At 39.1% G+C, this 119,483-nt stretch overlaps 1 protein-coding gene across 2 annotated transcripts; it reads right to left on the bottom strand.

Annotated features, from left to right (window-relative positions):
• Positions 1 to 12,040: 12,040 nt before the first annotated feature.
• Positions 12,041 to 116,207, bottom strand: DAPK1 (death associated protein kinase 1). Of its 2 annotated transcripts, none has more exons than XM_060762087.2 (26): positions 116,079 to 116,207; positions 114,005 to 114,168; positions 75,867 to 76,088; positions 64,520 to 64,658; positions 64,005 to 64,134; positions 61,665 to 61,713; positions 61,542 to 61,568; positions 60,714 to 60,866; positions 60,047 to 60,092; positions 55,649 to 55,738; positions 52,862 to 52,954; positions 49,928 to 50,047; positions 48,497 to 48,595; positions 48,028 to 48,126; positions 47,001 to 47,099; positions 45,027 to 45,224; positions 43,605 to 43,802; positions 37,155 to 37,253; positions 33,612 to 33,689; positions 30,116 to 30,338; positions 24,551 to 24,739; positions 23,185 to 23,382; positions 20,720 to 20,858; positions 18,186 to 18,306; positions 15,927 to 16,115; positions 12,041 to 14,447 (listed from the first exon to the last, which is right to left on the bottom strand). In XM_060762087.2, exons 2-26 carry the CDS (start codon positions 114,064 to 114,066, stop codon positions 13,215 to 13,217), a joined length of 4,293 nt encoding a protein of 1,430 aa, XP_060618070.2. In that variant the 5' UTR covers positions 114,067 to 114,168; positions 116,079 to 116,207; the 3' UTR covers positions 12,041 to 13,214. The 2 variants fall into 2 exon arrangements, with proteins under 2 accessions (XP_060618070.2, XP_060618069.2); XM_060762086.2 differs by lacking the exon at positions 116,079 to 116,207 and adding an exon at positions 115,462 to 115,945.
• Positions 116,208 to 119,483: the final 3,276 nt, after the last annotated feature.

The raw sequence follows: 119,483 nt of genomic DNA, 5'->3' as shown, positions 1-119,483 counted from the left end.
TTGGTGTGTCGAGATTTTCTTTGTTCTCCCACCAGTGAAATCACAAGACAACACAACAGTGTGGGTTAACTATGGGCAACTTTTATTTTATGTTACAGTCAGTCTCTGTGTGATCTATCAACCAGTTTGAAGGCGTGAACATAAACTTGAACTTGTACACGAACTTGAATTTGAACTTAAACTTGAATTTGTTGTGTACTAAAATGAGGCAGTGGCCATCAGACCAACTAATTCTCAAACAATGGGCAAAACACTACGATGCAACTCAAATGTTGCAATAAGTAAATGGGTGGAGAATTGAGCCTCCATCTCTCCTCTTCAGTGGTGCACATTGATGTGTACCTATTCCTATTTTATGCACGGGAAGCCTATTTGGAACCCAGTGTTTGGTGTGTCAAGATTTGCTTTTTGAACGTTATTCCCAAACATTTTGAAGTTGTGGTTGGTTAAATCCGTGGATACATAGCCTGAGAATACAAAGGGCTGACTACATGTTGTAACCCCCCCAAAGCAATCTGATGAGTAATGCTACCTCTCCCCAGGACACACTGCACACAAAGGGATGCGTATGTTGTCTAAAACTAAACTAGAACTTCACACAAAGCCTAACTTGTTCAAAGCAAACAAAGAACATGGCTTCATGCTAGTTTCACCTTGGTGGAAGAAGTACTTCCTTAAGTATGAGTCAAATATAATTAAGAGCAATCAGCAGCCTGCTAGTAAGGAAGGGCCAAACCTAACTAATAGAGCATTCAGACTTAGGACAAACCTGTTCCTAAGAACATTAAGCTTGTTGATGTATGACTGTGGATAGCCATTATATTAACAATAAAATACCGGTAACTACAGTCAGCCCTTCACATTCACTGGGGTTGAGGCACAGGAAACCTATAAAAGTGAAAAACCACAGAAACACTATTTTGCATTCTGGGATAATACTTTTCTAGTAATCTCTAGGACCTCCAGCACAACTCTATAATTCTGCTGGAAGTTGACCATAGAATTGCTCTAGAGAACCGAACTATTCTTAAAGAGAACATTGTAATCAAATCTGTGAATAATCCAATCTGTAAAAGCCAAGCCCACAAATGTAGTTTGGCTAATTTTATATGTCTGACTTCAATACAGTTAATGAATAGAATTCCAGTGGTCTATTCACCATTACAGATTTCCGCTGGGAAAGGTGATTTGATGGGAGGTGGTAACCATAATTATAGTTGTTATGCTTAAGTTGCTCTTTATGTAGGGGTTATCTTGGGTTTTTATATTTGTATTTACTGTTATTGAGGCATTGAATGTTTGCCTTTTTGTTTGTTGGAATCCGCCCTGAGTCCCCCAGGGGAGATAGGGTGGAACATAAATAAAGTTTTATTATTATTATTACTATTATACTGTGGCTTCTACCTGAGTGGATTCTTCTGTCACTCCAGCACTATTCAACAGTTGTGATCAAATAGGTTCACTGTTGAACCTTTCTTATCCTTTAGGTTGTCATGATCCATCAGATTGACCAATGCCCAGATTAGAACCCACCCAATAAGCAAAACCCATTCAGCTAACTAATAACGTTGTGAGCCCTTCCAATCTAACAAAATGTTGTATCTTTATGCAAAATTCCACACCTGTTGCTGGGTCCGCAAAGAAGTGGAAATGAAAAAAGCTGGGGTGGTGGGGGTATAACCAAGACTAAATATTTGTGCTTAAAACTGTGAGCTCCATTCTATTGCTATTCTCAAAACAAATCTCAGTCTCAGATTTCTTTCGGTCTAAATGTATGTCTTCTGCAACAAGCCCCAGTTGGATTGAAGGGTTCTAATCAAAAACAAATTGGATGTTGAAAGCCTGGAGTCTGCATACTACTGGTTAATCTGTCTGAACTGCATTTAAAATTTCAGGTAAATCTCAGTAAAAGCCTGGTGAAAAGCAAATTTCTCAGTGTATTATAGTGCTGACACAAGCTACTGTTGAATGACACCAGCACCATGAGTCACAGCACCACTCTAGATATTTCACTTAAGATTCCCATATGACACCCATTGGGTTTGGTAGGGAAATGCCATTGTTTCTCAGTCTAATTCAATTCACAATGTGCTTGAACTAAAAGCGCCTTATAATCTATCTATACATATAATAAAAGTCAAAGTTTGTATGCGGAGGACAAAAGTGTGGTGGTGTGGCGGTGTATGTGCCAGCATTCTGATTGGTCAGCCTGAAAGTTCCAAGATTCTGATTGGCTGCCGCAGTGGTGCTATTTGCATATGGTCTCTGATTGGCCAGTTTTACAGGAGCCCCTGGTGGAGAAAAGGGTTCATGACAGAAACGGAGACATGAGAGAAGGAAATTTGCATATGGTCTCTGATTGGCCAGCCTCAATTCCAAGATTCCGAGATGACAAAGAGAGGAAAGGAAAAGGCCAGAGGGGGCTGGGTCAGAAAATTACCAATACAGACCAAACTTGGCACACAAAGCCCCCATGACCCACTCTACATCCTACTGCAGTTTGGAGGAGGATGAACCATGGCTGTTGGGACTTGCAGTACCATCACTCACATTCTGAGACCGCTGTTAACCTCATCCAATGACTGATCAGGACCAAACTTGGCACATAGACCTCTCATGACCCACCTTATGTCCTGGGGTGGTTTGGCCAGGGATGGACCATGGATTATGGGACTTGCAGTACCTTTGCTCAATTCCTGAGACCACTGCAACCCTCATCCAATTACCGATAAAGACCAAACTTGGCACAATGAGTCTCCATGACACACTCTACATCCTGGTGCAGTTTGGAGGAGGATGCACCATGGACGATGGGACTTGCAATACCTGCACTCCCTTCCTAAGACCATTACAACAATGATGGATCAGGACCACAATTTACACAAAGAGCCCGCATGACCCACTCTACATACTGGTGCAGTTTGGAAGAATTTGACAATGAATGATGAGACTTGCAGTCACTTCACTCATTTCCTGAGACCACTGAGACCCTCGCCAATGACTGATCAAGACTAAACTTGGCACACAGAGTCCCCATGACCCACTCTACATCCTGGTGCAGTTTCGAGGAGGACAGACCATGGATGATAGGACTTCAAGTACCTCCACTCCATTCCCAAGACTACTGCAACCCTCATCTAATGACCAATCAAGACCAAACTTGGCACACAGAGACCCCATGAGCGACTCTACATCCTGGTGCTGTTTGGAGGAGGACGGACAATGGATGATGGGACTTGCAGTACCTTCACTCACTTCCTGAAACCACAGTGACCCTCATCCAAATACCAATAAGGACCAAACTTCGCACAGAGAGCCCCCTTGGCCAACTCAACATTCTGGTGATGTTTGAGGGAGACTATGGATGACGGGACTTGCAGTACCTTAACTCACTTTCTGAGACCGCTGTGACCCTCATCCAATGACTGATCAAGACCAAACTTAGCACACAGAGCCCCCATGACCCACTCTCCGTCCTGGTGCAGTTTGGAGGAGGATGGACCACAGATGATGGGACTCGCAGTACCTTCACTAACTTCCTGAGACCACTGCGAGCCATATAAATAACTGATAAAGATAACCTTGATATACAATGCCTTTCTCTAATAACCCAGGCAGCGCTGGGTCCCCAAGCTAATAATAATAATAATAATAATAATAATAATAATAATAATAATAATAATAAATTGCACTATGGTTCCAGTTTAACGGCAATGGCAATATCTTATAAACACTTTGTAATTTGGTGCATCACTAAAGCTCCCAGGCTGAGATTTCTCAATTTCTCTCCTTAAACTGCAAATTCCAAGATTCCATAGAATCCAGGGAAGTTAAAGTAGGGTTATAGCACTGCCGTGTAGCATGAGCTCTAGTGCCACACCACACTGCAAATCCAGAGATACCATAGGATTAATTATAGCAATTAAAACTAAAATGGTATTATTGATCCCCGGTGGGGCAGTGAGTTAAAGCGCTGAGCTGCTGAACTTGCTGACCAAAAGGTTGCAGGTTCGATTCCAGGGAGAGGCTGTTAGCCCCATCTTCTGCCAACCTAGCAGTTTGAAAACATGCAAATGTGAGTAGATTAATAGGTATTGCTCTGGCGGGAAGGTAACAGTGCTCCATGAAGTCATGCTGACCACATGACCTTGGAGATGTCTATGGACAATGCTGGCTCATCGGCTTAGAAATGGAGATTAGCACCAACCCCCAGAGTCGGACATGACTGGACTTAATGTCAGGGGAAAACTTTTACCTTTACCTTAGTATAATTGTGTTATAGGAAAGCACTTTAACTTACCAACATAGTGCAGAAATATATCAGTTTGACGCCATTTTACCTGCCATACCTCCATCCTGGTGAATCTGGAGATTTGTACTTTGTTGTGACACCAGAACTCTCCCAAAACTTCTAGCATTGAGCCATGACAGTTAATGTTGTGTCAAACTGCTAAAATTTGGCAGTGTGAATGCAGCCCTAGTATCCTAACATAGTGGCAAGGTATATGCTAGGTCCTGAGCATATGGATTGAATTTCTATGAATCCATGTCCATTGCAGAGAGTGTTAAAGAGGGTTGTTTGTACTGCTCCCTTTAGGCCATACCCACTCTACACATTTTCCTCAACAAATCGCAATACTGTGTTTTGAGATGAATTCTGTTTTGAATCACAGGTAAATGTTAGAATGAGGGTTAGAGTTTAAGGAATAGAGTTCAGAGGAAAATTGGATTCTCTCTCCACTTGGCAGAGCCATCTGTTCTTGAGCTGTGCATGACTTGATTGCTTTCCTCCTCAAGAGCCATAACGTGACCCCCAGTTTGTTTAGATGACTGTTTTGCCAGTAGCATCACACTGCTAATAGTGATTGCCAGAATGCTGGGCAGTTCTGGCATCCAGTTTGTGGGTAGATAGGTACCAACTGGATGCCAAATTAGTGCTGCTTGTAAGTCTGAAAACAAACTTTTTGTTGCTTTCTTTAAACAACTGTTAACAATAACTATTGCTAAATGAATTTTGCTGTTGTTTAAGTCGTCTTTGCCTATTGACTTCAGAACATCTGAAATTCCACTCATCGGTCCCAATCTACCTTTTCTGCACACTTCGATGTCTTCCAAAATTGCTAACAGAATCATGGAACTTCATGTGTCTTGTTTGTTCCTATTGGTTACTTAAGTAGGAGTTCTAATTTTTTTATGAAGTATTCTGTGTTACAAAATGGCTTTATATTTTCAGTTTTGGTTTTACAGAATGACTAATTAAGGTAACATGTAAATATTGCAACTCCTGGGAGTCACCAAAAGTTGTGTCTTTCAGAATATAAGATTTATTTAATTGTACAAGCTCCATACTTGCATTTATAAACAGCCATGACTTGGAATTATCTCATCTCCTGCTTCTAATGCTTCAAATACAAAGCCTTCTCTGGACACTGGATTTTTACAGCAAAAACACAGGGACAATTGTGCAGTTCAAAATTGTAAAGTTGTGCAACTGTTCTGTTCTCTGGATGGAAGTGTTGTCGTAGCTATGCCATCAGGATAAAGTGGGCAAAAGTATGGGATTTAGTGGGATAGTTTGCCCTTGTGCCATGATAACATGCATGAGGAGAGGGGTTTGCCAGCAGAACCATAGATCACATCCAGAATAGAGGACAGTAGAAAATCATGAGAGCGCTGCACCTAATTGGAAAAACATTCTCACCTTTTTCAGTGCCCTATTGTGCAGTAGTAGCTCTAAATATACTCTGCAACATTTTATGTGATGTGCTGTTCTGTGGTGGGAGGGTCCATTGCACATTCATATGAAATCCTTGTGCATTCTTGCCATTCTCAGTTATTTGCATATTTGTTGGTAATGTAGCGGCAGACTTCGTAGCATTATGCATCACAATCAGTGATGCAGAGTTTCGGCTGTAATCTTGTTGTTGGTTAATCCAACAGTTCCAAGAGATGACCTTTGTAAAAGGGAAGCTGGATAAGAATTTTCATATATCCAGGGTGATTTACATTAATTTTCAAATTGGGTGAACTACCCAGAGCCTAGGGCATAAATTGTAACAGATTAAAATTAATCAAACCAATAGAACAAATGATGAGATACTTCTTTTACAATCTGTGATCACTTGCTTAGGACATTGTGGAATGCAAGCCGTAGCAGAAACCAGAAGTCTGACAGTGATAACCCTTGGCTGTGAGTCAGAAGGCCCTGTGTAAACTGCAGCGTCAACAGGATCAGCTCTATGTCACTCACTTGTTCTTTTTGGCCATTGCTCAATGGGGCAGTTGGGAAAGGCAAACCCTTAAGCCTCATGCATTCAGTCACATGCTCGTCTTATGACAGTCATATTTGCTGCTTTTCATGCACTTCTGGAAAGGTACCGTAGTGCTAATGAGTATGAAGCTGTGAGAACAATTGTTATTTCAACAATTCATTATCAAAAGAGTAATTTTGCTGGCTACAAGGAAAGAAATGAAGGAAAGAGTTGAAGTATCTTTATTTACACATCAGCTGTCTTTGCGTGTCACTTGAAGAAAGTCGTGTGAAACATACATTTTGGTACCTCAGTGGCACCAACTCACATTTTGGTACCTCACATGTTAGACCTGTTTCTGTGTTTATTTGACCTGCTGATTCCAAAAATGACATTGGTCTTTCCCAGCAACTCTACTTTTTGAGATGCAGAACACATGCCTTCTCCCAGTCGCCATCTGCTCACTCACAGAAAACCATGATAACCATATCAAAGAAACTACAGTTGATGTGATCAATCCAATGAGCCGATTTTCCCAATCGGCGTCCCAAATAACCCCAGACACAGGCCTAAAAACCAAGATGCCAAGTTTTTGTTTGGCTGGTGTAATCAGCCGTTTTCACAGGCAGAGATCAAGAAGAAATCTTAGCTCAATGTAAATAAGCTGTGCAAATAAGCCATGGCAGTTAAAGTGCACTTTGTATTCATTTGCAGTCTCCCATCCAAGTACTAATCAGGGCTGACCCTGTTTAGCTGCCAAGGACAGAGAGGATTGGGTGTCTTTAGAGCAGTGATTCCCAATTTATGGGCCATGGCCCACTGGTGGGTCGCAAGACCTAAAATAAGGTCCACAGCTATAGATTACTAAATATGTTTTTTTGTGGGCGAGCAGATGGTGACTAATGGATGGCATATGTTCTGTATTAGAAACAAAAGCTGATGTGGTCCATCCAATGCAATTTTCTGAATCAGTACCCCAAATAATCAAACCAAATCTAAAGTTGACCAAATGCTGATTCGTAACCATTTCAGTACTAATGTTGGAGAGTGGCACCTGGTCAAATTGGTTGGGAATCACCGCGTTAGAGCTTTTGGGCTCAACTGAAACACCAGTCTGACTCAATATAAAGCGGCTTCCCATATACTTATGTTATGGTGTATAACTTAACCTTGAATCAGGAATGAAAAAAAATATTTCTCTGATACAAAAGGACAAGAGGTCCCTTTTAAAACTTAACTCTTCTGGAGTTATCTCAAAGTACGACACACTAGATTTACTAAAGGAGATGACCAGCTGACTGTCAATGAATGAATGAAGATAAAAATCAGTAGAGTTGAAAGCTTCTCTACTCCAAATCCTACTCTAGTTTCATGGATCAGTGTTGAATGCTTTGCAAACAAGATGTTAAATGTTCCTCTTTGTTGTTAAAAAACACCACTATCTATACTTTAAACAATACTATAGAAATCACACAAGCCATGATGGTTTTAATGGTTTATATTGTTTTTATAGTATTAGGTCGAATGTTTTTAATTGTACTTTATGAATGTAAGGCATCAAATTCTGCCAATTTCTGTAAGTTGCCTTGAGTTGCCGTAAGGCTGAGAAAGGCGGGCTCCAAATGCCGTAAATCAATCAATCAATCAATCAATCAATCAATCATTTCTAAAAGCGTTAGTGTAAACATAGGCAGAATTATATTCAGTAATATAGCTAATTCATCCCAGCTTGCCCACCCTTGTGTGGTTGATATCAGTAAATGATATCAACACAATTCATTTTGTCAAAAAATGTTTTTTTTTCTGATGACAGGAGATTACCTTCTCACCCCCAACTGTAATAAAAAATGGCTTAATCACTATTTTATAGTACAGAATATAACAGAAACCCGGTCATTATTCTTTTTATCAACTAGTCATATTCAGCAACAATAATAAGTAAGAATGAAGTAGCTTCATTGATATAATAAATAATGGTTAGTTTCTTCTGATGTAACTGGAAGCAAAGGATCCCCAAACTTCCTCAGAAGTTCCATCTCTAACATAGAAATCATTGCATTATGGCAACCAGAGCCAACAATTTCACTTCCTTGATTTGGTGCATCTTCTACCCCAAACCTTGTGCATTGACAAGACTTTGGGAGAAATCAGCCAACCATAAGGGTGACTGACAACAAAGAAAAGTAGGCTTTTTACAGGATGAGATGTTGGAGGAGGTGTTGAAGAAGGTGTCACTCAGGTATGACTAGTTAGCAGAAGAGCATCTCCTCTGGCATTCTGACTACATTTGTCTTCACACTATTCCACCCTTTCCTGATGTCTTTGTTGCTGAATGTTTTATCTCAATTTGTTCTGTACTCTGTTGTCATAACTTCATTCTCTTCCAGGTGGAGGGGAGCCTCCCCTTAAGTGACCTTGGGAGGCTACCTGGGCCTCATACTCAGCTGGCAGAAACCACACAAAGGCTGGCACCCATGAGCTTTCCATGGGCAACTCTCCTTGGTTATTTATTTAGTAATATTTCTGCTACCCCCATATTGTAAGATTTCCAGAGGCTTATGGTAAATGAAATCAGATCAACAATTTAAAATTTAGGACACTAAGGCAACAATCAAAACAAGCGTAATTGAACCATATTAAACAATTGCATAATCTAAAAAGATGAAATTAACACAACATAGAGCCAAGAATGTATATACATCAGGTAAAGTCATTAGACTTTTATAGGAACCACATTTTTAAACTTCGGATGCATCTACATGTGTAGAATTAATGTTGTTTGACACCACTCTCACTCCCATGGCTCAATGCTATGGAATAAAGAGAGTTGTAGATTCTCAAAGGCTTCTTCACCATAGTCCTGGAGCCTCACCAAACCACAGATCCTATGATTTCACAGCACTGAGCCATGGCAGTTAGTAGTGTCAAACTAAGGTTGCAGTGAAGATGCAACCTCAATGTAGAAATAAGAACAACATTAACAATAATCAGGGCTCCAAGGAGAGGGAATTCCACAGCTGGCTTGCCAAAACACAAAGAAGGTGTCGTCCTATGGTGCCAGACAACATATTTACTTCTCCTGGTGAAACACAGGTGTTTACCACTCATACACAAACGCACACACACCTAGCAGATCTCAATTGACAGGTAGACTTATATGGAGAGGCACTACACTATTTAGGATTTTAGATATTATTACTAGGACATGAACTCCCATCTGTTCAACCTGGAAGTCGTTGTATTTTATACTCTCCCCCCCCCATTTACCCTCTCCCCCTTTCCCTCACAGCCAACCCTACTCATACCCACTACCCATCACCTGACCCCTTCCCACCCGACCAGCCCTACCATACCTTTCCCCCCCCTCGCCCTGCCCCCCACCATCTGATGTTTTAAATGTGTATTGAAAAATCTGCAATAAAGATAATTTTTTAAAAAAGAAATGTATTGGCAACCAGTGCAATTCCTTTAAAACCACCATTATATGATTAATGTCCTTTTGGCAAGTGGACTTACAGAATGGGAGCATCACCCGACTGACAAACAATCCAGTTTATGGATTCTTGCCTCTTACCAGTAATATTGGGGATTGATACAGTTGTAGTGTTTTGTTCTCCAAGCCTCCTTGTAGGTGTTGGCTCCCTTGAGCCTGCCACTCGCATGCAAATTGTTACTTACTATGGCAACTAGAGCCATAGCAAATACCCAATGAAAGGCATTTTGAAGGTATTTGACAGGAGTTTTCTCATGTTTCATTGATTCAAAGGATCACACATTCCTTAAGAAGCAATGAAACAAGCTGCAACATAGAAAGCGATTTGTGCAATGATGAGTGATGGCAATGGTTTTAACTTTTCAGAACATTGAAATGAGTAAATGGGATGAATGACTTTGATAATGCAATTTTCCAAGCTCTGAAAGGATGGGTAGAAAATCAAGTAGTCTTGAGTTTCTTTCGCTTAAAATAATGATCAGTATTTTCAGTAAAGATAACAGGATTCTGGAATTGATTTGTGGAATGAAATGGGCATTTAAATCACCACTCATGTATAGAAAAGGAAAATGCTTGCCATTAAAAAAGGTTGGGGGGGGGGGGGGAAGCAGGCAGTCCAATCTAAAGTCATCTTATCAATAAGGAAATGCTTTTGCAAAAAAGGGAAAAAAAAGGAAACATAATTATTTTTTAAATTCAAAAATGCAGCATATATCATTTACTTCTGAATACTGTCGTCTGATGATTGTGATTCACTGTGAGGCATAGTTTCCTACCTTGTTACATCATGTGCATAAACTTAAGTTGCAGTGTGAAGCAAACCACACCCTTCAGTATCACAGCTATTTCAAACTTTGCAGAATCATCACTGAGAGAGGAAACTACGGACCTTTTGCCAGGAATTATAGCATTGACGCTAAAAGCCATTTCCTTTCCCATACAGACTATTCAGCAAGGCAAATGCTTCAAAAACATGGTTTTATATTTCACATTGGCAGTTCTATGAGCTCTCCCATTTGATGAACTGTTACCCATAAGCTAATTTTAAAAAGACACAAGGCTGTTCCTTCACTTTTTGTAAAATCCAAACCATCGCGAGGTACACTCCAGCTTTGATTCAAAACTTTCAATAGTTTTGCTGTGCTGATGGTTGCCTCTAAACACACATATTATATTTTAAATCAAGGATGGGATTCATGCAGCCAGATGACTGTTGGATGAGATGCAACTATTAGTAGACCTAGCCAAAATAGCTACATTGTGAGGAATCCTGGGAGCTGCGGTAGCCATACAATATTTGAGGGACTCCACAGTTCCTCCTATTACTTTATGTGTTAACAAATCCTTTGCTGTTGTGTGCATTCAGGTCATTTTCAACTTATGGTGACTCTTAAATTGAAGCTTTCACGGGTTTTTCTGGGGCTGAGAATATGTAACTTGCCCAAGGTCACCCACTTGCCCCCATCGAACTACAGTGTGTCACTTGGCCGAGTATGAAAGCACTGGGCTGAATAGCAAGACAATACTGGCTCTCTTCAATCCAGTAAAAGTGAAGTGCCGTAGAGATGATTGAGTGGGTAGGTGAGCAAGTGGGGCACCACAGCAGTGCCCAAAGGGAATCTGCTCACTGCTCACGATGAAAAGTCCACCTGCACACAACCCAGACCCACTGAGGAGGACTGATTTTGCAACAAACAGAATTTTTTTCACTGCACAGTAATTGCATCCGCTTTCAGCCAAAAAGAGATTAAAATGCGACGAAATACCATATTCTTTGTTGCTGTTGTTGCTATGTGCCTTCACATTGTTTCCAATCTATGGTGACGCTAAGACAGGCCTGCACAACCTGTGGCCCTGTGGACTTCATCTCTCAGAATTCCTGACCATTTGACAAACTGGTAAGGAATTTTGAGAGTTGGAGTCCCAAACATCTGGAGGTCCACACATAGTGCAGGCCTGCTTTAGGGTGAAGCTATCACAGGGTTTTTCTGCAACTGAGACTATGCAACCTTTCCCAGGTCACTGGGGGTGGGGATGGTGTCCCATAGCTTAGCAGGGAATCGAATTCTAGCTCTCTTCAACCCAGAGCTTTTGGACTCAGCCGAGTGAAGTGCCGTAACTGAAAGGGGTGAGTGGGCAGGCATACGCTGCTTGGGGAAAACAATCAGTATATAGGTTGTGTGCAGCTGCTGAAGTCAAATTGTTAGGATTCTAATACATTTGTATGCCAACAGACCAAATAATTTTCTGCTGTTTGTGCTCCGTTTTTGTAGAATGATAAAAATGCAGCTAGGACTTGTGATGAAAAAGTTGCAATAGGCAACAGTTTATTTGTAAAAAAATCCTTTTAAATTTTACTACAACAAAGATTAAGGAAAGCCATATTAATATATATACATACACTATATATGTATATACACATTAAAATTACATGCTTTTTAGAACAGAAGAAATGGTCTTGTTCCCTCATACCAATTTGAAGTTCTCTCACTGCAAGGAATTCTTGCTTTCCTCGATTTAAAAAAAAAAGCAAAACCTTCAAGTATAAGAAATAAGCACACTAGTATCTGAAAGTGAAACCATTTGCTTTTTCTCACAAATGATCACTGTTTAATACAGAATAAGTCCATTTAGCTAACACTTGTATATGTGCCTTGGTGAACTTTACATTTGTGTCAAACCTTTACCTGAGATATGTGGAAATAATGGAAGGTGCAAAGTCATGGGTTTTAAAAGTTTTCATTCCACTTCAACGGAAATAAAAACGGATAATGTCTTACATGTTTCCGCTCTCATGGTATCCAACATGAGAGCTCTTTATCGGAACGAACGCCATATTACCTAATATCTTGAAACTTCAGGAAAACACAAAGGCAAGCACCACTTGTAACAACCAGCATGCAGACAGTGAAATAGAGGTAGCATTGTCTTACAGCTTCAACAGGATCACTTGATTTTAACCACATTATCTTCTGCAAAAGGCACTCGCTTTTTTGTTCCTAAGCTTGGTATTAAAATCCAAACAGACTAGCATGGTTTTGCTATAAATATTTCTTTTTTAAAAAAAAATTAAACAAGCACAATGAATAAAAATAAGGACATAAGAAATGAGCTTTAATCACATTACATTGTCATCTTCTGTCAAGAAAAAGTATTTCTTGTTTTGTTTTTGTTTTGTTTTTTAAAAAAACCCCTCTTGGTTATTAAAATGCTGGAGTCTTTCCATGTAAAATGACTAAGCAGCACAATGGATAATCAGAACTGTAAAATACAAGAAGTACGCCAGCCTTTTAGAACTAAAATAAGAGCAACAAGTCACAGTTAAAAAGTAGATTGGTCATTTAAAAGCAATGCTGGAGAATGGTGGCAAGCCATAAATGTAGACACTTATCAATATGTAGAAAACTGCCATACAGAACCCTTCCTTACCATTTATGATTAGAAAAATGTGCGCTTTCTGGAATTCACTTTCATCGAGACACAACCGAGCTAATTGAATTGTACGATGTCCCACTGTTACAGCTCGAAGCATAGGCTTCTTGGCCATTTGCATCTAGACTGACTCTAAACACGGAGGATGCTTTCAGTAAAAAGTCAGCGGCATCCCTGCGGCCCAGTTCCCTCAGTTTGGACATGAGGATGCCCACAGTACTTTCAGGGGAATTTCCCCATTCATGCAGAAGGGCATAGGATGGGCTTGATATGAAGTCATGGTGATTCCCATTGTTCGTGTTGTATTTTGCCACAAGATCAGGAAGGCCCAAGTTCATGGCAAGAAGGCACCAGTCCTTGCCCATGGGATCAGGTGGGTCCAGAAGCCGACTCAGTTTCCTCCTTGTAAGCAGATTCAGATCTGATACATGTATATCCATCCCCAAGCTTCCCTGGGAATAGACGTCAAGACACCCAAAGCACAATATACTGCTAAAGCTTTCTTTGTATCCACCCATGGTATTTGTCAGCGAAGTCTCCTTTTGACTCTGTGCCCGGAAAAAATCTCTTGGCTGGTAGATCATTATTGGTTCATGATGTTCCCTCAGTTGCTGAGGGCTGAGATAATGTTTGACTGTTAAGAGACCTGGCAATGTTGTGGCCATTAGATTATCAATGGTGCTGCACACAGAGTCTAGGAACAAGCAGCATTTGATCTTCTCTGTTTCCAGGCCTCTAACTTGAACTTCAATTCCTTGACCATTGTTGACAAGTAATACAAGGAGCTCGGCTCCACGGTTCATAATCTTCGATCCATTTACCCAAAGACGTATATCTGCATCTCCCTCTGTGCTCTGTTGATGAATCCACCTACACAGATTCACCTGAACTTTGTGGAAAATTCCACAAGGAAGCGGCGTTAGGTGTTCCACAGGAACAATTCTTACACCACCATAAATCATAACTTCATCCTCTTCATCAGCCCAAGATCTATGGAGACTATCAGTCTTGATCAAGGCAGGGATGTCAATCATTGTCCCACTGCTGAGATCTCTGGCACAGATATCCATAGCATCCAAGATTTGTATAAGTTCTTCTATATCACTGTCTGGTATCAAGCGCTGAATGTCTTCTATTGTATACCGACCTCTATAATGGTGGAGAGCTTTAGGGTTTTCTACCGATAGAAGTTTTCCAAGGACATTTGAACACAGCCAACGAGGATCCAGTAGGACAACATCTTGGACAGTTTCACTCTGCATGATATTGATCTGTTCAATGAAAGGAAAGTCCTTTGTCAGATTCAAATAAAAGAACACAGCTGTAATCATCATGGTTTCTGAATTCAAAGTGAGTCACTGACTATAAAAGGACGACTAGTGTTCAGATTCCTGTGATGCCTGATTCTGTACCTAATGGCAAATTTTATATTTGCAAACATAAAGTATAAACCTGGGCACATGCTCGCATGGCCCTTGTCTTCATTTCATTCCAGTCCTATATTAATAGGACACCGTTTTTGTACTGTTTAAAAAATACATTGCCCAGGGGATGGCCGGATGTCTCCCCATCCTGTGGGAGGCTTCTTTCATGTCCCCACATGAGAAACTGGAACTGACGGGGGGGGGGGGCTCCCCAGATTCAAACAGCTGACCTTTTGGTCAGCAGTTCTGCCAGCACAAGGGTTTAACCTTGTGCTGGCAGGACTGCTGACCGACAGGTCGCAGGTTCGAATCCGGGGAGAGGCAGATGAGCTCCCTCTATCAGCTCCAGCTCCTCATGCGGGGACATGAGAGAAGCCTCCCACAAGGATGATAAAAACATAAAATCTTCCCCTGGGCAAAGTCCTTGCAGATGGCCAATTCTCTGACACCAGAAGCGACTTGCAGTTTCTCAAGTTGCTCCTGACACGACAAAAAAAAAAAAGGGTTTAACCCATTGCACCACATGTAGATAATGTCTACTGATAAGAAGAACTCATAAGGCTGAAATGCAGCTCGGGAACTGGAAGGAAATTAGGTCTTGGTACTACTTCTTAGGAGCCTGGGCATGAATTTAAAGTGAGTTTCAAAAGAGCTGGAAAAGGAAAATTACATGGCAATGTTATTCAATTTAGGCTACAGCCTAAAGATATATGGAAGAAAGTATTACTAAAATCTGGAAATCTACATTCAGAATTGGTCAGCACATCACGTTTTCTAGCAAAACGTTCCAGTGCAAGATTTAAAAGCAACTCATTTCTGAATTGAAAATACCTTCCACATGTTCAAAGGTACTCTGAATTCTGTTAGGGATGCTCTAACTACAAATCATGCACTGGGTCCCTTCTGATACTATGATTTTGTAGTTTCACATGACTCCAACCCAGTCAAGAAAACAGAAATCATTATTAGAGAAATGTAGAAATGGGAGCCCTCTGGTTTGGTTGCCCAGTTCCTGAGAAGACAAAGGCTAAGGTATAGCAAACGAAAGATAACTAGGTTTATCCATAGAAAGACTGCATTCTTGTTCAGTCATGGAGAATCTTGGGCCAGTCATAATTTCGGGCCATGCCTTGCCTAACAGAGGTCTTGTAAAATATATAAACATCAGATAAATTACATGAAAGGGTATTCATGCAAGTGCTGCATTAATGACAAGCTATTGCTAGCCACCAAACCAGACATATATTTTCCAACCTCTTTTGACAGGATAGAAAATTATATAGTATTATATACATACAGTTGATGAAATTATTTCATATTACTTACTTCTCCTATACTGTGCAACTGTTGGGCTATATGTCTTAGTTCATCTTCACTTGCTAATGGATTAAGCTGATCTTGCACATCATACACAAACTGCTGCAATGACATGAGTTGGTTGGGTCCATTCATTTTTCTCCAGGATGGCAAGGTAGAGATGATTTTTTCACACAAGTGAGTCATAGGTGGACATGTCTATGAGAAACACCATAGTGGTCATTGTTTTTAATTCTGAAATGCAAATTGTTCTTTTTATCTAGGAAAAATGGATTTTATTTTGAAAGCCCTTCTAGATTGGAAGGAAGCAACTATGTTTGGATCTCTCTTCATTTACTGGAATTAGTTATGAAGTTATATCACAACAGAAGTAACATTAGCATAACTGCATCTGTGTGTGTTCATCTTTCCTAAAATGGGTGCTGTATTATCCTGTCATCCCTGCTTCTGTTTGGTTTTTCCTGGGAATATGAGACAGATTTTTTTAAAAAAAAATGCATTATGTTAATTATAGGTAGAAAAGCTCAAACTGTTAAAGCAGGACACAACGGCATCTGTTTACAAGTGAATGTGTCCCATAGTTCACAGCTCATATAAAATACATTTTCGGGAGTAAGGACGCGTAGCATGTTTATATTTTTTGTTTCCAAGTCATTTGTTTAGTTAGAATTACATATTTTTGGAAGTTTATACCATCATAAACTTTCTGAAACATAACAGTGACTTTTTTGGTACAATTTCAGTATTACAGTAATTGCACAAACTTAAAATGTAAGTTTATGCTCTTAAGTGTAAAGTTATCCCTGATTCAATTGATTTGTTGTTGACAGTGCTAGGAGTCTTAATGGCTCTGGAACAATAGATTTATTTACATCACATTACAAGCTGAAACATATTCCTTAGGAAGTTTGGCTTGAGAGTCCTGCCTCTGGCAAAACCGTCTGTTGAAGCCAGTGATACAGTCAAATTTAAGCTGGCATTCTCTGAGGTCAATAAGCAAACTGCAAAGATGAAGTATCTGGCAAAGATTTATCTGAAAATGCAGAAGTTTACACTCAAGAAGATCTGGTAGCAAAGTACAAGTAATAACATCAGCAGTATAGAATACAATGCTGGAAAATACTAAAAGACATGCTTCTGCATATATATTACATTTTGCCATTTGTTCAAAAAATCAGAGTAAATCCTCTTTTGAAACTGAGGGAAGTGAAAATGACTGAATAAATGAAACTTCAATAATACATATAAACATGACGAGAATACAAAGACGAATAACTGCGGGACACTTTCTGAAGAGACACAAGTTCAAACTAGGGAATTCATACACTCTCAGCCTAAGTTTCCTATAATATTATTGTGATAATAAAGTAGTTTAACTTCAGGGGTTTCTTAATAGAAATGATTCAAATGGGAATACTGTCAGTGCTTTTCTGAAGAACAAGTTCAAAATGGAACATTATTGAACCATTAAAACAGTGGTTCTCAACCTGTGGGTCCCCAGGTGTTTTGGCCTACAACTCCCAGAAATCCCTGCCAGTTTACCAGCTGTTAGGATTTCTGTGAGTTGAAGGCCAAAACATCTGGGGACACGCAGGTTGAGAACCAAGGCATTAAAAAAACCCTGCTATACTGGTCTAATGACAAAACGTGGGTTTTTAAATAACATAAAATTACATCTGTAATACAATTTCACTTCTCCTTCAAGTACAAAAAGAGACAAATATATATGTGATGTTTGTTTCATGAAGCTGCCTGTCAATTTATGGTGATTTAATGAATTTCATAGGGCTTTCTTAGGCAAGGAATACTCAGATATGCTGTTGTCAGTTTCTTCCTTTGAAATACAGAGTGATTTTCCTACTCACCAGCACAGGGCAATCAGACCGAAACTAAACAAATCTGCTGTATCCCATTGAGATACATGACCATATCAGATGCAGAGAATGAGCGTCTTCCCCCCCCCCCCCCCCGCTTCTCTCCTCTGCCAGCACAGAGTCCCCTGGAAACCATTACATGACGCACTGAAGAACAGGAGGAGCCGAAGGGGAAGCAGGGACAGATGGGGAAACATTGTGGGAAGGGAGACTACTGGGCCTGACAGGTGGTGACAGAGCCTGATGGTTCCCTCCACTGCCCCACAATTTCCACCACTTTACCCCTGCTCATCTGATAAGGTCCTTAGTTTAAGCTCTACTTACAAGATACCTTTAGTAACACACAATGCATGCAAAATGAGAAGATGCTTGACAATGAAAAACATTGACTTACAGAGATAATGTGACCACGCAATTCTTGAAGGTGATTTCGGAGAATCTTCATATCTTTTGATCCAGATGCACCAGCATCCAAAATAAATAATCTATCCAAAATATGGAGGTCATTCCCAAACCTACAAAAAAAGAGAACCTCTTAATTTAACCCATTTCATTCTTAGCTTTTTTAATTGAAGGAATGCTGCAAATCAGGATCCATATCACATATTATGTTTGAATTCGGGATGTTGTGGGTTATTCTAACTGTGCATAATTCAATCAACTGGAATCTAAAATCCACAATTTATTTATTTTGGGAATTTCTATGCAGCCTTTCTCTGACTGTTGATTGAATTAATCAAAGTGAATAAGTCACAACTTCTCTAGTTCTGATTTATTGAGAAGTCAGGGTTTAAATAAACCAATTTGGAGAGCTGGTTTTAAAATCTCTGATCATAGTGGGACTTTGTACACCCGCTTCCCAGATGGCTTTATTTTAACCCAGTATAACATCAGAAAGAATAGCAACAAAATCTAGGACTTATCAGTCAGTCAGGAGCTGAAAGAAAATATTCTGGGCAAAACAAAACATGTATGAATCTCTAAAATAAAATTAGAAAGAGTAGGAACAAAATCTGGCACTTCCTGACATTTTCGGCAGTCTGGATGCATCCTATGTGAGTGACTGTAAAATGTTATACACTCAGTTGATCAGTTGGCTGCTTTCTGCGATCCTGCAGGTCCTATCATTGGGGCAATAACTGCATTTAAGTTGCAAGGGGAACTTCTGTCTGATATCTGGTAAACTGTAAACCAGTGGTCCCCGGATGTTTTGGCCTTCAACTCCCAGAAATCCTAACAGTGGTAAACTGGCAGGGCCAAAACACCTGGGGATCCACAGGTTGAGAACCACTGCTGTAAACTGATCTTGTCCCTTAATGTTTCTGCTGCATTACCATTTGGGCATTTATTTGCCTTAGGATATTCCTGTTGGTAGTGATGCTCTTTAGTGTTACAGTGACACCAATCTCAATGCCTAAAGTTGATCTGAGATTTGCTCATACACACAGTACATAATGATAATTAATCATCTTCATGGTCATCACCATTGCTTTATTTACATCCTGCCTTTGTCCTCAAGCCAGAAATCAAGGTCAAGAAAAGGTTGCTTGCCTGTAAGGTGCAGAATGCTTCTATGTGATGGACAAAAACCATGAAGGAGCTGTGGTGGCACAATGGGTTAAACCTTTGTGCCGGCTGAACTGCTGACCTGTAGGTCAGCGGTTCAAATCTGCAAGTTGAAGTAAGCTCCCAACTGTCAGCTCCAGCTTCCCATACAGGGATATGAGAGAAGCCTCCCACATGCATCCCCTGGGCAACGTCTCTGCAGACAGCCAATTCTCTCACATCAGAAGTGACATGCATTTTATGGGATAAGATAATGACAGCTGGGAAGAAGGTGATTACAAAAATATACAAAATTCTTCTAACATGGTCAACTGAGAAGAATCAAATAAAGAATTGTATGATTAAGTGGGAAGCAAATATTGGGCACCCTATAAGATACACAGATTGGGGAAAAATACAAAATTATAAATTAAAATTTATCATCTCGTATGACCTACGGGAAAATTAGATTAAAATGATGTATCAGTGGTACATCACACCAAGCAAATTAGCAAAGTGTTACAAAACTCTGTCTGACAAATGTTGGAAGTGTAAAACAAAGGTAGGAACTTTTTCCACCTTTGGTGGTCATGTAAGAAGGCCAATAAATTTTGGACATGGACCCACAAAATGATACAGAAGATTCTGGGACTAAAAATAGAACTAAAACCATAATACTGCCTCTTAGGCATAATGGATTTCGATACAGGTAAAAATACAGAATTCCTATTTTTCCATTTGGCCACCGCTGCTAGATTAATATATGCCAAAACTTGGAAGAGGGAAGAGATACCTACAGTAGAAGACTGGAAAATTAAAATCTTGGACATCGTAATTATGGATAGCCTATCAAAATCTCTTAGGAACAGCCCGAGACCAACTACAGAAAAGATTAAATGGACTCTGATTAAAAGCTTTTTTTCAAAATCTAAGTCACATATAAGGAAGAAGTGGAGAGGAGAGATCGAAGAAGAAAGAAATCTTAGATGACTCTAATTTTGGCCATGCCAGAGGAAACAAGAGATTAATTCATCTATTCCTATTCTTCATCCTCCCCCCCCCCTCTTTTTCTTCTTCATCTTCTCTTTTAAAAAATAAATTTTTGTCTCTTTCTTTCTTTCCACTGCATGGGTGGTGGTTGTTCTTTAATCACTATTCTACATCTGCTATGCACTATGTATATTTTATTTAAGATAAGTAAGTTAAGAAGTAACCTGCTAATGTACCCCTATTCTATCCCTTAATAAAATATTTTTTTAAAAAAAGAAGTGACCTGCAGTTTCTCAAGTCACTTCTGACACGATAAAAAAAAAGACCATGAAGAAGAAAAGTTCATTTCTTAATACACCTGTTAATGCACCAACGCTGTTCTTTGCACCTTACCTATTCCTAATTTCTTTCATAAGTGAAGAATCCTTGTCATATAGGAACTCTCCTGCAGGAGAACGTGGAAGATTGACAATGTCCGCATGGGTAGCCACCAGGGCCACGTGCAAAGGACTTTTCAGCTTTCCTCCAAATGCTTTATGAGGGAAGAGAAAGAAAAGATTTTAGGAAAGAAAATGTATCTATTTCCACAAATTTCATCATCCTAAAGACCTGATGGCAATTAGTGTGACGCAGTAACATCATTTCAAATAATTCTACTGCTGCGTTATATAAAAGATGTTACAAATTGCTATAACTCTTCATAAGCCATCTATTTCGCTATAACCTAAATATATACTGGAAGAGTCTGGCAATTGTTTTTCTCAATTAAAAACTCTCTATTGACTTTACTGATCTATAATGCTACAGGTTTATGGTTGAGATTATTACAGGAAGGAAATGAATGGTGTTTAAATAAAACCATTCATACACAGGTATGAATGCAACTTTACAGTACTTACACAAATAAAGAATTCTCATTTAAGTGAGAGTTAAGTAGGAAAGCCTGGGAGATACCATGGAAAAGAATGAGAGAGAGAAAGACACAAATGGGACATGAATGAGGTAACAGCACTGAACATAAATTCATATAACCTGCTTGGTTAAACGTAATGTGGAAAAAGAAAAAAAACCCCACACATTTGGACACATTGACATTAATTCCATAGCATTTACCTGTAATGTAACAAATATTCAACCATAACATCAAAGAAATGTGAATAGGGACAACCATATCCTTCAATGTTAATACTACACACACAAAATGCACCTGTTTCTTGATTTTCATGGATCATAAGCATGCTCAACCCAGCATGGAATTAACTGTGATATTTATTAAAACTTACTCCAAATGCAATCTAACTTCAAAGCTGATTTAAAGGCATGTTTATATGCACATAAATTCCTGCACAAACAAACACTACTGAATGGTCAGCATATTCCTTCCACTGAGAAATCTATGTCTCAATGGAAGGTTAAGTGCCAGCTGCAGTAAATCATGCCAATCAGAGGTTAACAGTTCAAATCCCAGGTTGGGGTGAGCTCCTGGGCTTTATCCCAGCTTCTGCCTACCTAGCAATCTGAAAACAAATGTGAGTAGATAAATAGGCACTGCTTTATAGTGGGGAAGTATTTAAGGGATCCATAAGGAAATGCCAGAAAAAATGCCGGCGATTTGGTCAAGGAAGAAGTTTATGAACAAAGCTCTTTAGTAGGGAAGATGGAGCGGCAGCAACCACCCTCCACCCCCATGGCTGGAATAGCGTACAGCCTCCAAGATGCCAAAGACCTCTATGTACAGTTGTCTGTCTTGTCAGTGTATAATGGCATTGAACATTTGCCAAATATGTGTTCCATGATCCGCCTTGAGTCCCCTTCGGGGTGGGAAGGGCGGAATATAAATACTTCAAATAAATAAATATTTATCTGATTTTGGAATCGAGCAAATTCTGGGGCATCAATAGCTTCATGAATGTTGGAGGCAAGATCAAGCTGTATTTCTGGCTAGATAATAATCAGCGTTTTCAATAGTTCAAGGAATATTTTTAAAATCTTAATTGATAACATTGTATTATTTTATTAAACTGTTTAAGAGGTTTTGCAAACTGACGTTAGCTGCTGCATACATTTAAATGTTTTTTTCTTCAAATATTGTTCAAATTTGTTCTCAAAGCACACAAAAACTCAACTTGTACTTCAGTGACAACAGAACAGTTTTCAGATCTGGTATTTCTTTTCTGCTGGTGCATTAATACTCTCATAAAAATATTGTACAAGAAACACACTGGGCAGCTTGTCATTCCTCAGCAATGTTATGTTTCACTAATCTGGAAAAAATCCAATTAAATTCCGGATTTGAATCAGAATACCACTTGCTAGAGATAAAAATTGTTTTAGCATTAGCTAGAACACTGAGAGACACATCTGTCATTGTCAGTGTGAAATAGAGCATCTTATGGTCCCATGATAATCTGATCACTTAATTAATGTCTTTGTTGCACACGTGTTTTAGCAGCACAGCAGATGATTTGGACAGAATTTTAGTTGGTGGTCAGATATCTTGACTTTGTTATTCCAAGAAATTGTCACAATAGTTGAAAAGTGCTTTATTATGATAAAGCTTAATTAATAGTGTTGGTTAAAACACATGAATCAAAATAATTTAATATTTTACAAAAAATAATATGATTTATAAACACGGCCAGTCGAGGCATCTGACCAATAATTCTATTTAAGAAATGAATTTAACAAAGGAGGAAAGGGGTTCATTAAATGTACAGTGAATTTTGTACAAAATGATTTGGAGTGATAAGGTGCATGGAATAACACAACACAGAATATCTACAATACTACTGACAAATGCTGCTTTTTTCTCTCATATGGCACATGGCTTGCTAGAAGTAACATGTTTTAAAGCATACCTATAGATTCTTCAACTGGGACAAGGGATTTAAGGAAACTAAGCCAAAAGGTCACTTGGTTCAATTGGATCTCATAGGGCTCTTCAAGACTAAAAAGCACAATGTGAACTGAGGTGGGGTCATTTGCAGCAAAATAATCGTAGCAGCAGAAATACACAGGATTCCCAGAGAATTCCCACACACTAAAGTCACCGACTCCTGCAATAAGCAAATACATGTTATCAAAACAATTAAAAAAATGAAATACCATTGTCAGACGCAGAGACCACACTCCTATAAGTCATTTGTCTAAGTTATAATGTGTTCCAGATTACAATCAAAACAAGACAACTTTTCCAGTGTTAACAATGTTTTCTATGAAAAGCAATAGAAAACGTGCTATGATAACTCCCATCCAACCTCTCCCAACAGCAACTGTGAAAGAATATAGGGTGCATCTACACTTACAATTAATGTGGTTTGACACCATTTTAAGTGCCATGGCTCAGTGCTATGGAATCATGGGAGCTGTAGTTTGGTGAAGTACCAGCACCCTTTGGCAGACTTGGCTAAGGACTTTGTAAAATGACAATTCCAAACACCATGCTTTATTGCTCAGGTGAAGATAAAGATCTTGAAACTTGTGTTTTTCCTAAGGTAACTGTTTTCAATGAACCATAAGATTGTTGCCTAAATTATTAATATTTTTACAGATAGTGTGTTGACAAAACATAGTATAGCCAATCCTTTGCATTTATTATGCTGCTATGATGCATTCAACTGAGTATAACATTCTTTAGATCAGTGGTTCCCAACCTGTGGTCCATGGACCACCAGTGGTCCGCAGGAACGAAAATATGGTCCATGACCTCACCATTACTACACCGTTGCCTCAAAACCATGTGGCAACGAGGGTGGCTGGTCTCACGAAACCCACTTATAGTGCTGAGGCAACGAGGATGTCAGGAGGAGAGAGGCTGACTACCCATGAAAGAGTACTACTACCGCATCAGGTCTAAATTATTAAATATGTTTTTCTCTGCATGAGCAGATGGCGACTATTGGATGGAATATGTTCTGTATCAGAAACTAGAGCTGATCCAATTTTCTGAATCAGCACCTCACATAACCAAAATGAATCTAAAGTTGACCAAAAACTGATTTGTAACCCCTTTGGTACTAATGTTGGTCCCTGGTCAAGTGATCAAAAAAAGGTTGGGAACCACTACTTTACATTGTACATATGATGTCTTAAGAAAATAATTGGATTGAATAATATATTAATACAATTTTAAAAATGAATCTAGAGGGGGAATGTTCCTTGCACGCAGGATGCTGCTTCTTGAAATAAAAGAGAACAATTATAGATTGACAGTTCCAATTTTACCATTCAAGTAAGCATTCTGAATGTCAATGGCCTTGGTTGACTGATCGTCTGCTGAGCAGTGGGAATGGTGAGAGGGCGAAACAAACACTTCCAGCATCCCTTTGGTCAGGCCTGGCTCAAACATCATGCTTCGGCTTCTGACACTCACATTCTCACAGCCAGGATACAGGTTGGTAATACTTACTGAAACTGAAATAAATAAAATATAAAGTTTCATCTAGATTATATCACAATAATGTAGAACTACAGGCAAGGAGAAAGAAAGTCCAAAAAAAGGAGGAGGAAAACATATCCTTAGTGTTCTATCAGTATCCACCAAGTATATTCTTTTAAGATTTATAAGTGTACAGAAATCAGTCACAATAAAAACCCTAAATATTCTTTAAAGATGAATAGGCTGTTTGTACAAACCCTTAGTAACAAAAGGATTTTATCCAAACAATTAGGCATAAAACAAAAAAGAGATCTAAAATGATGTGATGTTACAGCTGGAGCATCCCTTGCCCAGAATTTACAGATCTGAAATTCTCCCAAAATCTGAAATTGTTCACATTGGTGGCTGCAACAGTTTTGTTTCTACTGCTCCAATGGTTTCGTGCACAGTATTATAAAAAATATTTTATAACATTACCTTCAGACTTTGTGTTAAGGTATATAACCGCTTTGAGTTGCCCAAGGGCTGAGAAAAGCGATATATAAATGAAGTAAATAAATAATAATAAATAATACATAAAGTATAAATGAATGTCATCTTGAGAATTGGAATCCCACATCACCTAGATATCTCATTATGTACGTACATGGAAGTACAGTATTCCAAAATTCAAAATATTTTCGAGCCCCAAGCATTTTGGATATGGGATACTCAACCTGTATTATAACAATTCTGTAAAACCCTTGTGCCAGTAGAACTGCTGACTGAAACATCGGTGGTTTGAATCCAGGGAGTGGGTGAGCTCCCTTCTGTCAGCTCCAACTTCCCATGCAGGGACACGAGAGAAGCCTCCCACAGGATGGTAAAACATCCAGGCGTCCCCTGAACAATGTCCTTGCAGACAGTCAAGTCTCTCACACCAGAAGCAACTTGCACTTTCTCAAGTCGCCCCTGACACGAAAAAAAACCCAATCCTATCTATCTATATTGGGGGGAGGGAAGGGTTCTTGAATTGTGTTCAATGACTGCTCATATAAAGTAGATCCTTATCTGCCCTGCTCTCCCTGCAAGACAACTGGTCAAGAAATCTTCTCAAACTCAATGAAGGAACTTTGTGAGGTATATACAGTGTTCTGCTGCAGTAAGAAATAAATTTGTGCCATAAATTTGTAAAAAAACATATTTGTGATTTTTGCAAGTGGAATTTAAAGTGGACAGATTGTTCATAGCCCTTAACATTTTGAAGATATTTAAGTAAGCTGCATTTATTAAGGACACATATTAACCATCTTTTTATTCAACTAGCACCCTCCAGTGGTGAGAAGAATTAATACATCACTAACATTCGTGATTACATTAATACTAAAAGCATTCTCATCAGTCACTTTTTCAGAATACTTGATGAACCTAGTTTGATTTTCTTCATTTTATATCAATGAATACACCCATTAGAGAAGACTGCCCATCAAAGAAGAACAAAACCAGCACAACATACCATGAAGCATTAAGCTATTCACCCAAGAGCGATTAAAGTATTAATGCACTCAAGACAGTTATTTAATAAGGGTTTATATGAGTAATAGTTTTATGAAATGTTCCTTTCTTCTTATTTCAATATTACACTATCAGAAATATTAAAGGATAGATACATATTGAGTAATACCAGCAATTTATTTATGCAGTCAGTTATTTCTGCAATTTCTGCCAAGCAACTATCTTATTTAAAATGTTAAACATAACTTTAAAGCCTTTAAATTATCCTTAAAATTTAGGTAAGGGTAATGGTGGCAGACCCATAGCTCATTTTTCTGCTCTGGTGCTCTTTGGAAACAGTGGTTACCAAAGATGCCCCCCTTAATGAAGAAATGATTGGATGTTCACCTCTGGTTTTGAAAACGGTTTTCATTGTAACAACGCAAGACCTTGCTGTCTATTTATAAAGGTTAATTGCCACTCTTGGTTTTGCCGAGAAGGAATTCAACTTTGTTTGATTGAGAAAAGTATGGCCTGGGAATCGGCAAGGATCTAGGGCTACATGTGCTTCCAGGACCACATTTTTGTACAACAATGTCATAATTCAAACTAATGCATTTTAAATATGTCAAAATATCAGTTTCCACTTAAAAAATTTAAAACAAACAAACAGCAACAAAAACAAACCCATACAGAACAGCCAATGTGGATTTGAGACATGGACTAGGACTTTGGGAGACCACACTTTGAAAGTCCGCTTGACCATGGGAATCCAATGGGTGACTGTGAGCAATTTGCACTCACTAACATCAGAGGATGGCAAAGACAAATCCCTTTTGAACAATTTTGCCAAGAAAATCACACAATAGGTTCAGCCAGAAATGACTTGAAGGTATATTATAACAATTCCATACAGTAGTTAAATCAGCCATTTCAAATCGATTCCGAATTTTGGTCTTCCAGTTTGTCAATGCTCTTTCTAATACAGTAGAATCTCGATTATCCAACCTTCGCTCATCCAACGTTCTTTATTATCCAATGCAGCCTGCCTCCCACCGAGACTCACAGCTGTTTCCACAAATTGTGATGTTTTGGTGCTAAATTCGTAAATACAGTAATTACTACTTAACATTACCATGTATTGAACTGCTTTTTCTGTCCGTTTGTTGTAAAGCACGATGTTTTGGTGCTTAATTTGCAAAATCATAACATAATTTGACATTTAATAGGCTTTTCCTTAATCCCTCCTTATTATCCAACATTTTCATTTATCCTATGTTCTGCTGGCCCGTTTATGTTGGATAAGCGAGACTCTACTGTATATGTTACCCACATGATAGGAGTACTCCAGCACAGATAGGAAATATCACTTTCCATGAACTGAACATTACAAGTGCAGCCGATGATTAACTCAGTTCTAACAAGTTTTGAGTTCATATCTCATAAATTAAATTCTTGTACTTATATAGAAGATCAGTTGTTGCTTCTGAAAAGGAAGTATAGTGTTTACTTAATTGAGTAAACATAGCAATGGCTCAGGCTTAAGCTTTGTATAACTCTTGTGGCCTGCCACAAGTGCGATTTCCCTACCCTGAAAGGTGACACAAGAAGGAAGAATAAATACATGTACAGCATATCTTTCAAGCTGAATGTGTACTTTAACAAAAACCCATGCTTTTTATGTCAGAGATTCTCAAAGATGGTCAAATGGGATGGTGTTGTGCACCCAAGAGATTTCTTCAATTTTTTTTGTATGCTAAGCCCTGAAGCTTAGTTGGAAATCAGGTGTCAGGTAAATGAAGTATTAGGTCATTTTGGAGATAACAGAAAAGTGAACAGCCAGTTTGGATCACTATAGAGATCTACTGCTAGAGGGATCTGCCAAGTGATACAAATTGCTGTTATATAAGCATGGCTTTTTAAAAAAATCCCAGGAACCCTTGCTTCACAAGGACCAGCCCAGATATTTCAAACTTATATGAAAACAAGTAGTAGGGATGTGTGTGTGAGTGAATTCAGATCAGTATTGTGGCAGATAATCTCCTTCCAAAATTCTGTCCTAATTTCATATGCCCTTCTTCCATATTTACTATTTGTTTTACAAAAATACACATGATGGTGCAGGTGAATAACGATGGTGCAAGTGCTTTATTTGCCCATCAGCCTAACCTTAGCCTCATGAAAACTGTCAAAAGCTCAAAGCTACAAGAAACATGGCTCTGGAAGGAAGAAACTTTGCCTACCAATTATGTTAAATTTGTTACTCCTTTAGATAACACATAGTTCAACTGTGAAATTCCCTGGGACAAAATTGTATAATAATTTCAACAGATGACTTCAAAAGGGAAGTGGATATATTAATGGACTATAGGGCCAGCAATAGTTATTAGTCAGGACTGTTGTGTATTCACATAGAATATCAGACGCCTCTATATATTCACTGTTGGGGAACATGAGATGTAGACTACAGTTGCACTCATGACCTGCTGATAGGTTTCAAAACGTAACTGAAACTGGCCACCAGAATATTGGGACTAGAGAGCACTTCAGTGTGACCCAACCTTGGTTCTTCTAATATTATTTGTTTCTTAGTTTAAGAAAATAATGAAGAGGGATTCTCACAATATCTTTTGCATGTGGGTCTTCAGGATGCAGAACTTCAATTACTCAAAACAGACAACTATTTTCATCTAGCATGTTTATCTTCTAGCATAAAAACACATTAAGGAATCCAATATAAATTCGTGACTAACCAGGGAAGAAATTTTGAGCGTAAGTTTTTGTGGACTCCAATCCACTTCATCAGATGAATCCAGATGTTCCTGGATTACTTTTAGTCTTTTTATTTTACAATCATTGTGATGGAAGTCCAATCCAGCAGCTATTTTATAACTACCTTAAATACATTGTTTTTGTTAGTTCTTCTCTGATATTATAAGTTTATTTATTTAATGCCAGCCACCTGTTGCAGATATACCAAATTTTTGTAATTATTACATGGATCAGGTAATTAGTATTGGTTCTGGAAGAGCAAAATTTATTAAGTCTCTATGAAAGTGAGGCAAGAATTCTTGACAAATTGCTCATCTTAATGAAAAATTGCCAAATATTGTCTGGGTCTAGATTCCAAATTTATAATCTATATTATTTGTTCTTAGTCTTACTGAAGAATTAAGTTTGAAGTGTATGGTCAAGTACAGGAATTTCTAAACTCTTTTCCAGTTATTTCAAACTTCCACTTCCAGGAACCTCAGCTACTTTGGCCAATAGTCAGAGATCCTTGGAGTCAAAGTCTTAAACATCTGGACATTGATGGAGGTTTATAATTTTAATATTTGATGCTTTTTAGCTTTCTGTATTGTTATTTTGATGAATAATATTACTTGTTGAGATGTGTTTTTCTCGTAAATGTCAAGTTTATAAGAACCTGGTTAGCCCTGCATAATAAGCTTCATGGATATTGCGTTTTTCTAGCAGCATACATCTTTCTCAATAATAATTTGTGGAGGAGTAGTGACTCTAGCTCTTTCTACCTCCACATCCATGAGCCTGTATAAATTATTAGAGATCTAATAATACTCAACTGTGTCACTAGTGTGGCAAAATGAATGATGAATACCTCCTGCCCAGAAATACACAATTGATTTGCAGTATTTCTCCGTTTCCTTCGCAAGGTACACTTAGCTTGCCTAATGATGGTACACACATCTTTTTCTGTTGAATTAACAACCTGTAAGATGTTCTTGGAGCAATTTTGACTGAAAGGAAGGGCATACATGATCTAAGTAAAATAAATAAATACATGGAAAAATATTTTATCAACATTGGAATAGTGCTATGATAAACCTATTCCCCTTACTATGTGTCTCAAAAATATGATTAATACCAATAATGGTTGTCATTAATAGCTACAACTTAAAGAAACATTTAAATATTACCTGTTGGCCTATTAGATAATGGTGAAGGAGGAAACCTGACTGAGTTTGTAGAAGAAAGCCTTGGTCTGCGCCTTCTGAAAAAGCTTCTCAAAAGACCACACTTCAAGGACTCTACCAGAGCCGTTTTCCCAGATGCTGAATGGCCAAAGAGCTTAAGTTTTATCCTTGGTTGCAGATTATGAGTAGGTCTAAGTTGGTGGATGAACATTGCTCTGTGTGTATCCTAAAGGTGAAAGCAAAGAACAAAACAGACATATACTTTTGAGGTGAAAAGACAGATCAAATATGTTTTCATTTCAGACATTCCATAATATGTTTTTAGAATAGCTGTAAGGCTCAGTATTCTTATGAAAGTAAAAGGTGCCGGATTAATAGGATCTGAAAAGAAACCAGAATATTTAAGTAGGAGAGACTTGATGTACAAAACTGTGTCTGATTGTCAATATTTTTATGAATGGGATGTATGTAACTACTCATGCCCACTTGAACGGGAAGGATAATCGGGGAAATGTATTGATTCAATAGATACTGCCACCTACTGTTTCACTGTGATTTTATAATTTTATGTGACTTGTTTTAAACTTTTATGCTGTTTTTACCTGTTGTATGTGCACCCTGGAGTGTTTTGTGAGCTGCTCCAAGTCCCTTCAGGGAGATGGTGGCAGGATATAAATAAAGTTATTATTATTATTATTATTATTATTATTATTAACACAAAATTCCCCTTTTCTTTAAACACACACACACACACACACACACACACACAAATACACACTCTAGTTTAAAGAGCATCAGTTATGCATGTGTAGGCTCTCTCCATATGATATATATTTGTTGGTGGTTATTAAATGTGCTAACCATGGATATGGGACAGATGGAATTAAAATGCCATTTGTTTTAGGTAAAAGTAACGGTTTCCCCTGATATTAAGTCTAGTCATGTCTGACTTATATCCATTTCTAAGCTAAAGAGCCAGCACACCTCCAAGGCCATGTGGACAGCATGACTGCATCAAATGCCATTACTTTCCCGTCAAGGTGGTATCTATTGATCGATTCATATTTGCATACTTTCAAACTGCTAGGTTGGCAGAAGCTGGGCCTAACAACGGGAGCTCACCCTGCTCCTCGGTCAGCAAGTTCAGCAGCTCAGCAGTTTCACCCACTGCGCCACCAGGGGGCCCATTTGTCTTACTTTGCTTAATTTTGGCTTCTAAGTATAATGCTTTATTTCCTATCTGTAAGCTGCAATTTATTCAGCAAAATATTTTGTGCACATTGAACACCAAAACGCCTTTTCTTCAAAGAGTTCAGTAAGCTGGTGAACTGCTGGCACTGCAATTACCATATGTGTATTTCTTTTGGAGGTAGGTTATTGTTTGTACTAATTCTGTGTTTAAGCAGTCCCCAAAATTTGGAGAATTGTGTGTGCTTTCAAACTATTTATCTGCCCTTTGAAAATTAAGTACTGGTCTGTGAAAATTGATTCTCCATCCTTCCAATTCATCACTGAAAGATAAATGTCCACCTTCCAGTATCAACAGATGAAGTTACAAACCGTTCAAGCCTTCTTTGTGTCACATACACATATGCCCTCCATATAGATAACTATTTGGAGATGTGTTTGTCTTTGGTTTAAAGTCTATATATAGATTTTTCCACTGTTCTAATTTTATCGTGTCTTTGTCCTTTCTAAATTTCTACATCTATTTTATGGTTGGTTGCTTTATATAGTTTTTGCACACTAAAATGGTGGGAGAAAAAAGGACCGCCTATGGCACTCTCCCCAGCACATTTATGGTACTGTGGGTGGTATTGTTTCTCGTCATTTCAGCGGGTATGGATTTTGGCCAAGATCTGACAGTTTTCATAAGTTGCAATGAATTTATAGAAGTTTGTCAGCAATCTTTGAAGAAGGCAAATCCCTCCTCCTCATGTGTCCCTGTGTGAACTTTAATATCTGTTCTGGAAGGCAGGAAAACCTTCAGAGTTTGTAGTGTGGGTGGAAGATGGAGAGGCTCCTGTGACAGGTAGGTGTGTGTGTGGAGAGAACAATTTTGAATGAAATCCTGGAGGAGGTAATGGGCTGGATGAAGAAAAATGATTTGAAACTGAATCCAGATAAGACAGAAGTGCTAGCCATTAAGGGTCCTAACTTTTGGATGGAGGTGTTCTAACCAGTTCTGGATGGGGTTACACTCCCCCTGAAAGACAGTTTGCAGCTCGAGAGGACTCCTGGATCTCTCCAAATGTCAGTCCAGGTAGATGCGACAACCAGGAATGCTTACTACTAGCTTCAGCTGATATGTCAGCTGTACCCCTTCCTAGAATTGGAGGATGATGATGCTGGTTGACCTCAAGGCTGGACTTTTGCAATACACTTTGCATTGGGTTACCTCTACCAAGTTCGGAAACTCCAATTAATTCAAAACAGCCAGACTACTTACAGGAACATCTAGGATTAAGCTTTTTACACCTATACTAAAGTCACTCCACTGGTTGCCAATTAGTTTCCAGGTAAAGTACAAAGTCTTGGTTTTAACCTTTAATTGTGCATTTTATAGAAATATGTTTTAATTTATGCATTTTATTGAATGCTTTTATGATGATATGTTTAAACTACGCTGTGGCTCATCTAGAGGCATGAGGAGAGGCAGGTAACTATTATTAGTGTTCCCTCGCTGCTTCATGGATTGCTTTATGTGGACTTGCCATATTGCGGTTTTTTCCTCTCCCCCCCCCCCGAGCTGCCGGGGGGGGGGGGGGAGGAAGGAGGAGGAAGAGTAGGAGGTGAGGGGGAGCCAGGCCTCCTCCTCCTCGCCACTTGTGCTCCTGTCGGCTTTGGAGGCCCCTTGGTGCTGCCAGGCTGGGCTGAGGCTCCACCCCAGCCTGGCATTGCCATCAAGTGTGCCCAAGAGGCCTCCGAGGCCAGAGCAGCAGAGGCGGTGAGGAGTAGGAGGAGTAGGAGGCTCTGCCCACTTGGCGGCAGCCTCCTCCTCTTTGCCGCCTGTGCTACTCCCAGCTTTGGAAGCCCCTTGGGCTCCATTGACGGCACTGCCAGGCCAGCCTGGCAGCACCACCAAAGATGCCCAAGGGGCCTCCGAGGCCAGGTGCAGAGAAAGCAGAGAGGAAGGGGAGGCCACCGCCGAGTGGGTGGAGTGTCCTTATTTCACAGATTTTCACTTATTGCAGGCTCTCCTGGAACGGAATCTCTGCGATAAATAAGGGGACACTAGATTATTATTATTATTATTATTATTATTATTATTATTATACTGTTTTAATTGAGATCCAGGGCAAGAACACAACTGGACTGTAGCCAGTGTTTCTAGCAGGAATAATATCATCTTAAAATTAAGATGAAAACTGCCAGTAATTCTGCAACAATCATGTTTTAATCTACTTTCTTAAAATGTAATTTCCTCCAATATGCTTTTAGTCTCAAGAGATAAAGTGAAGAAAAAAAAACACCCTGATTTATCATTCACATTCCTCACCTTTTTAAGCCTTGTAAGCAGGCTGGCCACATGTTCATGCTGCTCGGCTCTAGCCAAATCTTCTGCTGTTTTTCCATCCTGTTAGAAGATAAGCTGTTAGCTAGAATGTCTTCTCACCCAGAAAATGAATTTTTGTGAGTATGTACACCACAATTCCATTATTCCGAAGCTGATAAGAAAATAAATGCTGTCAGAAGCAAATGGATTACATAGAACGCACCAAGGGCATTGTATCTAGAAAGGATCAAACAGAGGGTGTTTCAAAATGATGGACCTAATTTCAAAGCAGTGTATCTCACAAGGGCAACATGTTTCAATTACACAAAAAGTTACAAATGGTTTAATGAGTTATCAAGCTCTTCTAACCCTTTGAGCCAGAAACAAATCTAAAACAACATCTCCAAAAATGGGGAATATCTCATTAGGCTTTATGCTGCTGGGTTGGCATCTTGTGAATGTCTGAAGCCAGGGATAGGCATTTAGCATTATGTATGGCTTTGAATCGTTGTGTATGTATGTAAGTCGCCTTGAGTCCCCTATGGGGTTGAGAACGATGGGGTATAAATAGGGTAAATAAATAAATAATAAACACATAGCATTAATCATTTAATACCCTATACTCCAAGTGTTGAAGAGTTTCATTCATGGGTGATTTGTGGTTGCAGAAATCTAGCGATTTAAAATCAGATCCATCTTTTTAAAATACCCAGTATCTTCAGCACTAAAAAACTCTCTCAAAGCAACCCCCCAAATGAAAAATCAGAACAACTTCTTTTACAAGAATATACATCTAGATTTTACTGAAACAGTATAAAGTCTAAAACACTATGTTTTCATTATTATGTTTTTTGGAAAATGTGTTTCTAATATTAGGTATGCGCTCTATGAATCTTTAAAAAAAGGCACAAAGATAAGTTGATGCACATTAAATAGATGCCGCTAGTAGAGAAAGATATATATTTATATTAGGTAAAAGAAAGTGGTAAAATGAATAGCTTGGATATCTACTAACGTCAGGTGGCGATGATAGAAGAGGAACACAACATTAAACAGCTAAAGCAAACCCAGGAGAAGAGCAAATTTGTCTTCAGCATTGATCTTGACTTTTAATTACCTCTATTTCACAGGTCAGCAGTTTGAAATGAAATGAGCTGCAAGAAAAACTGCTTACTGCAGCAGTACCTTACAGCTGTTGAAATGCAACTGCTTTTGCAGCATTACCCAATGACCTATCAATTTTTCGTTCAGGAAAAGACTCAATATATATTTACAATATTAATGCTGTTCTCTTTACAATTGTTTCTCAAATGTGATATTTTGATTTAGCAAATAAGATTAATGTGATGGCACACTAACTAGATTTACATAAATAAACTGAAATAGAGAAATCAATACTGTACATGACTCTAACTAAAATGATCTCTTTTCTCTACTATTTAGAAGTCCAGCCCCAGAACTATGCCTCCATAATCCTGTTTACATATTTCTTTTGCTTTTATTAATGTACTTTGTACCTCTCTCTTAATGTGAACACAATTACATGATGTTGTCTGAAAATGATTCTAATTTACTTTACCAAGTAGGCATATGTGTAATCAGGTCGCTGTCATTCTGTATTATCCAATCAAGTAAAACTTCTTGTTCTCTTTTAACTTGTGTAAATAAAAATAAAGCTTTAGTTACATAAATCTCTCCACCCCTGTGTATGTAGTACATTGCTATCCAGAAAAACAAGTGTATTAAATCAAGTTATTCTGGCAATTACAATCAAATTGACTATCACTTTGAAACTCAACACTGTGTATTTTGGTTGCTTTATCACCATAGAGTGGTCAATTCACACCAACTTTGATGCATGCTGCATTCTAGTTTAATACTAACATATTAAACATTACCAATTTTTGAAGTAAACAGTAATGTACACATGTATTTTGTATGTGCCAGCTTCAAAAAATTATGTTTTTGGACATCTGGTCACTTTATGTGTGTGCGTGTGTGTGTGTGTGTCTGTCTGTCTGTCTGTGTATGTGTGTGTGTGTGTTCCAGATTATTTATTTATTTATTTACAGTCTTTATACCCTGCTCTTCTCAACCCCGAAGGGGATTCAGAGCAGTTTTATGTAAATGCAACAATTTGATGCCATATACATAACAGACATAAAATAAACATATACATTAAAACATGAATTTGAAATAATATAAAACACATTATTAAAACCCCGCAAACCGAGATCATAATCGAAAAGCTGTTCCAATTGTTATTACACATTTTGCATCATCACATTGGCCAAAGACTTTGTCCCAAAGCCATGTTTTTACATGCTTTCTGAAGGTCAGGAGGGAGGGGCTGAATTGATTTCACTGGGGAAGAGTTCAATAACCGAGGGGCCCCCACTGAGGAGGCTCTGTCTCTTGTCCCCACCATTTGTGCCTGCGAAAGAGGTGTGACTGAGAGCAGGGCCTCCCCAGATGATCTTAACCTCTGAGTTGGTTCACAGAGGGAGATGTGTTTAGACACATATTATTATTCATTTACGATATTTCTATCCTGCCTTTCTCGAACATGAAGGTGACTCAAGGTGGCTTACAACCAGGCAGCCATTTGATGCCTAACAATATATACATTAAAAAGATATTGAAACAGAATTACAAATACGTTCAATAAAACCTTTAAAAACATATAAAACCAATGCCTTCATTGCTAGTCTCATTGTCCAAAAATCAACATCTGAGCTGTTCCAATGTTCAATTTTGTGTTTGATTGTTGCATTAGATTCCGAAGGCTTGATCAAATAGCCACGTTTTCACTTTTTTCCGGAAGGTCAAGAGGGAAGGGTTGATCTAATATAAGCTGGTACAATAAGGTAAGCTGGGCCAGAACCATTTAGGGCTTTATAGGCTAAAACCAGCACTTGAATTGTGTTTGGTAGCAGACAGGCAGCCAGAAATACATATATTGTATTTCTCCTTTTTCTCTCTTTCTTATCTTCCACCCTTTTATGTAATTATTCCTTCAAAAGTACATTATTTTTAAAAGGCAAATTGTGTGTGTGTGTATATATATATATCCTCCACCTTAATGAAACGGGAAAGACAGCAGGTGGCGCTGATTGAAAGTAGTGGAGCAGATTCGCTTGACAAGTAGTAATTATTCTATACAAGATCATCTGAAAACCTGTCTATCCATTTCTCCTACACATATATGTGCACTGAGAAAAAAAATCCTTATTTTTAGTTGAGAACCATTTTAGAAGAACTAGGCTTAAAAGATCCTTTAAAAGGATATACAGTAGAAAAGGGCTAATAGGATACTGAAAATAAAACAGCATATTTTTCTGTAAATATACTGCTGATAAAGGCAGGAACTGAATTTCAGATTAATGAATTTGTATTTCAGATTAAAATTATAATTATCTACATCTTATGTCATTGGGAAAAGTTAATGTTCTATTTTAAAAACAAAGTGTGACATCTTAGAACATTTGTTTTTTCTTGCAGAATACTGCTTCAAAGTAGTGCAAATAATACTGGAGTCACACTTACAGATGTTAAAGCTTCTACATTGGCTCCGCTGAGACAGAGGTACCGGACCACATCAAGAATGCCATTGTTTGCTGCCAGATGTAGAGGTGTTCGCCCATACTGTCAAGAGAGGAAAACAGACTTTACAAATGAGCCAGTAAAGAGGGATACACCCCAACCTCTCCATAAAACAGCTTCAGTATTTGCACCATATTATTGCCATGATTTATGTCTTTGTGTGAGTTGTGTGACTTACATGACATTGCTTGTTGAACTGGAATCCTACCTGGAACAAGACAGTGGAGGGGCTAGCAAGTGTTTCATAAAAAAGGCCTCCCTAGCTGAAATAGCATCCATATTGGAAGGAAATAAGGAATGTCAACTATTTCTACTGTTTAATACCAGGGATACCAATTAAATAACCGGACCAGAGTGAAGAGTTGTATTTCCAATGTTAAATCCTGTAGCTGAAAAACAATGCCTGCTGGATGTGTAAATCACACTACAAGGGACTGTCACCTTTGGGTCACCATGATCAATTAATCATTTTCCTCTTTTGTTAGTCAAACTATGGTGATATTTTCCCCCTTTCAATCAGACAAGTCTGTCAGCAAAATTATGTAAAATGATACAAGTGAACAGTCCAAGATTACTTTCCATACTTGCTAAAATTAGGTTAGGCCATGTGATGCTGAACAAATCTTGCCAAATAAACTCTGTTGATAGGTTTGTCTTAGGGTTGCCATAGGTTGGAAATGGCTTGAAGGCACACAATAACAGCAAGTAGCATAGTGGGGTCAGGGCTCACAGAGTGAAGCTTTGGGAAATGTTCTTTAGTAAGGATGATGGCTTGATCTGTCACCTCCCCTCTTCAACTTTCCGGTTCTCTCTGAAGTTAGCTGCAATTGTCACAATAGCTGGCAGTCCCAGCAATGAAGTATTGCTGTGTGCTATCCCAGTTGCAATTCAAAGTATTTGGAATTACTTTACAAAAGATTTGCTCCTGGTAGATATGAAGGCTTCTAGAAACGGCTTTAGACCAACAAAGACAACTGTGCTTTTGCTCTTGCCATAACAGAGAACCTGTTGTTATAAGAACTATCCTGGTTTTCAAAATCTACTATTATACTACAGTTTTTAAGTTAATTTCATGGCTGTGTTGTACTAGAAATCACCTTCAAAGGGCTTCTCCAGAGAGAATAAATGTTTCAAAAGTTTGCAATATGTGTTGTTTTTTTTAAAAAAAAAAACACACCCAAAACACCCAAATGACAGATCTGTTGTCATGGATAATTTCTGGCACAAGCTGCAATATTTTATTCCCTCAGAGATTTCCAAGACAATACGTTCTCTTCATTTCCTGATTATTTTTATTATTTTTATTATTTTTAAAAAAGAGTTATACTATTAGAATATATCAATGAGATGGAATTTTTGAACTTACTCTACAAAAATTAAAGATAAAAAATTGAAAAGGAGAAAAATTGCCCTCTAAACTATAAGCAATGAATCAGTTAAACCATGCCTTGAGTCTTGTGTGTGTGTTTTCTTAAAAACACTTTTGGAATAATCTTTGCAACAATCCAATATATTGCTACAAACAGTCCTTCCGAAAGAATAGAACAAGGGGATGCAGTGGCAACAATAATCAGCAAAATCCAAGGATCATGAGTGTTTTCTTCTTTAGACCAGCCTGGATAAGTCTTCAGCCCTCTTCCAACCCAACAAAACCCATCCCACAGAATATAAGATTTCAATCAGACAATCTAGTTAGTTTCTCAGGATCTTCCTGAGTTTGCTTTCTTCTTCTTCTTTGTACTATTCCAGTAAGAAATGTAAAGCTCCTCGGTTCCTCAAAGTAGAACAAGATTCTGGAAATACAGTTTCTGTCATCCCTGAATCTATTTTTAAGGATTATTTTCTTTGCATACTGGCAGCTGCTTCCACTTCCCCCTCATTCTGTGGTGTGCATGTATATGTGGATTATGGAAAGATCTTTATTGGCACCCTACTCTTTTTAAACTCTTCTCTCTTGAAGATACAAACACACGCTAAGAACAAAATGATAGAATCATAGAGTTGGAAGAGACCTCATGGGCCAACCAGTCCAACTCCCTGCCAAGAAGCAGGAAAGTCGCATTCAAATCACCCCCTGACAGATGGCCATCCAGCCTCTGTTTAAAAGCCTCCAAATAAGGAGCCTCCACCACACTCCGGGGCAGGGAATTCCACCGCTGAACAGCTCTCACTGTTAGGAAGTTCTTCCTAATGTTCAGGTGGAATCTCCATTCCTGTAGTTTGGAGCCACTATTCGGCGTCCTAGTCTCCAGGCCAGCAGAAAACAAGCCTGCTCCCTCCTCCCTATGACTCCCCCTCACATATTTTATACATGGCCCTCATCATGTCTCCTCTCAGTCTTGTCTTCTGCAAGCTAAAAATGCCCAGCTCTTTAAGCCACTTCTCATCAAGTCTACATATTAAGAGTCTACATCATAACACAACGAATACTTATTAATACTTATGAAAACTAAAAAAAACAATGAATACTTATTGGATCAATATTCTTTGTGCATTTTCTGCAATCTTCTGGGTTGGCAAAATCACCTTATTTGTACTTTTTTAAATTTACGAATCAGTATAACACCACCAATGAATTAAAATGTCATCCTTTTCTTATCATAATCAGAGAGGGTGGTGGTGAAGAATAATCAGTAGAGAAAGGGAGCAACAACAGAGTACATATGATGATTACTTAATTACCTTTCAGCCTCTCCATTCAGAAAGATATTCCATTAAAGCATTAGGAAAAAATGTTGTTGTACTCTGCCTTCAAGTCATCTCTGACCTATGGTATTCCTAAGGTGACCCTGTCAAAGGGTTTCTTGGCAAGATTTGTTCAAAAGAGATTTACTATTTCCTTCTTCTGAGCTGAGAGAATATTACTTTCCCAAAGTCACCAAGTGGGCTTCATAGCTGAGCAAGAATTTGAACTCTGGTCTCCAGAGTTATAGTGCAATGCTCAAACCAATACACAATGCTAGTTCCATTATACATATATCCCATTATACATATATGCCTCAAACTCGGAAGACCTCCTATAGGAGGCTGAAGAAGATCATTTGCATGACACTCGATAGGGCAGTGACTAAACAAATTAGTTGATTTTAAGTTTAGAAATCAAGGATAATCGCTTTGTTAATTATGTCATTTCATGACTTGATATTCAGGATACATCAGGGTTACAATGGCATCAAAAGCTCTTCGTTATCTGAGTCAAGCACATGACTAAAAGCTTTCAGAAGTTATTGCTTGTACAAATCCAAAGAGCTCAAGTTCAAGCCAACTGACACATGTCTATAGTAGGTAAGCATTTTAAATGCAATTTTAACATAGGCAGAAATTTATGTGAAGCCACTTAGTCCAGTCAAAGACTCTGAACCATAAAATCAAGTCCTTAGCTATATTAACTCAGTCTTTCTGAAAACAGAGTTTCTATCATGGCTCTGCATTTAATTGCTCAATCAGTCAGGATTAAGCTAACACAATGGGGCAGAAGGCTCATTATCATAAGCCTTTTGAAAAACTTGGCGGCTGGTGACACTTGCATTTAAAAATAATCCCAATAAATGATTGTGCAGCCCAAAATCCACAGCTTTCACTGCTCGTTGTGAGACAGAAGGCCACTGAAGGTTTTAGGCGGCAAGGCTGGATTTCAATAATACCGTTTAGGGCTTTAAAGGCCAACGCCAGCACTTTGAATTGAGCCTGGTAGCAAATCAGCAGCCAGTGGAGCCGGTGCAGCACAGGAGTTGTATGCTCCCTGCGCTCCGCTCCTGTTAGTATCATGGCTGCCGCACGTTGGACTAGTTGGAGCTTCCGAGCCGTCTTCAAAGGCAACCCCACGTAGAGAGCGTTGCAGTAGTCTAAACGGGATGTAACCAGAGCGTGGACTACCGTGGCCAAGTCAGACTTCCCAAGGTACGGGCGCAGCTGGCGCACGAGCTTTAACTGTGCAAATGCTCCCCTGGTCACCACCGAAACCTGGGGTTCCAGGCTCAGCGATGAGTCCAGGATCATACCCAAGCTGCGAACTTGCGTCTTCAGGGGGAGTGCGACCCCGTCCAACACAGGCTGTAACCCTATACCCTGTTCGGCCTTGCAACTAACCAGGAGTACCTCTGTCTTGTCTGGATTCAGTTTCAATTTGTTCGCCCTCATCCAGACCGTCACAGCGGCCAAGCACCGGTTCAGGACCTGGACAGCCTCCTTAGTAGCAGGTGGAAAGGAGTGACAGAGTTGGACATCATCTGCGTACAGATGACATCGCACCCAAATATGGGTTTGGGTTCATTTCTTTGCCATGCCCAAATCCACCAATTTGTTAATCTTTAGTTGCAACTGGAATTTACATCATATTAATTCTGGGTCAATGGAAACATATCTATTCAATTGCCTTGGGAAGCTTTGGGGTCAAAAACTATCCCCTGCTCAAGGGCATTTGCCCGCCACTGTCCAAAAATAAAATATATCCTTTCATACAGAAAGGTTAGAAGAGCCTAAAAAACCATACATTAGCACCATGGACATTTGTTGCTGCTATTAAGTCATCTCAGGGCAATTCTGGCCTATGGTGACCCTATCATAGTGTTTTCTTGGCAAGATTTATTCAGAAGTTTTACCCTGTCTTCCTCAAGGAAGATAGTGTAAATCACTATGCCACACTAGCTTCCTTACAATGGAAATGTTCTCAAGCAATTCATACTTGTAGGAGGAAAGCTATAACATTAATTATTATTTTTAGTCTCAGACACTTCAAGCTGTCCCTTGTTATATATATATATACACTGAAAACTTTTAACGTATCTATGAGTTTATTACATTTTATTCCCCCTATTCCCAATTAAAAATATGTTCTCTCTAGGCATTATCTAGGCACAATCCAATGCCAGAAATTTCCAGTGTGTTGTAACACACTAGTGTGTTGGCTACAGTATGCAGATGAATTACCTGAACATAATGAGAAGCTTCTGAGTTTATGAAATAAGCATAAATTAGATATTCAAAATATAAATCAGTAGTTCCCAACTTTTTTTTGACCAGAAACCACTCCAACAATAGTACCAAAAGGGTTGCAAATAAGTTTTTGGTCAACTTTAGATTCGGTTTAGTTATTTGGAGTCCAGATCCAAAAAATTGCATTGGATAGACCACATCAGCTCTAGTCTAGTTTCTGATACAGGACATATGCCATCTGCTCACCCACAGAAAACCATATTTAATAATCTAGAGTTGATGTGGTCTATCCAATACACTTTTCTGAATGAGCATCCTAAATAACCCCAGGAACAGGCCTAAAAACGAAGATACCAAGCCGCCCCCACTTCTAGGCACCACATGGAATGGCTAAGTTCAGAGGGAGGGAGGAGGAGAAGCAGCACTCAGGAGGCTTGTTGTCGCACCTTTCGTGGGTAGTCAGCCTCTCCCCTCCTGACATCCCAGTTGTCTCAGCACTATAAGATGGCTTTGCGAAACTAGTTGCTCTCATTGCAGCAGTGTAGTAACAGTGAGGCTGCGGACCATATTTTAGTTCTTGTGAACTACTAGTGGTTCACAGACCGCAGGCTGGAAACCACTGATATAAATGGAAGGTTTTCATGAGATATGTTGTGTCACCATACATTCCATTATTACAATGTATGTAAGTATCCATATCTCTTATAAGGGGTTGGTTTAACCTCTAGTTGGTTAGTAAAATTGAATTACTGTGTTGTGAAATGATGCATGTTTAAAAGCTGTGTCACGAATATGAAGTGATTGGAAAGTTCTGTTCTATGGTATGCATCCATGGAGGTCATTCATTTCAACATTATCTGTTTTTATGTGCCTGCACTAAGTCCAAGAATATATCCCCATTGAAAATGGAGGCTGTCCTGTATTCTTGTAATGCGTAGCTGCTTTCTGAGTAACAGAGGAAAAACAGGAAGTTCCTGCATTAGGTAAACTGATATTTAATTGCAAGGAAATACATTCATAGTATGTAACATCCAGGAACAAGGAGGACTGATAGCCACTGATTTATTTATTGTGTCAGAAGCGAGTTCTGACACAATAGCCACTGATGCATGGTAAGGAAACACATGACACATGGAAAATACTTTACATGTGCCAAGAAATTCAATACAAATGCAGCCCAGCTTCAAACATATAGAAAAAGGATAGGAAGATAAGAGAGAGAAGGACTTTCATTTATCATGAGAACTAGTTTCTAGAGATCAAAGCATTAATAGTTAAAGCATTAGAAACAAACCGCTGCATTGAAGTGTAAGGAAGATGTAACTTCTCTACAACATTGTGATTTCTCAAAAGAGAATACTTTTGCCATTCTCATTGGACATTTAATAGTCATCCCCCCACCACCACCCCACCCCAATCTTGAGAAGTTTTGTAAAGTAAGCTTTTAATCATTATTACCTTATTAGTGACATCTATGTTGCAATTTGCTTCACAGAGTGCCATCACTATGGGCATGTTTCCATCTTTGCAGGCTACATGGAGAGGAGTGTTCCCATGTCTGTCTTGGAAATCTATAGAGCTTCCTTGGCTGAGGAGTGTTTTAACCACTTCCATCTGACATCTTCGGACTGCCAGGTGAAGAGCTATGTGTCCATCCTAAAGGTGTACATAAAAATTCATGAAGAAAATCCTCTCAATTTATACATCCCTTTTTTTACATGAACCCAGGCCCCATCTACACTGGCATTATGAATAATAATAATAATAATAATAATAATAATAAATGTTATTTATATCCCGCCCTGTCTCCTCAAGGTGACAGTGCGATTTACAACAGATATTGGCAAACATTCAATGCCGTGAGAGGCTGAACAAAGACAAAACTACCCAACCCACCAAATCCCAAAAACAAATCCACATCTATATCAAAAATAATAACACATTATACTAAAATATTACTAGTAATATTATATGTAATACTGAATATACAATTATCATATTATTATATATTATTATATTATACTATATGATTATATAGCAATATGAAGTGAATGAGATTTTCCTTCTTCTTGGCAGGGGGTTGGACTGGATGGCACATGAGGTCTCTTCCAACTCTATGATTCTATAATATATATAATACACTACCAGTACATTAAACTATTAGTATTATATAATATGTTGTACCATATTATAAGTTGTAGTACATACAATATACAATATATTATACTACAACATTATTAATACTACATACAATATGCAGCACTATTACATTACAATGTTATTATTTCTATATATGATTATATTCTTTATGTTGAAGGGCTCCTAAGTGCAGGGGACTTGATATTATGGGGTAGACTCCCATAATGCAGTTTAACTGCCTGATGAAACTTTATAGTATGCCAGGGTGGCTGGGGCTGCAATGGCTAAAAATCTACACAACAACATGAAAACACAAATTATAATTATGTAAAATATTGAATTAGAAATGCATTCTAAAATAGAATGAAAACAATATAGACAAGCAGCAAAATCAAATGTTTGTTCTCTAATAGCTTTACAGGTATATTGTTAACTAGTGCCTGAAAAATGACATGAAGTGGGCGGGTGAACAAGTGGATTGCTAAAAAAAGTGAGCTCTGTAGCTGAATCTAGAAACAAATTTAAATAAGTGCATTTAAAACAGTGATTTGGAAGCACTGAACAGACTAGTACCATTCGATTTATTTAGTGTGCCTTAATAAATTATGAGCAATGATCTGCAGTATTCAAGAATCATTGGGAAAGGAATGTAATGTAAACAGTTCTGAATTATTTATAAATATATAAAACCGTTACATAGGCAATTTTTTGCTAAATGTGTCTCATTCAACCATAACTAACCTTGTCAGTTGCATCAAGGTCGGCGCCATGCTCTGCCAAACATTCCACAATATCATGGTAGCCTCTTGCTGACGCTGTCAAGAGTGGGGTTTCCCCTTCTCTATTTTTAACGTTCACATTACAGCCTGCCATACACAGTGCTTTGGTAACAAGGTAGTAACCATGCCAAGCAGCACAGTGCAAAGGTGTTTCTTCTTCCTTCAATTTTCAAAAACAAAATAATGTAATGATGATATTAATAATCCCAGAATGTCTCAAATCTTCATTGCTTTCATACCACTTCCGATTATGACTTTATAAATCATGTCCTAGATGTTGGAGTTCAACCCCACACTGCCCAAGTCTCAAGTCCTAAACCTTAGAAGAGATGGGTGTGAGAGTAGCTCAGACCCAGTTATTTACTATAAAAATGTCATTATTACTTCTTATTATAAACAAACCTTTTGTGATATTTATTTATTTATTTATTTGTCTGTAGTATTTGTATACCGCCCTAAAGGGACTCGGGGGGGTTCACAGTGCTGGCAACAATTCAATGCCATCAATAAAAAACAAGAAAAAAAGTGCACATGAAAATGTTTTGAAAGGTATTATGTAAAATATACCAAGGCTTATTGCATTTTTCAATATGTGATCCCTTTTGGCCTGATAATTTTTTACATGATCCCAGATATATAGGAACATAAAATAGGTATAAAAACCAAACATTTAGTGATAATAAAACAGCATTCGAAAGGATTGCTAAACAGGCCAATTTTTCTTTTCATGAAGCGCAGCTGAAGCATCTTATAGAATTCACAATAAACACTGCACAACAAATTCATGTAAATGTCTAAAACAGCCACTAGCAGATGTTTAGTAAAGTTTTTCGAGAACTCAACATCTGGCAGAGGATTAGGTTAGATAACCCTTTTTATTTTATGAATGAATCTTTAGTGCAGTTGGTTGAGTCTATTTTGAATCTTTATTGTTAGTAAACAGTTGAGAAAGTTCTGAGGTTCAACTAAATTCCTTCAAAGCTGCTGCCAGTCAGTGTTGACAATAGGGAGCAAAATGGACCAAAGATTTGACTGAGTGCAAGACAGTGTCTAACATTTATGATAAGAATTTAAAAAAATACCAACACAGACTCTTATCAAAAATTTTGATGAGACAAGTACTATATATAGCCATATACAAGTTGACCTCATTTATACATTGAGAGCAGGTTTTGGATTATGGTTTCTGATATGCCCCTTGGATAAGTAGAGGGCCATACTATGGACAGGGGAAAACACCGATGCCACTTCAGGATCATTCTTGATATTTCCCTGTACAATCATTTTAAAAGGCCAAAAGTGGAGTCACAGAAGGGAGTAGAGGGGCCAATATATCTTAATCTTAGGATGGACTAAGCTCTTGCCTTTCATCACTCAGAGAGGGGGATAGTTCCTTTTTCTCCATAATAGTTGAGGCACAAAAGTTACATTGACCCATGGATAAGACGGTCTAGGTTTTTTGGGTTGTTTGAATAAAATTTCTACTATGTATATGTATTGCATACTAGAAGGGGGCATGGTGGCGCAGTGGGTTAAACTACTAAGCTACAAAATGTGTTGACCTGAAGGTCGGCAGTCCGAATTCGCAGGATGAGGTGAGCTCCCATTGTTAGCCCCAGCTTCTGCCAACCTAGCAGTTCGAAAACATGCAAATGTGAGTAGACCAACAGGTACTGCTTTGGTGGGAAGGTAATGGCACTTCATGCAGTCATGCTGGCCACAGGACCTTGGAGGTGTATATGGACAACACTGGATTTTCAGCTTAGAAATGGAGATGCGCACCCCCCCTCCCAGAGTTGGACACAACTAGACTTAATGTCAGGGGAAACCTTTAGGTAGGTAAAGGGGAAACCTTTACCTTTACCTTTATACATAAGTATTTAGGGCATATTCTTACTTGACTGAGGGGCACAGGTTACCACTACTTACTACTTACCTTATCTTGAAAATCTGGATTTGATCCAATGCCACACAAGTAGTGAACCACATCCACATGACCATACCGAGATGCCACATGCAAAGCGGTTTCTCCAGACTGTGATTGGAAGAGAGATACAAGGATTACATCTCTTGGCAGACAGTTGAATACTTTCACATTGTGAATCACCGTGAATATTGGATAAGAACTACAAACGCTGAGCAGCACTGAGAGCTTGGTATTTTTTCCCTCATGCTGCCTTCAAAGGAAGAAGACAATGGCCTGGATAGATCAACATTTTAATGGACAAACAAGTACATCAAGTATTCATTTGTGGAAATTAGTTCTATTTTCTGATTGTGTTGCCTATTTCTAGAAAGATTAGGTTAGTTCAAATGTATATTAAAATCACTCTGCAATTCTTTTGGCTTTTTAAAAGTTGTTAAAGATTCAGAAGTTTGACTGTGGTTCAGTTTATCCAATTTTAATGTTCCTATTTATAATTTAAATAAATCATAAACATTCACCATCCTCCTGCTGTATGTGAGAGAAAGACAGAGATGCTTTGGCAGGCTATTTAAGAATTAAGTCAGCTATTATTGGGGTATTCGGGACTGGGAGGGAATCACATTAAGTCTGAAATAGTATTATTAGAAGATTGATGAGAAAAAGAGGATATATCTTTCTTTCACACACCATGTTTAACCCTTTGAGATATTTCAATGAACAACTTGTCCAGAAATATAGGAATTTTATACTGTCCTTCAATTGTTTACAAAGAATGGCTTACAAGATAAAAATCGAATATAAACATTAGCATATAGATTGTTTTTTCTTTTATTGGATATTACACTCATGCTTATTAAAAGGCACACATTTCAGGCAGAGACTCCTTGAAGGCAGTTAACAATACTGGTGTTTAAAACAATAAAACCAAAACCTTCTTTTTATAAACAGTCTCTTGCTTTAAACTTAGCACTGCAAGGATAAAGCACTTAAAATAAATCTCTTTAAAAATGCTAGAAGATGAAACATTTTCATTTACCTTGTCTCTGACATCCAAAGGGCATTTACTTCCATGGAGAAATTTCAGGGTTTCTACATGACCATGTCGAGATGCCCAATAGATTGCATTAGATCCTGCCTGTCCAAAATATGTGATGATAATAATCAACAAAAGCATAAGTAAATTGCAGCAATCTGTTGTAAGCATCCTCCCTACATGTTTAGAATAATACTAAGTTCTAAGAAAAGCACTTTTCCAACTCAGAAATGTTTTCAGTTTCTTCAGAAATCATTCAATAAATTAAGATACTGTCAAATTAATCTACATAGTTATTAATCTGATAATAGTACCTGAAGTATTGAATAAAAGAGGGTAGGTCTGGGGCAAAATTACTGAGCTGCAGAAATGTTAACTGTCTAAAGCATTTACATCCATGTTAAAAAAAAAGGTTAAACTGACTGTGTTCTACAATACTTGATTACCAGCAGTGATCAAACAATCTCCCCACCTTATCTTGGACATCAATCCGAGCACCTCGCTTCAGGAATAACTGAAGCATCTGAACATTCCCACATCCGGCTGCAATTAGAAACGGTGGTGTCCCATGCTACAAAGAAAAGAAAGACTGTTGTGGTTCGTGAAGAATCTGATGCTTCAGAAGACGAGGAAGGGGATTTAGTGGGATCTCAGGAGGGGGCTGGGGGGGGGGGATGGAAGTGGCATGGAGAAATGTGTTACTGAATCTCCTGGTAGTTTTCAGGATGGTAGAGAAAGCGAAACCTGTTCCCATGAGAATCTGCCAGTTTGTTCCTGAGAGAAATGTGGGGGAGTGTGAGTCTGTTACTAGGTCAGAGCGGCACTGCAAAAATGTAAAAAGACAGACAGACTTGTTTTTCCCAGTGGCTTTGAGATAAGCAGCAAAAAAGCAGGTGTATGAGGAGTGATGTCATGGGAGGGAATTGAGGCTTTTAAGTGGGCATCAAGTGTACAGCTCTTTATGAGAACAGCAGTGCATTTCAAATGAATACAACTCCTCTAAGTTCTATGTCTTTTTATTTCAAGTGTTCAAGTTTCTGGATTGTGTGTTTTGTTTATGTTTTCTTGGTTAAGGTTCAAGTTTCTGGATTACAATTCCTGTTCAGGTCTTCGTGGTTTTTGGTCTGGATTATGCTGTTCTCAAATTCTGGATATAATTTTGATCAAGTGTATAGATTTTGTCTTGTTTTCCTGTATCGCCTCAAAGTGCAGTTCCAAGTTTTTGCATTTCTGTGATTTGATTCATGAAACTGAATGTTTTTCAGCAACTTTGAAGTTTCTAGATTTGTCTTTTGAACTGTACTTTTTATTGTGCTTTTTCTTATCTTATGTTTTTCTTAATAAATTGTACTTAGTAGATCATCCCGTCCCTGCATGGTGTCTGGGTGAAAAGGTGTTCCACGGCTGGGGCACAACAAAGACATTAATTACAATAGCCAACACATCTTTTGGTTTCTCAAATTTTGGTCTCATTTTTGGATATACTTGAATTGCTGATTCAAAAAATGGCACCAGCGTTCCCCTATCAGTTATAGTTTTTGAAATGGCACCTACTGATCACCATCTGCTCACCCATAGACAATCATAATAACCAATTTCTAAGAAACTAGAACTGAAGCCATTTATCCAATGCACTTTTCTAAGTCATTGCCCCAATTAACCCCTGGAACAGGTCTAAAACCAAGATACCAAGGTATTTATTTGTTGGGTTGTGTAATTGGACTTACAGTGGCCTCTATTTTATACACCTCAAAGAAATATTTTTCCAAATTAATGTTGTTAAACATATGGATCTTTGGATAACTTCTCTTTGCCAGTAAAAATGGTAATCATATGTATATTTAAAAACATTATCTCTGATGACATCCTACATATCAAATACATTTGAAGAAGCACAACATACCTTGTTTGGTTGATTGATGTCATAATTGGTTAAAGACCCCAAAAGGTGCTGGAGACCAGGAACATTGTCATCATTGATGGCATGTATGATGGCTTTCATTACAAATGAATCTTCCTCATCCTCATAAATTAAAACAGAAATAAGAGCAAGAAGTGTGGATGAGACAGCAAATAGAGGAGAGAGAGAAAAAAGGGAAAGGTTAGTACAGGTAGTCCTTGAGATAGAAACATCTGACTTACATCTGACTCCTAGTTACAAACAGGGGTGAGACAACAGGAAGAAAGAGGAAATCTACCCCTTGGAGGGGAAATACACTCCTAAAAGAGTTATCACGGGAAAAGGTGTATCCACTGAAGTTTTATCACCAATCCTTGTTTCCTCAACAGCCCATTTTTTTTCAAAATCCAATTATCACAGGGACAGAAAGTGAAGTGAAATCCTCTGAATAGGGACACAGACGGCAAAACAAACACCACAGAGGTGTTAAATCTTCTCTATTCTAGTCAAAGCTTGCATCTATCTGTCTGTCTGTCTATCCTATCTATCTATCTATCTATCTATCTATCTATTTTTCTATCTATCGCTGGAGTTACACTTAAGAAATATTCTTGTTCTGACTTACAAATTCACATTAAGAGCAAATCTACAGAACATATCTTGTTCATAACTCAGAGACTACCTGTATTTGGAATTATTTTGTTCTTAACCAAAGGTGAGTCCCCCCCCCCCCTCCTAATAATGTTGAATTAGTCAACACTCCTTTATCTCTCTCCATTTTCAGGATTTTTCTGCCCTTCTGTTCCTCTGCATGTATCTTTTAAGTGCCTTTAAAAGTTCTAATTCTCTATATAATCTTTGCAATGAAGCAGAAGATCTCCGCTTCCAGGCCCACACACTGCACACTCATGGAGAGAACAACCTCCAACAGCTTCCTCTCTTCTCTTCCCTTCCCAATCTTGAACTCCTCTAAGGATTCTAATATGTTAAAAACCATCTTGAGAACCTTAGCAATAAAGCAGTAGGCTCCTGTGGAAAGATTACCCACTGCTTCCAGCATAAATAAATACCAGCTGGGTTATAGGTGCAAGGATGGCAAAGGAAGGTGAAGGAGGAACACCATTGCAAGCTTTCCTTGGTTTGAATGTTTAGGTGTGTGTGTATGTGTGGGCTGGGGATTAACATTTCTGGATATAGTAGCTTATCGTTCTCAACGGGGAAGCAGAGAGAACTTACAAGAAAATGTGTCAGACAATTCAGCCCAAATATATAGCCTGAAGGAGGCTGAAGTGTCCTTTTCCACATAACATGATATAAAAAGGTCTATTGCTTATTCATCTATTGCCATTTTATAATTTGAGAACATTTTTTTAAAGTCACTTTAGTACAAAAATCAGCAATGAGCAAGAGTGATCTATCTTTAACATTGCGTCTTAGAGCAGTACAATTAGTCTTGAATTTGTTTTAAACTTCTGGGCCACAAGACTGAACTTGGTTTATTGTATTAATCAGTGTAAAAAATGAACAGCACATTAATACATGAAGGTTTTGTTTACAAATATGTGGAAGTTAGCAGAAAAACAAAACAATAACATGTTGGAATACAGCACCACTCTGCAAAAATATTGATGTCTTCTCCTTTATTTCTCAGAGAAAAAAAACTTTTATCCACATTTTTAACAACTATTTTAAAAGAGTTAAACACAGGTAGGTGTTTTATTCAGTGTAAAGTATTATCTCTATATCTGAAGGACTGATATCTGTGGTTTTATTTATCCATGTCTGACAAAATATGCCTTCGCCAGATGTTTTCTAGGTCCTCCAACCTCTATGGTATTCTTAGGCCAAAAATCCTATTTTAATAGGAGAAGTACCCATGCAAAATCTAGGAATGTATCCCCTGCAGATATGGCTGTCAAACTGTACAACAGAATCTTAAAAAGTAATATTCTAGATTTACTGACCTTTAAATACAAATTGCAAAAGCCCAGTTCAAAAAAGAGGGGACACATAGAACTAATTCTATCACCAAAGACAGTGAAAACAAAAATTCAAATATGTGGGTTGTTAACTTCATGCAACCTTGAAAAAAAATTGCAACAGCAACTATCATTATAGGGGTACAGACTCAAATGATGCAGGAAGTTTGTCAGGGATGGGAGCCAGCATGGTGAAGTAGTTTACACATTACACTGAGGATACATATACCCTGCAGAATTAATGCAGTTTTACATCACCTTCATTGCCGTACCTCAATGCGATGGAATCACGGAAGCTGCATTTATTTATTTATTTATTTATCATACTTATATCCCACTTTTCTCAACTCCAGCCTTACAACAGGCAGCAATTTGATGCCATACACACATATATCAAATAAACAATTACAATTAAAACCAATAAATTAAAACATGAATGATTAAAACATCAATTAAAATCACGCTATCCAAAACATAATCCAGGGCCATTTCATTAGTCAGACACATTGATTCATTCCTTGCCAAAGAGTAATGCTGCCTCACCAAAGTATGTATCCCAGGATTCCACAGCATTGAACTATAGTACATAAAGTGGCATCAAAACTGCTTTAATTCTACAGTGTAGCTAATCCTTATGAATATGGAAACCAAGTAGATGACATGGTGTAACTCACAATTTTTAATGTTAGAGGAAGGCAAAGGCAACCTCCCCACCCCACTCCAAAGAAATCTTGCCTTATGATTGCCAGAAACAGGAAACAACATGAAGATACACAATAGCAACACTAACAACCATAGGAAGGTAACTTATAGCATTGAGATGCTTTTGACAAAACCATGAAAAGTAACCATTGCAGTTACTTTAGTGAACCAAAATTTTCCAGATAATATTTCCTGCTAATGATGTGCAGAATGTTAACATTTTAAGTAGATCACCGTACTCTAGCCATGTACCTACCAGAGTGTCATCGCTCCTAGCCACGCTCATGTTACTTCTGGACAAAAAGGATCTTGATAATCTTTGGCATAGTGATATTAAGCGCACAGATTGCTTTTTGCAAGAGAAAAAACAAATATTTATGTGAAAATACAAGAAGTTATTACAGCAAACATTTTCTCATGATGAAAACCTTGCATCACTTTGAAATGCATTACGACATCACCGAGACACATGAGAATCAATTCTCAAACAAATCTGTAACAAATGTTTATAGTCCTAAAGCCACCAACACAGATACATATTTATTGCTCTTCAAGAAACATTTTCTTTGTCCAGATTTGAAGCTCAACTGGTGCTCTTCTTTCTCCTTGCAAAAACTTGGAGAGCAATTATGTACTCGGCTTCATCTCTTTCCTTTAAGTTGTCACAGATAGCTGTCACTCTCAGAATTTTCAGGAAAATCATTGTTTGGCACCACTCTTTAAGGGAGTGTTTCCCCCTATATATGCACATTTGAGGACTGAGGTCTATTGTGGGCTTCTCCTCTGTGTGCCATGAGAGAAGTCTATACATTGTGTAAAGATATGGGAGAGGCCCTTCTCGGCTGTGCCATCCTAACTGTGGAATGCCTTCTCCTTTGGAGGTCTGAGTGGTACCAACCCGATTTGAGGCAGCAACTAAGAATTTCGACCAATCACCAATGTGATTCTAGGCTGCATCAAGAGGAATATAGTGTCTAGATCAGGCACTGGCAAACATTTTGGCATGGGGCTGCTGTGTGGGCCCGACCGGAAGGGAATGTGGGTGGGGCCAGAAGACCTGGGGCTGGGGTGGGATTTTGAAGGGGTTGTGGTGCAGCTGGTTGGGAGTCATCTGCATTAGAATCACTACTGACCGAAAGGTCATGAGTTTGAAGCCAGTCTGGGTCGGAGTAAGCTCCCAACCATTTGTCTAGCTTGCTGTCGACCTTTGCATCCTGAAAGACAGTTGCATCTGTCAAGTAGAAAATTTAGGTACCGCTTATGTGGGGAGGGTAATCTAACTAATTTATAACACCATTAAACTCTCCAGCAGCTTACAAAAGAATGAAGAAGTACTCTATCAGTGTCACAAGTGGACAGTGAAGTGACAGTTCCCCCGGTGGCCGGAAGCATACCCTCATGAAGCTTGACAGTTAAAAAGCTTCTGTGTGTCTGTCTATATATGTTGTGTGTCTATGGCATTGAATATTTGCCAAATATATGTGCATTATGATCCGCCCTGAGTCCCCTGCAGGATGAGAAGGGTGGAATATAAATATTGTAAATAAACAAATAAATAAACAAATAAATAAGGGGTGGTTCATCACCTGGCTGTCTGGCTCCTTAGCAAAAGACGGAGGGGGGGGGGAGTACTTGCCCCAACCTGATGCTGGGAGGAAAAGAGTCAGGTCATGTTTTAAAGGGCTCTGCAGCCCTTTCAGACGCTGCCTGCCTTCTTGGCTTGGGCTGTTCTCTCAGCCCCTCCTTCTGCTAAGAGAAGGGCAAGAAAGGGAGGCACCAGCTGAAATGGCAGAGGAGCCATTTCAGCTGGTGGCTCCCTTCCTTGGTCCACTGCCAAGAGCTCTCTCTTGGCAACACCTGTCCTTTCCCCTGCTCTCCTTCCAGCCTGGGGACATGGAGGCCCAGCGCGTTCCCAGGCTAAATGAAGGAGGAGGAGACATCAGTTGCCAAGAAAGAGCTCTTGGAAACAGCCTGTCCTTTCTCCAGCTCTCCTTGCAGCCTGGGGAGGCAGCAGCCTGCTGCATTTCTGGGCTGAAAGGAGCAGGAGGAGACAGACACTGACGAAAATCTCTCCAGCAGCTGTCTGCCTTCCTCGAGCCTTCCTGGGCCCAGAGGAGGGAGACAAACATGTCGCTACCAAACACTCGCCAGAGAGTGATTGGCGGCGGTGGGTCTCTGTCTTGGCCCTCCTGCTGCTGCGCCCACATGCTGAAAGGGGCCCGAAGCAGACAGGGTGGAGCAAAGAGCCCCAAGGGCTTTGTCAGCCCTGCAGGCCTAGGTTTGCCCATGCTGGTCTAGATCAAGAGGAGTAATACTACCCTTCTATCCTGAATTGGTCAGACTTCACCTGGAATATTGTGTCCATTCTGGGCACCATGATTCCTGAAGCACATGAACAAGCTATAAAATTTCCAGAGAAGGGTGACCAAAATGGGCAAAGCAGGATGGTGGATGACCATCTGTTCGGCGTGCTTTGTTTGTGTGTATGGCCAAAGGGGATTGACTGGATGCCTTTTGCAGTCTTTTGCAGCTCTATGATTCTATGTTTTTATTTTGGCACCTAGTAAAACCCTAACTGTTCATCAAAGCCTTTAATTTTCACTTATTTCTCTAAGATGTATCCAGTTGAAAACGGAGTATTTTAAATCTGTTTTAAAACTCATTAATTCTGCTTAACATTTTAAAGCTTATTTAAATTTCTGTAGTATTTTAAACCGCTTGTTTTCACTTGACTCGTTAGCCCTCCTGAGAAAGGATGGGATAGAAATATTTAAATAAATAAAAAATCCCTACTTTTCTGCTCCATTTCCTCACTACAATGAAAATGCCACACATTCCTCATCGGCAAATATCAAGCCCAATTACATTTTTAATCTGAATGTTAAACAAACCTGCAAGAGGTTCAAAGACTGAGCTCGTACAGCAAATTCTTTAAGGCATGCATCAGGCCTTCATTAGCCTGGATATGGAAATATATTGTTACAAGTACTTTTCTCAAAGATAAAACTATATCCCAATATTATAAACGGTGGTTAGGCCTTACCTTCCATTTCCTTCGTGCTGCAAACTTTTTAAACTTCTCCATATTGACTGCTGATGCTTTTCTACTAAGTGCTTGAAGGGTATCTTTAGGCTGAGACGAAATTAAAGGGACATTTTGAGATGCAATACAAAGGAGCAGGAAAATGGCATAACATTTTATTTATCTACTGCATTCATTAGCAGGCAAGAAGCTCTGGTGAAATTGGGAAAGAACTGAAAAACAATTACCAATTTCCTCTTACAAATATGTGAGACCTGAGTGTACATAACTTGTATCCAGTTTCATTCCAAACTGGATCCTTTCCTTCTGTGGTATTTCCCTATTGTCTGGGGTTGGTAATGATCTGGTTTAGTTTAAAACAGTGGTTCCCAACCTTGTTTTAACCAGGGACTACTCTCCAACATTAGTACCAAAAGGGTTACAAATCAGTTTTTGGTAAATTTAAATTCGGTTTGGTTATTTGGGGTGTTGATTCAGAAAATTGCATTAGATAGACCACATCAGCTGTAGTTTCTGATACAGAACATATGCCACCCAGTATTCGCTATGTGCTAACCCACAGAAAAACCATATTTAATCATCTAGAGCTAATGTCTCCAGCAAAGGATCACCGCCTTGTTGTGGCGCTGGAGCTTGAGCACCTCAATGATGTCATGAGCGAAACCGTGAAGGGCCACCCAAGACGGGACGGTCGTGGCAGAGAGGTCAGACCAAGCGTGATCCCTGGGGAAGGCAATGGCAAACCACCCCAGTATCCTTGCCAAGAAAACTAAATGGACCAGTACAACCAGAGATATGTCGGTATGCCGGTGGAAGATGGGACTCCCAGGTCGGAAGATGGCCAAAATGCTACTGGGGAGGAGCAGAGGATAAGTTCAACTAGCCCCAGATGTGATGTCGCAGCTAGCTCAAAGCCGAAAGGAAGGCTAGCGGCTGATGGTACTGGAGGTGAACGACGAATCCGATGCTCTAAAGATCAACACACCATAGGAACCTGGAATGTAAGATCTATGAGCCAGGGCAAACTGGATGTTGTTATTGGTGAGATGTCAAGACTAAAGATAGACATTCTGGGGGTCAGCGAACTGAAATGGACTGGAATGGGCCACTTCACATCAGATGACCACCAGATCTACTACTGCGGACAAGAGGAACATAGAAGAAATGGAGTAGCCTTCATAATTAATAAGAAATTCGCTAAAGCAGTGCTTGGATACAACCCAAAAAATGACAGAATGATCTCAATTCGAGTGCAAGGAAAGCCTTTCAACATCACAGTGATCCAAATATACAGCCCAACCACAGCTGCTGAAGAAGCAGAAGTAGATCAGTTCTATGAGGATCTGCAGGACCTACTGGATAATACACCAAAAAGAGACATTATTCTCATTACAGGAGACTGGAATGCCAAGGTGGGAAGTCAAATGACAACTGGGATCACAGGCAAGCATGGTCTGGGAGAACAAAATGAAGCGGGACGCAGGCTGATAGAATTTTGCCAGGAAAACTCGCTGTGTATAACAAACACTTTCTTCCAACAACCTAAAAGACGGCTTTATACATGGACTTCACCAGATGGTCAGCACTGAAATCAGATTGACTACATCCTTTGCAGCCAAAGGTGGTGGACATCCATCCAGTCGGTGAAAACAAGACCTGGGGCTGACTGTAGCTCAGATCACGAACTTCTTATTGCTCAATTTAGAATAAAACTAAAGAGATCAGGGAAAATACACAGACCAGTTAGATATGATCTCACTAACATTCCTAGTGAATATACAGTGGAAGTGAAGAACAGATTTGAAGGACTAGATTTAGTAAACAGAGTCCCAGAAGAACTATGGACAGAAGTCCGAGACATTGTTCAGGAGGCGGCAACAAAGTACGTCCCAAAGAAAAAGAAAACCAAGAAGGCAAAATAGTTGTCTGCTGAGACACTGGAAGTAGCCCAAGAAAGGAGGAAAGCAAAAGGAAACAGGGATAAGGGGAGATATGCCCAGTTAAATGCACAATTCCAGAGGTTAGCCAGAAGAGATAAGGAACTATTTTTAAATAAGCAATGCATGGAAGTGGAAGAAGACAACAGAATAGGAAGGACAAGAGACCTCTTCCAGAAAATTAGAAACATTGGAGGTAAATTTCAGGCAAAAATTGGTATGATAAGAAACAAAGATGGCAGGGACCTAACAGAAGCAGAAGAGATCAAGAGAAGGTGGCGAGACTATACAGAAGATCTGTATAGGAAGGATAATAATATCGAGGATAGCTTTGACGGTGTGGTGAATGAATTAGAACCAGACATCCTAAGGAGTGAGGTTGAATGGGCCTTAAGAAGCATTGCTAACAACAAGGCAGCAGGAGACGACGAGATCCCAGCTGAACTGTTTAAAATCTTAAAAGATGATGCTGTCAAGGTGATGCATGCCATATGCCAGCAAATATGGAAAACACAAGAATAGCCATCAGACTGGAAAAAATCAACTTATATCCCCATACCAAAAAAGGGAAATGCGAAAGACTGCTCAAACTTCCGTACAGTGGCCCTTATTTCTCATGCCAGTAATGTAATGCTCAAGATCCTGCAAGGAAGACTCCAGCAATACATGGAGACAGTGTTGCCAGATGTTCAAGCTGGGTTTAGAAAAGGCAGAGGAACGAGAGACCAGATTGCCAATATCCGCTGGATAAAGGCAGGGAGTTTCAGAAAAACATCTACTTCTGCTTTATTGACTACTCTAAAGCCTTTGACTGTGTGGATCATAATAAATTGTGGCAAGTTCTTGGTGGGATGGGCATACCAAGCCACCTTGTCTCTCTCCTGAGGAATCTGTACAAGGACCAAGTAGCAACAGTCAGAACTGACCACGGAACAACAGACTGGTTCAAGATTGGGAAAGGCGTACGGCAAGGCTGCATACTCTCACCCAACCTTTTAAACTTGTATGCAGAACACATCATGCGATGTGCGGGGCTTGATGAATGCAAAGCTGGGGTAAAAATTGCTGGAAGAAACATTAACAACCTCAGATATGCAGATGACACCACTCTGATGGCCGAAAGCGAGGAGGAGCTGAGGAGCCTTCTAATCAAGGTGAAAGAAGAAAGCGCAAAAGCCGGGTTGCAGCTGAACATCAAAAAAACCAAGATTATGGCAACAAGAATGATTGAGAACTGGGAAATAGAGGGAGAAAATGTGGAGGCCGTGACAGACTTTGTATTTCTAGGTGCAAAGATTACTGCAGATGCAGACTGTGGCCTGGAAATCAGAAGACGCTTACTTCTTGGGAGGAGAGCAATGTCCAGTCTCGATAAAATAGTAAAGAGTAGAGACATCACACTGGCAACAAAGATCCGCCTAGTCAAAGCCATGGTATTCCCTGTAGTAACCTACGGATGTGAGAGCTGGACCTTAGGGAAGGCTGAGCGAAGGAAGATCGATGCTTTTGAGCTGTGGTGTCGGAGGAAAGTTCTGAGAGTGCCTTGGACTGCGAGAAGATCCAACCAGTCCATCCTCCAGGAAATAAAGCCCGGCTGCTCATTGGAGGGAAGGATACTAGAGACAAAGTTGAAGTACTTTGGCCACATCATGAGGAGACAGCAAAGCCTAGAGAAGACAATTATGCTGGGGAAATTGGAAGGCAAAAGGAAGAGGGGTCGACCAAGGGCAAGATGGATGGATGGCATCCTTGAAGTGACTGGACTGACCTTGAAGGAGCTGGGGGTGGTGACGGCCGACAGGGAGCTCTGGCGTGGGCTGGTCCATGAGGTCACAAAGAGTCGGAGACGACTGAACGAATGAACAACAAAGAGCTAATGTGGTCTATCTAATGAAAATTTCTGAACCAGCACCCCAAATAACCCCAGGAACGGCCCTAAAAACAAGGACACCAAGGCGTCCCCGCTTTCAGGTGCCAAATGCAATGGTTCTGCTCAGGGGGAGGGAGGAAGAGAAGCAGCAGTCAAGAGGCTTATTGTCGTGCCTTTTGTGGATAGTCAGCCTCTCCCCTCCCGACATCCCAGTTGCCTCGGCACCATATGAGGGTTTTGCGAGACTAGTTGCTCTTGTTGCAACGTGTAGTAACGGTGAGGCCGTGGACCATATTTTAGTTCTTGGGGACCACTGGTGCTCCATGATCCACAGGTTGGGAACCACTGGTTTGAAATGTAAGAATCTACCACTGGAAATATGAGTATTTGGAAGAGATTTCTTTCTCTCTTTCATGTGTTTCCAGTTTTTTCTAAACATTTGCAAACCCTCTGTTCTATTTTTGGGTAGCAAGGGAGACAAGCCAAATCAGTGAGAAATATATCTATATGAGAAGGCAAAAGAAAGCAAACAGATGTGAACAACAAAAAAGAATAAAGGGAATATGGCAATATGTACTTTTGTCAACTAACCTTGATCCAGGGATGCTGTAAGCTATCTTGAATGGTCATTCTCTTCCTTTCAAAGAAGAAACAAGTGTTATTTTATTTGGTTACATTTAAATTTATATTTACATAAAGATGACTCACATGTCTTACTCACTATTTTATCCTAAAAATAACCCATGATGTAGTTTAGGCTGAGGGACAGTGAATAAGTACAAGTCAACCCATGAATTTCATGTCCAGTTGGAAACCAGATATCTTCCTTGTCCTACTTCACAGCATCACACACTATCTTCAACACAGCGTTTCAGCAACCTCATATGCTCCAAATGTGTTGGACTCTAACTCCCAATAATATCTATATAGTTGAGATGTGGTCCAATAAATTGATATCAATAGGCTGAGGATGGCACCTATAAATGTAAGCTTCCTGGGTATTTTTTAAACCACAAATACATATTTATGCAGCTCCAAATAACAGTCTGTAAATCATCATCTGTTAATTTGCTTCTGTACATCAATTGCAAATTGTAATAAATTGTGGGATTAAGCTGAAGTCTTGAATAACTTCAAGGCAAGGCATGTCTGCTTTATTCCAAAAGAACTAAAATACCCACAAGTTATTCCCACAACCTCAATATCACATATACTAAATGCATTCAGTATCATAAAATAAAGACTGGAAGAAACTTACTTTGGGTCTTTAATTAAAAGTCTTCTTATAAAATCTTTAGCTAGCGCACTGGTATTACTGAAAAATTCTTCCTCAAAGTCATAGTTCACTGCAGACACATTTGCTAATGTTTCTTGTTTACTTTCTCCAAGAAATGGTGATGCACCACTCAGGCTGTAAAAATCAAGTGTTGTTACAATTGTGATTCTGTTTGATTTCAAGACAAATTCCAAGCTTGCCAGCCTTGTTGTACCGCTTTTTAAAAAAATGATCTAAAATACAGCAAAATGTTCTAAACAAAGCTTTCATAAAACAGGTGGCAAAACTGCAAGACGTAGCCATGCTAATCTAGATCAGTATACAAAAGGATCTTGTATTATAAAACCTTTGAGACTAACTTAGAGAAAAAGGTTGGTAACATAATTTTTCATAGGGTGCATCTACTCTGTCTAATTAATGCAGTTTGAACCATTTTAACTGCGATGGGATTTGTAGTTCAGCTCTCTTTGGCAGAGAAAACTAAAGACTTTGAAAAATTACAACTTCCCTAGAGACATGGCAATTCAACTGGGGTCCAAGTGGGTTCAAAATATGCAGGAGCAGACCTTTATAGTTATGAATGAGCAGGCTGCATGTATGAATGGCAAAATAAATGCAAAGCTGTATTCAAATTACAGCGGATTCTATTTTATATACATATGTACATACTATGTATTAAAAACAATTGTCTACTGTACAGAGGTTATTCTGGATAAGATCTCCTTTTATCAAGTTTTTTTAAAAACCCTATATGATGATAAAATAGAACTAATACCATAAAAACAAAGTTTTTAAAGTTTTAATACTTACAGAATATAAGTTATTACTCCTATGCTCCTGCAAAGAAGAAAAAAAGAGAAAGTTACTGATAAGTATTCAAAAACACTGAAAATATATAAATAAGTGAAGCTCCAGAAAAAAATGAGAACTTACCACATATCTGCCTCAAGACCCAGAGGTTCATAGTTGACTATTTCAGGAGCTAAGAGATAAAGTACATCTTTAGTATATATCCAAACAACCATAACACATATTGGCAAGATTATGTAATCACTTCTGTTTTATTGGGGGGGGGGGTACCCTTTGGGTGTTTAAATAACTCAAACACAGTTGTCTCCCATTTCCTTGAGAAGGTACCAGGACCCTTTTTGATTAAAATTGTGACATATTTTGTATGGTGCTTGTTGTTTGTATGGTGTAGGTATGGTGCTGCATGTGAGATGGTTTGGGCTTGTGGACTGCACATAATCAGGAAAATGAACTACCCTCACTTCAATTCTGAATTCAAGAAAAAAGAACCTCAAAAAAGGAAATGTGGGGCTTGAATAATCTACATTAATGAATCAAACTGCTTTAGCAGAGATATGTAGAACTATCTGGTTCAAAATATGGAAACCACACTGCTGATTGGTCCAACAATTATATTAAAATCTGTACAACATCCAACATATTTCTGGACAAAAATTGTCTTGTTTCTGTGCAATTAAATTCTATATACCTTAGGGCTAGCTCCTCTCACCTGAACATGTACATCGGTTTTGTGAATATCACTACATTCCATAATTACATAGATGAGGACCATAATAGCGCTTTCTCTATCATTCCCATGCTTGTTATGGATTAGTCTCCAGAGGACACTTACATGGCACCAGAGATTCTAAAAGTGCCTTTCTAGACTTAACATCCCATAATCCTGTGACTAGGATGGCCAGTTTTACATGTTGTTGTTGTATTTATTTATACCTCGCTTTATCTCTCACAAATGAGATCCAAAACAGCTTAGCATGTTCTCAATGGCACCCTTGTCATCTTTTTGGCAACAATGCAATGTATTCTAATAGTCATATTAGGATGCCACACTGTAGACATCTGTTCCTTTTAAACACTCTTCAAGAGAAATTCTAGATTCAACATACTCGAGTAACCTAGCCTGGTATGAATTACCAAGGCCACATTTTCTCTTACTAAGAAGAGATACAACCAGCATGCCGGGGGAAACTAGTAGAAGTAAACCATGCAAGGCTCTAGAGCACCTATCGGAAAATAAGTTCAGTCTTATTTGGGTCAAAATTTAATTGGTTAGGCCTCACCCCAGCTTTAGACAACAATTCAAGGATATTTGTGGCTGCACCTTGGTCAAATGGAAAGAAAAACAGTGCTGGGTGTCTTTAGCGCATTGATGTCAGTCAGCTGACTTGTCCCACCAATAACTTATAGATATTAAATGCCACAAGAAACACTACAGCATTCTATGGAATACTATACTACAAAACTGTCACAATTCAGACAGATCTACTGAATAGGAGTGGAATAACTGAAGAGCAGGGTCCATAAAGGCAGAAAGACAATCCAGAAGAGTGGCCAGTAATAACCAGTGCTACTAAGAAGTGCAAGACAACTGAAGAGATTTGCTCTTTTGTATCAGGGTAATCCAAGCAGTTTCAGCTTCAGACCTAGGCTGGAAGCCACAACGAAATGAGACCAGGAAAAGCATAATCACCAATAAATATTCCCAATTTCTTGTCACCACCTGAAATAAAGATTTGCTAGAGGTTGATCACGAGCTAGATCATGAGGATTCAATGACACTGTCAGAAGGCATCTCCCACTATAGACCAACTCGGTCATTGCGATCATCGGAGGAGGTCCTCCTCTCAGTTCTACCCCTGTTCCAAGCACGGCTGGTGGGAATAAGAGAAAGGGCCCTCACCGTGGCTGCCCTCCACCACTGGAACTCCCTTCCTAAGGAAGAAACAGCTGAAGACATACCTTTGCTCACTGGCATACAAAGAGGAGGAATAGTAGTTAGTAATACTATCATTATACCTCTGATTAATAGTTGCCATCCATATCCATGCCCTGCTCACCCCATCAGCTCAATAGATATCTTGAACAATGATTAATCGATTTGCCCCACGCAACTGGAAAATTATTGTTTCCATTCAATGTCTGATGTTTTGCCTTATGTCTGTTATAACAGGCTGTGTTTTCTTTTTAATGTTAGTTGTTAAGTCATAATTCATGTTTATATGTTGGGTTGTTTAAATTTTGTTAGTATGCCGTATCACACCCAAAACTTGGTGCTTTTGTGCAAACTAGACAGCCTCTGCTTATCTACCAACTGATTCTCAGCTCCATTCTCAAGAGGGAAAGCAAAGGAAAGGCAAGAAAAAATTATAGAGTGGAGACCAGTTCTACACTGATTAAAATCAGTCTACTTATTCTATCACGAAATCAAGTTCCTATAGCCAAATTACAAAAGGAAACACTCACCAACAAATTCAGGAGTCCCAAAAATGTTCTTGAACTCGTTGCTAAAGTCTATTTTGTGTGCTAAGCCAAAGTCAATAATCTTGATGCGAGGCTTTGGTACATTTCTATCCAGCAGCATTATGTTTTCAGGCTTTGAGGGAGAAATTGGTCATATATTAACCATTGTATAGTCACAATCTGAAAAAAGAATCTCTCCTTGAAAAAATATTCAAGATCATGTGCTACAATCATCCCGCCACCCATGAAATGTATTTGCAGTTTTCTTTTAAAATAAAAATGAAATACAAACAGAAGGAAAACATTCAAATACATGAATGTGCATGTACATATATGGAAACATCCACAATTTGCAGAAGTGTATCCTGTAATACTGACTAGATACAAGATTCCCAATGGTAATTTCAAAACAATAATTTACATCAACATCAAAGGCTGGCTTTTTGCAGACATGATTTCTAAGAGCTTCTTTGTGTAGTATTCTAAAAGCTAAATGTAGGGAAAGCCATCCAACATACCTTGAGATCAAAGTGTGCAATTTGCAAAGAGTGGAGATAGTTAACACCATTAAGGATTTGCTTGAGAAACTCTGTAGCTTCCTCTTCAGTCAGGGATTCCTTTTCAGCTAGAAAATCAAAGAGTTCCCCTCCTGCAACACTATGAGAAGAAGAGCTGCAGTTATTGACCTGAACACTTTAACTTCTTGATTTCTCTCTCTCTCCTCAGTTTAAGGAATTTATTCAGCCTTACTAAGAAAGGCTGTCAGTTTTAAAAGCTTCTTGTACAAGATGTAAGCCCATCTTTTACAAGTCAAGTTCAATATAGAAAGCAATAACACAGTCCTTCAAAAATTCGAGGTAGCTAAAACATTAATAATGACTGCTAAATAATTACTGTGGTAATTGTGACCTTCCTGCTTTATACCACAAACTATAATACATATATAACTTAAGCAATTAAGTACCATATTTTATTTAGGAAAAAATGTTTCAGATATGGTTAGAATAGCAAGAAATTTAGGTATTAAGTAGTCTCTTTTGATTTAAAAAAACATACTATATATACTCAAGTATAAGCCTAGTTTTTCAGTGCTTTTTTTAAGGTTGAAAAAGTCCCCCTCGGGTTATACTCGAGTTATTTATTATTTTTATTACATTTATTATTTTACTTTATTATTACATTTATTATCTTATTCTATTTATTATTACATTTCCATTATTTTACTCAATAATAATAATAATAATAATAATAATTACAGTTATTATTTTACTTCCTTTATTATTATTGGAAGGATACATAAGCACATTTACATTGAAGAAAGTTAGAATAATTGTTTAATCAGAGTTGGGCTGTCTTATCTCAAATTACAGATTTATGTAAATATTAAAAAACATTTAAACTACTGATGCCTCAATCAATGTAATTGTATTAGTATCAATTTTTATTTTGAAATTTACTAGTAGCTGCTACATTTCCCACGCTTGGCTTATACTTGAGTCAATCCATTTTCCCAGTTCTTTTTGGTAAAAGTAGGTGCCTCAGCTTATATTCGAGTATATACGGTATGTAGTATCTTGAGACCCAAAACAGAACCCTGATTGTAAAATAAGGCAGAGAACTTACACATAAAACCTGAACTCTGTCGTCAACATGATCCTAACTACTTCGTTCCTTTGGGAATTTTCAATGTTATACAAATTTTCCATATATTCTAAATACTACTGTGTACTCTTATGTTATTGTTTATAGTCTTTTGAGGGGGGGGGGAATCACATTAAAAGCTCTCAAATACTTTGGCTTGAAATCTGTCAAGAAATCTTTAAAGATTAATGAAAACACACAAAGTCTTAGATTCTGCCACTAAAAAATAAGAGCTGTCTTTAAGGATTACTTGTTTTCCACACCCTTTCCTTCAGCTAGATTCTTACTCTCAAAAGGTATTCTGTTTGTTTTGACAACTGTTGCTCCTCCAATCTACATCATTAACAATAAAAATATTTTAAAAACCAAGATTGATTTCCAAGTGAACCATTGAGTGTTTATTACTATGTTCTTATCTAAACTATTTCTTATTTTACATACCTTTCCACCAAGTATTCTAAACACAGAAATAAAACCATTATATAATTATTATGCCACAGCATACAGGTAATTCAGTGCTGAAACTCATCCATTAGAACAGAAATACCAACACAAATGTACAATACCTTCACAAATCTCTAAAAGATCAAAAGAAAGCTAGCCAGATTGTTACATTCTATGCTGTCCATAACAAGAGTATCAAAGGAGAAAAGATTGCATCCTTTTATCAATCAGCCTCCAATAAGGATGCTCAAGCACAGAGTATGGTCTAGATAAATGTGGAGATTTGTATGGAAGAGGGAAACAAAGCTGGGTTCAGTCCTGAAACTGAGCAGGAAGGCAAATACACAACAAATAATAACTTTGACCATAGGATCTAACAAGCCCCAGCAGTACTTTCAGTCCAACCTACTCACAGCATTGGCCAAAATGGATAGAATTTTATTCCACACATCAGTATTTTGTTGTGTATAGGTAAAATGCATACATGGAAATCCTAATCTGAGGTCTAAGTGACCAGCACAGAATATATCCAGAACGTCTAGCACTAGTCATAACTCCTGGTTGTTGATCCTGATCACAGAACATTGAAGTTACAGGGATTCCCTGAGTTACAAACATCTGACTTACAAACCGCTCACAGTTAAGAATGGGGGTGGGACAACAGGAAGTGAGAAAAATCTGTCCCTAAGAAAGGAAATTCACCCCTGAAAGAGTTATCATGAGGAAAAGGTGTCTCAATTGAAGCTATCATGAGGAAAAGGTGTCTCACCAGGCCTTCTTTCTACAACAAACTAAATTTTTCAATATCTAATTTGCACAGGGACTGAAAGTATGGTGAAGTCTGAACAGGGACACGGACAGCAAATCAATCACCACAGGCAGGCTCATAGCCAGGATTTTGATTTGGGGGGGGGGGGGTGCTGAGTTTGATTCAGGAGGGCTGAGTTTGATTCAAGAGGGGAGGCTGAGGATATACCCTAGCAAACCTTTTGTATCGTTATCCTAATAGCCCCGTGCATATGGGATATATTGAGCTTGGTGATCAGATCATGATATGAATAAACATAACAGTTTAAATAATGTACCAGTAAGGCCTTCTTGCGGACCACCCTGAGAATTTTTTGGGGGGGGGGGGTGAAGCCCATCAAGCCCCCCCCCCCCCCGGCTACATGCCTGACCACAGGAGTGTTAACACTTTCCCCATGCTATCCAAAGCGCGTGCACACACACACACACACACACACACACCCATATGGAGTTACACTGAAAAAATGTACTTGTTCCAACTTACAAACAAATTCAATTTAAGAACAAGCCTACAGAACCCATTTTGTTAGTAACTTGGGGACTGTCTGTACAGTATTTCTACAAAAACATAAATGAGAGAGCTCAGTAAACAATACATGCTATGGGGAGATATCAGATATTGTCAAAATGGAGTTGTTCGGGCCACTGAAATACCGTAGATCAGCATACAGCTGAACCTTTAATGCTTAATTTACACCAACAGCACTTAAAACTGTGTCTGCAAAGTAACTTTTCTGCAGACAAACTCTCTGCAAAATAGATACAATATGTTCTCTGTGATCAGACCTAGTTAACAGCCTGGCTCTTTCACTCTGAACAAATTGATCTTTTTAATCTTCACAAACTGTATTAGATGACACAATTCAATCTGGAAATAACTATTACAGTTGACTTTAAAACATTACACCCAGTTTGGTATTTTATTGTGCATATTGTCAGGGACAAGCACCTGTACAGTTTATGGGTATCTATGCTTGATTCCTTGAACTCTTGTGGGAGCATAAAATGAAACCGGAAAGCATCCTGGATGAACAAAGTAGCTTACCATCTTGTTATTTGCAAGACCTGCACCCCAAGGCTTAAAGTAATTGCCTTCCCTTGCTGTTTGCTGTCCTCAAATCAGTATTCATAGCAAAGATATCACCAGTTGTCTATCCTTTCACTGTTTTGTGTCAGTGACTTCTAATTAATGGATATCTTATCATCCAAAGACACAGGATGTCAGCTGCAATATTGCAATCATTGTCCTTTATGCAAACTGCCTTAATTTTGCATTCAGTATTTCTTTGCTGTGTAGCTGTGATTGTGCCAATATTTGCATACACTATGTGGGGCTACAAGAATTTAATAAGAAAGGCAAACATGTGATCATCTCAAGGGATATATATATCATACATTTAAATAGCTTGGGTCCAAACCACTTTGGAGATCACATCTCTTTTAATAAGCCAAATTTTTCAGATCTTTAGAAGAGGCCTTGCTTTCTGTCCTGCCACCAACACAGGTGTATTTGGCAAGGACTAGAGAAAGTGCCTTCTTGGTGGATGCTCCCAGATTGTGGACTCCCTTCCACTGGAAACTCCTTTGGTCCTATCCTACATTCATTCTGCTAAAAGACATAGGGTGCAGATTCGGCAATGCTGTTTTGAAGTGGGGTACTCTGGATCAACATTGTTGGAGGCTACACTATCCACACCCCAAGTCGGCTCAGGAACTGCATGGGGGAATACATTTCATTTCCATGAACTGCCTTGGTGGCTGCATGACTACATGACACCAACACCAGTGTGGTGCTGTTCATCCATGGCCATTATTCCCCCCCCCCCCCCGCTTTTGTTCTCCCCTTAGCAATGATGACCACTGGGTATGAAAATGACGACAGACACTATTCAGCACCTGGTGTGATGATATCCAGAGAGTTAAGGTGATTGGAGTGGAGAAGTGGAATCACTTCCCTGTCTCCCCCTCCTCCTAGAATCCCTTGATCCTTTGGATATTGTCACTTTTATACCAAGTGAGCACTGCTAAACTTGGAAGGCAAGGTAGGTGGCATCCTATTCCCCAAAGTTGCCAAATAAGAAGCGGCACAATTGATTAGAGAGAGAGCAAGCAAGGTATACCGTAATAGCAATGATAATAATGGGTTGTTGTAGGTTTTTTCGGGCTATATGGCCATGTTCTAGGCATTTTCTCCTGATAATAATAATACATTCCCAAAGATGCTGGATACTCCAGAGTTTGGGAAAAGCTCCAGAATATGTTAACACAGCTCAAGGCCACATTATGGCAAATCAGCTCCATTCCTCGTGTAGTGGCCATGGAGCTGTTTTGGCCCTCCTGCACCTTAAAGACACACCCCACAACAGTCCTTGACTTAGGCAGGCCTTTGGATTTTAGGTTACTGTGGCAAAAGTATCCTTTGAATGGAGTATATAATGCACTCACTTTTTCAATGTTTTATTTAGCTTTTTGTGTTAATTTGTAACAGTATCTTTAGTATAACTTTAAAAATGTATTGAATCTATTTTAGCATACTTTGTTTTTAATTTGATGTGCACTCCAATGCTAGGAGAAAAGTGGGATATAAATAAAGTAAAATAAAATAAGTAATAAATATGTAGGACAAATGTTTTATCAATATTAATGTGCACTGGACCTGAGTCAAACAGGTAGCCATTCTCTCAAATAGGTAGCCATTCTCACTAGAGCACTAATTCTTTTTTTAAAGATGCTCCATCAATCTCTCCATATTTATATTTATGAAATTAAAAATATGTGTTCTTACACAACAAGAGTACCGTATTATTAAATAAAAACAGACAATATTAAATAAAAGTCAATAAATAAAAGTCAGTAAAATGATAAGAGAACAAAGAGAATACATTTGCACCTTCATGTCATTTCTGATTTATGTCATACTTAAAGGAAACATCATGTTTTTTTGAGGGTGGCATTGGCATGGAGGGGATTTTTCCCCTTTCTCTGAGGCTGAGAGAGTGTGCCCCACCCAAACTCACCTATTCATAGTTGAGTGGGGATTTGAATCCTGGTCTAATCCAAAATTCAAACGAATACAGTGCATTTGTATTCAAGAAGTGCAAAGCAGAAAAGTAGTAGCAGTTAGGAGATGACAGTGAGTGGGAAACACTGGAAAGATGAAAGCACTATGAACAGACAATCATTTTGTCAAACAGGACAGAAACATAAGAGAGAGATCCACAGTAATGAGGCTACTATGGCAAGGTGAATGCAAACACATCCTACGCTTTCCTGGAGTGCTGCTTTAAGTCTGTTACAATGCTTCAACATGTACCATGTTATGTTTGAACTGTTTGCTTACTTAGAGGAATTAAAATTAAAATGCAAAGACTATGCCTGTGCTATCTAGATGATACAGTTGCAATGTTGTGATTTCTTAGATAACATTCGCGTGATGAATATTTGCTGCCAATATTTATGAAATCAATGTAGTGCAGAATAAGGATGCAACCCAACTAAATGAGAAATATTGTAGTCCTTTCTTATCATATTAAGATTATTTCTAAAGTACTTTATGTTCCGGCTATCACTTTGTAGTTTTTCATCCGGAACTACAGAAGATCTATTTATGGAATATTTATGATAGCATGTGATCAGTCGTCCTTGTCCTTCTTATTTTTCTCTAAGAGAGATTAGTGAGAAAATTCTACATTGCTCCCTAAAGAATTCTTGAACTCTGATTACGACATGGAAGTGAACGCTACCTGCAGATTCTATATTTCTGAAAACAGCATACAATTGTATTGCAAGATGATGAAAACCGCACTCCTCTCATTCAGTATCAGAACATAAATTTTTACCAAGCACATTCTCACAATCTTACTGAAAACACTCACATATCTGTTTTTCTCAAATATCATAGTGATAGAGCAGAGTCTCTGCACAGATGCAGATCCTATGCATGTGAATAAGAAGATCACTTGGTTAGAAATAAGCAATCTATTTTTAGCCATGGGGGACACATAGCAAAGGTCAACCATAGATCTAAGAGTGTCAGCAGCCCAACATCTCAATTTTTCTAATAGGTATATGCACAAGATGATTCTTCCATAGAAACTATTGTTCCCAGCACTGGTCCACTGAATATTTTGGTGCTTTGACTCATGTATGCCAAATAATGAAACCATAAATGTTCCTCTGTTTTAAATATACAAATCTGCAAGAACAGATGATTACCTAAAATGTTATTTGCATTTACTAATTCAGATAATTAGAATTCTACATGCATTACTACAATTGTATATAAATCTATATAAATCTATAAATAACCCATGAAAATCACAATACATTTTACCAATGGAGCTACTACAGGTTCTGTCTTAAACTTCAATTAAAAGTCTCTTAGAAGATAAAGCAGTCAGTTTAAGAGTGAGTTCTAAGATGAAGAAAGTGTGTGCAATCAACACTTCCTTCCTTTGGGAGGCAAAAAGCATCACACAACACTAATTATTTTGAAGACAAGCAAACCCCTCTCTCCAAGCTTTGGGATTAAATGTTACATCCCATAAGGTATCATTATAGATCTTAAACAGAAACCTCAAAACAGATTAGGTTTTTTTTATTAAAAAAACAGCCTAATAATCCCTTAATGAACTACTACAATTGCATGTACATGCCTTTATTAATCAACTGATTAAATAAGTAAGCCATCATCTAAAGATATATTGTCGCATTGAGAATTTGAAGCCCCGAACATTCAATAAAATTTAAAAAAAGATTTACACTGAAAGGGGGGGAACAAATTGGAAATAAAGACCTTGATATTTAATGCAATATGCTTCCCAATAGCAAAACTAAACAATTGTCTACATTATTAGTTGAAAAAATGGCTTGAACAGTTGCCATGAGGGGTATTATTTGAAGGGAAAAAGAGTCAATCTTTGCAAGGCATTAAAGTCATCACTTAGTTCAATGTGAGAAATTTGCAAAGCAACTCTCACAGACACCAGTGGAAAAAGTTATCCCTATCACTGCCCATCAGCAGTACAGATGGCAATAAGCAGGCATTGCCATCTTCTGTCCACAAGGATCCTCCATGTGTCTAATGCTATTGCCTTGCCACTTGCGGGTGGCAAGTAGCATTTGCCACCAAAAAGTGGCAAAGCAGTGGTGGTGGCAGCAGCCCTTCAGTGTTTGATCAGGAAGATCCTTCCAGCCCTTATGTGTTTGATCAGGGTGTTGGCAATGGAAGAACCTAGGAGGAGCCAGTACCAGTTTGTATTTCAGCAGGAGACGCTGGATCATCAACACAATGTTGGACCACTTTCATACCATAAGTGTGATGCTAATGGGGTGAATTCTGCCAACCTAGCAGTTCGAAAACATGCAAACGTGAGTAGATCAATAGGTACCACTTTGATGGGAAAGTAACAGTGCTCCATGCAGTCATGCTAGCCACATGACCTTGGAGGGCGTCTACAGACAACACCATCTCTTTGCCTTAGAAATGGAGATGAGGGACAACACCGGTTCTTTGGCTTAGAAATGGAGATGAGCACCAGCCCACAGTCGGACACAGCTAAACAATGTCATGGGGAAACCTTTACCTTTACTGTTGTTGTTCATTCGTTTAGTTGTTTCCGACTCTTCGTGACCTCATGGACCAGCCCATGCCAGAGCTCCCTGTCAGCCGTCACCACCCCCAGCTCCTTCAAGGTCAATCCAGTCACTTCAAGGATGCCATCCATCCATCTTGCCCTTGGTCAGCCCCTCTTCCTTTTTCCTTCCATTTTCCCCAGCATAATTGTCTTCTTTAAGCTTTCCTTTCTTTTCATGATGTGGCCAAAGTACTTCATCTTTGCCTCTAATATCCTTCCCTCCAATGGGCAGTCAGGCTTTATTTCCTGACGTATGGGCTGGTTGGATTTTCTGGCAGTCCAAGGCAATCTCAGAACTTTCCTCCAACACCACAGTTCAAAAGCATCTATCTTCCTTCGCTCAGCCCTCCCTATGGTCCAGCTCTCACATCCGTAGGTTACTACAGGGAATACCAATGCTTTAACTATGCAGATCTTCGTTGCTAGTGCGATGTCTCTACTCTTCACTATTTTATCGAGATTGGACATTGCTCTCCTCCCAAGAAGTAAGTGTCTCCTGATTTCCTGGCTGCAGTCTATGTCCGCAGTAATCTTTGCCCCTAGAAATACAAAGTCTGTCACTGCCTCCACGTTTTCTCCCTCTATTTCCGAGTTGTCAATCATTCTTGTTGCCATAATCTTGGGGTTTTTTTATGTTTAGCTGCAGCCCAGCTTTTGCGCTTTCTTCTTTCACCTTGATTAGAAGGCTCCTCAGCTCCTCCTTGCTTTCGGCCATCAAAGTGGTGTCATCTGCATTTCTAAAGTTGTTAATGTTTCTTCCAGCAATGTTTACCCCAGTCTTGCATTCATCAAGTCCCGCACAATGCATGATGTGTTCTGCATACAAGTTGAATAGGTTGGGTGAGAGTATACAACCCTGCTGTACACCTTTCCCAATCTTGAACCAGTCCTTTGCTGGAGTTACCTTTACTAATGGGGTGAATTTTGGACAGCTGCAGGGCAAATTATTCCTGATTGCACCAAAATATTTGTGCTTTTGTCATTTCTCTTTTAGCTTCATCAACTTGATTTCTGCAAAAATGGGTACTCACAATGCACTATGTCTGCCTTTTGTAATGGTGCCACCATTTTTTCCAATAGGCACTGAGTTAACCGTGCTTGGGACCCAAAGTCTTTTGGGTTTATGATTTTTTCCAGATTTTGGAATAGCTGCATTTGCATATATGAACTTAAATCTAAACAGGAAATGTGTTCATGTTTCATATTGATTTTGAACACATTGCCTGAATCTAATTTCATACAATATTTTCTATAATGTTGTTCATGGAACAACATTTTTATACACTGAGTCAATGGGGAGAAAAGATGTCACTATCTCAGACATCTATGTGGACAGTTTGGGATTTTGAAATTCCTAATAAAGGATGCTCAACCTGTATGTAGACGCTGACTGAAAAATGTTGGTGCCTCTTGCAAGGAAGTAAAAACTAAACTAACTTTAAAATCCAGCAGTTGTCAAGGAACTACCAGAGAAGTACCTTAATTGAAAGTCATCTCATTTTGTACCACAAATATAACTTGTTCAAAATGTTGCTCTAAGGATCCTACCCCAATTAGGCCATACTCAACTGTAATGGAGATAAAAACCATTTTTTGTAATCATACAATTTGAATAAGCATAGCTAAATATATACAAATAAAGCAAAACATCTCCATAATTCATATAGTCAATAACATAAAAGAACACATGACAAATAATCCTCTAAAAATGGAAAAACTTGCCCATCAAACATCAAATGAAGAAAATCCACAAAGTAATTGAAGCGGTAACTTATTTCCCCCAAGTTTCAGGTAATTCAACAGTGTTCAGTCATATCCACAGTTTCCGGTAACTATTGACCAAGCGGGAACGTATCACCTGTGGATACTGCATTCCACTATAGCTGCTTTTATCAACAGGAAAATGCTGTTATCCAAAAACAAGGGGAGTTGTCTCATCAAAATGAAGCCAAGGCAACACCGGAAAACACTTCCGCCCTGTTTCTGGTTTTTATATCCCCATCTTCTGCCAGTCTGAACTGCCATTTCTAAAAGTCCTATTCCGGTTTAGAAAGAACCAGAATCCCTTCCGGTTTAGAAAGAATATTCATCCCTTCCGGTTTAGAAAGAATATTCATAGGACTGACCACAGATATTACACATAAATATATGGTACAAATCAGAAATGAAATGTATATGTATGCATTACAACAGATTTACAGAATAGAACAGGATTTTATGCAGCTTGATAATTAAATCCCCCTTATTTAGGTTCTTCAAACCAGATTTTTTTTAAAACCAAAGATGCTTTCCAACAATAAAGAAACAATTTCTCCTTCAATTTTATAAGAAACCAATATGATTCTTTAGTTTCTAATAATAAATACCTAGATTTAAACAACCATTTTCAAAAACTGAAATGATGACACTGAAAGCACTTTCTATTCACAGATACCACAGCAGTGATTTAAGAAAACTTCATTTGATATAGCAAAAGCTATGGTCAGAATGAAAGGGCTGACAGCAGTCATGAGTAACCTGAGGTCTGTGGTTTTCATGTTATTTTTTTAGATGATCTGTTACAATTTTGAGAATTATAGCCGTACATGTCAGCACTGGCTTTTCTTTTGACTGAGGAAGAAGAATGAGAATGCCAACATGGCCCAGTCTTCTGGAACTGGCAACTTTTTGCCTTGATTGGATTATCTTGCTATTTGACTGTTTGTTAAAGATTGGTATTCCATCAAAACATCAATCTGACATATATAAGATCAATAGTGAGGTGTCTTTGTACCTTATAGATTTTTTGGACCATAACTCCCATTGATAACAAGGTCAATGATAGAGGGCCACAGGAATTGTAGTCCAAAAAAAGTCAGCCAAGATCCAACTGTATACTGATATTGCATTAAACAACTTCCATTGTGACTGGCAACTCTTCTTCTGCCTTACAGTCAATTGCATATTCTAGCAACGTGGTCCAGAGGGATTCTTACCTTTCCAAATCAGGAGGCTGCCCAGGGATGATCCAACTTAAGTACTTAAGTATCCAATAGTATCTTCAAAGAAAAGATACCAAGTTCCTACTTTTTCTTCTGTACGACTTGTAAGTACACCGAGCATTCTTTACACTTCAAGACTACATTTTCTGCAGGTCCACAATCAAAATGGGCAGTTTTCCCACAATTACCATTCATTCATCCCCTGTCCCTATCCAGCATGTTCTCGCAATAAGTTATGGATCTTACACTGGAGTGTATACCAGTTCTTCCATCACTGATAGTAAGGATCATTTTCAAAATTATATATTTTTCTATTTTTATAATCTGCCATCCTAAAGTAATCCAAAATTACTTACAGTTCCAGAATAAGGATTACATCCATTTTACTTTCGTAAACATCATGCAGTGTGATCACATTGGGATGTTGGATTTCTTTTAATATGTTCACTTCTCGTTCAATGTCCTCTCGACTCACTCCTCTACGACTGGATTTCGTTCTTCGTTTCTTGATGAATTTTGCAGCATATTGGGCACCGGTGCTCTTCTCGCGGCATTTCCTTACTACGGCAAACTGCCCACTAAAAACACACACACACAAAAAAAAACATTTTAAAATCTGCACAACATAAATCTTCTTTCTCATGTCTATAACTAACTAGGAAGAAGAATTGTTAAATAAAACAAGAGCCGAATCCATCTATATACATAAAAATGCTCTGTGCATAACGAGTTCCTTAAAAACAAAAGAACCAATGAACGAAATCACACCAAATTTGGCAACAAAACGTCTCATAACACAAGGAGTGTCCATCACTCAAAAAATTATGATTTTGTCATTTGGGAGTTGTAGTTGCTGGGATTTATAGTTCACCTACAATCACAGAGTATTCTGAACTCCATCAATGATGGAATTGAACCAAACTTGGCTCACAGAATTCCCAATACCAACAAAAAATATTGGAAGGGTTTGGTTGGCATTGACCTTGAGTTTGGGAGCTGTAATTCACCTACATCCAGAGAGCTCTGTGGACTCAAACAGTGATGGATCTGGACCAAACTTTGCACAAGCACTCAATACGCCCAAATATGAACACAGGTAGAGTTTGGGGAAAATAGACCTTGACATTTGGGGGTTGTAGTAACTGGGATTCACAGTTCACCTACAATCAAAGAGCATTCTGAACCCCATGAAAGACAGAATCAGGGCAAACTTCGCACACAGAACCCCCATGACCAACAGAAAATACTTAAGGCCATCCAATCCAACTCCCTTCATCAGGGCAAGAAGACGTAATCAAAGTCCTCCTGACAAAGACCTATCCAGCCATAGATATAGATAGATAGATATGATTCACACACATACAGATATAGTATCATAGATTTGAAAGGGACCCTTAAAGAAGGACAATGATATGTTGTATGTTCCAAGGTGGGCAAACCAGACACTCTACACGTCAACAATGACAAAGAAACAACAAGACATACTGTTTACCCACAAGCATAAAGAAATTACATATATAAGAAACCAACACTTTCTCATTACTTTATTTTCCAGATCAACAGACTGGACTACAGCAACGCGTGGCACGGGACAGCTAGTAGTATTCTAAATAGGATTATTGGTTCACCTAACTCAGAAGGGAAGATGTCAAAGACTGGCCTGAAAAACTGTTTGCATACAAAATATGAGTCTGCCAGTAAGGTGTAATTGCCCCTCAAAAATAATTTAAAAAAAGATCTTAGCAGCAGGAAAACAGTGCAGTGTCACTGAGGCAGAAAAAAAGAAAGATGAAATATCCCAAAAAAGATTTAGAGGGGTTTAATTAGTTTTAAATGATGCAAGAGATCACCCAACCAATTAATATCACTGCTTGCTACTTCAATTGTTTCCTCCCAGAAAAAAATATTAGTAATCAAAGTAAGACTCTGAAATGGCAAACATGAATAATCATCATCATCCCGATTGTTGCTTTGCTACATTCTCAACTGAAAGGTTTTTGTTCCTCTCCAGCATTAACAGTCTGGGAAAAAATAATAAAAGTCATTTTGCTAATTATTAACCACTGCATTTGTGGCAGATTAATAGTATTCTTATGTCATTTCCATGCATCGGCACAGCTACCTGTACTGTGAACTCAGGAGCAGTAGATGGGAATACATATGACAAAAGTGGTTTTCTCATTCAGTGATTTACCTCAAAATGGAAAAGATGTTTTCTTTTTTAAAAATCGTGGCTCATTCTACAATCAATATGAACTAGTACATATAATTTCCCCAATGGGACAGGACAAGTTTAAGACTCAGAAACACAATGATAACACTGCAAGAACAAGTGCTTCTTTTTAATAACAGTAATTTGTTTTGTGATCCTGTAATTCTCTTTGAACCAGTGGATAATTGCTCGTCTAAATCTACTTTGTTCAAAGCTCTTGGCATCAATCTATGAATGCATTTTATTTCAATGATTTTTCAGCCATCTTTCCGACCAGTTATCTAGTTATTTGACAACTAAATTTCAGTTTTGTATTCAGCAAAGGAAATCATAGGCTACTACAGAAAAGACAGGAAAGACAATGAGGGATGGAGAGGAAATCAACACATTTATTTACAACTGCTCTAAAGCCTTGCATTATTATTTAATGTTCCATCTCACCCTCCACTCACAAATATGATAAACAGCATGAATGGAAAGTGACAATAACTCCAGTGGGAAGCTGAGCCCCTTTTCTTTAGAAAAAAATTGTGGTGTAATGTAAAATAAACCACATGTAGTTCACATTTGATCAACCCACACATTGCCTTGCCAGGGAAAGAAAGTATGCCACGTAGAAGAACCATAAAAACAAGTTTACTCTTCATAGTTCAGAACAACATATGTACACTAAATGTTCTTTTAAGAGAAATTTAAAATGGTATTTCCTTGTCCATATGAGAAACTTTCTTTTCAGCAGTCAAGTTGCAAATCAGTCTGCCTCTCTCTTCTTCTCTCTGCACCTGAATAGCTTGAGCCTGAACAAAAATGCAATAGTATCCAAAAGCTCTAGGCTCAACCATCACCCCATGCATTGCCTGACCTATCAGTTTCATGCATTTTATTTTACAGTTTGACACACACACACTCACTGATTGCTTGCATGCTCAAACAAAAACAAGCAATGTAATGACCACAAACTTTAAAAAGGTATAACTTATTATGCTGTTTCCACGAAAATAAGATGCCCCCTGAAAGTAAGACCTAGTAGAGATTTTGCTGAATTGCTAACTATAAGGCCTCCCCTAAAAGTAAGACCTAGTTAAATTTTTGTTTGGAAGCATGGTGGATGGAAGCTGCAATACTGTTCCTGCTGTCCAGGAACTGCTTCGGGAGATCAGGACAGTCTCCAGACAGTGTGTAGAAGCCAGGTACTTTACAGCCCTTATTTTTGTGGCCCTGTGTGTGAGGGCCAATATATTTATTATATACTGACAACTACTGGACAGTATATAATAAATATTCATTTTTGTTCAACAATAAATGTAAATTCTTCTTCATGGAAAAATAAGACATCCCCTGAAAATAAGACTAAGTGCATCTTTGAGAGCAAAAATTAATATAAGACACTGTCTGATTTTGGGGGAAATAGGGTACAAGTAGGGCTGCATAATAGAATGTTACAGTGCATCCTTGGAGTATGTATGTGTGTATGGCAGCTAAAGCTTTCTTTGAGGAGAAGGCAAATAAGAAATGATACTTCAATAAAATTAAGTACATGGATTTCGGGGAATTAAATCATATCCCTTATCAGAAAATGTGAAATTCAGAATGCTCCAGAATCCAAAAATGTCCATATGGGTGGCTAAAATCATGACATTATTTCTGATAATTCTATGAGCATAAACTTTGTTTCATCCATTACATAATTTAAAAATGTTGTGTATAAAATTGCCTTTAGGTTATGTGTATAAGAAATATAAACAGGTTTTGTGCTCAGGCTTGAGTTCCATCTCCAAAAGATCTCATTATACATATGCAAATATTCCAAACTCTTTTTTAAGAAATCAAAACATTTCTGGTTCCATGCATTTTTAATAAGAGATACTCAAGCTGTATTAAATTACTCCTTAATAAAAATTAGATTTCTTTTTAATAATCTTCTTGATAATCATGTTGGCCTCATACAGTGAATCTCTAAATTGAATCAATGCTTCTGTGCTGAGCTACAGGAGGCTATATAAATGAAAAGTTAATTTTGTCATTTCACAAATATGATTATTTCGCATTTGATGAAACAAACATGGGCATTTTTATTTTTGCCTCACAAAAACAAACGGCTCTAATCTGCCCATTAAATATCAGATTTTATATAAGATTCAATTGAGATTTTCTTTTTGTTTGCTATTTTGTCTTTGTGAAGCTGTGGTTCAGCCAACAGAAATGAGCAACACCAGAAAAGAGCACTAATGTACAGTAGGGTTTTTCGGGGGGGGGGGGTGTTTGTTTTTTGTGGGGTATTTTTTGGCCAAATGTCATTGTTGGTCTATGGATTACTGTTTGATGGTATGGGGAAAATTTTGTTCTTGGTTTTTCCTTGCATGGGATTCTAAAAGGTTCTTTGCAAATCCATAACTGATCACCTTTTTTCCTTTCTAAAATGTTTCCTTCTGCTCTCTTTGTTTGGTTGTACATGGACACTTTAACCTGGGGCCAATTGGAGTGTCAAATTCTGGATCGGCTCCAGCATGATTTTGACTGCCAGCCCCCAGATCACTGTGGAGGCAGGAAGGAGCCCCAAGCACCTAGCTATGACAAATTTGGTTTGGCACCACCACATGGCCACTCTTCCATTCCCTCTCATGTTCTTATCATTCCAGTAGCCAATTACACCCATCACCAGTGGCACTGACTGGGACACCAAAACAACATGGGAGAGGGGAAAGGAAGACTCACTCGCACCTTTATCCCTTACCTTCTCCAATCCCAAGCAATGTCTCTCTAGGAGGCAAGCAATGGACATTAGCCATGTTGCGTCTGCTGGCTGCCACTGATACAATGAAAAGAGGAAGGAGTGCCACCCAGGTTCAGGGAATATGGGATGGCCACGTAAACAATTGTGGCCAGTTCTGTCTAAGAACGGTCCCAAATTTACAATTTGTTCTGGATTTGTGGGAAGAATTTGGAGGAACCGGAAACTTTTGTCAACAAGGTTCAATGCTACAAAGCTGATTTGCCCTCCCCTCAGGATAACTGTCAGTGTAGATTTGTCCTTTGAAAGTTTCTTCTACTTCCTCTCAGCCTTCCACCTCATTCCAAAGTACAGGGTTAGTCAAAATGCATAGGCCAATAAGCCATTCAATTGAATGGCTTATTGGCCTATGCATTTTGACTAACCCTGTACTATGTTCCCTTTCCTATTCAAATCATGCTAGGATCACAAAGCACCCCATTGATAAAAATTACATATTTTGGCACCGTGTTTTCCCAGTCTGTATTGACTCTGCAGTGACCATGTTAGCACTACACACACTATGGATTCAAATTGCCAAACTTTCAGTCAGCAGTCCTGCTGGCACAAGGATTTAACTCACTGCCACACCTGTGGTGAAATCTCCATAGCCAGACACATATTGCCCCCTAACAAACTCATCTCACTGTTAAGGTGAAGTCAACATTTCCCAGTCCTTCACATTATTTGCAGCCCTAGAGCCATGGCGGCTCTGCTTTTTAATTTCTTTAGTAACATGAATGTAAATATACACATTTTCTGTTAAGCAGGGCTGCCTTAACAGTGATATGCAAGTACTTTCACATGCACTTTCTTTAAAAAAAACTTAAAACTTTACCCCAGGAAGGAATCACTTTCTGATGGGAATTATCACCTCTCACCAACCAGCTCCATCCACCTCTAACTCCACAACAAAGTGATGCTTACCTATGGGCAGATCACACTTAGAAAAATCCGGATTTTCTGTAAAACTATGGGTAAAAAGGTTGTTTGAACTGGATAAGAACCTAAAGAACAGAATTACAAGTAAATAATGGAGACCGTCATGTGTTAGAATTGTAGCACCTATGAGGTGAGTAAAAGTGTAGGGAAGTCCTAAGAAGCTCCTTTTGACCTCAGTTAACCATATAGATTTTTGCTCTATGGTATTTGGTTTAGCATTTCCCTTTCCTTTTATTTACATGGATACATACATACATACAGAGAGGGAGGCGGGTTAACTATGGTATTAGCTGTAAAACTGATTGCTGTTTATATGCTTGGGTTTTTATTTTTTTATTTTTTGCCTTCTCAGTATTATTGTATTTTGGATTCATGATTCTAACTCTCCTGATATGTGTTTTGATGCCTTAGTCTGACCTTTTAAATGCATGTTTTAAATCTTCTCAATAGATTACCCCTTGTTTAGGCAACTGGGTTTTTAATCTCCAAATCCCCTTAATCCTTAAGGTGCCAAGATTTAGAACACATGCTCCATGTTTTAAAAGATCCTTATAAATTGTCAGGATTACAAATCTTGAAAGTCTATGTGTAAGTATGCATCTGTGCTAAAAGGCAACTTGTGAAGAGACTGCTAGATCTGCCTCAAACCAGGTGGAGGTGTGCAATGACAATTTTGGTATCACTTGAAAGGTATCATCACTGGGACTGTGGTGCAGCTGGATGGGAGTCAGCTGCATTAAGATCACTACTGACCGAAAGGTCATGCATTCGAAGCCAGCCTGGGTCGGAGTGAGCTTTCGACCTTTGTGTAGCTTGCTGTCAACCTTTGCAGCCTGAAAGACAGTTGCATCTGTCTGAGCTTGGGGAATGAGGAATGGCTGTGGGGACGTGATCTTCAATCCCACATGGGGATCCGAAATGGAATTTCCCAACGCCTCAAAACCAAGAAAGGTCCAAATCTTCCTACATGATTCAGAAATGTCCTGGTGTTTTTAAAAATCCAGTGTCAAGCTGAATTAATTGGTTTATGTTAAGCCACTTTGAGTCCCCTTTGGGAAAGATAGAGTGGGATATAAAAAACAACAAGCACCACCACCTTGAAGGATGCACCAGGCTAATGCAATTACTATACTAGATGCATCCCATATCTCTATTTTTATTATGATTTCCATTCTGTTGGTCAAAGTTAGATATCTATGCATTTTTCTTAACCTGCTGGAGGCAGCTGATAAGGCAGAGTTATTTAATCTCCGCTTTTCAATAGTCAACATGTTGTGATTTTTATAAATTATGATATTTAGTTGAATTATTTTACTAGGCTGCAATAAGATGTAAGAACTAAGCTAGAAAACACAGGTTATTTTCCAGCTTGCTTCTATTTTTGTTCCACTCCACTTTCATTTGGAAGGTTGTCCCCAGTAATGTCCTTTCTCGGTTATATTACCAAATTTTATTTCTCCATTGATTCCTACAAGCAGCTTTCAGTTCTGTACTTGAAGGTATTTAAAAATCAATCTTCAATATGAACCAGGAAATTATCTTTCCAGACAATAGATGGCATTCATTACAATGTCCATGTCTCCCATGCCTTTTTCCAGTCACTCATTCCTTCTATTTAGTTTTCTGTTTCCTTACTCTTCTGCACCACCAAAGGTTTCTATAATTTCATAGACGTTTAGAGTTGCTCTCTTTAAGGATTTTCCCTTGTAACGTTTTGGTACTTCTGCAAACTTGCTAATGATTCCACCTTGAGCATGGCTATTGCTATTTTCGCACCTAGCTTCAGGTGCTAATACATTAGAAGAAAAATAAAAAAGAATGTCATCCTTATTGCTCTATCCCTTCTTGCCATGAAATCATAGCCCATAGGGAATGAATATTGACTGAATAAATTTTTTGTCAAAACTAAGTCTAAAATCTAGCAGACCAATAAGCATTCTTAAACCCAGAAATTAAAAAGGCTGCCATGGCTTAGCCTGGGTTGCACAGTATTTATTATTTATTTTGGGTTTACATATCTCTGGGGAAAAATAATAGGGGGGGGATAAGGAATTGTATAACTGCACATGTATCAGTCTTATTCAAATGGTATTTGGTTATAGACAAAGAACAAACCTATTACGCTAGAGGAGTGCTTCTCAACCTGTGGGTCCCCAGGTGTTTTGGCCTACAGCTCCCAGAAATTCCAGCCAGCTTACCAGCTGTTGGATTTCTGGAGTTGAAGGCCAAAACATCTGGGGTCACACTGGTTGAGAACCACTGCTCTAGACTGAACACACAGAAGGATAGATGTAGGAAACATCTATTGACAGGACCAGCAGAATATAGCTTTCTTGGTCACGTCTTCTCTTGGAAGCTTCTCGAGCACCATTCTCTAGTGCTAAATCACCCTAATATAGCAGTCTGTTGTGACATGGGATTGAGGGGAACACCAAAAACTGAGGGAAAAGTTTCCTTCTGACATTTGGTAACTTCTCCCTTGTCTCCCTCCATCCCACAACCCCTTAACCATTAAAACTGTTTTGATTTTTGACAAGGAAAGCTACAATTCTCATGATTCCACAGCACCGAGTCATAGTAGTTCAAGTAGTGTCAAACTGCATTAATCGTATAGATGCAACCTGGGTTACAAATCCGGAAATGCTTATATATTGAATATTGCCTCTGCCTGGTATTTAATCTTGTCTGTACCATGAACCCATTGGATGGCCTTGAGCAAGCCTGTTTCTCTGTGGTTCATCTGTAAATTGATTTTTACATAGCTGCGAGGATTACAACTAGGTTTATTATCACCACTGCAAAGGCAGCACATTGCGCATTTAGTTAACAGACACTTCCTTTCACAGATATAAGACCCTGTGGAAAGAAAACAGGCTAAGTAATAACCAGTTAATGGAAAAAAGCAATGTTAACTGCCTGCAATCTAGCCTCACAAAGGCTCCACTAAGGATAGCAGGGAAGGCTACGAAAGGAGCAAAGGGATAAGTTTAGAGAGTAATATCAACCCAAGTTTAGATTAAATTGAGTTAAATTTTGTATTAAATTTATAAAACTGTATTTGAGAGGCAAGGAGAACAGAATGGACTGGATGGAAAGGAGGGTTGGAAAGGAGGGAGAGAAAAAGGATTTCCTCTCTACTCACAAAATCCTGGGGCGCTCAAAGAAAGGGAAGGCTGGTTTTTTTCATCCCAGTGGGTTTTTTTTTTTTGTTCTGCTTTTTTTCCTCCCAGCGGGGTTTTTTTTTTTGGTATCATGCCAGCTGCTTCCCTGTCCCCTCTGGTGTTACTTGTGGCCTTCCCTCCCCTTTTCATAGTCATTCTTAATCCCATGTTGGCATCCTCAACCCCTGAAGTGCCTTCTATAGATCTCTAACCCTAACCTAACTCTTAAGCCTATCAGATGATAGAGATGGGCGACAGACGAGAGAGATGGTGCACTTTGCAGCCACTGCGCATCATCACTGGCAAAAACAACTGTGGGTTTATGTGAAGTTTTTCTTTGAAATTATTAATTTGCTTGGAAAGTGGGGAGAGAATATACTTTTATAAATTTATATATAAAAATTAGAAGAAACTGGCATGTCATCAGATGCTGCATGCAAGGGAGGGAGAGACAGCTTTCATGTTCCCAACCCATAGAAAAAAGAAGAGCATTTCTACAGATCTGTATAAATGTTCACTTACTCACTGAGCCAGCAACATTACAGTTGTGCTGAACCGTGCTTGAATCTATACTAGACTGACTACATCTACATTATAGAATAAATGCAGTTGGAAACCACTTTAACTGTCTCGGTTTACTGCTATAGAATCCTGGGATTTGTAGTTTGGTGAGACACCAACACTTTGGCAGAAAAAGCTAAAACTACAATTTCCATGATTAAAGTGTTACCAAACTGCCCCCGATGGCACAGTGGATTAAACCGCTGAGCTGCTGAACTTGGTGATCAAAAGGTTTGCGGTTCGAATCCGGGGAACAGGATGAGCTCCCACTGTTACCTCCAGCCTCTGTCAACCTAGCAGTTCAAAAACATGCAAATGTGAGTAGATAAATAGGAACTGCTCTAGTGGGAAGATAATGGTGCTCCATGCAGTCATGCCGGCCACATGACCTTGGAGGCGTCTATGGGCAATGCTTAGAAATGATGAGCACTACCCATCAGAGTTGGACATGACTAAACTTAATGTCAAGGGGAAACCTTTACCTTTGCTAAATTACATTCATTTTACAGTACAGATGCACCCACAGAAACCATAGTTTGTGAGCAACTGTCAAATCAGGATAAATCTGTTTTGCAAACCACAGTTTGTACAAACCACTGTATATGATTCACAAAGAATGATAATCAAGGATGTGGCATAACTTCATAATTACTGGAATTTTAGCACTTTCTGATCTCCATGGATATGAATTACAACACACTTAGCATGAAAAGAAGGAAATATTTCCAAAAAAAAGCAAACCTAACCCATGCCAAATACTTCCAAATACAAATAATAATGAAGTGACCATACTGCTAATGAGTAACTCTAACTACTACTGGATGATTTGTTTAAATTGTAATCATGCATAGTGATAAACTGTTAGAGTTCATTTTCTGTTGCAACCAATGTAAGTGCATTTCTTTGATGAAGTGTGCTCTACTCCAATGATAACAAACGAGTTCTGCAGCTATAATATTTAGAATGCTGTGTAAGCAAATAAAACCTGATGACCATAGCAGGAAATAGTTTGAAAGTTTTCTTTTCCAGGTGGATGGAGGGGTTATTCTTGACAAAGATATCTTGAAATTTCTTTAAAATAAATATAGAAATCAAAATTCATAGAACTGGATTGCTAACCATATACTTTCCCCCCATTTTTGTTGTGCCTACTTGAAAGAGACACTGGGGCTGTGGCGCAGCTGGCTGGGCGTCAGCGGCATTAAAGAACACTACTGACTGAAAGGTTATGAGTTCAAAGCCAGCCCGGGTCGGAGTAAGCTTCTGACCAATTTGTGTAGCTTGCTGTCGACTTTTGCAGCCCAAAAGACAGTTGCATTTGGCAAGTAGGAAATTTAGGTACAGCGTACGCGGGGAGGCCAATTTAACTAATTTACGACACCACAAAAATCTCCAGCAAGCATGCAAAGAATGAGAAAATACTTCATCAGTGTCACAAATGGACGGTGAAGCAACAGCTCCCCTGGTGGTCAGAATGCCCTCATCAAAAAGCTGGAATGTTAAGTAGACTCTGTGTGTCTGTCTATATATGTAGTGTGTCTATGGCACTGAATGTTTGCCATGTATATATGTACATTGTAATCTGCCCTGATTCTCCTGCAAGGTGAGAAGGGCAGAATATAAATACTGCAAATAAATAAATAAATAAATAAATAAAGAGACTTGCTCTCTCTGGAGATCAGATCAACTAGTAAATAAATCATTTTTTGATGTTTTGATAAGTAGTTTAGTTTTTTTGTGGCAGTAGTGATTTGAGAAACTGCAAGTCGCTTCTGGTGTGAGAAAATTGGCCGTCTATAAGGACACTGCCCTGTGGATGCCCAGATGTTTTACAATCTTGTGGGAGGCTTCTCTCATGTCCCTGAATGAGAAGCTGGAGCTGACAGGCAGGAGATCACCTTGCTTCATGGATTCAAACTGCCAACCTTTTGCTTAGCAGTCCTGTTGGCACAAGGGTTTAACCCATTGTGCTACTAACATACATACATATATATACATACACACACACATACACATACACACACACACACACACACACACACACACACACATATATATATATATATATATATATATATATATATATATATATTCAGAGCTTGCAGTCTTGGCCATACAGCAAAATACAACAATGTCCTAAATCCACACAACAGTAATACTTTTACTGAGCTAACAAAAATGCACAAAAAACACCATGCTACAGTTTGAAGCTCCATTAGCGCCTTCATCAGGCAAATGTTTTGAAAATCATACAGGAGAAGAACAAAAAAAAAAATCCAGTGATGCTAAGTCATAGTCTTACATTTTGGCAAGGTGTTGTTTTTGTTGCTGTCGGTTAAGATAGTGTAAAATGATGTCAATGCAGGCCATGCAGGAAACAAAGAGTCATAAAATCTAGGCAAGAAAAGTTCAACTCCATTAGCGAAAAAGTAATTTCCCTTGTGCATTTTTGGCTAGTCCAACAAAGGTATTGCTATTTGGCTGCTGTATAGTCAATACAGCTAGCCCTGGATATGCTTTTTCAATTTCAGGATACTGCCTTTTGGCAGGGGAATCCTAAAGCAGAGGAAACCAAAGTACTGAGACTTCTCTCTGAGGTTTCAACCTCTATCAATGGTAGATCTTTTCCACTAGGACAGCATCTGGTTACCTGTAGAGCACCAAAAAGATTTCTCCCTCCCTGGACATTCCACAGATACATAAACCCAATTTTCCTAGTTTCCAACAGACTTCACAACCTCTGAGAATGCCTGCCCTAGATATGGGCGAAATGTCAGGAGAATGCTTCTGGAACATGGCCATACAGTCCGAAAAACTCACAGCAACTCAGTGATTCCAGCCATGAAAGCCTTCAACAATAAACCCAAAAGATTTTTCCACTTTATTTCTTTTTCCAAAGAATATAGGATTTTCTTGAGAAATTCAGTATCCTCTGCCCAATAAAGGAATGGTAGCTTCTCTTAGGACAGATGCAGCTTGGATCTCAAGAGAAGTTAACTTTTATGGGTTGTTTTAGGTTTTTCGGGCTGTATGGTTATGTTCTATAAGCATTTTCTCCTGATGTTTCGCCTGCATCTGTGGCAGGCATCCTCAGAGATTGTGAGGCGAGGTTGCGGGTGAAATGTCAGGAGAGAATGCTTCTAGAATATGGCCATACAGCCTGAAAAACCTACAACAACCCAGTGATTTCGGCCATGAAAGCCTTTGACAATACATTAACTTTTTATTTTTATTGCCTCTGAATTTACGAGACTTTGTCTCCCAAAGCCCACATGGCCAAAGAGGGGAGTGACAACTGTGTGCATTGACACCCCTCCACACCATCTTAAGGACAACAAAAACAGTATCTTGCTAAAAAGTATCTTGCTAAAACCCAAACATTGTTTTTTTTCTTTTTCTCCTGTGTGACTTTTAACACCTTTGACTGATGATGAATCCAGCGACGCTTTGAAAGCTTGCATAATGCATTTTGTACTTTGAAAGCATGCATGATGTTCATTTGTGGTGGGCCCAATAAAGGTTTTGCTATTATGACGCTGTTGTGTTTTACTTAGTGCAGGTCAGACGGGGCAGCCCTTGCTTCTGAGTTGCAGTTTTGTATTACTGTTGTTGCTTTTTATAGCTGGGCTTTTTATTGGAAGCCACCTTAAGCCTAAGGCAAGGAAGAGAGCTAAAACAAACAAATCCCTAACTAGATAAACAAAGGAGCACACTCATTTGTTTACTTTCACTGACATGCCTTCCTAAAGAGACACTAGCACTAGGAGGCAGAACATTAAAAAAGCAACTGCTGCCAAGTCCTGCTGTTTGAAAGTTTCAGGGAGAGAGAGAAAGAGAGGGAGATTGACTGATTCAAGCAAGGTCAGATTTCACAGGCTGACAAAAGAAACAATGAGCGCAGCAACATGAATCCACCACAAGTAAACTCAGTTCTAAGGACTGAATGTCCCAGAAGAGGTGTAATAATCAGATACAGAAAAACCAACATTTTATTTTCACTGTATGTCATGAAAGAAACAATGAAATAAGTTACTTTAAGTTATTTTTATAAAGGTAAAAGAAAATTTTATTTACTGAGGATCAAACAATACGTGATCTTATTGTGCAGCTCTACCATTAGTTGCTGGGTTCTCTGTTCCAACAAATTGCTGCTGTAGTTTAAAAGATAATTAAGTTAAAGTAACTTGCCTCTTTTTGTAATATATATTTTATTGCAAAAAAAAAAAAAAACACCCCTCTGGTATGGATCAGAATACAGAAGATGGATATGGAGGATTAAAGCTGCCTACTATCTACATTACAGTCATGATCCAAATTGGGCGCTCTGTGCAAGAAAGATTATGGTTAACAACATGCCCAATCACAGACATCATCCAAAAAGGTAGTCCTTCTGGTTTTACAGACATTTAGATATCTTCAAAGACCACTCAGAGCAGAACACATACTTGCTCTGCATTGGAATCTATTATTTATTTACAGTATTTATATATGTTCTTTTCACCCCGAAGGGGACACAGGGCGGATCACAATGCTCACATACATGACAAACATTCAATGCTGTTTTTAGGCATATAGACAGATAGAGGTAATTCAGCATTTTTTCCAACTTGGGCTCCTGGAGGTTGCTCGATTCTGGCCACAAGGGGGACCTGTCGCTTCATCTGCTCATCTGCCCAGATAATGGAACAGTACCTAAAACTGCCTTGTTTTTTACCTGAAAAACACAACTCTGGGAATATCTACTTTTTACAACATAGTTATAGTTCCTACTCATGCCAGATGGTGATAGAGGACCAACAGATTCCTAGAAAGGGGTTCTAGATATTTTTAGCTTCTCCGGGATGAATTTATGATCAAATTCTAGCATAAGTTGACTGCAGTGTCATACTTTAGGACCTAGAGAGATCAAATCAAATCCATGAAAAATCATGTCTACAAAAGTCAGATCTGCAAATAAACCTGTTGCACCCACTTTTTCATGCGTTGAGGCCCATCTATGGCCAAGTCTCCTTTACATCTAGTGAAATTTCTAGCAGACTAAAAGCATATCACTAACACTCTGCAAAGCAAGTTAGAGATCAGAGGAGAGGGTCAGAGGAGAGAAATTAACTTTTCTTAAGATGATGAAACTATAATTACAGACAAATGCTTTTTTAACATGCCAGGGAAACTGGTGAGGCAGGGTAATCTATCTTGCCCCTTTTCTTTCTGTTTTGCTCTCCATACATGCTTGCCTATAGAATATAAGCATTCACCACTACATCTAGATCACCTAGTTTTTTGGTTTTTTTTTTTGTCATGTCAGGGGTGACTTGAGAAACTGCAAGTCGCTTCTGGTGGAATCTTGTTCTTTCCCAGGCCATGCCTTCTTGCATAGTTTACTGCACTTGCTGCAATTCAACACTGTAAGTCTTTCTCCAGTCTTCTTTCACCATCTACCCAATGCTGATGCTTACAAAACTACCAGTTAGCCAGAAGACAGAAAGGGGGGAGGCTCAACTATGGACTTTGTCAGAGGCTTTGTCAGCAGAGATATGCCAGTAAATCCAAAGGCTGGACTGGGTGAGGCTCATCCCTAGCATATCCAAGTCCCACCCATAATATACTCTATTATTTAGTATTAAAGTATTTCCTCACCCTTCCGCAAAGTCAACAAAAGGCTTCCCCTTCTGGGGAGAAGAAGCGGAAGCCAGCCAGTCCATGTTGACTATGCTTCTGTTGGACAAGCTCTACAAACTGCATTTGGGAACACTATTTGTTGAAATGGAACTTGTAATCCAAAGTAAGTGACTCACCATCTTACACCTATCCTCACTTGTTTACTTAATAACACTCCCTTTTGGTGCCAACCTACATTCCTAAGGGTGCTCACAAAAGAATTGAAAATACAGCTACTGAAATAATCTTAAACAATGAAGGGGTATTACAGGGTGGGCCAAAAGTCACAAAGGCATCTGATGTGTTTAGTATTATTATTATTATTATTATTATTATTATTATTAGTAGTAGTAGTAGTAGTAGCTTAGAACTGTAGCGTTTTTTTTTATCATGTCAGAAGTACTTGAGAAACTGCAAGTTGCTTCTGGTGTGAGAGAATTGGATGTCTGCAGAGACATTGCCCTGGGGACACCCGGATGTGTTACCATTGAAATCTGGAGCTGACAGGTGGGAACTCACCCCATCTCGCGGATTCAAACTGCCGACCTTCAGATCAGCAGTTTAGTTGGCACAAGGGTTTAACCCATTGCACCACCGCAGCCCCATTATTATTATTATTATTATTATTATTAGTAGTAGTATTTATTTATTTATTTATTTATTTGCTGCATTTGTTGACCGCCGTTCTCAGCCCTAGGGCGACTCACGGCGGTGTACAACATATAAAAGACAATTTACAATAAAGCAATAACGAAAAATCAACATATCACTAATACACAATAATATAATTACACTAAAATAGTCCGCTCCGTCTTATCGTAGAATCATAACCAATCTCGTAATCCATATTCCGTTCCAGTTGTCATTACCAGTTAATGTAGCACTCAGTTAAATGCCTTCTCAAATAGCCATGTCTTTAGGCTCTCACGGAAAGACATAAGGGAGGGTGCCTGTCTGATGTCAACAGGGAGGTTGTTCCACAGCCGGGGGGCCACCACCGAGAAGGCCCTCTCTCTCGTCCCCGCCAGACGTGCATAGTAGTAGTAGTAGTATTTATACTCTGCTTTATCTCAGGCAAAGGAGACTCAAGGGAACTAACATTAAAAACCAGAACAATGTGTGAATTGAAACCTAACACGTATAAGAATTAGTATAGAATTAAACACAGAAATATTAAAAATATGTAATGGAAATCAGTAAGACCATTAAACAAATCTACTGAACTGCATAAAATGCAGCACCCCTTGGTTCAGTCTTAAAAACTTTCATCTTTAAAAGCCTGCCTGAAAAGAGAGGTTTCAGCCTGCTGCAGGAGGAGCAGCAGCTTACAAAACTTCCACTTAGCCAGAAGGCAAAAAAAGGGAAGGCTCAACTAAAAGGACTTTGTAAAAAGGAGCTTCTGTTTGGAAAAAAAAAAAACCTAAAAAGATTTTACCCATAATGTAATATAATTTTCAATATGTACTGTATATGATGCTATGGTAATGTAAATTAAAAACAAAAAATAATGGAGTTATTAAATATTGAAACTTCTTTGTGACTTTTGGCCTACTTTGGATAAGAACTCTAAATGATAAAGACTTGAAAGAACTAGTCAGCTATCAGAATATGCAGAAGCTTGTTTTCTATGAACAAATATGCACTTGGCTGAGCTATATATATATATATATATATATATATATATATATTCCATATCTTTATCAAGAGGTATAAATCTTCAAAGGGTTTTTGTAGACTGTATTCTCGTCAATTCCACAACAGTTTTCTAATGCTAAGAGCCAGCACAGGGCAGTGTTTGAACACTGGACTACAGTACAACTCTGGATACCAAAGTTCACATCCCTGTTTGGGCAAATCACACTCTTCCAGTCTTAGAGGAGGACAATGGCACACATACACCTGAACAAATCTTGCCAGGAAAAAGCCCATTATTGGGTCACCATAAGTCAAAAACAACAAAAAACAATACATTTTCAGGATTACAGGAGAAAGAGAAAAATCCAAAGACATTGGATTTTAGCAGTACAAAACTAGCAGTAAGCAATTTTAAGGTCATGTTGATACCTGTAGTAGTTAGGAAAAATGACATTATTAAAATAGGTATTTGATAATGTTTAGGTACCAGCTAAATGATTGTTGCTTACTTTGGCACTTTAATGTTGACATTTTAATTAGTTCATAGCTGGTATGTTCAATTGATTGTACAGTCCCTTTTTAAATTAGTGGAAACTGCTGCACTTTACTGAGCACTTTATTTAATTTGAGTTGAACTTTGTTCATTTCTGTATGTTGTAGTTTTATGTAAATTGGCGTGTCATTGATTTTATGCAGGCTGATGTATTGTATTTTTATGTTGTGTGGCACCATTACTTTGTAAGCCACCCCGAGTCCCTATTGGGAGATGATGGCGGGGTATAAATAAAAAAATGTTATTCAAATTTATTTTCCAGTGCCTTGCACTTGGTGATTCACTTATTTAAAAATTATAAAAATGATTTATATCCACAACACTAATCACTGTCCTCAAAGTTTTGAATATTCATTAGGCACAACGTTGCCTAATTAGTTCATCATTTTGAAATTTTATGTAATATAAAATTATATACCTAACAACAACAACATATTTGTAATCTGCCTCTCTCCCTGAAGGGACTCAGAGCAGTTTCCAAAGTATAGAAGAGTCTCACTTATCCAACATAAATGGACCGGCAGAACATTGGATATGCGAAAATGTTGGATAAAAAGGAGAGATTAAGGAAAATCCTTTTAACTGTCAAATTACGTTATGATTTGACAAATTAAGCACCAAAACATCATGTTTTACAACAAATCAACAGAAAAAGCAGTTCAGAACACGGTAACGTTACGTAGTAACTACTGTATTTACAAATTTAGCACCAAAACATTGCAATGTATTGAAAATATTGACTACAGCAATGCACTGTTTGTTTTTCTGGGCAGCAATGCACTGTTTATTTTTCTAGGTTACAATGAGCAGTCGGCCTCTCTGCGCTGGGCACCCGCCGGGAGGGGCGAGACACAGCAGGTGCAGGCTGGACACTGTGCCCGACAGGAAAAGTCTGCATTGGCCGCATCTCGCACCTCCTGGCGGGCACCAGAGACGTCCGCTTCATGTTGCTGCCAAGAGAAACAGCAGTGGATCCGGACGGGAGGCCAACTGCATTGGATAATACAAAACATTGGATGAGCGAAGGTTGGATAAAAGAGACTCTACTGTATAACAAAAATGGCAAACATTCAAGGCCAAAAACAAGCAAACAACAATCAAGACGAAACATGGAATAAAATAACTATAACTTATAAACAACCAAACTTAACCAAGAATGAACTAAATAAACACAATATAACACAAAAGCACAGACCAATTAAAACACAATAGATTAAAAGCATAATATAGTAAATTCTTTTCAGTAAAAAAAAAATACTAATAAGAATAATAATTTATGTTGTGACTTTTTTGTTCCAGTTCATTCATCATCTTTCATATACTAATATGCAGAAAGAATAGAGGTGGGGGTGGGATGAATCTTTATCCATCTTATCTTTTAGTCAGTTGAACCCAGCTTCATCTCAATACGTTCATATTGTGAACGCCTTATTTTAGTACACAAGGAAACAGATCAATATCCTTGGCTTTGTGTTTCGAATTTGGTTCAAGCCATTTGTTGTATTCCATTTTGTGTCTATGAAGCAAAGAAAAAATCTTTTACATTTTAAAGTACATTTTTGTAGCTGTAGAACAACTTTTATTCTCTATATGAAAAGGTTCTACCAGTATTGATACAGTTAATGACTTGTCTGTAAGTGACCTTATTTGTGTGTATATTGATATTCAAAACCTAGGGAAAATCAGTAATAAAAATCTGCTGTTCTGGGACTAAGGTTGCAGCTATTTCATATTGGTTCAGATTCCACAAAGCCAGGAAATTGGGAGCTTAGGGCACCCACCTTAAGAGACATTCCCTGTGAGCTACAATAATGCTGTGAAATGTCACATATTGCACTTGGTTATTACTTACCCAGCTTGAGACAACACATTGAAAACCAGCAGGCTGTTTTATCACTGAACTCCACCTCTGCACTGTGTGGGTAGATACCAGAATCTGAAAATATCAATTCTTCTAAGGTAATTTCTGACACAAGCTAACCAGGGTACTTAACAGGAAAGAAAAGTAGGATTTAAGAGTTACCTACACCAGGAGCATATCTGAGTCCAGACTTCTGAAAGCATGAAACAAGGTGCTCTTCCACATTTGGTGAGTATGGTAATTAAAATTCCTCTTTCAATTTTCAAAATCTTGTACCAAAACTTACAACTCTTGGACCATGAGGTTCTCCTCTGCTCCCTTTTTGTAACTCCATTTCAATGTGGGATCACAATTATTTCTGTACTCTGCATTGCTGTTATTTTCTTCAAGCCATTTCCTATTTATGGTAACCCCAAGATGACACTATCACAAAGTTTCCCTTTGTTTCCTCTGAGGCTGAGAGAGTGTGATTTGCCCAAGGTCACCCAATGAGTGTACATGGCCAAGCAGGGATTTGAATGAGAATGCATCCTATTCAACACGGTTAGACTGCAGAGGATATCAGGGTTAATTGAACTATGATCGGTCATAAGATGCAGAATAACCTTGTGATCATGTTATCATGATTAAATTACTAGAAGCCACAGCAAAGCCACTGTTAAAATTCCTCTCTTCTCCTTTTTACATCCTCTTTCAGTTTGCTAAGATGACAAAACAATTTCTGTAGATACGTTTGGCCTTGTACAATTATCAAACAATGTGAGTACCTAGAGTAGTGGTTCCCAAACTCTGGCCCTCCAGACTTCATTCTCATGGAATCCTTCCATATGTTGGATGTAGGCATAAGATATATTGGTTGTATACTGAAAATAACGTCTTGCTTTTATTTTCCTTTTTGTGGGCAATATTTTCAACATTTGGAAGCTCCTTAAGTGAGGCTTGTACAAATGAAGATTTACCAATTCTGGTGTGTGTGTGCAACACCTAGGGTGGACACATATTTACAAAACCCACAGAAACATATTTACAAAACCTGTGGTTTGTGGGTCAGTTTCCTTACCACTGCTATGATGAATGTGTGCAGATCATTAAAGAAAAGAATGCAATAACCTTTTCAAATTCAACTACTATAAAGAAAAGTGCAAGTGGTTCATCTTATCCATAGCACAAGCAATTAGATCTACTTGAAGGCTGTCAAACCATCATTCCAAACCAGACACAACATAAATATAAATCAAGGAACTTTTCAATGTCACACATTGTTCTGTTCATAACTCTGTACAGAAATGGTCTGGTTGCATAATCTCATTATACAGGCAGCCCCCAAGTCACGAAAAAGATAGCTTCTGTAGGTTTGTTCATAAATTTGTTCTTAAATTGAGTTTGTATGTAAGTCTAGCACTACATGCTAGGTATATGTCCAATCAAGAGGTACCTCAAAATGACAACAGATAAATCTAATTTAGCCTACCTAACATTAACATATCATTGCTTAATTTAACAAACTAAAATTTCATTTTAAAATGACACATTGCTCACATATTTTAAATTTTATCTGTTAAATTCATGGAGAATTTACAGGTCATTCTTCATGAACAACCCACTAATTATAGGAAGATATGATCAGGCAACAATAATTATGCAGCAGCCTATCCGACTTTTCCTTAGGTCACAGTATTTCTAATTTGTGCCAGAACTCTGTTCTAGAACTGTTTTTTTTCCAAGGGTACTGGTAAATCTCAAAAAAATAAGATTATGAAAGTGTTTCACAAAGCATGTGCAATGTATTTCACTCTCACCACTAAATCATCAGGCAACTCATTTTCTGGAGAAGGGCTTTCACGTCAGGTGTTGTGGCTTCTAACCAAGTTTCAATTTGGCACATCTCATTAACTCATATTAAGTGGCAAGCACAGCACATAGTTCACTTGCTTGAATCACTCAGAGATGTCTATTCTGACACCCTGTTCAATCCGTCTTTTTGCTCATGGTACACACAGTGTGATCTGTATTAAATGGATTAAGATCAGAAATATGCTGACCTTGCCTGGAACAAATATTTGATAACAATTATAACTCTCACAAACATTTTTAGCTAACAACAGAAAATGTGCAGGGTAGAGAGTGGGCGGGAAAAAAAGACATGATCCATGGGATTGTTGAAAGCTTGAAATGCTGATAAATCTTTCTACTGTACAGATATTACAATTCAAGATCAAAGAATCCAAACCTGATAATCCATTTATCCATACTGAAGTTTAAGCTTTCCTATTTGAGCATGGTAAGTATAGGAAGGCCTCTTGGTGGTGTAGTGGGTTAAACTGCTGAGCTGCTGAACTTGCTGACCAAAGGGTTGGCAGTTCAAATATTGGGAGAGGGGTGAGGTCCTGCTGTTAGTCCCAGCTTCTGTCAAACTAGTAGTTCGAAAATATGCAAATGTGAGTAGATCAGTAGGCAGGAAGGTAAGGCCACTCCATGCAGTCATGCCGGCCACATGACCTTGGTGTCTACGGAAAACACCGGCTCTTTGGCTTAGAAATGGAGATGAGCACCACCTCCTAGAGTCGGACATGACTAGACTTAATGTCAGGGAAAACCTTTACCTTTACCTTAAGTATAGTTAATACACAGCCATCCGAAACATGGTAGACATAATGTTTCAGATAGTATTCTATAGAAAGACGGATGGACAGAAGCAAAATAATTACATATGTGCTGAGAAAAATAAAGAGTTTTAAAAGAGAACATTCAGGGATTTGGATCTAACTCCTTTTATAACAAAAGCATGACATGAATGATTTGCAGAAAATCTGGTCTAAACGACAGTGTAATACTCTAAAATCAACACACCTTAATTTAAATTGAAGTAGAAAGAGACAATGGCACTTTGTGTTTGTATGTTTTAAAACAACATTACAACCTCTTACATGTCAATTCAGAAGGTAAGTCCCCTAAAGTTCAACAGGAAGGGGAATATATATCTTTGTTTGCAGAGGGATAAAACATTTTGGGAGACATATAATATTTGTTTCATGTTTCAGCAAAAAAAAAAAAAAAAGCTCAGAGTTACCTGCTGCCGCTATTTGCCAGAAAGATAATTTTGACTTGGAGTACACACATGCTGTAAAATTAATGCAGTTTGAAACCACTTTAACTGCCATGCTTCACTGCTGTGGAATCATGACAGTTTAGGTTTTACAAGGTCTTTACCCTTATTTACCAAAGAATGCTGGTGCCTCATCCAACTTTAAATCCCAAGATTTCACAACACTGAGCTGTGGCAGTTAAAGTGGTGTCAAACTGCATTAGATTTACAGTGTAGATGCACTCTTGGAAGCCTAGATACCCTAGGATCAGATTCTGCCTCAGAAGCTGAGGTTTCAGCTCTAGTTAATACTCGAATGGGAAACCACAAACAAATATTCGGGTGATGTAGGCTGTAATTTTAGTGGAAGGAGATTGCAAAATCATTGCCTAAGAAAACACTGTGAAATTTGTGGGGTTACAGTTGACCGGTGATTTGAAGGCACGCACACACACACAACTCTGATTCAGGAAAACCCCATGAATGAGATAATTCCAAGAGCCAACTATTACTCAGATGTTGAAAGTTCATGGCTATGGTCCTCTATGGTATGGTGCTCTCCCTGATGCTTTCCACTTTACCAAGCGTTACCATCTTATCCAACGAGTTACACTGTTTCATGGTATAACTAAAATATGACAGCTTCTAGCTCTTAGGCCCATTCACTTATCTTTTTGGCAACTCCACTCCTACTCTTAGCATCTCCAATAATAATTTCATTATCATTTCTGTTATCATGCATCATTCCTGCACTGGGAGAACAGAAATCAATGAGAACTGCAAGCGTAGTCCCATAAATCGTTGAGAACAGTATAACAAATGTAGTGCCTAATATTTGTTCTTTAGTTAGAGGGACTAAAGAACGAACAACAATCCATCTCTTGATTTCATTCTAACTACAGACTCAATTGCTTGAAAACAAAACTCCAGAATGTACTTGATATGGGGTAAGAGAGCAGGATGAATTACTCAAAGCCACAAATAATGTATTATCCAAGAAGAATAGAGCGTGTTGTTTTGTTTTCTGGGGCTTGAGGAAACACTGCATTGGAATAAAATGTGAGCATTCAGTCATGATATTATTATTATTATTATTGCCCTCTCTAAGAAAGCATTGTACACTCATTACAACCATCAGGAAGAAATAAGGATCAAAAGTTGCATTGTGTCTATATCTGTATTTGGGGAGCACAAGTAGGCAACAATCAAAGTGGAAGAGCATTGCTTTGGAAACTAGTGTGGGAAGGAAAGCTACATATTGTACAAACTACAAAGCTGAGAGCTAGCCAAAGGTGTTAAACAGCTGCAGGAATGGCCTTTCCTTGTAGTAGCTGACACGTGATACTGTTGCATCATATGTAAAATCAGATAGGATCCAGGAACTCAGATAAAAGGTGGGTGAAATGAAGGAAAATGTACTGTAAGGGAAAAAAAGCTTTGTACACTAAACTACCTGTTTGTCCATTCATCTGGCGTCTTAACTATCGTTAGGTGTATGGTGTTATGCCAACTGGAGTGGATGAGAGGTTTCTGAACTAAACTAGGAATTACTTGCCTCTAATACAGCGTTTCTCAACCTGGGGGTCAGAACCCCTGGAGGGTCATGAAGTAAATCCCAGTAACTAAACTCCTAAATTTTAACTATAAATCCCAGTAACTAAACTCCTAAATTACAAAATCCACCAGTATTCAAATGTGGGTGTATCGGGTATTTGTGCCAAATTTAGTCCACTGAACGAAAATGCATCCTGCATATCAGATATTTACATTATGATTCATAACAGTAGCAAAATGACAGTTATGAAATAGCAACAAAAATAATTTTATGGTTGGGGGTCACCACAACATGAGGAACTGTATTAAGGGGTTGTGGCATTTATAACATGTTAGGCAATTTAGTTTTAAAGTGACAGTCCCCCAAAACAATAAACTGCAAGTTAAACAATATTTAATTCCCAGCAAATTACAAGTGAAAATATAGTTCAAATAAATTTGCATTGTTGGGCAATTGCTTTTCCAGACCATGCCATATTTAGATTCAAGTTAATGGCAACAAAGGAACAACAGCTATTTGGGGAAAGAGCAATGATTTGGCCTTGGACAATCTTTTCTAATATTTATATCACTGTTGCTAATGCTGCATAAAAATGGCCTCAATGTGTCTTTTTGGCATGATAAAGCTCAGGTTTTCTAATTTTGGATCAATATATAGAAGAACTATGCAAACAACTGGCCGGTTTCCTTCCCACAATTTGGTATTTAGACTTCAGAAGGGAATCAAATACATCTACAGGTGAAGCAGCCTGACACTTTATGGATCCCATTCTCTCCATCAAAAGTGACTCGGTCAAAAGGTCTAAAACATAAAGGAGTCGGCACCAATATGCCACAAACTTTCAGAATATTCATAAGCCACCCAAATCCACTTAAGATTACTTTTATTTCACAGCATGTTAGATTGCAAGTTCCACCAGGGATCTACCTTTCTATGGTAGGGGGATTGTCAATTTAGTCAGATTTAACCTCCTGACATACCAGAGCCTATCCACTGTTGACAGAGTTCCTATGTTCTTTTATCAAGAACTGCCTTTGGCCTTGATTCGCTATAAGAAAACATGGAAAGTGGTGCTTTAGATTTACTTGTCAACTCAGTTAACAAAATCTTGTAAATTGTTCTAATAACACAAGGAGTAACTTAGCAACTATGTAGTCTCACACTTCCTCTTCTTGGAAATTCCCTTTTTACAATAATGCCGCCAAATGTCAATTATAAAAAGAAGTTTATTTATGAACAAGGAGGGGAAAATTAAAGAAAAGTAGAAGGGATGAAATCATAGGCACAGACCTGTAAGCATAATAATCAACTCAGTTACATGTTATCTTCCACAACAGAATCTTGGTATGTGCCCACACTGTAGAATTAATGCAGTTTGAAGTCACTTTAACTGCCATGGCTCAATGGTATGGAATCATGGGAGTTGCAGTTTGGCAAAGCACCAACTCTTTTTGGCAGAAAAGGCTAATAAATGTGGAAAATTACAACTCCCAGGATTTAATAGTATCAAGCTATGGCAGTTAAAGTGGTGTAAAACTGCATTAATTTCACAGTGTAGATGCATACTTGGTTTTCAAAACATGCATGGAGCTCATTGCAGAGAAGGCAACATGAAGGTATCTTTCAACTCTTGACCTGGGTAGTTTCCAGAGGACAAAATAGGAAAATGAACACGGGTATTTAGGCATTCATTCATTGTGTTTCACCTTACAGCAACACCAGAGGCAGTCAAAGTGGCCAACTTCTGGTCAAAGGAAATTTAGCATTATGCCAAGTTTTTAACATTGTTGTAATTATCCTATACATTATAACTGTATTCTCAATTCGCTTCTGACACGATAGTGTTTCTAAAGAAGTCTATGAAAGAATGCATATCTAAAAACAGAGAAACAGAGCGTGAAAACACTTTCCATCCTACTCTTAATGACCAGTGATGCCTACTACATGATTCTCTAGAAAAGACTATAATGCTTGGCATAGTAGAAGACACTAGGGAATGATGAAGCTAGCATTTAAGATGGACAGACTCAATGAAGTTAGCCACAGTCCTGAATCCACACCTGAATGGGGCTGTTGACTCAAGAGTCTCTCATTCATGGAGTCATCATAAGCTGAAGTCGATTTGAGTGAAGGGGGGTAGGTATCCTATATTATTTTTTACCTTACTCTCTGAAGAAAATAAATAATCTCCAACAATTTTAGTCTAAATATAATCAGCCAGATAGATGGGGAAAAAACCCTTGTACTGAATGAGGTCTGGAATATTTTTTGACATCTTGGTAATTCCCAAATATTTCAGTGGATAAAATTCCCCCATGTACACAGGAGTGTTTGTATGAAGAATGAGGATATTAAAACTAGTCATGTACTCAGAGCATGAAAGTACATGTTCACATGGGACTGAACACCTGTCCTGAAGAGCTGACAGATCTCCTTTTAATGAAAAAGAAAGCAAAGAAACCAGGTAAAACAAAACAAAACACCTCTGTTATTCCCAACTAAAAACATAATAAACCTTGTTATCAATTCAACAAATCAAGAGATGGACAAAAAAATTGCACAAATTATATCTGTATTGATTTTGTAGGGTAATCTTCTCCTCCATAAATGAATGTCCATGATGTCTCTCAAGGACTGTTCTTTGTGCCAGTCACCCTTGTAGAAAATCAGAATATAACTCCTGGATTCTGCAATAGTCCTGGCAAGTATTTTTTTTCACACATTCACTGCTTCCACACTACAGTTCTACTGCAACAGTATCAGGGTGGTAGTGTTAGGAGATAGCTTATTATATGCAGTGCACACACCTCCACATTTTTACACAGACAAATGCCAGCTGTTTATCAGTGGTGTGTTGAAACTGCTCAAGAGACACAATCCACATTTCTTGAAAGGTTGCCACCTCTTCAGTGACTCTACTTATCATTCTTGCTTCCTTGTTGAACCTCAAGTACTTATGAAAACACAAAATTTCTTCAGGCTCTTTGCTGCTCTGAAAACTCAATGTTCTGAGAGGGGTTGCTCCTCCAAAGCTTCACGTTGTCCCCAAAACACCCTCAAAAGAAAGGAAGGCAAAAGTCTTCAGCTCAGTGATATCAAGAGGAACGTGCAGTTTGCTTTTTGATAGGTTTCCTAAACAAGGTTTTGGATTGGGTGTGGTGGAATGAGAGGAGAACTGAACTTCTTGGAAGTTTCTGGATATATAACTCTCCCATTTTTGATATCTATGTACACACAGACGCTATTCTAAAATAAATATGAGTGGCTCACCCCAATGTAAAAGGCTTGTTGTGATTTTACTTAGTGTTATTTATTTATTTAAAACATTTATATTCTGCCCTTCTCACCCCAAAGGGGACTCATGGCGGAGCATGACATACAAATGGTAACATTCGATGCCGGGACATGAATTCATTATATGCATACACAAACATTAAAACATTTGTGTCAACATTAAAATACACTGTTTAAAACCATCTTGATCCTCTGTGTCTAATCTAATTGGCCTGGTAAGGTTTCCTATCACTGCTTTATTGCACTGTCCCGAAAACTTGGTCCCACAGCCAAGTTTTTACCATCCTTTGGAAGGACAGCTTCTTCAATAGCTTCATAAAGAATGGTTCAAAGCTGGCTTGTTTTAACAAGCCATATCTAAAACTAACCAACAAAATGCAGTTAATTATAGACATAAAAAATTCTGACCTCACCATAACAGAGAAGAGAGAAAGCATCCCAATCTTGCTACAGATAATTCTTGCAATGTTTTACCATTATTTAACATTACATCCAAATGAAAGCAGTGGTTCAATATTATTAAACCCAAAGTGTACAATCTAGTCATCTGTTTTCATTTTCCATCTGGTCAGAACTCCCACTTCTATGATGTTCAGGATGCAAAGCAACGGTCATAATTTTTGGATGGAACAACTCATATTCATCTAATTGCCACATCAAGCCAAAGCTAAGATTCCTTAACTGTGGTTCAATGGGTTCTCTCTACTGAGTAAATAGCTGCATTCTAATATCAAGGTAAACTAAGAAAATAAGCCTTAGGGTCCTCAATTCCCTCTTCACATCTGTTCTGTTGAGACCATGATAAGATTGGATTGATTCAATTTCCATTTAATTGAAATTTAGTGTGACATCTGAACCTTACACTGTGGTGATTCCCAATTGTGGTTAATTGAAATAAGCCAGGCTAATAAATTATGGTTGGAAATTTTCTATGGTTAAATGATATATCTGTCAGTATGTAATGTTATATGGTATGACAATTTTTACAGTTTAAACTGTGAGATCCCAAAAATGCATAGGTTAAAACATAGTAAAGGTAAAGGTTTTCCCCTGATATTAAGTCCAGTCGTGTCCGACTAATCTGAAGAACCAGCCTTGTCCGTAGACACCTCCAAGGTCATATGGCCAGCATGACTGCATGCAGTTACCTTCCCACAGAAGTGGTATCTATTGATCTAGTCACATTTGCATGTTTTTAAACTGCTAGGTTGGCAGAAGCTGGGGCTGACAGTGGAAGTTCACGCCGCACCCCGGATTCGAACCTGCAACCTTTTGGTCAACAAGTTTAGCAGCTCAGTGGTTTAACCTACTGCACTACCAGGGGCTCTTAAAACATAGAGATGTGTAATTTTGTTAGTGTTACTTTTGGAGTTTCTTGTGCTGACCGGATAAAGAAGCTCTGATAAAAAAAAGAATGTGCTTCTTGCAGTGTGCCAAAATGTGGGCAGACATGATTGAAGGTAGTCTTGTATATTTGTGTAAATAATGAAAAAATGCCGCTTTTGGTGAAAGCTGAATTAAGAAGTCTGGTGTTTTTACCACTTTGTGCCTTCAAGTAGAAACTTGGAATGTAAAAGCAGCTGAGATAAGGAAGGTGATTTATCTCAATTTCTCAACAATATATCTTGATATAACACTAGTAAAAAACAAAAGCAAATGCTTCCAGTTTTCCGATCTTCCTCTTAGAGAGAAAGGGTTGCATGCTAATCAAAAGTTGGCCTTGGGTTGCTTTAGCCATGGTGACTAGAGTTTATTGTTTCGTTCAAAATACAACACTGTCAGGGTGACAGGAAGTAACCAGCACCACTGAACACTTAAACAGTCTACTTTTGAGAATAATATTAAGGGCACTAGTGGAGGTAAGTCCTTTTTTTGGTCGATGTTGCCAAATAGGCACCGCATATACTACACTGTGGGTTTGAAATTTTCCCAAGCATTTAGCTCAAAATAAGCACCCACTTCAAACATGATCTTACTTCATAAGCCTCTTATTTACCACTCACTGTATTATAATAAACAGAGCTTACAGCCAGAGCTAACAGTCAGCTGAAAGGTGCATGGCTACAAGTCCTTTATTCCACTGAAGTTGAAAATTCCACAAGCACTTTCAGCACGAAACATACCAAAGCAGGACTCCAATAGCTTCAACTCCCAAGTGTTTATTCTGTAAGATAAAATCACACTCTTGGATCTAGCTACTGGAACCCAACTATGCAGGTACAAATCCGGCTAAGATAAGAATCTTAAAGTACTATCAATTTCAACCAGACATTTCAGTGACAAATAAATACCTTAAAACACTTTACAGAGATTTTGTTTTAAACTTCATTCACATCAATATAGATTACATATTAAAGCGGCAATGTGAATTTTGCAACACAATACAGCAAATTTAAGATAAATAAGAAAAAACCTTGGGCTTACTGTTTAAAAGAACAGTATTCTGAATTTTGATCAATTCCCTTTGATCTGCAAAGCTAGTCTTGCTTTCCATCGCAAGGCTGTCATAAGTCTGAGGAGAAAGAACATCTCCCTCAGCTTTCAATTTAACTTTATGTGCTCCTACACTGTAGTACCGATGCAGTTTGACAGCTCTTCGACTGCCATAGCTCAATGCTATCAAACTATGGGAGTTGTAGTTTGTTGAGGCAAACTACTAGGCCATATTAGTGGGCTCACCAACATCTGGTGAACCACAGATATCAGTGACAGAGTGAAGGGATGTGTGTCAGCTCCACTGGTTGCCAATTTGTTACCGAGCACAATTCAAAGTGCTGGCTTTAGCCTATAAAGCCCTAAACGATTCCAGCCCAGCTTACCTGTCCGAACGTATCTCCTCCTATAAACCTTCTTGGAGCTTAAGATCGTCTGGAGTGGCTCTGCTCTTGATCCCGCCTGCCTTTCAAGTTCGACTGGCAGAGATGAAGCACAGGGCCTTCTCAGTGGTGGCCCCCTGGCTATGGAACTCCCTCCCCAGGAACATTAGATTAGCCCCCTCCCTCCTGACTTTCCCCCAAAAAGTAAAGATGTGGCTCTTTGAGCAAGCTTTTGAGAATGCAGTAAAATAGATAACACGGAACTATGAATGATGAACATGGAATGGTCAGACAATGTTCCTGGATAATGTTTTTAACAAGATGACACCGATGATTATATGCTTCAACGGTTTTTATTTATATTTTATATTGTAATGTTGATTGTTTTAATGGCACTTTTATGAATGCCTGACATCGAATTGTGCCAATCTGTAACCCGTTTTGAGTTGCCGTATGGCTGAGAAAGGCGGACTATAAATATTGTAAATAAATAAATAAATAAATATTGTTATACAGGGTTAGTCAAAATGCATAGGCCAATAAGCCATTCAATTGAATGGCTTATTGGCCTATGCATTTTGACTAACCCTGTATATAATTGTATAAGTAGACTGAAAGCCAAAACCAACATCACAACATCTTTTATAGAACTCCAATATGCTGATGCTAACAGCATATTGGAGTTCTATATGCTGTTATCATCACATTCAGAAGATGACCTACATCTTCTGAATGTGCACATTCAGAAGATGACCTACAAGCCACTCTAAACAGCTTTGCAGAAGCATTCGAGATGCTCAGCCTCTCACTAAACATTGAGAAAACCAAAGTGCTCTTCCAGTGGGCACCAGCTAATCCCTCTACAATGCCAGAAATACAGCTTAATGGTGCAACATTAGAAAGTGTTGACCATTTCCACTACCTTGGCAACCACCTCTCTACAAAAGTCAACATTGACACTGAAATACAACACCGCCTGAGCTCTGTGAGTGCAGCATTTTTCTGAATGAAGCAGAGTGTTTGAGGATTGGGACATCTGTAGGGATAACAAGGTGCTTGTTTATAAAGCTATTGTTCGCCCGCCTCCCCAACCCTGTTATACGCCTGTGAAATGTGGGCTGTCTACAAACGTCACACTCAACTCCTGGAATTATTCCATCAGTGTTGCCTCCGAAAAATCTTGCAAGTCTCTGGGGAAAACAGGCGGACAAATGTCAGCACGCTGGAATAAGCAAAGACCACCAGCACTGAAGAGATGCTCCTATGCCATCACCTTCATGGGACTAGCCACTTTGTCCGAATGCACGATCACCACCGGCCAAAACAGTTACTATACTCCCAATTCAAGAATGGAAAATGGAATATTGGTGGACAGGGAAAGATTTAAAGATGGGCTTAAAGCCAACCTTAAAAACTGTAGCATAGACACAAATAACTGAAAAGCTCTGGCCCTTGATGTCTCTAGTTGGAGGTCAGCTGTGACCAGCAGTGCTGTGGAAATTGAAGAGGCACGAATGGAGGGTGAAAGGAAGAAACATGCCAAGAGGAAGGCGCATCAAGCCAACCCTGACTGGGACCACCTTCCACCTGGAAACCGATGCCTTCACTATGGAAGAACATGCAGATCCAAGAATAGGCCTTCACAGTCACCTATAGACCCAGTACCGAGACACTATACTTAGAAAGCCATCATACACAGACAATGAGGGATCGCCTAAGTAAAGAGTTTAAGCTTTATCTGCATGCATGAAAAAAAAAGATTTCACAGGATTTCATAGTTTCTCAACTCCAAAATAGGTATATTTTTCTACAAAAAATTCTTGAACACACACACAATTCATTCAGTGATCATATCACACAAATCTTGCACAGCTTGACCAGTTGTCTTGTGGCTTAGCTTGTTTCTGAAAGTATCTGCTTTTCATGTAAGTTATTTTCTAGATACGTATCAGGATTAGAGATTCAAAGCCACTTAATAGGAGGACTTCTTCAACTTAAGCAAGACTGCCTTTGATGTTTCTGAAAAACTAAGCCACCTTTATGGAGATTAAGTGTTTTGATCAGAAGCAATAAAACTCTCAGAAGAATGCAGCACTGTGGCAACCAGCTAACAAAGTCCTTGAAACAACAGAGTATAATAAGGAACTGCAGACTGGTGTATTTAAAATGCACAGTCACATTGCTAGTAACCACAAGAGAACAAAACAGGAGGAAAAGGCTTAGGGTTGTTTCTATTTCATAACCATTTCCAGTCCAAATGGAACTGAAATCTGCTTTGGCCTTATGAAACTGCATAGCAAGCGGATTGCTTCCAACATCTGTTTAAGAGATAAGCAAGAGAGCACTAATCTTACTTTAAGTTTGGTATTTAAAAGAGATAATGTGTGAAGAAAATATTTGACACTCCAATCTCATAATCTACCGGAAGTCAAAACAGTTTCAATAGACCGTATCTTTCAAGATTGCACCGATAAGGCCTGATTCAATTACCGTTAGTTACTGAAAAGCTAAAATATGCTGGTATAACTCCACATTGTAAGCTTTTTATCTATCTGTGTATCTAATGCATTGAGACTCACCGATTTAACCTGGTTGTCTATATTTAGTCTTTGCTCACAGCACTGTGGTTTCAAATACCAAGACACTCTTCCCATCAACTAAATACAAATGACCTCAATATCCATGGGTAATATATTCCTAGACGGACTGCTGTTACCTGAGACTGTGGATATGACCAGATGCCATTAAATGACCTGACATCCAATCTCAGTATACCACAGAGTTACATTGGATGACTTATGGGATTCCTAGAGAGGTATTTTTCAAAGGACCTAACAAATTCCTAGATACACTTTTCCTGGATGCAGGTACATGAAACATCAGATAGAGTCCCACAGTTACAGAAGTCTTGCTGTGCTTCCCCCCTCACTTGTGTCCCATTGGGGAAAAGGTTGATATAAATGACTAAAAGTAAAGGTAAAGGTTTCCCCTTGACATTAAGTCTAGTCAAGTCCAACTCTGGGGCGTGGTGCTTATCTCAATTTCTAAGCTGAAGAGCCGGCGTTGTCCGTAGACACCTCCAAGATCATGTGGCTGGCATGACTCTATGGAACGCCGTTACCTTCCTGCTGGAACAGTACCTATAGTTCTAATCACATTTTAATGTTTTGAACTGCTAGGTTGGCAGAAGCTGGGGCTAACAATGGGAACTCACTCCATCCTGTGGATTCAAACTGCCAACCTTCTGGTCAGCAAGTTCTGCAACTTAGTGGTTTAACCTGCTGTGCCATCATGGCTTCTCTATAAATGACTACAATAGATAAATAAATGACTGAATAAAGTTAGGTCCCAAACTTCTGAGATCTTTTAGATTGCATTAAACTAGATGGGCAAGTTATCTGATGTAGCACAAGATACTCTTTAGACAGTTTCCTAAAATGGCACATACAGGTTGAGCATCCCTTATCTGAACTCCTTAGGACCAGCTCTGTTCCACACTGCAGAATGTTTAGATTTCGGAAATCTTGCATATACACAGTGAGGTATCTTGGAGATGGGGTCCACATCTAAACACAAAATTCCATTATGTCCCATACACACCTTATATACAGAGCCTGAAGGCAATTTTATACTCAGCATTTTATATAATCTTGTACATGAACAATCAGAATTCTAAAAATGCCCCTATTTCACTGTCTCGTGTGAACAATTTTGGGGTACAAAAGATATTCAACCTATATTATGAACCATGCAAATTAATATATACAGATTTCAACAGGATCTCACTAACTTGTTTGCTACATCACATTCCCCCCTGAATATAAGATTTCTGTTAACCATTAGTAATGTCTTTGGAGTAAACTCAAAAGGAAAAATCAGCAGCAATGTGCTAGGAGGAAGCATTATTTTGAAACAACAATTTTGCCATATAATAATAAATAATATAATGGTTGAACTGTTGCATTAGGTTCAAGTGCAACACCATAACCTGGTGAAGAACCATGAAAACTAAGGCCCCTTCCACACCGCCCCTATATCCGAGGATCTGATCCCAGATTATCTTCTTATCCCAGAATATCTGGAAGTGAGGACTCATATAAGTTTATATCAGATAATATGGGATCAGATCCCAGGATATAGGGCAGTGAAAGGGCCTGAGTGACCTTCAGCTATTTATTATCTCTCCGTATGATCTACATCACAGGGTTGTTTGTGGAGGATAAAATGGGAAAGAGAAAAGCCAGGTTTCATGTTCTGAGCTCATTCAAAAAGAAAAAAAACCCTGAGTGAATCTAGCATTCTGGATTCTTCTATTACTCAGAAGTATTTTGAAAGATTATTTCTTAAACATGTTTAACAAAACATCAGAATTAATTATGATCTGTGTTCTAAATTAGTATTTATTTCTATAACTCCAAGTGACAATGTCAAACCCTTAAGAATCAACACCGAAGTAATCTGCGCTGAAGAAATCAAACAGTTCTGTGGTATGACGGAATTATAATGTTTAGATTTAAATTGAATGATAGGAAATCTATCAGTTTGCCATAAAATTATAATATCCCCTCTAGAAAGAAATACAAAAGCAAGTCAAATGTTAAGTCATTATTCAGTTCTGGTTTTCTGCTTATGCTCTGAAGCTACAGATCTTCCTGTAGCTAAACTTCTTTCATAACAACAACAACAACAACAACATCTTTATTTATACCCCGCCACCATTAGTATAAATCACATATAAACAATAACATGCAAGGATTAAAAAACCTATGGCTGGGCCAAATGTAATAGTTTAAAATTTAAAAAAATAAACGCTAGGCATGAACAGAGATAGGATGTATCTGGTAAGAGGTTTTAAAAGAAATAAAGGGAGAGCAACCCAACGAGTAGTTAAAGTGCTTCACAGAATATTCTAACTAAACCATGCCCCCCCATACACACATTTATAAGTCTAGAAATTTTAGTCAAACAGTCAACCTCAAAAATCTTGATCCAAGTTGAATATTGTACGTTAACTCTTATCAAAAAAGGAACACAGAAATGCTGGACCACTCTAACAACCACCATATCAGACTACACAGAGAAGCCATTGAAATCCACAAGCATGTGGACAATGTCAACAGAGAGGAGGAAACCATGAAAATGAACAAAATCTGGCTACCAGTATTAAAAAAAAAACCCTCTAAAATCAGGACAATAAATAAAAAAGTAACACTCAAAAAAGGAGGCATTCCAGACAGGAAACAATCAGGGCCAACTAACATCTCTCAACAAAAAAAATTCCCCAGGCAGGAAGCAGGCAGGCTTTGAAGTTACCAGGCTATTCAATGCTAATCAAGGTGGCCAATTCCAACATTCACATTTGCCTCAAGCAGACAAAGAGTTCTTTCTCCCACACTGGATATTCCACAGATATATAAACCCCACTTGCCTAGTTTCCAACAGACCTCATAACCACTCAGGATGCCTGCCATAGATGTGGATGAAACATCAGGAGAGAATGCTTCTGAAACATGGTGATACAGCCTGGAAAACTCACAATAACCCAAAAAAGGAACTACCAAGAACTTCGTCCATCCCCAGAATAACTTAAAAGAAGCACTAGCCCCTACTCCTCTTCATTTTGGTGCTATTCTGGCCTTTTTAAATGTCTGATCAGGAAAATGGCAGCAATGGCCAGATGTGGCTGCTCCTCTGAAGTGGCATGGTTGCTTTCCCCCTCCACAGAATTATGAGCAACTTATCTATCTCCGATCCTGTCCTCATCTTATATATGAGGTTGACTTATCCATTGAGTATGTATGGTATATTCAGCTTAGAATACCTACAGAAAACACATTTTTCCCAAAGTAAGTTGACATTGCCATATTTTTATGAAACAACTTTCAAGATGTACAGATATCAAAAGTAAATTGAAAGGGAACATTACCGAAATCAGGCAGAAGCCATACCTACACAAAGAATGAGTCAATCTGAACCCAGTTTCAAATTTCCATTCATCCCACCTTAGTCAAACCACTAGGGATACATTAATGCTATTTTTTGCTTTCTGCATGTAAGTTTCACTGTTGAGTTCCAATTTTTGCTATGATTGGCCAGAATATCTCTATTGACAAAATACAGTTAATGCAAACACAAATTTCAATGTAGAAAAACACCTCAAACCATGATTCTAAAATCACTATCTGATTTTCTATTTAGAATTATTGTGAAAACAGGCAAAATGATAGAATATTGAGGAAAGCAATGCAGACTGTACAGAGATGCCAATGAAATCCACAAGAATGGGGACAATTTCAATAGAAAGGAGGAAAATATGAAAATGTATGGCTACCAGTATTAAAAAAATTAGAAAATCAGAACAGTAAACAAAGAACAACACTCAGAAAACAAGGTAATTTCAGGCAAGAAACAATCAGGGCCAGCTAACACCTCCCAACAAAGGATTCCCCAGGCAGGAAGCAGCTAAGCTTTGAAGCTGCAAGGCGATTCAATGCTAATCAAGGTTGCTAATTGCAACATTCACACTTGCCTCAAACAAACATGAGTTCTTTCTCCCACCCTTGACATTCCACAGAACTTACAACCTCTGAGGATGCCTGCCATAGATGTGGGCGAAGCATCAGGAGAGAATGCTTCTGGAACATGGCCATACAGTTTGAAAAACTCACAGCAACCTAGTGATTCCAGCTATGAAAGCCTTTGACAACACAATACGGATATATGCAGCAATCATTTATCTCAAATATCAAAAACCCTGAGTTTTAAAATACAGGAAACAAACACACTGCAGACTATGAAGCACGCACTTCATTTAGGAATTAAACAGAGATTGAAAAGCAAAAAGAAGCTATAATCACTAGTCAATGGTCTGGGTTTTCCATCACAAAGCTGTGGCACAGACACAGGATTCTGTAGTATTCAACTAACAAGCTTTATGAAGGCTGTGTTAAACCTACACTGCTTAATGACTATAAATCTCTTGATCTGACATTTGGCTGGACAGAATAATTGAACTCTGATACTTCTGAAAGAGTCTGATCTTCATTTGAGTGAAATATATATATCAGAAATGATCTTCATTCATAGAGAATTCTTTCTAGAATTCAATTGTTAGTTGAACAAATTATTAATCCTAAATTTGCAATCTCAACCTACACCAACAATTTGCTATTGCTGCTGTTAGAACTTAGTGCATAAATAAGAAACAACCACCCATGCAAACCACGCTTATAATAAGTTACTCACAGCATGAAACAGACAATAGGGTCAATTATAATGATCCCCAACACAATGCTTCGCAAGCCTTTAAAACACCAAACTGCATTAGGTTGTAATTACCTATCTATGGCAAATGAGAAAGGGACCTACCTAGAAATCACTTAACAGTAGTGGCAGTAATATTCAATACCCAACCATAATGAACATCAGATATAATATAGCACATATTACTTCTGGCCTAGACAATACAGAACATTCCTTGAACTTCTCTACATATGTACCTCATTGGAGCAGGCTAACAATAAAGACATTGTGTTGTCTGAAGGCTTTCATGGCTGGAATCACTGGTTTGCTGTGGTTTTCAAAGCTGTATGTCCATGTTCCAGAAGCATTCTCTCCAGACATTTCACCCACATCTATGGCAGGCATCCTTATAGGTTGTGAGGTGTGTTGCAAACTAGGCAAGTGGGGTTTATATATCTGTGGAAAGTCCAGGGTGGGAGAAAGAACTCTTGTCTGCTTGAGGCAAGTGTGAATGTTGCAACTGGCCACCTTGATTAGCATTCAAAGCCTGGCTGCTTCCTACCATGAATTCCAGACATGAATCAATCAGGGCCAGCTAACACCTCCCAACAAAGGATTCCCCCAGGCAGGAGGAGCCAGGCTTTGAAGATGCAAGGTCATTCAGTGCTAACAAATGTGGCCAATAACAAGAACAACTTTATTTTTGGATCCCTCCTCCATCTCCCCCTCACATATTTATACATGGTCCTCACCATGTCTCCTCTCAGCCTTCTCTTCTGCAGCCTAAACATGCCCAGTTCCTTAAGCCGTTCCTCATAGGGCTTGTTCTCCAGAACCTTGATCATTTTAGTCGCCCCCTTCTGGACTCATTCCATCTTAGAGTCAACATCTCCCTTCAATTGCAATGCCCAGAACTAGACACAGTGCGATTCCAGGTGTAATCTGACCAAGGCTGAATAGAGGGGTTGCATGACTTCCTTGGATCTAGACACTATAGATTGGTTTTTCATATCCATGGACCCCATATCCATGGAGTCCCGGAAACAACCTCAGTGGATACCAATGGCCCACCAATTTGTTATTTGTTTACCATCCCTAACAACATTGTCCTATAAAGACTGCACGCTTTCCTTCCGGCGAATCCCATACCTGCCAAGTTCCTCTCCAATATCATAGTGATCATCCAGGTTCTCTTGCCTGAAGACAGTCATGATAGCTGCCACTCCTCAGGATAGAAATACAATCCTCGGTCCTTGCTTTTCAACTCATCCTCACTGTGTTTTGGGAAGGATTTCCCAGCACTTCAGGCAGAGCTGCAAAAAGAAGAGACAGGCAGAAGGTGAATTTAAATGCCACTGTTTGCAAGAGGGGCGTGGTGGTGTCACTATGTCTAGCACACACACACACAGCCCAAACGTCAAAACAGACCCACAATGCCGGATGTTAATGGATTCCCTTTGAGGCTGAGTGGCAAATCAATGGGCTGCTAAACTTCACTCTAGGATAGTGTTTCTCAACCTGGGGGTCACAAGGGGGTGTCAGAGGGGTCACCAAAGACCATCAGAAAACACAGTATTTTCTGTTGGTCATGGCAGTTCTGTGTGGAAAATTTGGCTCAATTCTATTATTGGTGGGGTTCAGAATGCGCTTTGATTGTAGGTGAACTATAAATCCCAGCAATGACAACTCCCAAATGCCAAGGCCTTTTCCCCTCAAACTTCGCCAGAGTTCACATTTGGGAGTATTGTGTATTTGTGCCAAAATTGGTCCAGATCCATCATTGTGTAAGTCCACAGAGCTCTCGGGATATAGGTGAACTACAACTCCAAAACTCAAGGTCAATGCCCACCAAACCCTTCCAGGATTTTCTATTGCTCATGGGAGTTCTGTGTGCCAAGTTTGGTTCAATTCCATCATTGATGGAATTCAAAATGCTCTTTGATTGCAGGCAAACTATAAATCCCAGCAACTACAACTCCCAAATGACACCACCAAACCCTTCCAGTATTTTCTGTTGATCATGGGAGTTCTGCGTGCAAAGTTTGGTTCAATTCCATCGTTGGTGGAGTTCAAAATGCTTTTTGATTGTAGGTGAACTATAAAACCCAGCAACTACAACTCCCAAATGACGAAATCAATCCCCCACCCAAGCCCACCAGTATTCAAATTTGGGCGTATTGGGTATTTGTGCCAAATTTGGTCCAGTGAATGAAAATGCATCCTGCACATCAGATCTTTACATGACGATTCATAACAGTAGCAAAATGACAGTGATGAAGTAGCAACGAAAATAATGTTATGATTGGGATGTCACCACAACATGAGGAACATTATGAAGGGGTCGAGGCACTGAGAAGCACTGCTCTAGGACCAGGCTGCTCATTTGGGCGGCGTAAAAGGGAAAGGCTCTGTGTGTGTGTGTGTGTGTCCCCTCCTCAAAAGCCGGGCTCTGGATTGGAAAGCCCACCAGCTGGAAAGGGAGAAGGAGAAGGACTCGGGGCCTGTCCAAGACCAAGGGGAGGCGAAGAGGCCCTCCTGAACTCCAAGGGGAGCTCTCATTCTCTCATTCTCTCTCTCCCTTTCTCCTCCGCCGTGAATGGCCTCACCTTTCCCGGCGCCTCCATGGCTTCCCCCGTTTGCAGGAAGGCACATTCCTCCGCGGCTCCCCCTCCGTTTCCCGGCCAACTCGGACGTGCGACCAGGAGGAGCCGCCGCTGCTCCTCCCGCCCTTGCCACCCCGAGGAAAGCAGCGGGGAAAAGAACAAACCCGGCTCGCCTCTCGGCTCAAGGAACGGCGGCGAGAGAAAGAGCAGGCATCCTCGGCCAACCTGAGGCGTGCGTAAAAGGAGGACGGGGGGGGGGGGAGGCTCCTTCTTCCTCCCCCTTCGCCTTCGCAAGGCCCTCCCCTCCCCTCCCCTGGCGGAAAAGGGGGAGACTGGCGCCCGGCTAAGCCCCCCGAAAGAGGGGGAAGGGAGAGGAGCCCTCTTTCCCCCACCCAGCCCTTTGAAAGGCGGTGGTGCTGCAAGGGGCGGAGAGGGAGTCGCCGTGCACGCAGCCCCGCTTGGCCCTCCTTCCTCGCTTTGGGGCGGCCCCAGGAGCGGCAGGGGAGGGGAAGAAACCCGCCCCTTCTCTCCGCCCCCTTCCCTCTCCCTTCCTGCCTCCCTTCCAGGGACCGGAGCTCGCCCCAATCCCCACCGTTTCCCCTGTTTTGGTCGCCACTCACCGGCCTCCGCTCCCTCTCCAAGCGCCCTTTGCGCTCCAGAACTGAGCAATTGAGAAGAGGAGGAGGAGGAGGAAGAGGACCCCGGGCCCGCGGCCAATAGGGAAGCAGCCGCCTTCTCAGTCCTCCTCCTCCTCCTCCTCCTTCTTCCCCTGACCTGCCCACGACAGGAGGGGAGGAGGGAGGGGACAAGGCCAGAGTTGGGCTCGGTGCGCACGCATTCTCACGCCCCGCCGTGCCACAGGTTGGCTGGCACCGAGCGCCTTGCTCCCCTCCCACTGGCACCGGAGGAGAGGCGGCCAGGATGGATGCCTGCCGCCCTTCTCGGGTTGCCGTGACAGGCAGACCCCAGGGCTCCGGGGCTCTAGTGCCACGCAGCAAGGCCCCTCGAGGCGAGCCTTGCCTTGGCAGAAGAAGCAAAGTTGGTATGGCCGTGTTGGAAACAAGCTCTGGGGATGAAGACACTGCAGAATTGGGTCGCGGTCAGTTTTCCGGGCTGTCTGGACATGCTCCAGAAGCATTCTCTCCTGACGTTTCGCCCACATCTATGGCAGGCACCCTCAGAGGTTGTGAGATCTGTTGGAAACTAGGCGAGTGAGGTTTATTTATCCGCGGAATGTCCAGCGTGGGAGAAAGAACTCTTGTCTGCTTGAGGCAAGTGTGAATGTTGCAATTGGCCACCTTCATTAGCATTCAATAGACTTGCAGCTTCAAGGTCTGGTTGCTTCCTGCCTCGGTGCTTTCTCCAGGGTGGAAGAAAGAACTCTTTGTGTTGTTGTAGGTTTTTTCAGGCTATATGAGTGACCGCATCTATGAACTGCATCTATGAACCCACACGTTCACTTCGGTCATCTGGTGAGGCCCTGCTCATAATTCCGCCTACGTCACAAGCGCGGCTGGTGGGGACTCGAGACAGGGCCTTTTCTGTGGTGGCCCCCCGACTCTGGAACACCCTCCCAAAAGATCTTAGACAGGCCCCTACATTGGCAGTCTTTAGAAAGAACTTGAAGACCTGGCTGTTCCGATGTGCCTTTCCAGAATAGGAAATCTCCAATAACAAGTCCTCAAAGCACTTTTAGTAGAATTAAGATTATTGCACACCATACACTGCACTTGCCCTATAATCCTCGTACACCACCTGCCACATCAGCACTTTTAATCCTGTACCCATTACTCTGGCCCAGCCCAGTTTTTATTGTGTCTTGATATACTGTCTATTGCATTCGTTAATATTGCTTTAACTGTTTTTAATTTTGCTTTTGGTGTTATATTGTTTGTGTTGTGTTTTGTGGCCTTGGCCTTTGTAAGCCGCATCGAGTCCTTCGGGAGATGCTAGCGGGGTACAAATAAAGTTAATAATAATAATAATAATAATAATAATAATAATATGGCCATGTTCTAGAGGCATTTTCTCCTGACGTTTCGCCTGCATCTATGGCAAGCATCCTCAGAGGTAGTGAGGTCTGTTGGAACTAGGAAAAAGGGTTTATATATCTGTGGAATGACCAGGGTGGGACAAAGGACTCTTGTCTGTTGGAGCTAGGTGTGAATGTTTCAACTGACCACCTTGATTAGCATTTGATGGCCTGGCACTGCCTGGAGCAATCTTTTGTTGAAAGAACTCCTGTCTGCTTGAGGCAAGTGTGAATGCTGCAACTGGCCATCTTCATTAGCATTGAATGGCCTCTCAAATTCAAAGCCTGGCTGCTTCCTACCATGAATTCCAGACATGAATCAATCAGGGCCAGCTAACACCTCCCAACAAAGGATTCCCCCAGGCAGGAAGGAGCCAGGCTTTGAAGGTGCAAAGTCATTCAATGCTAACAAAGGTGGCCAATAACAACAACTTTATTTTTGTATCCCTCCTCCATCTCCCCGAAGGGACTCAGGGTGGCTTACATTCACACTTGCCTCAAGCAGACAAGAGTTCTTTCTCGCATCCTGATCATTCCACAGATATATAAACCCCATTTGCCTAGTTTCCAACAGATCTCACAACCTTTGAGGATGCCTGCCATAGATGTGGCCAAAACGTCAGGAGAGATTGCTTCTGGAATATGACCATACAGCCCAGAAAACTCACAGCAACTCAATAAAGGCATTAAATCCTACAGACTTTCTTTCCATGTCTCTTCTCTGCAAAAGCATCACTGGAATCTTTGCCAACCTATCTCCATTCTATACAGTTGCCTCTCTATATCCTCGCAAATGGCCTCGCAAATTCAAAGCCTGGCTGCTTACTACCTTTAATTCCAGACATGAATCAATCAAGGCCAGCTGACACCTCCTTACAGCTGAGGCGGAAGAGGAAAATGAAAGGCCCCAAGGTTGTTAGGAATGGTGGGTGTTGAAGTCCAAAACACTTGGAGGGCCCAAGTTTTCCCAAGCCTGGTATAGAGGTGCCCTGGACCATGCTTGAACCAGAATTGGGCTATTCCCTTTCTTGTTGGCCTTCAAATTGTTTCCATCCTAAAGTGATTATGGAAAACCTATCTCAGGGTTCTTGGGAATATTTGTTCAAATGGAGTTTGTCATTGCTTTCCTCTAAGGTTAAGATAGTGTGACATCTCTAAGTTCACACAGTGGGTTTCATCAACAAAACCAAGAGTGCAGTTACATTGGAATTCATGCAGTTTGTGATCACTTGAACTGCTATGACTCAAGTGTTCTGGAATCATGGAAGCTATAGTCTTATAAGGTATTTAGTTTTTCGCTGCCAAAGAGTGTTGGTGACGTCCCAAACTACACTCTCAGAATCAGTAATGTGTTGAGACATGGCAGTTCAAGTGATATCAAACTGCATTCGGTCGACAGTGGAGATGTACCCCTGGTCTCTAGGGTTGCAGTCCAATGCTGAAACCACTAACATTTCTGTATCATGTTTCTTGTTATACAACAAAATGCAATTATTGATACTCTCTGACTAGTAAGCAAGAGGCGCTTTGCCACATAGGAGCTGCCATATTAAGAGAAATATATCTTCCAATGACTTGGTTCTGCAACAGGTGTAACATGGATGTGTTTGTTGACTGTCAACTTGTGGCATGTCCTTGAGTTTTATAAGGTTTTCTAAGCCAAGGAATACTCAGATGTGCTTTATTTATTTATTTATTTATTTATGGTATTTGTAACCTGCATTTCTCAGCCTTACAGCGACTTACAGCCTTACAGCGACTCAAGGTGATTTACAAAATTGGCAGAATCTGATGCCGTATATTCATAAAAATACAGTTGAAAACATCCAACCTAATATTATAAAAAAAACTATATAAAACCATTAAAAACACATAATTACCAGTGTTATCCTATTAAAATCATTATCCAGCAGCATTGTCTAGCCATTCCGTGTTCATTCTTCATATTTCGTAATTATTTATTTTGCTACATTTCCAAACACTTGTTGGAAAA

The sequence above is a fragment of the Anolis sagrei genome, chromosome 2 (genome assembly GCF_037176765.1).
Source record: "Anolis sagrei isolate rAnoSag1 chromosome 2, rAnoSag1.mat, whole genome shotgun sequence".
Classification (NCBI taxonomy): Eukaryota; Metazoa; Chordata; class Lepidosauria; order Squamata; family Dactyloidae; genus Anolis; species Anolis sagrei.
Note: the sequence above shows the minus strand (reverse complement) of the source record. Positions and strands in the feature narration are given on the sequence as shown.

Coding starts and splice junctions, on each gene's coding strand:
- DAPK1 (XM_060762087.2), bottom strand. CDS start 114,066: ATGACTGTCTTCAGGCAAGAGAACCTGGATGATCACTATGATATTGGA. Junction 50,048..52,861: donor CTAGGAGCGATGACACTCTG/GTAGGTACATGG, acceptor TTAATTTATGAG/GATGAGGAAGATTCATTTGT. Junction 43,803..45,026: donor ACCTTGATGCAACTGACAAG/GTTAGTTATGGT, acceptor GTACACCTTTAG/GATGGACACATAGCTCTTCA.